General features: G+C 43.5%; 1 protein-coding gene across 3 annotated transcripts; it reads right to left on the reverse strand.

Annotated features, from left to right (window-relative positions):
* Positions 1-312: 312 nt before the first annotated feature.
* Positions 313-63,505, reverse strand: SCMH1 (Scm polycomb group protein homolog 1). Of its 3 annotated transcripts, none has more exons than XM_040424307.1 (15): positions 63,306-63,505; positions 48,822-49,134; positions 47,792-47,851; positions 36,419-36,489; positions 28,046-28,280; positions 26,256-26,344; positions 21,946-22,189; positions 20,297-20,520; positions 19,599-19,725; positions 15,778-15,978; positions 11,966-12,148; positions 11,729-11,857; positions 11,008-11,190; positions 10,108-10,238; positions 313-980 (listed from the first exon to the last, which is right to left on the reverse strand). In XM_040424307.1, exons 2-15 carry the CDS (start codon positions 48,844-48,846, stop codon positions 855-857), a joined length of 2,028 nt encoding a protein of 675 aa, XP_040280241.1. In that variant the 5' UTR covers positions 48,847-49,134; positions 63,306-63,505; the 3' UTR covers positions 313-854. The 3 variants fall into 3 exon arrangements, with proteins under 3 accessions (XP_040280241.1, XP_040280240.1, XP_040280242.1); XM_040424306.1 differs by lacking the exon at positions 63,306-63,505 and adding an exon at positions 51,198-51,337; XM_040424308.1 differs by lacking the exons at positions 47,792-47,851; positions 63,306-63,505 and adding an exon at positions 51,198-51,337.
* Positions 63,506-144,179: the final 80,674 nt, after the last annotated feature.

Consider the following 144,179-nt stretch of genomic DNA (forward strand, 5'->3'; position numbering starts at 1 on the left):
ACATTTACACCAGAAACTGCCATAAATGGTGGCTGAAATCTATGTTGGTCTATGAACTGGAGTAAATTTTAGTCTGGCGCAGGGGATGCTGGAGGAGGCATTTAATTTATAACTAGGTCTGTGCCAACTACTAAATTACCCTAAGTGCCCGCAGGGCCCATCAAGACTGGCCTAGCACATTCCGGTCTTGATAAACCAGTGCAGTAGAAGTCTTTAAATTTAAGTGGCGGTTTTCCTGAAAAACCCAGATATTTTCCTTCTTTGCAAGCGATGAAAAGTACAACAATAAGGCATTTATGAGCAGATCCTGGGCAAGGTTGCTGGATTTATTAATAATATAACTCCGGTATTAGAAATTGGAAGCCACCTTATGTTCACGATGTACAAGATTATGTTAAGCAGATTCCAATTAACTCCAACCACTCATCAGATTGCAAGCTTTTGTGGCCAATAATTCATTGTGCCTCTTTTATTCTACAAGGTACAGCGCTGTGTGCACTGCCAGTGCTATATAAGATAAGAAAAGTATCGTTTGGATTAATTCAAAGTACATCAGGGAGTAGGATAACCTACAGCCCAATCAAAATGTAATGCCTTCATCTTCCCTCTCCCCTTATTGTGAAATATCAAGAACAAGTTCACAGACTGGAGGAACTTCTCATAGAACGTTTCAGATGTCCGCAACATACAAAGACCCCCAGAATGGGGTCTTCAAGGCTCCGAGTCATATTCCTCTCATGGTGGCTTTTTTTTTTTTTTTTTTTTTTTTTTTTTGCAAGGTTGCTGAGACAGCAATGCAGAGTCCAATGCATCAAAATGTATAGGGTCTGTGATAGCCGGAGAAGATGACTTGGTCAGAACTTCCCTTGCTTCAGTTTATCTATGTGGTGAGACAGTTTTAGAGCAGGACCCAACTTCAGACCCATATATTTCATCATGACATCACTTCTCAGTAGGAGCAAGGCTTTTCCATCAATTTCCTGTAGAAAGGGGAGAACAGATGATGAAATATAGTGAGATAATCTAATATGTTTATTAGTCTCTGTGAGGAATATGGATTATTATTTAATGTCAGCCATGTTCTCACACCAGCCATCTACTGTCTGATCGCAGAGGCAGGAGCACCGCAGGGGTCCTGGCTTCAAACAAGCCACTCGCTGACACATAGCACCTACTCCAGCCAGCCAGGAACCCAGCTAATGGAACAGGAAAACCTCTCTGCAGGGAATCTAAGCCATTCCCCAAAATGGCATCAATAAAAACAAGCACTCACACAACTCCGAAGATGGAAAAAAAGAAACGTTACAGGCCTTTTTTGCTCATAAAAAAAAACTAAACGATTAAAAAGAACTATAGAAATTTGGTAGTCACCCTAAAATATTAATAAAAGTTATACAATACACTAGAGGTACCCCAAAAATGCAACTCAATGCACAAAATGTCAAGCCCTCATATGGCTATGTCAATGGAAAAATTAAAAAGTTATGGATTTTGAAATGCAGAGATGAAAAATGAAATAAACGGTTGAGTCCAAAATAAGCCACTTCCTTACCAAGGTTAATGCACAGATCACCACCCCCAGTGGTTCAGTGTAAAGGTAGACAGAATTTATAGGGTCACTAACTTGTCACAAAACTTTTCATATGTTATAGAGACATATCAAAAGTTGTAATCGGTGGGGGTTTGAGCACTGAGACCTCCACCGATCCCTAGAATGAGGGGAGAGAAGCGCTAGCCTATCATGCTCTTGCTCCTCGCTGCACCAGACGGGCTCCATAGAAGTCAATAGACTAGTCTTGGTTCAATCCTCGGCAGCCACTAGAGACGGTGCGATATGCGCGCTTCTCTCCCCTCATTCTAGTGATTGATGGGGATCTCAGCACTCAGATCTTCACCATGCACAACTTTTGATATGTCTCTATGACACATGAAAGGTTTTGTGAAAAGTTAGTGACCCGTTTTTTCATTTGTATGTATTGATGACCAATCTTAAGAACAGGTTAATCAACAACAGATTATGGGGTCTGACACCCTGTACCCACACCAATTTCGGCGACTAGCGCACTGTCTGGTAGCACATAGCAAAGAATCAAGACAGGGCAAGTGTTGAGTCTTAAAATTTGACAGGTTTCCCGTAAGAAAAATAATAAACTGAAATTTCTAGTGTAGGAGCTTCCAAGAGCTATGGAAGATGTAATCAAAGTTTTCCATCCTTGCTTTATTTTTTTGACTTTGGTTTAAAAGGCATCTGTCTGCATATTAGTACCTATGAAACCGGCTGACCTGTTTGCATGTGCACTTTTTAGCTGAAGGCATCTGTGTTGGTCCCATGTTCACATGTGCCCACGTTGCTGAGAAAGTTGAATTAGTCTTACCGGTAATTCCTTTCTCGTGAATCCTCCATGACGGCACCTTACTAGGAGATTATCCTCCTCCTTCCTAAACTTACACACTCATTCATGACCTTCACCAGTGACTTAACTATTCTTTGTTATACATGTTAAATCGCATACATATAACTGTAGACCAATTATTTAATTTCATAACTAGTCAAAATTATTTTTTTGGGGGGGGGGGGGGAGATATAAGCGGTGCCGTCATGGAGGATTTGCGAAAAAGAAATTACCGGTAAGACTAATTTAACTTTTCCCCTCCCCTCCATGACGGCACCTTACTAGGAGAGCTAACAGATTAATAAATTAGGGAGGGACTACTGCTTGTAAAACTTTCCTACCGTAGGATAGGTCTCTTTTGGAATCAATATCTATCCTATAGTGTTTTACAAAGGTATGAGGACTTGACCAGGTTGCTGCCCTACAGTTTTGATCCAAGGAAGCGGATGCTTCTTCTGCCCATGAAGTCGATACTGCCCTTGTAGAATGAGCTTTGATATTTACCGGGGGTCGTTCTCCTATTGCTATGTAGGCTTCTGAGATGGCCGATTTTAGCCAACGTGCAATAGAAGGTTTGGACGCTTTTATAAAGAGGTTATTAGATTTTCTCCAATCTTTAGTTTCTGATATATACCTCAGGACACACCTTCTGACATCCAAAGTGTGAAAGACTTCTTTTTTAGATCTGGGATTTTCACAAAATGAAGGAAGAACCACCTCCTCCATCCTATGGAACTCCGAGACCACCTTAGTCAGAAAGGAATCGTCAAATCTCAGGACTATTCTATCATCCCTGACAATCATAAAGGGTTTTTTAACCGAGAAGGCTTGTATCTTATTAACCCTACGTGCAGAAGTAATGGCAACTAGGAATACTGTTTAAAGGGTCAAATATCTGATATTTGCTGATTCCAAGGGTCCAAAAGGGGGTTTAGTGAGACCGGAAAGAACAGTGTTTAAATCCCACGAAGCAACCAGAGGTCTACAGCCGTGGCCAAAAGTTTTGAGAATTACACAAATATTAGTTTTCCCAAAGTTTGCTGCTAAACTGCTTTTAGATCTTTGTTTCAGTTGTTTCTGTGATGTAGTGAAATATAATTACACGCACTTCATACGTTTCAATGGCTTTTATCAACAATTACATGACATTTATGCAAAGAGTCAGTATTTGCAGTGTTGGCCCTTCTTTTTTAGGACCTCTGCAATTCCACTGGGCATGCTCTCAATCAACTTCTGGGCCAATTCCTGACTGATAGAACCCATTCTTTCATAATCACTTCTTGGAGTTTGTCAGAATTAGTGGGTTTTTGTTTGTCCACCCGCCTCTTGAGGATTGACCACAAGTTCTCAATGGGATTAAGATCTGGGGAGTTTCCAGGCCATGGACCCAAAATGTCAATGTTTTGGTCCCCGAGCCACTTAGTTATCACTTTTGCCTTATGGCACGGTGCTCCATTGTGCTGGAAAATGCATTGTTCTTCACCAAACCGTTGTTGGATTGTTGGAAGAAGTTGCTGTTGGAGGGTGTTTTGGTACCATTTTTTATTCATAGCTGTGTTTTAGGGCAAAATTGAGAGTGAGCCCACTCCCTTGGATGAGAAGCAACCCCACACATGAATGGTCTCAGGATGCTTTACTGTTGGCATGACACAGGACTGATGGTAGCGCTCACCTTTTCTTCTCCGGACAAGCCTTTTTCCTGATGCCCCAAACAATCGGAAAGAGGCTTCATCAGAGAATATGACTTTGCCCCAGTCCTCAGCAGTTCATTCACCATATTTTCTGCAGAAGATCAATCTGTCCCTGATGTTTTTTTTGGAGAGAAGTGGCTTCTTTGCTGCCCTTCTTGACACCAGGCCATCTTCCAAAAGTCTTCGCCTCACTGTGCGTGCAGATGCGCTCACACCTGCCTGCTGCCATTCCTGAGCAAGCTCTGCACTGGTGGCACTCCGACCCCGCAGCTGAATCCTCTTTAGGAGACGATCCTGGCGCTTGCTGGACTTTCTTGGACGCCCTGAAGCCTTCTTAACAAGAATTGAACCTCTTTCCTTGAAGTTCTTGATGATCCTATAAATTGTTGATTGAGGTGCAATCTCAGTAGCCACAATATCCTTGCCTGTGAAGCCATTTTTATGCAGCGCAATGATGGCTGCACGCGTTTCTTTGCAGGTCACCATGGTTAACAATGGAAGAACAATGATTTCAAGCATCACCCTCCTTTTAACATGTCAAGTCTGCCATTTTAACCCAATCAGCCTGACATAATGATCTCCAGCCTTGTGCTCGTCAACATTCTCACCTGAGTTAACAAGAAGATTACTGAAATGATCTCAGCAGGTCCTTTAATGACAGAAATGAAATGCAGTGGAAAGGTTTTTTTGGGATTAAGTTAATTTTCATGGCAAAGAAGGACTATGCAATTCATCTGATCACTCTTCATAACATTCTGGAGTATATGCAAATTGCTATTATAAAAACATAAGCAGCAACTTTTCCAATTTCCAATATTTATGTAATTCTCAAAACTTTTGGCCATGACTGTACTTCTGGGTCTGAGCCTGTCGGTTCCCTTCATAAAGCGAATGATCCATGGATTAGATGCTATTTTTTCATCAAAATAGGCGCTTAATGCTGAAATTTGTACTTAATGCTGAAATTTGTGCTAGGTTTTAAACCCTTATTAAAGCTTTCTTGGAGAAAGTCTAGAATAGACAAAATACTTCCCGCTGAGTTAGAAGGATTTTCTGAACACCAGGAAACATATCTGTTCCAGATTTTACGGTAAATTCTATTTGTGACTTATTTTTTACTGGCTAGCATGGTATTGATTACTCTGTCAGATAGACCCTTAGATTTTAAGATTGCCCTTTCAGGATCCAAGCCGAGAGGTGCAGACTTTGCGTCTTTGGGTGTAGAACCGGCCCTTGACTTAGGAGGTCTTCTGACCAGGGTAGAATCCATGGTTCCTCCGTGGACAATTTTGCCAGGAGAGGAAACCAAGATCTCCTCTGCCAATTGGGTACAATTAGAATTACATTGGTCCTCTCTTCTTTTATTTTTTTGAGTACCCTTGGAATCAGATGCAGAGGTGAGAAGCAATATGCCAGTTGGAATCTCCAAGTAAGAGCCAGTGCATCCGTCCCTGCACTCCTCGGATCCCTTGGATCTAGGGAAAAATAGGCTGGTAATTTCACATTCATCTTGTTTGCAAATAAGTCTATCTGGGGAAGACCCCATTTTTGTGTTAAGGCTTGAAAAATTTCCTCTTTTAAACTCCACTCCCCCGGATCTAATTTCCTGCGGCTGAAGAAATCCGCTTGGATGTTTTGTGTCCCCTTTAAAAAAAACGCTTATAGGGAGAGGAGATTCTCCTCTGCCCACAAGAAAATTTTGTTAGTTAGGGCTTGTAGTCACTCGCTTTTCGTTCCTCCCTGGTGGATTATATATACGCTACAACCGTCTTGTTGTCGGATCTTATTTGTACATTGGAAACTTTTAGCTCCTCTGAGAAGTAACTTAGAGCCCCCCAAACCGCCAGAAGTTACCGGTGATTTGACGAGTATTTTTTCTGGGATTGGGACCACTCGCCTTGGGCCGACAATGCTTGGAGATGCGCTCCCCAGCCCCAGAGACTGGCATCCATGGTGAGGATCAACTGATTTCTCACTATCCACGGTACTCCCTTCTGCAGGTTTGAATTTAATTCCCACCATTTTAGTGAGGACAGAATGTGATCCGGAATCGCTATTAGTCTGTCTAGGGAATCCTGTTTCCGGTTCCATTTTTTTAAACATAAATCTCTGAAGAGGACGGGCCTGTATTTGCGCCCACTTCACTGTCGGGATGCAAGCTGTAAAAGACCCTATCAGGGCCATTGTTTGCCTTATGGTGTGGGATTTTGGTTTTCTGAATTGTTTTACTTTGGATTGGATTTTTGCGACCTTCTCTACTGGTAAAAAACATTTTTGACTCACTGAGTCTATGAGAATTCCCAAAAAGACTATTTTTTGCGTGGGAACTAAGTGAGACCTCCAGATTTAAAATCCAACCCAGTTCCTCCAGTCTGTCTATCGTTTTGGATAGATTGGTTTCTAGGTCTTTCTGGGAGTCCCCCACTATGAAAAGGTCGTCCAGGTATGGAACTATCATTACTTTCTCCTTTCTCAGAGGGGTTATCATCTCTAGCACATTTTCGTAAAAAGCCTGGAGGCAGTTGTTATCCCAAACGGCAGTGCTTGAAACTGAAAATGTTTTAGATGCCCTTGGACCCACACCGCTATTGTCAAAAATTGTTGTTACTCTGGATAAAAGGGTACGTGAAAATACGCATTTTTTAAGTCTATGGATGCTAGAAACGCCCCTTCTTGTAAAACATTGACGGTGGTTTTTATAGATTCCATCTTGAATTTTTCGTACTTTATGGACTTGTTCAGCATTTTCATATTTATGATAAGACGCACTTTCCCGTTCGGCTTTCTTACCATAAAAACCCTGGAATAACAGCCCAGACCGACTTGATTCGTTGGTACCGGAACAAGAACGTTCATCTGAACTAGCAGTTTGATTTCTTGCTCCAGGCAAAGCTGAAGATGTTCCAAGCCTTGAACTGGAGTCTGAACAAATAGAGTGGGGGGGACTTTTGACAAAGGGAATACTGTACCCTTCGTGGAGGGTATTTAATAACCAGCGGCTGCATGAGTATTTTTCCCAGCACTCCACGAATTTTCACAGTCTTTCCCCCACTGGGGCTCTGGCGTCATTTTTTGGAAGACTCCTCAGAACGGGGAGAGAACATAAAACCCTTCCCTTTCTGTTTTCCCGATTTCCAGTTTTCTGTTTTACTCATTTTGTTTTGAAAACTACCCTTCTTTTGGGGACGAAAAAACGGAGTTTTCCTTTTCTTTTTATCCTCCGGGAAACTCTTTTTGGAATCAGAGGCTTTCTCTAGAATTTTATCTAAGTCCTGACCAAAGAGAAGATTACCATAAAACGGGATGTTGCATAATTTTGCCTTGGAGCCTGTGTCTCCAGACCAAGCTTTTAACCAAAGTGCCCTTCTAGAGTTGTTAGCTAGTTGTTAGCTCTTGCGGTCAGCCTAACGGAATCCGCTGTTGTGTCTGACAAAAAATCTAAGGCTTTTAATAAGAGAGGAAAGGAGTCTGCAAAGTTTTCATATGGGGTATTGGATTTTAGTAATGCTTCCAGTTGTACCAGCCAACTTTTTAGGGATCTAGCTACGGATGTGGCCGCGATATTAGGTTTAAATAAAGCCGCGGCCGCGTCCCAGGTTATCCTAAGGTTAGCATCCACCTTTTTATCCATATGGTCACGTAATGACCCCGTATCTTCAAACAGTAAGGAAGAACCCTTAGCCAGTTTGGAGAGTGATACATCTATTTTAGGACAATTTAAGAACGGGGATAATTCTTCTTCGTCGAAGGGTAGCCTTTTCCTAATTGTACTGGGTAGGAAAACTTTCCTGTCTGGATTTTTCCACTCCCTCAAAATAAGAGACTGCAGATTTTTGTGTACTGGAAATACTCTCTTTTTCTTGGTTTCTAATACTGAAAACATTCTATCCTGGGCGGATCTATGTATTTTTTCTTCTTTAATTTCCATGGTATCCCTGACCGCTTTTAATAGATCGTTTATATCGTCAGATGAAAATAAGTAATTTTTAAAATCGCCATCAGAGTCAGAATTACTACTACTCTCATGGCTATCCGAAGAAACATCGGAAGAAAAAGATGTAGAGTTTTTTAAGGGCGATTTTTTTCCTGGACCCCTGTTTTGATGTTGATGGTATGCTAGCGGCTGCAGAAAAATCTGAAAAAGCGGACTTTATTTTTTGCTTAATCAGACCCTGCAGTTCCTGTCTTAAAGACGGGACTTCCTCCCTGACAATGTTATCAATGCACTTTTCACAAAGTTTTTTAGCATGATTTTCGGGGAGTTTAACGCGACATCTAAGAATTTTAGATTTTTGCGCTATTTTAGGTTTAACAGAAATGTCTTTGTCACTCTTCCATACAAAAAGGGAAAAGATGAGAAAGGCCTATTAACAGCATGTGCAAGCAGCATTCCATACTCACAACCTGGATGTCACTCACTGCTACAGGTTGGTCCATAGCTTCCTCCGGATCCATGTGTGTGGATGGCCGAGGCTGCAGAAATGCTTGTAACTTCTCCGGTCAGAGGGCGACATACGACTTGACCAGGGCGCCAGTTTAAAAAAAACGTATGGCCGGAAGTCTCCCCAGGACCTCTGACGTCATCCAGGCCGGCAACTCTCAAGCCACCCCTATTAGGCCCCTGGATGACGTCACCCGCTGGAGCCGAGAATCTCGGGCAGCGGACGGCCTAGAACCCGGAAGTGAGTTTTAACAAAAAAAAAAAACACGGCAGGCACTCCATGGAACGGACTTACTTGCCCAAGGTAAGCCCGTGGCTGGCGCAATGCACCCACCATCATGCGATAGCTCCCGACCGGAGCGCAAAGATAGCTCCTATCCTCCGCCTGGCAGGGACAGGAAGAGACTGAAGATAAGTGAGGAGGCGGGCCCTTTTGAACCTTCCTGTCCCTGCCTGGCTGGAGGAGGATAATCTCCTAGTAAGGTGCCGTCATGGAGGGGAGGGTAAAAAAGGAGCAACGGGGGCGTTGTCGTTACACCTAGAGGCTTTGCTTCTGCAACTGCCGCATCCTCTGCACTTTGATTGACAGTGTAAACAACATTCTCAGCAATGTGAGCACAAATGAACATGGGACCAACACAGATGTCTTCAGCTACAAAGTGCACATGCAACAGGTCAGCCAGTTTCATAGGTACAAATCTGCTGACAGATGCCCTTTAATTCTGTTTATCTTTTGTGTACATTTCTACATAGTAGCTCCACATATTCGCCTAATCGGGCCCGTCCTTCCTGGGTGTCTTGTTTGCACTTTTTTGCACTAAACCTCTCATTGTGCACCCAGATTATCATGACATCAGGAAGTGGGGGCGGGTGCTGCAATGATGTCCCAATACATCAATATTTTGTGTAGGTCACTACAATATAGCAATATAATTAAAGGGGTTGTCCTGCGTAGGAGATGACAACCCCAGTAGTCAGAACGTGTGTCCTAACCCACCTGTCTGCAGTCCCACTATTCCAGTGCTGCTGCCACATTCCTGGCAACTTCTGGTCGCAGCTGGACCAGAAGTGGCTTCGTCCTTTGATTACTGCAGCCATAAAGCATAAGGCCCCTTGCAGACGAGCGTGAGCTGGTTAGGCCCGGATGCGTTGCGGATGCGTTCTGTGAAAAATGTGCGATTTTGCAAGCAAGTTCATTCAGTTTAGTATGCGATCGCGTTCAATTGTTCAGTTTTTATCGCACGGGTGCAATGTGTTTTAATGCGTTTTTCACGCGTGTGACAAAAAAACTGAAGGTATACAAACAACATCTCTTAGCAACCACCCGTGAAAAACGCATCGCATCCGCACTTGCTTGTGGATGCGATTTTCACGCAGCGCCATTCACTTCTATGAGGCATGCTGCGATTTTCCAAAACCAACGCTCATGTACACAGACCCATTGAAAAGAATGGGTCTGGGTGCAGTGCGGGCGCAATGCGTTCGCATCACGCATTGCACCCGCGCGGAATACTCGCTCGTGTGAAAGGGGCCTAAGAATACAAGAAGATTGAATATACTGTATATTCTTCACAAGACTCACGTGTTTACGGAAGAGCTCTGCATGTGACCCTAGCTGCGGATCGGCTCCTCTGATAAACTGCATAACATCTTCCATGTTCCATAAAGATGGGTCACGAGATCCCTGCCGACCATTTGTGCACCTTTCAGACTCTGGTATAAAGAATGACAGAAGATGTTCTAAATCATCCTATACAACTAGGCTAAAGTGGGCTTTGCTGATCACAATTCACATATCATCTTTCTCATTCATTATGGTTTTCTACTTTGTTTGTAAAATGTTGGCCAGAAAAAAAAAAAAGAAAATAATCAAGTTGGTAACTTTCTTCTAAATAATAGATTTGAGGCTGGACTAGTGTCATCAGGGCTTCGGGACACCACCATACATGCTGAAATAAGGAGATGTGGCTGTCTTTTATGGTCCTAAAGATCCAAGTAGTTTGATCAACATTTTCATTTTATGAAAATCAAGTTACTACTTACTGGCCTCAACTGAAACAAGGGAAATTACTTCTTAGCCAAACAATGGGTGAGGCAGGTCACCACTGTGGCCAGTGACTGAATGAGAAGTCATTTCCTGTGTGCCAAGAGGGAAGCAGAGACCAGCAAGGCCCAGGAAGAATTGGAACAGGAATGGCATTTTTTTATGCAATTCTGAACCCTTTTTAAAAAAAATAAAAAATTGTCATCGGCTGGTCAAACCCTATAAAGTATCACAAGTGCATGTGTGATACTTTAAAGGAGTCGTCTACATCAAGTTGTAATGTTTAAAAGATCACTGCTCAGAAATGTTCTTACTTTTTCAAATTTTTCCAAATCTTATTAGGACACATGGATGGATGTCACAGAGGGGTTCAACTGCTTCTGAAACCCCCAACAGTGAGACATTATTAATATTTTAGACCTTAATTGTGCTACTCACCACCCGAGCTTAGCCGACGTACAGTTCCTTGGGACAGACTGCTAGGCTGGTGGTGACTCCGAAAGGAAGAAGACCGATATTCCTTTGAGACTCTACATGTGTTTGGGCTACTAGGAGATTCTGCAGGACCCAGGCGCTGCTCCATTGACCCTGGAAGTCCAGCATCATTCAGGAATGTTTCTCCTGCAGCCATACAAAGGTTGGAAAACAAATCTTAATGTCACTGCAGTGTGTGCCAAGTATACTGCAAGTATATTCCTTATTCTTTGATGATGATCTAGTTCACTGCGCTGGATAAGTAAAAAGTCAGTTTTATAGTATAGGTTGATGCAGCAATTATAAGTACCTTTTTACTACTGTATTTTTATTTTTTCCTGGGCAAAACAATGTGTAAGGAAAATGTTTTTTTTTAGACACAATTTTTTTATTTTTTATTGTTACACTCTTTAGTCCTCACTGTGGAATCTGACCTTGTGATTTTTTTTTATATACTTCTCCATTTCTGGGAACCTTGTTAGACCTCCTGCTTCCCTGCAATTGAGCTTTGGGGGAGAAGGTGCTGATGGACTTACAAAGGGAGACTTCCTCCTCCATAAAACTAGACTACTGACCACACATTTGAGGGATTGGGATTGTAGTTAAATTCAATCCTGACCATGCACAGGATGTGCATATACACAACACGGGAAGGGGTTGAAACAGTATAGTTTTCCAAGCTTACCTTCTGATGCATGGCAATCATTCTTTGGTACTTTGGGACACAGGGGGGCACTGTATGGAGGTATTTCTTGAGAGTATCTCTTGGACCCTCTGCCAGGACCATGGAGACTGCCCTCAAAATGACACCTTTCTAAAAAATAAAAAAAAACTGTGTTAAAAACACTGTAGAAGTGCAGTTTGTGTGAATTTTATCTAATACTCCACAATTCATACACCTTTAATAAGATAAGCTTAGTACCTGTTAAATACCGGTCATTCTCATATGATCCAGCCTGTGGTGCAGGATTCTGAGTGAACGGCTGGTTTCCAAATAAGTTGTCACTACGCAGGTTCCGACAAAGTTTCTCCAGAAAGCGAAGGACATACCCAATACTGTTTACTGCTGGAAGGTTCAGCGTATGCTGCTCCCTCTCAAATACCGCTGCAAAATAAGATTAAATCATAAAAAAAAGTTTTATATTTTTTCACTTAGTCAAGATGAATATAGTAGTGCTAACCCTAGAACAAATATGCAGCGCATGAAATGGATCATGCAGTCAAAGTAGAAGCCGGAGGAAGAATAAAAGTGGTTATGGCCTGTTCTGCCTCTCAATTGTCTTCTGCATGGCATTCAGTACGTGTGGTAGTGAACTTACAGTGGTGGCCAGTTTCTATACTAGTGATAATTCTGAGGTCAGAGCAGCTGGATGTAACAAGATGCAGAGATGCTATCAACAGGGCCATACTTTATTAGCTTAAGAACTGTGCAGTATATTACGGTATTTCTGCAGTGTATGGTGGTGGGGGCAATGTATGATATGGTTATTGGGACAGTGTATTAGACAAGGTGTTGGACAAGATAAGGAATGTATTTGATACTTGATAATGATACTTTATTATCGGCTGAGCAGTTACAGATGCAAGTTTTCAAGACAGCTTAGGCTACTTTCACATCTGCATTTTCCATTCCGGTATTGAAATCCGTTGTAGGATCCCAAAACCCGAGGAAAACGCTTCAGTTTTGTCCCCATTCACTGTCAATGGGGAAAAAACTAAACTAAATGCACCAGAATGCATTCCGTTGCGTTTGGTTGCGTTCCCACGCCGGACGCAAAAGTGCTGCAAGCGATGCGGAGCAAGACTGATCCAACATGATACACAATGTAAGTCAATGGTGCCGGATCTGTATTCTTAGACACAAAAGATTCTGAACCCTTTAACTTACAATGGTTTTAGTGCCGGATCCATCATAGCTATTTTATAGATAATACAACCAGATCCGTTCATAATGGATGCAGCCGGTTGTATTATACTAATGGAAGCGTTTTTTCTGAACCATGACAAATGTGAAAGTAGCCTTAGTTGTTGTCTGACATGCTTATTTGTACACTACATGACAAATACACCATTGTGGGGGCAGGCAACTTAGGGTAGTGCACAGAACACCATCCAATGTACGGACAGTCATCGCTCTGAATCAAATGTTTTAATAAGGTAAAAGTTATCCCTCTTAACTGTAAGGATAGGTTCACACCATGTTTGTGCTCCGAATCACATATATAAAAATAAGATGAAAATTAACTGTATGCCAACTGTATACTTTTTTGATGTGTCAGTCATCATCCTTTATTTATTCATATTTTTAGAGATGTCTTTTACTGGCAAATGTATACCCATACATTTTGCTATACCTCACTTTCTATTCAAAGGGAGACACTTGTAGAATATGTCATCCCCATAGATACCTACAGATGCTGTACAAAATAGGTTTCGATACTGTGCACATTTTGATCAAATTGTGTGAGCCCACCTCCCACGACAAGGCAACCTCATTTAGATGGCTATCTTAACTTGGCATTATACCTGTACAACAGGAGGCTCATCTCTGATAGTTAAGTATAGAGATATATACTATGTACTCAAGATAGGTAGACACCAGCTGTATTCTATATAAATCCTAAGAGTCTCTTCACACCACATTTGGGTCCTAGGTTTACCATATATGCCAAGAAATCTTCTGCAGTATTACCAAATCAAATGTATCCATAGGGTTTTGTTCATCCAACTGAGGACAAAAAGAGTCCATATGGTTGAGGGTGACTAGTGGCAGGTGGACTCAAACCATTATGTGTTAATAACCTTACATGTTAACCACTTCACATCCGGGCCATTTCCCCCTTCCTGACAGAGCCATTTTTTGCAAATCTGATATGTGTCACTTTATGTGGTAATAACATTAAAACGCTTTTACTTATCCAGGCCATTATGAGACTGTTTTCTCGTCACATATTGTATTTCATGACAGTGGTAAAATTGAGTAAAAAAAAAAAATTTTTAATTATAAAAAAAATACCAAATTTACCCAAAATTTTTGAAAAATTAGCAAATTTCCAAATTTCTATTTCTCTACTTTTATAATAGATAGTAATACCTCCAAAAATAGTTATTACTTTACATTCCCCATATGTCTACTTCATGTTTGGATCATTTTGTGAATGTCATTTTATTTTTTGGGGACGTTAGGAGCAGTGATGGCCAGTTCGCAGTGTTCGCCGACGAACACATGCGATCTGACATCTTTATTCCCAAGCCCGGCGATGCAGAGGTAAGTCCTTACCTGTGCCTGCGCCGCGAGCCGCTCTGAAACACATGCGGTCACCGGGAGCAGGCAGTTCCGAGAAGGACTTACCTCTGCATCGCCGGGCTTAGAAATAAAGATGGCAGATTGCATGTGTTCGTCGTGAACACTGCGAACTGGCCATCACTGGTTAGAAGGCTTAGAAGTTTAGAAGCTAATCTTAAGATTTTTCACAAAATTTCCAAAACTCACTTTTTAAGGACCAGTTCAGGTCTGAAGTCACTTTGTGATGCTTACATAATAGAAACCACCCAAAAATGACCCCATTTTAGAAACTACACCCCTCAAGGTATTCAAAACTGATTTTACAAACTTTGGTAACCCTTTAGGTGTTCCACAAGAGTTAATGGAATATGGAGATGAAATTTCAGAATTTCAATTTTTTGGCAAATTTTCCATTTTAATCCATTTTTTCTGCTAACAAAGCAAGGGTTAACAGCCAAACAAAACTCAATATTTATTGCCCTGATTCTGTAGTTTACAGAACCACCCCATATGCGGTCGTAAACTGCTGTAAGGGCACACGGCAGGCCGCAGAAGGAAAGGAGCGCCATGTGGTTTTTGGAAGGCAGATTTTGCTGGACTGTTTTTTTGACACCATGTCCCAATTGAAACCCCCTGATGCACCCCTAGAGTAGAAACTCCAAAAAAGTGACCCCATTTTGGAAACTACAGGATAAGGTGGCAGTTTTGTTGGTACTAGTTTAGGGTACATATGATTTTTGGTTGCTCTACATTACACTTTTTGTGAGGCAAGGTAACAAAAAATAGTTTTGGCACCGTTTTAATTTTTTGTTATTTACAATGTTCATCTGACAGGTTAGATTATGTGCCATTTTTATAGAGCAGGTTGTTACAGACGCGACAATACCAAATATGACTTTTTATGATGGTTTGTTTCCGTTTTACATAATAAAGCATTTTTGAAATTTTTTTTTTTGTGTCTCCACATTCTAAAAGCCAAAGTTTGTTTTTATGTCTTATGTAGGGGGTAATTTTTTTGGGTATGAGATGACAGTGTGATTGGTACTATTTTAGGGTGCATATGACTTTGATCACTTGGTATTACACTTTTTGTAATGTAAGGTGACAAAAAATTGCTTTTTTGACACTTTTTTTTTTTTTTACGGTGTTCACCTGAGGGGTTAGGTAATGTGATATTTTTATACAGCAGGTTCTTATGGACGTCCGTTCGGGGTTTAGATCCTATGGGCGGATGTGAAGTGGTTAAGGTGTAGAATTATTCAAGTATTCAACATTTGCATATTACTTCATGCCTTTTGCATCTCAGACACAGAAAATGTGCATCTGCACATTTATTTAACTTTGTTCAGAGGTGCTAACTTGTTTTGCATGGCTAATAAGTGCATGAAGGACCTCTGTGGTGTAGTGTGTGGCAAGTATGAATGAAACAATTCTCAAGGAGATCTCACCAGATATAATTTCTCCACCATGACCCTGCTTTAGAAAACCAAAAACAGTTTTCTGATGGTAAGCACAGTCTATGCAGGCTTGAACTGCTTGCTGTAGGACAACAGATGCCCGCGCAGGTCCAAAATGATCCGGAAGGTGATGAACTTTCTTTCTGTCAAGGTGAGGACCAGAGTCTCCATTCTTGTTCAGATAAATGCAAACTAGAAAAAATGCACCAGTAGAAATACACATTTGTTACTCACAAGCCTTATGGAGGACAGGGCAGCATATCTTTCAATATATTAACATAGTTCATGATTTACTGTAGGTGCTGTATACAAAACACAATCTTAACATCATCGGGGCAGACTGACCAATGTAAATACAACAGTTTTCCGATAAACACAATTAAACATATGTGGCTTAGACCAATTATCATTTTTATGCGCCACTTCTTTCAAAACAGGGAGATTTATCAAAAATGGTCTAAATGGCTTAGTTGCCCACAGCAACTAGTTTTGACCTTTTATTTTCCAAAGGAGCTCTGAAAAATTTAAAATATAATTTGATTGGTTGCTATGGGCAACTAAGCCAGTATTCCTTTTCACCAGTTTTGATAAATCTCCCACATATTGTTTGTCCTGGTGTTTCTTTTGACTAGCATGCACCCTTCTGATGAATAGGGGACACACTTCATGTTCATACGATTTACACATGAATTTTGGTGCATATTCCACAGTGAAATCTATGGCCTTTTGCTTTAAATGGGAATCTATACTGGCACATGAGAGCAAATCTGTTTCTATGCGGTTCCGAGATCTGTGTCAAGTAGTGATGTCACTTCATGATGTGGTGTCTATGCCTAAATGACGGCAGGTCCTTGCACTGTAGCAATGGGACCCACAGTGAACAGTGTATGGGCAGGAACACACATTGCTGTTCCTGCCTGTGCACCCTCAGCTTGGCTAAATGCTGGAAAACCACATCAGTACCCTGTAACCATGTGCTATGCCAGGATTAGCTGGGCAGAGCGGGCACAGACAATGTGTGCTCCCGCCCATGTTCTTATGGGAAAATGTTTTTAACCCCTTCACGCATTATCATGTACATCTCCGTGATAACGTGTGGGGGTTGCTGCAGTGAGCCCACTCCATACGCTGTATACTACATACAGCAGGCATCTGGCCACAATGATGGGCAGCAGTGATCACGCCCAACCCCGTAATTTAACCCTCAGATGCCGCAATCAAAAGCGATCATGGCATCTGTGAGGTAAGACATAGGGATCTGGCTCCCTCTGCCTTCAGATCGGAGCCCCTGCAGTGAATTTTCAAGGCTCTGATCGGTTACCGTGACAGCTTGGTGAGGCTTCCCAGGGTTGTCATAGTAATCTCTCTGATGAGCTATGCACAAGGCACAGCTCAGCAGAAGATCCAGGGTTCTAGCACCCTAAGGGGGTTAAATGTCTTAATGTAAAAAAATAAATAAAAAAAATAAAAAGTTTAAATGACCCCCCTTTCCCACGTTTACATTATTAGGTATCGTCACATCCGAAAATGTGTGAACTATTAAAGGGATTCTGTCACCAGGATTTCACTTACTGAGCTGTTAAATTGAACACATCAGTCTTCACGATTTATATTACAATATACTAGTATTACTGCGATGAGGAGTGAATAAATTAGCAGTGGGGCGGTGCTGGGCTCAAGGAGAAGGGGTGCGGGTGGGCTCCAACGGACAGAGGGACAGCCCCTTGGGCTCCTTATTTAGGTAATTTGCATATTAATAAAAGTGATTTTATAGACAAATTACAAGACACAGGGCAGTAATACTAGTATATTGTAATAAAAAATCGTGAAGACTGATGTGGTCATGTTAACAGCTCAGTAAGTGAAATCCTGGTGACAGAATCCCTTTAAAGTATACAAATAATGTTCGTGTGCAGTGTGCCTTTTTTTTTTGTGACCTTGACCCCCCAAAAAAACAACAGCGATCAAAAAGTTGTACGTACCACAAAAATGGTACCAATAAAAACTACAGTTCATTCCACAAAAAAACAAGCCCTCATACAGCTCTGTGGATGGAAATTTTAAAAAGTTATGGCTGTCAGAACATGGCGAAGCAAAGAAATTTTAGATTTTTTTAAAAAGGTGTTTATTTTTTCAAAAGTAGTAAAACAAAATAAAAACTATACAAGTTTGGTATAGCCATAATTGTACTGACCCACAGAATAAGGACGTCATGTCATTTTTATCGCACAGTAAACTCCGTAATGTCAAAACTAGGGATGAGCGAACTTCAGTTTTTTAAGTTTGGGTTTATGCTGAATTGCGTTATGGATTCCGTTACCACAGAACATAACGCAATTCAATGATGGAATGCATAACGGAATGCCTTTAGAGGCATTCCATTATGCATTCCGTTATAATAGAAGTCTATGGCCCGCATAACTGATCTGTCCGGAGTCCCCTCCTGCATAATGGAAATCGGACGGATCCGTTATGCCGGCCATAGACTTCTATTATGAAGAAATGCATACCGAAATACCTCTAAAGGCATTTCGTTATGCATTCCGTCATAGAATTGCGTTATGGTCCGTGGTAACGGAATCAATAACGCAATTCAATATATGATAGCACTCTGCATCCAGCATTCTGCCCTGCCTCCATGCTGGATGAGGCATTGGTGTACATTTTGGCCAAAGCGTAATAAGCCACGTCAAGGTCGCCTCTATTGAGTGGTCCCTAACACTAGTTCCTACCTGTTCATGGGCCATGACAGCCACACAAAGTCCAGGGAATGCAGGTCAGCATGCACGCTAAGCACACTCTGCTTTTAACCCCGTCCGGTGCCATTACAGCTTTCATCGGATCCAGGGATGCAAGTACCAACATGCACGCTGAGCCCACCATATACTTCTCCTGGAGCCAAAATGGGGTTCTATATAAGCAGACTCAGTTTTATACAGACTTTAAAACCAGCCTCCAGGACAGATTGACTGGTCAGGTGTGCATGACTCCAAGGAGATCGCCACGCCTCCAATATATACTACAAAGAAAAAAAGTTGTGGATTGAGTCAGCACAACCTGTATGTAGGTGCACATCACTATGGCGAAATACATATACAAACGGAAAATACAAATGTGATAGCACTCTGCATCCAGCATTCTGCCCTGCCTCCATGCTGGATGAGGCATTGGTGTACATTTTGGCCAAAGCGTAATAAGCCACTCACCTGACCTGAATTCCCTGGACTTTGTGTGGCTGTCGTGGCCCATGAACAGGTAGGAACTAGTGTTAGGGACCACTCAATAGAGGCGACCTTGACGTGGTGAGTGGCTTATTACGCTTTGGCCAAAATGTACACCAATGCCTCATCCAGCATGGAGGCAGGGCAGAATGCTGGATGCAGAGTGCTATCACATTTGTATATGTATTTCGCCATAGTGATGTGCACCTACATACAGGTTGTGCTGACTCAATCCCCCGCAATTCAATATATATCCAAATCCAAAACTTGAAGTTCATTCATCCTAGTCAAAACTCAAAAAACCTTGGCAGAACTTTTCTTTTTTTTTTTCAATTTCACCCTACAAAGAACTTTCCCGTTTTCCAATATAAGACATGATAAATGAAATGCTGCCATTCAAAAATACAACTTGTCCTGCAAAAATAAGCTTTCATATGGCTATGTAAGTGAAAAATTAAAAAAAGTTATGGCTCTTAGAATGTGGGGAAGAAAAAATTAAAATGCAAAAACAAAAATGGGCTTGGTCTTGAAGGGATTAATGTAGCATAAAATATTTACAGTGGATAAACTGTTGGGTTCTATTGTAAATACCTGTGGGTGCCTGCATGGCAGCACATGGAATGGTGGCAGCATCTTGTGGTACAGTGCTTGTATCTGGTTCTGGGGTACTGTTTGTAGGGGAAGTAGGAACCTGGTTCAGCAAAAGACGTGGCTTTCTCTGTTAAAAAAAAAAAAAGAAGAAAGATTGCGTGAAAATAATCTGCTATGTAAGACTGTGAAAATGAAACATTAAAGGTTGGAAATGAAATTAGAAAAACTTTTGGCAGAATAATGCAAACTAAACTACAGTAACTACAGTCATCAATCCATCAATCACTGGCGTCCCAGCGCTGTACATGTATGGCGCAAGGAGTGGATTTATATATGGCACCCCTTCACAAGAACAGCGGGCATCAGCGGCTCGGGGTCTAATGTCTGACTGGCAATAATGTATGGTAGTCTCCACTGCCGAGGGAATGCACTTTAATGGGAGCTGAGCTGCAGTATTCCAGCATGGCTACTAAACGTAGACAAAGCCATGTGCTTCTGGTTCTGTCCATGATATGATTTCTGGTGGCTGCCCGAAACGGCTGATAATGATAATACTGATGGACCTATCCTGAGTATAGGTCATCAATATTTAAGTATTGTAAAACAACTTAAAAAAAAAAAAAAAGTTGAAAAAAAACACTATGCCACTAATGGGCTGTATTAAAGTAATGCATCTTCAATGTTTTAGCGTATGTTACCTTGCTACCAGGTTTGGGACCTCTTTTCTTGGGAAAACGGAAAGGTTCACAAAGTTTAGGTGGTTGACTTGTCAACTGATGTGCAAGAGCTTTAGGCAGCTGTCCCTTCTTCCTCCCTGGCTTTCGACGTCTACGCCCAGGCATACCAGGCAGCAAGGTTTTAGGGCCTCGCAGGATTCCAGAAGCAATACCTGCAGCAGGAGCTGGACTTTTTGGAATGGCTACTGCACGAAAAAGCAGAAACATTTTTGTAACACTCTCTTATATGACCATATGACAGTTGGAAAGGAAGAGGACTACAAAGAGGATGTCTTATCTGTTAACATCCGTGATTTATGTCTGGCATAGCTTGCTATACAGTAATTTATACATCTTAAAAGGCAACTTGTACAGTTTACATATGTCTGCGAAAATTCTCATTCCTCCAGGTCATGGTATAACAGCACTAATTATAAGTCAGAGCAACTCGATTTCTATTTTTTTTTCTAGAAGACGTTTCGTTATGTATATCAGCTAGTGTACGTGCTTTAACATGGCACTGGTGCCTTGCAGCGTTGCGGTCCTAGGTTCGAATTGCGACCAAGGACAACATCTGCATGGAGTTTGTATGTTCTGCCAGTGTTTGCGTAGGTTTCCTTCAGGTACTCCGGTTTCCTCCCACACCCCAAAGACCTAGGGAACTTAGATTGTGAGCTTCACTGTCGACAGAGAGTGATGATAATGTCTGTAAAGCTGCAGAATATGTCCGCGCTATATAAAGTGAACAAAAAAAATAAATAAGAATTTCTTGTTTGAAGATTCCCTTGAAGGTGGTAAAACTCTTAGGGGCCATTCAAGTTCATGTTTTCAATGGGAGGCAGCTCTGCAGTTCTCGGCCCAGCGGTTAAAAGCCAGGACCATGCCAAGAAGGGAGATGTGTGGACACCTGCTGCAGCTGTCTGCTCAGGGCTTAGCTCCACTAAGTGGATGCGCAGCAGCACCTGAAGTGGACAACTGTGGCAGATGCCAACTAAATTATGTGGTAACACCATGTAGTATGCATTTCCCTGTGAGACTGCTTTATCCCTTCTCTGTGTTTCCTTGTGTAGCCATATATATACGTAATATTGTCATTTCACTGTAATAAAAATGTTCTAAATGACAGATTTCCTACAACCTTAAGGCCTCTTTCACACTAGCGTTTTTTTTTCCCGTTTTGCGGGCCGTTTTTTGCGTTCCGTATACGGTCCGTATACGGAACCATTCATTTCAATGGTTCCGCAAAAAAAACGGAATGTGTTCCGTATGCATTCCGTTTCCGTATTTCCGTTCCGTTGAAAGATAGAACATGTCCTATATTTGGCCGCAAATCACGTTCCATGGCTCCATTCAAGTCAATGGGTCCGCAAAAAAAACGGAACACATACAGAAATGCATCCGTATGTCTTCCGTATCCGTTCCGTTTTTTTCTGAACCATCTATTGAAAATGTTATCGCCAGCCCAATTTTTTCTATGTAATTACTGTATACTGTATATGACATACGGAAAAACGGAACAGAAACAAAAAACGGAACAACGGATCCGTGAAAAACGGAACGCAAAACACTGAAATCGACATACTGTAGTGTGAAAGAGGCCTAATATTAATGTATGGCAAAACATGACTTGCCTTTAGTGCCTGGAGGCTGAAGGTTGTCACCAGTCAGAGAGCACCAACCCACTGGAAAGATGTCCCTAGAGTCATATCGGCACCAATAATCAAAAGCTCCTCTCCATCCATCAAACGTCACAAGGATCTCGCTGCCCCGCACCTCCCCAATGGTCGCTGGGCAGATAAAATGGGGATTTTTTCTGTCTACTGCTTCCAACTTCATTCCTATCTCAAAGTTGTTCTGAGTTGGAGAAGGCGGTTCCTGTAAAGAGACAGACCCCATTTCAGTCAAGATCTTTGTGAAGACTAGAAATAATAAGAAAATCTATGGGCTTTCTCAAGAGTAAAAATACAATTCAATAGCCTTAAAATTCACATTTTACCAAACACTAAATGCTGATCAGGGCTGTACAACCCACAGCCCACAATCATTAAGATACAGAGATGCTTGGAAGATACATGTGAGTACCCTCTCATTGCTATCATATGTATTTTCTAGATCAGAAATGATAGAACTGGAGAAGAGTAGTACTCTGGGTGGGAGCAGGGACAGGTAAATAATACTAAAGGCTGGTAATGCTATGGCGGGTCATGGGGAGGACTGTAGTGCTGTATGAGTTCAGCGCCGATGTTCCCTGCTGGGATGTGTTTCCATGGCTGCAGTGGGAATGTGCCCATATACTCCATGTGACTGCTGCAGCCAATCATTGGCCTCTGTGATACATGGCTTAAAACCAGTGAGGCCGGTGATTGGCTGCAGCTATTGTGAGGTTTACAACACACTACTGCTGCAGCCAAGTAAACAAAGCAAGGCGAGAGGACAGGAGTGGCAGCACTGGAAGGGGATGAAATGGGTGAGTATATATTCTTTTATTCTTGCCTTTGGCCACTTTCACACGAGCGTATTCTGGCTCAGGATTTCTGATGATACAGTAACTCATCAGTATTGCTTCAGGATTTTATCAGGATTTACATGCGTATTTCTTCCTTCCTTCATTATTCATGCAATGCACAGGCTGAAATGTGCCTATTTGGAAACAAATCCGCACAAAGCTTGGACATGCTGCAGATTTCAAATACTGACGGAAATTATACATCCATGTGAATAGCTCCATTCATTAACATTAGCAGCGGATTCCAGGACATAAAATCCGGACCATATATGGATTGCAAATAGACTTGTGTGAAAGCGGCCTTTGGGGAGATTTTTAACTAATTCTGACAACTCCTTTAATTAACGTAACCCTTCTCAGCATAAACATTTTTCGGTTTTCCCTCCCTGCCTTCCAAAAGCCATCATTTTTTTACTTTTTCATTCACATAACTGTATGAGGAACTACATTTTGTGAGACAAGTTTTGTTTATGGCATCCTTTAATTTATCATATATAAATTGTAAAGAAGAATGGGGGGAAAAAAACATTCTTTTTAGGGTGCAACAGGAAAAAAAACACAATTCTGCCTTTGCTTTTTCGGTTTTGTTTTCAATGCCTTCACTGTATGGTAACAATGATGTGTTACCTTTAGTTAGTATAATTTAAATAATACCAAATTACAACCAAATATTACAATAATTCCACATTTATATACTTTCTTATGCTTTACTACTTTTAACAAAATAAAAACTTTTGAAAAAAATGCTTTGTGTCCCAATAATCTCACACCTAAAACTTTTTTATATTTCTGTCTGTGGGGTTGTCTGCGGGCTTGTTTTTGCAGGGCAAGTTATAGTTTTTATTGGTACCATTTTGGGGTTCACACAGTTATTCAATATTTTTTTTGGGAGGGGGGGGCAGATGATTAAGATGATTAAAAAAAACTGTGATTTAGGAGTTAAAGGGATTCTCTCACCTCTTTTTACCCTATAGAGCTGCGGACATGCACGGCTAGATTGCAGCTAGCATGTCCGCAATATACGGTACCTGTCCCATATCTCTGAGTGGTTTTATTTCAGTTAAAAATTCTTTTATATATATATATGTAAATCAGCCTGGTAAGGAGCCCAAGGGGTTGTACTAACCTTCTTGGAGCCCAGCCACGCCCCCCTGTGAAGGAGCCCAGCACCGCCTGTATCCACGAATCTCCTCCTTGCTCAGAAAGTCAGATCGCCGTAATCTCGCGGTGCGCGAGCTTGCGCATGCGCAGTGACTGCATAGTGTTCCTTCCCTGTGCTGGCTTCAGCCTCAGGGAAGGAACTGTGCATGCGCAAGCTCGCGCACCGCGAGATTACGGCAATCTGACTTACCAGGCTGATTTACATATATATATAAAATCATTTTTTAACAGAAATAAAACCACTCAGAGATATGGAACAGGTATAATGCGGACATGCTAGCGGCGATCTAGCCGTGCATGTCCGCATCTCTATAGGGTAAAACTAGGTGACAGAATCCCTTTAAATTACTGATCCCAGTTTCTGTGGCCGGGTGTCAGTTCTCTTTTTCTTTTATCTTATTGTTTGTTTATGCGAGGATTGGTGTTTAGGAGCTGACAACATAAGTAGTGGTGCGTGATGTGTTACTAATAGGCATCTTTTATTTTTGTAGATCCATCATTACGGGATGCAATGTGGGCGATCACAGTTTGGACCATGCTACTTACTAGTGTTTAATTTCTTTTATTTTTGTTGGCAAAACAGTGACTTTAAATATATGTATATATATTTTTTTATTTTTTCGTTTTTTCACGTGTTTGCTTTATATACACACACATTCACTCCCTGCATTTCTCACATGATACTTTCCCTCACATATGTGTGTTTTCTGTTTTTCTTGTGCATCATGTTCATCATTCCTTTTTTACATTTTCCTCACATAGGTTTTTTTTTCCCCTCATGCAACGTACATTTCATTCTCAACTATATTCATTTGTTGTACAGTCAACACTTTATTACATTCATTATCTCTTATACACTCACCAGTGCATTTGGTTTTATTATTTTCTTTATTTGGTGTTTTTGTATAATCATGTTGTCGATTTATTTATATCCATTGATCACAATCATGCACTCAATTATTTTACTTATGAATTTTTCTTTCATGTCCTCATTATTCTAGTTTTATTGATGTTAGCATCATGCACGCTATCACTTTTCATGAATTTGTTCTCTTTTCATATTTATTATGCAACATGATTTTTTGTACATTTTTATTTTTACCTTTAATATGTAGCATGATGATTTCACATGATTTATATTTATTTGTATAGTAGTCTATGCACCATGAACTTTGCCTACTATTCTATATGATGTACCCATATCAAATATGGCCGCTGCAGTGCGCGTCTCAGTCTGCGCATGCGCCAGCCCATGGTGCCCTTCCGACTCCATGATGACATGGACGGCACAAATTCCTGTGTGCTCTGTGTATTCCGGTTGCCGCTGGCGCGTCTCGTGGCCGACGGCATGGTGACTGCCAGGTAAAGAGCAGCGATGCAATTATATAGTTGATAAATAACTGGTGACAGGCTACTAATATTGAAGGACTGAGTTGTCCATCAATAATATATTATTGCACATTCTTGTGCACTGGTCCATCCATTTATGCCCACATAAAAATGATCCACCCAGGTCGCCATAAATATGCTGTTAGCCTTTCCACCAGCCATTACCCCTTGAGAAGGCTAACCGCGAAACGCACGTTGGGGAATGGTGTTGGTCTATACTAGGTACGGTATTACTTATTTTGGTGGGCATGTTGATTATTTTTTCTTTGTTAATGTACTAAATGGCATTGTATGTAAATTGGGCTATATGGCCTTTGCATAAATAATTACTCTCGCGGCCATGTGTGTTGTGCCATGGTTATACTGCCACCTATTGATCTATGCACTTGCACTTATCTGTACCTTGTTGTCAGACCATCATTTAATTCTTGTGTTTGCTAATCATGTCGAGTAATATTTGTTAATAAAATCAATTATTTAATCGGATTTTCTTTGTGTGATTATATATTTCTTACTACCTAACCTCATATATCCCTATTGGTCTTGCAGTTAATTATATATATATATGGGTTAATGTTACCTTATTGGGAAAAGTAGTTTTGGTACTCAGCTTTATATCACAGCCCGCTCCATACACTCTTTCCACCATTATGATGTACATGTGAATTATTTGTTGGTAAGGGGAGCTGTTACTGTGTTATACTTATTGCAGACCATGATTTAGATGAAGGATTTCTCCAAAGCTAACAACATCATTTTTCACCAACCAATAAGCAGTGCATCATGGGAGCTCAAATCATGACATTTCAAGGTAAGGTGTTAGGCATATGTGACTATGCTAAAGGTAAAAAAGCTGAAGTATCATTTCTCATATAATATATATACCTTGTGGAATGATTTAGCTGGTGCCATCTCAGCTCCATTTAGTGTCTTCAGAAGAAACATTGGCCAGGAGGAGGCATTAAGTCTAAAACCTAAAAAACAGCTTCTGTTACAGTCATGAACGCCATATAAACATGTACGGGTTTATTTATCAAACTGGTGTAAAGTAGAACTGGCTTAGTTGTCCATAGCAGCCAATCAGATTCCACCTTTCATTTTTCAAAGGAGCTGTCAAAAATGAAAGGTGGAATCCAATTGGTTGCTATGGACAACTAAGCCAGTTCTACGTTTGATAAATGACCCAGTAGTACTTTATAATCTACTATGTTTTGCACTGAAATAAGTAAGGATAGGTAAGGGGTTGGGTCAATATAAATGGATTTGTTCTTTCACACAGGCTGCAGAATGGGGCAAATATCAGAAATGAATGTTCATACAAACTCTCATTCTCAATACGTGCCCCATGTAAAGGTACCACTGAGCAAACGTGCAGCAGTGGTCGGATGCTTGCCGATCAGATAATTAGGGGATCAGCATTTGTCATAGGACAACCCCTCTGAGGGGTGCCATTCATAGGTTCTCATGTTAAGGCTACATGCACACGACCGTATGTGTTTTGCGGTCCGCAAAAAAAAAAACTGACATACGTATGCCATCCGTTTTTTTTTTGCGGATCAATTGTAACAATGCCTAAAACGGACAAGAAAAGGACATGTTCTATTTTTTGGGAGGCGATAATTTATTTAAAGTATATATTTTACTACTGCATGTCTCAAGGCTGTATTGAATTGTAAAACTAAGGCTACTTTCAGACTAGCGTTCAGAGAGGATCCGTCTGGTGTCTGCACAGACGGATCCGCTCCTATAATGCAGACGTTTGGATCCGTTCAGAACGGATCCGTCTGCATTATAGTTTAGAAAAAATTCTAAGTGTTAAAGTTGTTCAGACGGATCCGTTTTGACTTTACATTGAAAGTCAATGGGGGCGGATCCGTTTGAAGATTGAGCCATATTGTGTCATCTTCAAACAGGTCCGTCACCATTGACTTACATTGTAAGTCTGGACGGATCCGTTTGCCTCCGCACGGCCAGGCGGACACCCGAACGCTGCAAGCTGCGTTCAGGTGTCCGCTTGCTGAGCGGAGCGGAGGCTGAACGCTGCCAGACGGATGCATTCTGAGCGGATCCACATCCACTCAGAATGCATTGGTAGCTGGACGGATGCGTTCGGGGCCGCTTGTGAGACCCTTCAAACGGAGCTCACAAGCAGAGTGTGAAAGTAGCCTAAGCACCATTCACATCACCGTTTTATTTTTAGTTCTTCTGATTGGTTAGAAGAATATAAACATTATTTTTTTTTTAAACAGATCCCTTATTTTGAGCATCAGTTATGATCAGTTTGAATCCATTTTTGTCAGTTCTGTTTTTTTAGATGCAAGACTTTTTCTCCTGTTTAAAATAACAGATCTCTGACGGAACCGTCACAAACTGATCTCAACTGATGGTCAAACCAATAGATAATTTTCGTTTTTTCTCTTCTGTTCTTTTGATGGATCAAAAGAATGGACAATAAAACGGTGATGTGGATGCACCCTTAGGCAGTTCTGCAGCTGTACTTTTGTTCCCATGAACCATGATCAGAATAACAATAAAATCTCTTTTGCCTCTGTGTCACAAGAGTAGAACTGTACCATCGATGTAGCTCTGGAAAACTACACCATGCACCCAAGGCCTCACCCCTTCACTAACCCACAGACATGGAGATGTATAGAAAGTACATAGATGAGACACACCTAGGGGAGGCTGTAGCATGCCCCCACTCTTTTCACATGTGCCAATAGGTTGGATCTCTGATGAATCTACCAATCTCCAGAAATCATTCTTGTTGTCGCTTCCATCAAGACGCAGTCTAAGTCTTGCTCCTGTGAGGCCTACCACAGAGGCGATGCAAGTGGAGGTTGTATTCCTTGGATCCTGAGCTTCCAATTTCATTCCAATCTTGTAATCGTTGGATGGGGGAGAACATGACTGAGAAAAGAAAGTGAAAAATGAATATTTTAAAGGGAATCTGTCACCAGGTTGCATTGAGTAGGGACAGAGATGATTATAGATAAGAATATGCAGTAGTTTTCATATAATTCCAGTTTACCAGGTGCAGCATTGGGGTCCTCAATATTTATGGGCTGCTGGGTCATCACCTACCAGCTGCTGCTTGACAACGGTCATAGGGAGAAAGCTGTCATGAATATCGAGGACTCCAGAGCTGAGAACATCATTGAGAGGATTCCAGTACTGCACCTGATATACTGGGATTTTATTAAAGGGGTTATCCCGTGACTAATGTAAATGAAAATCAGACATCATATAGTACATGACAAACCCTTTAAATCAACTGTATCCTGAAAAGTAGGTGACACTGCTATAACCAGGGTCTATGTCACTTCTTCTTTCTATCTCAGGCAGCATAAGGCCTGGTGACACATTCCCTTTAGCAGAAGAAGATTAAATAAGAACATTGAAAAAATTGACGTAACTATTGAATTTAGGCACACAACCGTATTTTTGGCTTGCCTCTGATCCAAATCTTTTTGGATCGGATGCCGACCCGTTCATTTTGATGGAGCCACAAAAAATGCAACCATATGTCCATTCCACCATCCCACAAAAAAGATAGAACATGTCCAATTCTTGTACATTTTGAAGACAAAAACAGGCATTTAAGCATTTTTAACATAGGACAGGACGTGCAGAATGGAAAAACGCGGAACGCTCACGGCCAGTATCTGTGTTTTGCAGCTCCGGAATTTGCAGACAGGTTGTGTGCATGAGGCCTTACTGTGCTGGGACAGTGCAGCATTTATATTTCTCTCACTCTTCAGATTATACATTTGATCACTTTCCTTTTCTAGGCAGATGTTCATTATATGTTACCAGATACTTCTTTAATATTTCTTCTTGAGCGTGATTGGTAAGAATAGATTATTTAAGGGATTTTCTGGGAATACGATATGGATGGCATATCCTGAGGATAGGTCATCAGTATGTGATCAGTGGGGGTCTGACTCCTGGCACCCCATCAATCAGCTGCTTGAAGAGGCTGTAAGATTTTGGCGACAGTTATTGTCTCTTACTAGGCCAGTGATGTCGCCGTTCATCAGTCACACGGCCTGTGTGCTGCTCAGTCACATTCCAATGAATGGGCCTGGCGGGCCAAAAACAAGCACAGCCACTATACAATGTACGGTGATGTGCTTGCCATGCACCAGAGCACTGTGTCCTCTTCAAACAGCTGATTGACAGGTTGCTGGGAGTCCATCCCAATAATCAGATAGTGATGACTTGTCCTGAGGATAGCTCATCAATATTCTATTCTTGAAAAACCCCTTTAAGGAACTGCTTTACAGCTAATTCTCTGCACATAAATGAAGTATAGTTTGGTCTTCGTGCGCCAATTTCTAGGTTATTGTTTTTGTGCCACTAGAGATTGCATTTTGATTGTCTGTACCAACTGAACCATGTAAAATAGGTCTCCTCCTCCCCCTACTGTATTTGGCAACTTTGTTGGCTGTAATCAAACTTTTATCACATACTGGTATATAAAAAATAATTGGTAGACACATAAGTAGAAAGAAGCTATCCTCAGCTAATTATACGTTTAGCCTGTAAAGTCACTTAGCATCCTTGTCCTTAACAGGCCATAAAAATCTGATTAGTGGGATTTTAACTCTAGCCCCCCCCCCCCCCTCCCAAACAGCACCAGTCAGCTGACGAAGGCCCCTTTCACACGAGCGAGTTTTCCACGCGGGTGCAATGGGTAACGTGAACGCAGAGAACCCGCACTGAATCCTGACCCATACATTTCAATAGGTCTGTGTACATGAGCGTTTTGTTTCACGCATCAGTTCTGCGTTGCGTGAAAAACGCAGCATGTTCTATATTCTTTTTTTACGCAGCCCTGGCCCCATAGAAGTGAATGGGGCTTCAGTGAAAAACGCATTGCATCCGGAAGCAAGTCCAGGTGCGATGCGTTTTCCACTGATGGTTGCTAAGAGATGTTGTTTTTAAACCTTCAGTTTTTTATCACGCACGTGTAAAACGCATCAAAACACATTGCACCCGCGCGGAAAAAACTAATCGCAATCGCAGACAAAACTGACTGAACTTGCTTGCAAAATGGTGCGAGCTTCACTGAGCGCACCCTGATAGCATCCGGAGCCAATCCGTCACGCTCGTGTGAAAGGGGCCTAGGGCCCCTTTCACACAAGCGAGTCTTCCGCGCGGGTGCAATGCGTGTCGTGAACGCATAGCACCCACACTGAATCCGGACCCATTCATTTCAATGGGTCTGTGTACATGAGCGTTTTTTTTTCACGCATCAGTTCTGCGTTGCGTGAAAAACACAGCATGTTCTATATTCTGCGTTTTTCACGCAGCCCTGGCTCCATAGAAGTGAATGGGTCTGCAGTGAAAAACGCATTGCATCCTCAAGCGAGTGCGGATGCAACGCGTTTTTCACTGATAGTTGCTAAGAGATGTTGCTTGTAAACCTTCTGTTTTTTATCACGCGCGTGAAAAACGCATCAAAACGCATTGCACCCGCGCGGGAAAAAAAATGAACGCAATCGCAGACAAAACTGACTGAACTTGCTTGCAAAATGGTGCGAGTTTCACTGAACGCATCCTGAACGCATCCGGAACCAATCCGTATCGTTCGTGTGAAAGAGGCCTAAAGGAGCCATGGCTGTGCGTGGCGAGTACATCCTAAGGCCCCTTTCACACGAGCGAGTTTTCCGCGTGGATGCGTTGCGGGAGGTGAATGCACAGCATCCGCACGGAATCCGGACCCATTCATTTCTATGGGGCTGTTCACATGAGCGGTGATTTTCACGCATCACTTGTGCGTTGCGTGAAAATCGCAGCATGCTCCTCTTTGTGCGTTTTTCACGCAACGCAGGCCCCATAGAAATGAATGGGGTTGCGTGAAAATCGCAAGCATCCACAAGCAAGTGCGGATGCGGTGCGATTTTCACGCATGGTTGCTAGGAAACGATCGGGATGGAGACCCGATCATTATTATTTTCCCTTATAAAAAAAAAATGTAACTCACCTTAGTCCACTTGATCGCGTAGCCCGGCATCTGCTTCTGTCTCCTATGTTGAATAGGACCTGTGGTGAGCATTCATTATAGGTCAAGGACCTTTGATGACGTCACTCCGGTCATCACATGGTACGTCACATGATCTTTTACCTAATAATACAATCTACAGAACACCTAACCCAAACCCGAACTTCTGTGAAGAAGTTCGGGTTTGGGTACCAAACATGCACGATTTTTCTCACGCGAGTGCAAAACGCATTACAATGTTTTGCACTCGCGCGGAAAAATCGCGGGTGTTCACGGAACGCACACGCACATTTTCCTGCAACGCCCGTGTGAAAGAGGCCTAAGGCTGAGTTCACACGGGCGAGATTTCCGCGCGGGTGCAATGCGTGAGGTGAACGCATTGCACCCGCACTGAATCCGGACCCATTCACTTCTATGGGGCTGTGCACATGAGCGGTGATTTTCACGCATCACTTATGTGTTGCGTGAAAATCGCAGCATGCTCTATATTGTGCGTTTTCCACGCAATGCAGGCCCCATACAAGTGAATGGGGCTGCGTGAAAATCGCAAGCATCCGCAATCAAGTGCGGATGCGGTGCGATTTTCACGCATGGTTGCTAAGATGACAGTCTATTCACTGTATTATTTTCCCTTATAACATGGTTATAAGGGAAAATAATAGTATTCTTTAATACAGAATGCTTAGTAGGTGGTCAATTGAAAATAATTACCTCACCTTCTCCTCTTGATCGCGTAGCTGCCGGTCTCTTCTTACTTCTTTAATCATGAGCTGATGGCTAAAGGACCTGTGGTGACGTCAGATCACATGGTCCAATCACATGGTCCAACACTATGCTATAAGGCAAAATAATAACATCTACACAACACCGAACCCAAACCTGAACTTCAGTGAAGAAGTTCGGGTCTGGGTACCACAGTCAGTTTTTTATCACACGCGTGCAAAACGCATTGCACCCGCGCGATAAAAACACATCCAGACCTTATCCGGACACGCTCGTGTGAACTCAGCCTAAGGCCTCTTACAGACGGGCATCCCGGATTTACTCCGGATGCGTCCCGGGTGCATTGTGGGAAACCTGCGTGAGTGCGCACACAATTTCTGTCAGTTTTGACTGCCATTGCGTTGTTCAGTTTTTATCGCACGGGTGCAATGCGTTTTGCACGCGTGTGATAAAAAACTGAATGTGGTACCCAGACCCGAACCTGGACTTCTTTACTGAAGTTCGGGTTTGAATTAGGTGTTCTGTAGATTTTATTATTTTCCCTCATAACATGGTTATAAGGGAAAATAATAGCATTCTTAATACAGAATGCTAACTAAAATGTCCAGGGGTTAAAAAATAAAATAAAAAAACTCACCCTATCCACTTATTCGCGCAGCCGGCATTGTCTTCTTTCTTCTTCTTTCAGAACCTGCAAAAGCACCTTTGATGACATAATCACCACGTGGTGAGCGCGGTGACGTCAGCGCAGGTCCTGCTGAATGAAGATAGAAGATCCTTACGTCATCAAAGGTCCTTTTGCAGGTCCTGAAAGAAGAAGAAAGAAGACGATGCCGCCTGCGCGAACAAGTAGATAAGGTGAGTAATTTATTTTTTAACCCCTCAATTGACATTTTAGTAAGAATTCTGTATTAAAAATGATATTATTTTCCCTTATAACCATGTTATAAGGGAAAATAATACAGTGAATTTACTTTAATGGGGTTGCTCATCCCTATCATCTCCTAGCAACCATGCGTGAAAATCGCACCGTATCCGCACTTGCTTGAGGATGCTTGCGATTTTCACGCAGCCCCAATCATTTCTATGGGGCCTGCATTGCAAGAAAAACGCAGAATATAGAGCATGCTGCGATTTTCACGCAACGCACAAGTGATGCGTGAAAATCACCTCTCCTCTGCAGAGCCCCATTGAAGTGAATAGGTCCGGATTCAGTGCGAGTGCAATGCGTTCACCTCACGCATCGCACCCACGTGGAAAACTCGCCCGTGTGAAAAAGGCCTAAGGGTAGGCCATCAATTTTTGAATTTGGGAAAACCCCTTTAACTGACTAAAGAGGAACCCTGCTGAAATGATGAGAAGACTCTGGCAGTGTCCACGGGAAAAAAAAGGATTAAGGTAATTTTGGATTAAATATTACTGATTGAACAAACTAACTTAGACTTGGGAAAAAGAAGAGAAAAAACTATTAATTCTGATTCTGACCATTTTTCCCCTAAAAATAAGACCTTATAAAAAAAATATATATCAGCTTTCCAAATAATGACATTTTGCTGTGGACATGAAGACTCAAAATGCATGAAAATGTTTATGTAGCAAAAGGAAACTGTCAGCAAGCTGAAGTAAAAATCTCAGCTGTTCCGGTTGATTGTGTGATTTCCATGCTAAAGGACACCTTAAGGGTGTTTTCTGGGATTACCATGGTTTTAAACAGATATGTTCATGTAGTTGCTTACCTCATGTACATCTTCTCCATCTTTTTTTTTTCAATTTTCAAAAATTCTATTCTCCTGACCTGTTTTCACAATGTAGACAGATCACTATCACCCAGCTAGTTTATAGCTCCTCCCACCAAGCTAGTTACATAGACACACCCCTATCACCCAGCTAGTTTATAGCTCCTCCCACCCAGTTACCTAGACACTCCCCAATCATTGCCACTATTAATGCCCAGCTAGTTTATAGCTCCTCTCACCTATATAGTTATATGGACACTCCCCTATCACTGCCCCTAACACCCAGCTAGTTTATAGCTCCTCCCACTAGCTAGTTACATAGACACACCCCTATCACCCAGCTAGTTTATAGCTCCTCTCACCAGCTAGTTATATAGACACTAGACACTCCCCTATCACTGCCCCTAACACCCAGCTAGTTTATAGCTCCTCCCACCCATCTAGTTATATAGACACTTCCCTATCACTGCCCCTAACACCCAGCTAGTTTATAGCTCCTCCCACCAGCTATTTACATAGACACTCCCCTATCACTGCCTCTAACACCCAGCTAGTTTATAGCTCCTCCCACCAGCTATTTACATAGACACTCCCCTATCACTGCCCCTAACAACCAGCTAGTTTATAGCTCCTCCCACCCAGTTACCTAGACACTCCCCAATCATTGCCACTATTAATGCCCAGCTAGTTTATAGCTCCTCTCACCTATATAGTTATATGGACACTCCCCTATCACTGCCCCTAACACCCAGCTAGTTTATAGCTCCTCCCACTAGCTAGTTACATAGACACACCCCTATCACCCAGCTAGTTTATAGCTCCTCTCACCAGCTAGTTATATAGACACTAGACAATCCCCTATCACTGCCCCTAATACCCAGCTAGTTTATAGCTCCTCCCACCCATCTAGTTATATAGACACTTCCCTATCACTGCCCCTAACACCCAGCTAGTTTATAGCTCCTCCCACCAGCTATTTACATAGACACTCCCCTATCACTGCCCCTAACAACCAGCTAGTTTATAGCTCCTCCCACCTAGCTAATTACATACATACTCGCCTAACACCACCCACCTAACTTATAGCTCCTTCCACCTAGCTAATTACATAGACACTCTCCTATCACTGCCCCTAACAACCAGCTAGTTCATAGCTCCTCCCACCAGCTATTTACATAGACACACCCCTATCACCCAGCTAGTTTATAGCTCTTTCCACCAGCTATTTACATAGACACTCCACTATCACTGCCCCTAACACCCAGCTAGTTTATAGCTCCTCCCACCTAGCTAGTTACATAGACACTCGCCTAACACCACCCACCTAACTTATAGCTCCTTCCACCTAGCTAATTACATAGACACTCCCATATCACGAGCCAGCTAACTTATAGCTCCTCCCACCCAGCTATTTACATAGACACTCCCCTATCATTGCCCCTAACAACCAGCTAGTTTATAGCTCCTCCCACCCAGCTAGTTACAGACACACCCCTATCACCCAACTAGTTTATAGCTCCTCCCACCCAGTTACCTAGACACACCCCTAACATCCAGCTAGTTTATAGCTCCTCCCACCCAACTAGTTAAATAGACACTCCCCTATCACTGCCCCTAACACCCAGCTAGTTTATAGCCCCTCCCACCTAGCTAGTTACATAGACACTCCCCTAACACCACCCACCTAACTTACAACAGCTCCTCCCACCAAGCTAGTTACATAGACACTCCCCTATCACTGCCCCTAACACCCAGCTAGTTTATAGCCCCTCCCACCTAGCTAGTTACATAGACACTCCCCTAACACCACCCACCTAACTTACAACAGCTCCTCCCACCAAGCTAGTTACATAGACACTCCCCTATCACTGCCCCTAACACCCAGCTAGTTTATAGCTCCTCCCACTAGCTAGTTATATAGACACTCCCCTATCACTGCCCCTATCACCCAGCTAGTTTATAGCTCCTCCCACCAAGCTAGTTACATAGACACTCCCCTATCACTACCCCTAACACCCAGCTAGTTTATAGCCCCTCCCACCAGCGATTTACATAGACACTTCCCTATCACTCCCCCTAACACCCAGCTAGTTTATAGCCCCTCCCACCTAGCTAGTTACATAGACACTCCCCTAACACCACCCACCTAACTTATAGCTCCTCCCACCAAGATAGTTACATAGACACTCCCCTATCACTGCCCCTGCTGCTGCTTTGACACGCCCATGGACATAACAGGAAGTAAGGAAGAGCTGCATGGACATGGTCATCTGACCACAGCCCAGAATAGAATATAGGAGAAATAAAAGTAAATGAAATACATTACAAAATTACAGCTCCCTTCATAAATTATTATTTTTAAGGATATCGATGCAAGCTGAAAACCCCCTTAATAACCATCACCCTGCAACCCAGATTATGAACAATACCTAAAGAAAGTCATAGTTGATATTAAGTCAATGAGTATGTGGATATGCAGTACAAATATATCACAAATGCTGAGGTTGTGGCGTGTAGGCAGTATTAATCAGATGTGGAGCTACACTGTAAAATATCCACAGTATATCTCACACACATCTCACCTGTCTGAAGCAGTGAGGAGGGGCTGGTTGAGATCCAGTCTCCTTCAGATATTTTTCCCAACTGAAGTGGCCTGTACAGGAAGAAGTTATACATTTACGATTACAGCCTTCTGAAATCGCCGATCAAATATGATACACAGATCCGCATTGCAACGCATTGGATTACACACTGGGATATACGAAATAGTGCGCGGACCAGTCACTTAGCTTGTTCAAGGGGAACCTTTGTGAGCCCCCAATATAAAACAATAGCAGGCTATGAGCAATGTATTATGATCCTTACAAAACCGATGTGTATATTGTATGAGAGCTAAGCTACAAAACTGGCCACACATATAAATTATAGGCATAAGCATGTATGAGATTAGTTAGAACTGTTCTCCTCCCCGGCAGCATTGAGCGATAGAAAGCTTCTTTTATAGTGCACTTTAGGATGAGCTGTTCATTCATTTTCCAAGTAATCTCTCTTTCATTTTTTTTTTTTCACGTGCCAAAAATATCAAAGGTTTCAGCACAATAGCGTCTTAGTACATACCATGGCTGTTCAAATTCAAAATGATCTGAACACGGAAACCTTGTGACTAAAACAGTTCTCACTGGTGATATACGATGTATAGCAGTACTGTAACTGGAATAAACTGGAGGAGTAACATAACTAGAGGAGGCCCCAGAAGATGTATGAGAAGACCTAAATGTAGCCCTCAAAGTCTCCATGTAGCTCCAGTCTTAGAAAACCCAGTGTCTGGGTCAAGCAGTTCAAGACTAGGCGATTTAGCCCCCCCCCCCCCCCCCCCCCTCGTTTTTTTAAAGTGTATGTATCTTTCAAGGCAATAACTTTATTTCCTGTTCGGTTATGTAAAGAATTTTTGTGACTTTTTTGTGACACATGGGGCTTTATACAGTTGTGTTCAAAATAATAGCAGTCAGACATCACTAACCTCAGCAATCACTGTTTTTGGTAGGAATGATATTTCTACATGGCAAATAATTTACTAGCAGGTGTAGTAGAGTAATAGAAATCCAACAGACCCAACAGTCATGACATGCATGCTGCTGATTCTGTGTAATTGAATCACTAATTTAAAGGGGCATGTTCAAAATAATAGCAGTGTGAAGTTCAATGAGTGAGGTCATTGATTCTTTGAAAAACAGGTGGCAATTATTGCCCTTATTTAAGGAAGGAAGGCAGAAAATGTTGTACATGCTGGTTACAGTGCATTTCTCTCTGAAATTCTGAGGAAAATGGGTTGTTCCAGACATTGTTCAGAAGAACAGCGTACCTTGATTAAAAAGTTGATTGGAGAGGGAAAAACATATAAAGAAGTGCAGAAAATGATAGGCTGCTCAGCTAAAATGATCACAAATGTTTTAAAATGGCAACCAAAACCTGAAAGACGTGGAAGAAAGCGAAAAACTACCATTCGAATGGATAGAAGAATAGCCAAAATGGCAAGGACTCAACCAACAATCAGCTCCAGGAAGATCCAAGAAGGTCTAAAGTTACCAGTGAGTACTGTTACAGATAGAAGACGCCTATGTGAAGCCAAGCTATCTGAAAGAAGCACCCGCAAAGTCCCACTGTTGAAAAAAAGACATGTGCTGAAGAGGTTACAATTTGCCAAAGAGCACATTGACCGGCCTAAAGAGACATTTTTGTGGACTGATGAAAGTAAGATTGTTCTTTTTGGGTCTAGTGGCCGGAGACAGTTTGTCAGACGACCCCCAAACACTGAATTCAAGCCACAGTACACTGTGAAGACAGTGAAGCATGGTGGTGCAAGCATCACGATATAGGGATGTTTCTCATACTACGGTGTTAGGCCTATTTATCGCATACCAGGGATCATGGATCAGTTTGAATACATCACAATACTTGAAGAGGTCATGCTGCCTTATGCTGAAGAGGAAATGCCCTTGAAATGGGTGTTGCAACAAGACAACGACCCCAAACACACCAGTAAACGTGCAACATCTTGGTTCCTGACCAACAAGATTGACGTTATGGAGTGGGCAGCCCAATCCCAGGATCTTAATCCAATAGAAAACTTGTGGGGTGACTTCAAAAATGCAGTTTCTGAGGCAAAACCAAGTTATAGAGAAGAACTGTGGAATGTAGACCAAGCATCCTGGGCTGGAATACCTGTTCACAGGTGCCAGAAGTTGGTTGACTCCATGCACAGATGTACAGCAGTTCTCATAAACAGTCGTTATACAACTAAATATTAGTTAAGTGATTCAAAGGAAAGCAAAATCTTCAAACATTTTTCAGTTTATAAAGTGAATGTTTGAGTTTGTAAAGAAGAATACAAACACTGCTATTTTTTTGATCAGTCTAATATTAACTTTTCTTCAAATTTTTTTTAGAGGAACAACACAAATTGGATATATTTTTCTTCATGTTTTGATTTGGAATAGAATGTGTAGTGTTCCCAATGCATCTGTGTGTATGGAAATCAAAGCTATTAGAAGGATTTTGAGCTTTATTCACTTTTTAAACACACTGCTATTACCAGTATTTTGAACACAACTGTATTTACGTCATTTTATTTTACTATATTTTTTGTATTTATTTTTTACACCTGGGAAATGTTAGCAAAAGGAAAAATTTGTCCATATTTCACATACGGGATGTATGGGTTATGGTCACCGGAGACAGTGGCTAGAAGCTGCAATGTGGCAGCTTTTTTTTTTATTCTATTTTTTTTTTCTTTTACACAGTGCCCCTGATAAGGTCAAACAAGACCTTTGAGGGCATTCCATTTTTTTTATTGCTGATTTCTCCTATACCTGGGGCATATTAGGGAGGATACAGCTACAGGGGGGATACAGCCCACAGAGGATTTACAATGCTTTAAAGTCTGACCGCATCGCTGATCTGGGTCTGCTATGACCAAGCAGCTCATGCAGTCACCTGGCCCCCAGGATCACATGACGACTGGCACTGGTGGCATTGTCACTTCCTGATCTTTATAGACTGTCTCAATGAGTTCTCTGTATACAACAGTGAAGGGAATAACATTACAAAAGCATCCCTAGCTTCTCTATGGACAGCCCAGTTGTTACTCTCCTGTTACTCTCCTGCAACTGCAAACTCTGCAAGAACATTCAGGAGCCTCCTTGCAGAGTTAAGCACTGACTGCCCTGACGTTTGAACTCTATTGGCCACTCAGAAGCTGTTTAAGGGTTCTTTTTGAGTCTTAAATACCAATCGCCTATCCTCAGGGTAGGTGATCAATATCAGATCAGCTACTTCCAGGGGCTTATTGGGAAATTAAAGTGGCCCCATTTTGTAGTCCGGACAGAAGACAGGGCCAGCACAAGTAGGTTGGGCCAGCAATACCATATTGCAGCACATTATATCATCTCAACAGAGCCAAATACCTCAGTGCTTCTCAAAATACTTCCCCAGCAGCACAAAATAAGCTCAGACGGACCCCTGGATATTGTCCCACCAGGAGGTTTCCCAGTAGGGTCTATGGCCAGTCCGCCCCTGGTTCATTATACTGTGAATGGAACCAAAAGAACAAGGCCCAGTCCACTGTGTAGTGGCTGTGGCGAGAATGTGAATAAGAGCTGAGCCGCAGTACGACACAGAGGATGGAGCCTCCATCCACTGAATAGTTTCTGGTGCCAGTGGCTGCCTAGAACAACTTAGTGGTAGTGGAGGTACCGGGTTTTGGACACCCACCTATCTGATCGATTGCCTATTCTGAAGATAGGCCACCAATATGTAAGTCCCTGAAAATACCTTTAATGGAGAGGAGTCTCATGTAGGAATATCGAATATGAAATTAGTGATAGCAGAGACAGGTTGTAAAGATGGTCTCTCTTCCTCTCTGAAGGGCCCAACATGTTTGTACAGTAAACAGCCCTTTGATTTCAACTGGCATCATATCATTCTTCACTTCACTATTGTGGCACTGCTGGGGAATTCAACACTTCTGGACAAATTAATGTGAATCTGTGACCCCAAGTTTTGGACCATTATCTACAGTAATACATGAGAAGTACTGCAGATATGGAGTTCAGATTGCTATTTGTTATTTGCCTACAGTCCCCTGTTCACCCGCTGTCAGCACTCAGAGCTGCTTTGAAATACATTGTCAGAACTACTGTGCATGCGCACACGAGTCCTCTCCATTATGATAGAACAGCACAGTAGTTCAGACTGTACGTTTCAGTGCGCTGACAGCAAGGAAAAGAAAAAGAAAAGTAGCAAAATAAAGAAAAATTGTGATCTGGAGTTCATATCTGCAGTGTTACTTATGAATTACTGTAGATAATAGCCCAAAATCAGGGTGACAGATTCAGTTTAAGCTGGTCAACGTTGGTTCCTTTATAACAAAACAGCATTGTCTAAGGCTACTTTCACACTAGCGTTTTTGGCGGATCCGTCATGGATCTGCAAAAACGCTTCCGTTACAATAATACAACCGCATGCATCCGTCATGAACGGATCCGTTTGTATTATGTCTTCTATAGCCATGATGGATCCGTCCTGAACACCATTAAAAGTCAATGGGAGACGGATCAGTTTTCTATTGTGTCAGAGAAAACGGATCCGTCCCCATTGACTTACACTGTGTGTCAGGACAAATCCGTCTTGCTCTGCACCACATGGCGGACAGAAAAACGCTGCAGGCAGCGTTTTGGCGTCCGCCTCCAGAGCGGAATGGAGACTGATCGGAGGCAAACTGATGTATTCTGAGCGGATCCTTTTCCATTCAGAATACATTAGGGCAAAACGGATCCGTTTTGGACCGCTTTTGAGAGCCCTGAACGGATCTCAAAAAAGGAAAGCCAAAACGCTAGTGTGAAAGTAGCCTTAATTGGACAACACTGATACAGATTTAACCGCTACATGTGAATATATGGTGTCGTTACAGGTTTGGAATACACTCACATGGTCTGATTTTTTTTCTAACAATAAAACTTTTATTACGTATCCTGAAGTAGAATATTCAAAGCCGACTGCTCTGGTGTTCTAGGTAGCTCCATATTTGAACTTTGTTAATAGATAACTACATCAAAGGAAATCTGATTAATGAAAAAAGAATAAAAGCCTGCGTGCATGGCATTCTATTCTTTTTGTCCTCACTTCATGCGCCATGCCTGCTGGAGAAGAAAAATAACTGCATGAAAAGTAAAAAGTGTGAATTTGGCCATCTACAGGGGCTAACAGGATACACCTCCAAAATGTGGCAATGACTGAAGAGGTGAAGAAACAGGCAATACCATCCCAGACACCCCATATATTATGGAAATTGGAAATAAAATCTACATCAAGTATATACCCGTTCTGCTTTGCATGTACTAGGAGTTGGTGATATTTTGTATAGGCAGCCATGGTTCTAAATAATCATGAATCTGCTTGATTGTCTACTGAAAACACAGGGTGTACAATATTACTGCATGCTCGCTAAGCAGCCTGCCAAGCTCTAGAGTTTCATAGGTAATTCTTAATTTAATTAGGTATAGTGTCATCTTTCCAAGGCAACCTGCCTGCTGCCAAACAGCAAATGGAAGGACACAAACTTCTCATTCTGAACTCTGATTAAATCGCCGGTAGTAAATGAATCAGTCCTTTGCAGCATTAGCTCACTTGGCAATAAGTTACTGTCTAATGTTTCTGAGCATTGCATGGGAAAAAAGACAAAATGTCGTAAAAACAAAATGCTGAAGTTTTAATATCCTGCTCACTAAAATGTAACCTCCAGCTATGTCATTAAAACAATGGCGAGACCCAGCCAAAATAGTTTGAGAAGAAATGTAATGGATTCATGGGGTGGAGCACTATTCAGTAGGTTGGAAATCGCATTCACGGATGCTTAACAGCGCTCATGAGGCACATGCCTGGAGGCCTCAACAACCCTGAGGAGCTAGGTGGTCCCTACTGCCAAGAACGTTTCCTCCTATCAACCTTGCCCAGCATTTTCTGGTTACAACTCTGTTACTAATACAGGGTAGAGTGTGCACTGTTTCCCTCTGGAACCCCCACCTCTCAGGAATATAGAAGTTCTCTGGTGGCTTCTCAATAGTCCTATTCAGTCAACAGGATGTAGCCCGGCATGCGTGTGGCTCTCTCTTTTTGAGTCTAAGAGAGTCGCTGGTTCGGCTGTACTTGTTACTCCCATAGAGCTTAGTGGAGAATGCCCCTATCCTATATATGTGTAAGACATGGTAAGGTGAGGTTTGAGGCTCAGAGGTGGCATAGGAACCACTAGTAAATATTGTACCAAGAGAGACATCCACCAACCTGAATCAGCTGTCAGTATGTACAAAAGGGGGGCACAACCTGCTGCAGCCCACGCAAAGAGAAGAGGAGTAGCACACAGATCTCAAGCTTTGACAGGGGAGTACTAATTGTGCACTGTGAATCAATCTTTGGAACCTTTTTATATTGGGAGAATGGGGGGTCCACTGACCCTTGTTTGGCACTCCAGAAAGGAGTATTTCAGTTAGAGGTGGCTGTCCATGCATGTGGCTATGTCCACTGTAGTGCTGTCGCATAGTTTTTTTTCTTCATGTTTCTAGCCATGGTGGCGTGCAGCTGCGCATTGAGATGTGCTGACTGACTTTTTTGCAGTTGTACTGGAGTTGGAGGAGTGGCTGACTCCAGTTAGTCTTTCACCCCTGACCAGCCTGTCTGCCCCATAGGCTGATTTTAATTAGTGTAAGTATAGAGCTGTAGCCTGCTCTCATTGTATTTATTGGAAGCTGTCTGGCACCAGGAGAGGTATAAAATGGGCTCAGCATGCATGTTGGTACCTGCATTCCCTGGATTTAATGGAGGCCATTATGGCACCAAAAATTGTAAAAAGCAGAGTAAACCCAGCATGCATGTGGAACCTGCATTCCCTGTATTTTATGGTGTCCAGTATGGCACATAACAGGTAGTATTTACTGTTAGGTTCCCGCCTTACAGAGATTGCCTTGGCGTCGGCAGATGGGCCCAAATAATTTTGTGCAAAATGTATTTCCCAAGAATCTCAAATTTACAAAATAAGCATAGCATTAACACCAGAATATTCTCTTTAACTATGGCATTATTGTACTTTATTTGTGTCTGCAGAGTGCTGTTGCATTGTGTTTTTTTCCTTATGCCCATTGTAGGTCATAGTAATTGTGAAATGCTAAGCAGTTTCCGCAACACCCATAATCTACAGTTGAGAGAGCCACATACATGCCTGGTCTCCTACACTTTGGAGAAGGGGGACCCCCATCATCCCAATAGGTGGGAGTCCTATAAGTTGAACTTGCACCTATTAGAAATTTATGACATATCATTTTGATATGACATAAATGTCTCAGATGGTAATAACCCTTTAAATTTTAGGAGGGAATAACTTGCCAATGTGCTAGGTGAGATGAAGATCATGATGCTGCATTTGTGTCACAATGTGACATGTGGTAGATTTTTAATTTTTTTTGCAGCTCTAAAAATGTCATGTCACAGCACCTTGTGTTGACTTTTTTGAGATGTACAATTGCGTTTTACATTTCGCCATCTAGTCCTAGTCTTATTGCAGACCTTTGGAGTGGTTCAATATGACAATGTGGCGTTCTGACCAGAAAAGGGTTTGTGCACCCCTGACGTACAGGAAGCTGGTAAAACTAGATTTTTGTACTCACCGTAAAATCTGTTTCTCTTCCGTTCATTGGGGAACACAGGCATTGACCATGGGTATAACTGTTGCCGCTAGGAGGCGGACACTAAGCACACAAAGTGTAAGCTCCTCCCTCTTCAGCTATATCCCTTCCTGCAGGGACCAAGCTAATCAGTTTAGTGCAAAAGCAGTAGGAGAAGCCAGACACAAGAAAATCACATTATGTGCAAAACCAAAACCACACAGGCCCGAAAAGGCCCATAATAAAAAAACTGGGTGGGAGCTGTGTCCCCTAATGAACGGAAGAGAAACAGATTTTACGGTGAGTACAAAAATCTAGTTTTCTCATCCGTCTCATTGGAGGACACAGGCATTGACCATGGGACGTTCCAGAGCAGTCCCTGGGGGTGGGCTTAACTACAACCCCCCTGCCAATCAGAGAATCCATCCGCCTGAAAGATGCCATCTGGGACAGTTGGATACACACTGCACACACCAGATCCAGAGTATGGAGCAACTGTTCTCGAGGAAGAGGCGGGACAAAATGAAGGAAGAATAATCTCCTCATTTAGATGGAATGTCGACACCACCTTGCCAAGAAGGACTGCACAGGGCGAAGGACCACCTTATCCTGATGGAGGATCAGGAAAGGCGACCGACATGACAAAGCCGCGAGTTCCGACACTCTACGGATAGAAGTAATTGCAACCAAAAAAGCCATCTTATAAGACAGGAAGCGCAGCGACACCTGCTGCAAAGGCTCAAACTGAGAAAACTGGAGAGTGTTGAGCAGTAGATTAAGATCCCAAGGATCCAATGGAGGACGGAAAGGGGGCGCAGCATGCGCCACCCCCTGCAGAAAAGTCTGAACCTCAGAAAGTGAAGCTAAATTTCACTGAAAAAGAATGGAGAGAGCAGACACTTGCCCTTTGAGAGAGCCGAGAGCCAGCCCCAAGTCCATGCCCGACAGCAGGAAAGCCAAAAGTTGCGGCAAAGAAAAACGAACGGGAGACAGCTGTCTCCGCTCGCACCAACTAAAGGAGGACTTCCAAGTCCAGTGGTAGATTCTGGAAGACGACGGCTTCCTGGCACGAATCATAGTCTGGACCAGTGCATCCGAAAAACCCAAAGCCTTCAGTACGGCGGCTTCAACAGCCATGCCGTTAAATGTAGCGACCCTAAATTTGGGTGGAAGATCGGCCCCTGTGACAGCAAGTCCTCCCGAAGAGGAAGACACCAAGGTTTGTCGGCGAGGAGTGCGACTAGGGATGTGTGCCACACCCTGCGTGGCCAATGTGAGGCCACAAGAATGATGGGCAGTCCCTCGGACCTGATCTTCCGGAGGAAGAGGCGGGAAAACGTAAGTAAATGTGAACCAACTCCACGGGATCACCAGCGCGTCGCATGCCAGGGCCCTGGAGTCCCTGGACCATGCGACAAAGTCCTCAACCTTGTTGTTGAAGCGTGAGGCCCTGAGATCCACATCCGGCTGACTCCACCTCTTGCAGATGTCCCGAAAGACCTGCGGGTGAAGAGCCCCGGCTGAGGAAGTCCGAGATCCAGTTGTCAAAGCCGGGTATGTAAACTGCCGACAGTGCCGGAACATGTTTCTGCGCCCAGCTGAAAATCAGCGTCATCTCCTCCATGACTGTCGGGCTCCGGGTGCCGCCCTGGTGATTGATGTATGCTACCGCCGTGGAGTTGTCGGACTGCACCCGCACCGGACAACCCCTGAGATGGTAGGCCTAATGTCGCAGAGAGAGCCGAATCGTCCTCAACTCCAGAACATTGATTGGAAGGGAGCGCTCCTTGCGTGACCATACCCCTTTAAAAGAGAGATCTTCCAACACTCCTCCCCAACCCTTGAGGCTTGCATCCGTTGTTAACACCTTCCAACGGAAAGGGAGGAACGAACAACCCGACGTCAACATCGGATTGACCATCCACCATCTGAGGGTCCGGCGCAATGGCCGATCCAAGGAGGCTGGGGAGTGATTCCAGCTAGACAGAATGGCTCGCTGAAGCGCTCTGATATGGAACTGAGCATAGGGAGCTGCTACGAAGGCAGAAACCATGTGCCCCAGATTCCGATTGCAGCGATGAATGGGAACTGGAGCTGGCCACAACAATGAGTGAATCTGATGATGAAGAGCGGATAGTTTTTCCGGAGGCAAGAACACCTTGGCCTGACAAGTGTCTAGTACCATGCCCAGATAAGTCAATCGCTGCGATGGATAAAGACAAGACTTCTGTTCACGATCCATCCGAAGTGCTCCAGGGTGCCCAGGACTATGCTCAGGCTGTCTGCTGTCCCCTGGAACGACAGACTCTTCACCAGGTTGTCGTCTAAGTAAGGGATCGCCATGATCCCCCTGGCATGGAGCAGAGCAATGACTGCTGCCAGAACCTTCGTAAAGACCCTGGGAGCCGTGGCCAGGCCGAGCAGGAGGGATACAAATTGGTAGTGAAATGGACCCACTGCGAACCGGAGAAACCTCTAATCACTGACGCATATTGATGCACGTGAAGATAAGTGTCCTTGATGTCTATCGAGGACAGGTACTTCCCCAGTTCCATGGACGCAATGACCGACCTCAGTGACTCCATCCGGAATCTGCGGATGCGAAGGAAACGGTTGAGCGCCTTGAGGTCTAAAACGGGACGGACCGTCCCCTCTTTTTTGGGAACCACAAAGAAATTGGAGTAAAACCCCTGAAAAAATACAAAATTAATAACTAGCACACCTGCAACGCAGGAAGGTCTGCCTCCTACAGAGACTAAGCTAAAACTGATTAGCTTGGTCCCTGCAGGAAGGGATATAGCTGAAGAGGGAGGAGCTTACACTTTGTGTGCTTAGTGTCCGCCTCCTAGCGGCAACAGCTATACCCATGGTCAATGCCTGTGTCCCCCAATGAGATGGATGAGAAATGATATGCAGAATATATTCATACCTGCTCATATTCACACTTCTTACACCCCCTTCAACTGCGCACTTTCATAAATATGTGTCTCAACATATGGCTAGGTAATTGGATATGTGCCCCATCTGCTGTGTATGTGTTGTGAATTTCATATGGCGTGGACATCAGGCCAGTAAGTATTTTTTCTTTTTTTGCTGTAGTGATGAATGTTATTTGTGCAAGTATTTATGGTGTGTGTATATAGAGTGCATATATGTATGGTGCGCGTGTGGTCTGTATTTAAACAAATGGCATGTTAAAATGTATGATATACAGGATAATGTACCATCTACTGTAAATTACAAAGACTATTAGAAAACTCGGTGTGTCTTCTAATATTCTCAATAACTCACAGCCATTATTCTTCATAATTCAGATGGTGGAAACTCTTTCCTCCTTAAAATAAAATCTCTGGTAGCTGAATTATGAATGGCAATGCCAGTCACAGTAAACCCACACAATGCCAGCCAGTGTGCCCTATATAGTGCAAACCACAATATTCCACTTGTACAGTGTCAGTGTGCATGATCCCCTGCGGTTGTCGTTCTGGAATCGTTCTGCAGAAGCTAGGACAGAAATCTCCAAAATCTGCAGCAGAAATTGACACACTAGTCAATTTCCGTGCAGAACCGTTCTGCAGCTCATGGATGAGATTTGTCCACAGGTTATGTGGGGTTCTGCAGATCAGTTCCCTTTATTTCAATGGAGCTGGGCTGCAAAACTAGACACAACCTATGGACAGGTGTGGAGCTGTTTCTGGAGGAAACCCTATTCAGCTGATACGAGCAGAGAGTGTTAAACTATACCTTGATGTGTGTGCATGTCCGCCGGTCGGCCATGTCTCCTACCATCCTTCCAGTCTGATGCTAAAATAAAATAAATAAGGGGTCACTCTCTCTGAGTGCTGAATCTGCTTGATAAGTATACAAAACTTCTGCTTTACTGACATAGAACCAAGTGTAAAGGAGTTGTCTCGCCAAACCCTTTTAAATATGAACCCAATGGACTGTTTTTTCTAAACCACAGCAATCAGCTGAGAGACACATCTAGCCAGACATTTCCACTTCAACCCCGCTGCAGTAGAAATTTAGTATTTCATGGTCATGTAATGTATAGATGGGTCGTTTAGACCAAAATGACAGACTCATTATTTTAGGGTCTCCCTGTTCTGCCTCAGAGAGGAAGTGGACGCCCTTCTACAATATACATATGCCCTAGCAGGGCTGTGGACTCTGGGAAGTCTTCGGCTGGAGCACTGTGGCTTGCACAACGAGGGTACTGGTGTTATGGGGAACACTGAGACTGTCTTTATTGCATGTGTACTATGGCTATCAGTTTTATGTCAGCACTCTTTTGTGGGGGGGCTCTCAAAGTAAGAACATTGGGAGAAACTGCTGCAGGTGTATGTCATGGAAGTGTCCTGTATTTTTGATCAGATATTGGAAGATGTGGAGATATTGTGTGAAGGGGCTGAGTAACCTTATAATGTACACACTGTGGCCCAAACTTACTAATATGTCTGCATCAAAAATCTGTCTAATTTGGCTAATATAGTGTTTCTACATTTTTTTGACATACTGAACAAGGGGGGTAGTTTGTTGGAAAGGAGCGAAGCTCTAAGATGCGCCACAATTCTGGTGTAAAATTCTGTAAAGAGGTAAGCCTACCAATAGTTGGCACAGTCAGAGAAAAGTGTCTATCCCTCCACCAGATTTATCATCCGGCCTGAACCCCTGTGATAAATCTGGTGCAGGTCTACACAGTCTTTATGATTAGTAAATTTGGGCCTGGGTGTTTTATGACAAATATAAAATAAGTAAGGCAACAAATAATTACCCCTGAGATGTCCAGGTTTCCTCATGACTGCAGGAGAAAGGTAACGCTGTAGAGGCAGCTCTACAGGCTGGGGGCCAAACAATAGTAGAGTAAACTCCACTAGATGATGACTTATGCTCCTGTAAATAGTGAGTACTGGCCTTCAATTGACCAAATTTTTGGGGAAGACAAGAAACGGCTTCAGTGTTAGGTTTCCATGGAGCTCTTTAGTGTCACCAGCTGCTCGGCAGATAGGTAGCGTACATCTCCAGGGCAGTTGTACAGTGTGCAGTTGTAGGATGGACAGAAGCAAATGGACTACGATAGCTCCACTCTACAAGATATAAGAGAAAGAAGTCTCAAAATAAATGACACAATACGACATATCATCTTCATGACATCATGTATGTGCACTGTTTTTCGCAGAAACCACACTTCATGTGTTTTGGTAAAATATTCCAATTCTAAGAATGAACAGCAGCCACAATGTGGTTTGGAGGCCACGGGCTACTCATGGACCAATTTCCTGTGATTCACACAAGTGTCTAATGTTCATTAAGGCCTCTTGCACACAAACGTATGTATTTTGAGGTCTGCAAAACACGGATCCCCAAAAATATGGATGACGTCCGTGTGCATTCCGTATTTTGCGGAATGGAACAGCTGGCCCCTAATAGAACAGTACTATCCTTGTCTGTAATGCGGACAATAATAGGACATGTTCTATTTTGCAGAACGGACATATGGAAACGGAATGCACACGGAGTAACTTCCATTTGGGGTTAGGGTGGGACATACATCAGAAACATTTGGAGTGGAACTGCATGTGGAGAATCAGCAACATTTACAGTGGTGGCAAAGTGGATGAGTTTTGAAAATAAAAATATGTTATTTATGTTTGAAGAAGGGGTTATTAAGTACCCCGAAACGCGTTACATTTAAAAAAAAAATTAAAGACAATCACCTTTCCAAATTTTTTCTTGGCTGTCAGCACAACCTAAGATTTATTTTTGCTTTCCAAAACACACCTCCTGATGTGACACTTGTAAAGACAATTCTGGAGCGTCTTTTCATATACCGTAAGTCTATGTTGGGCCATTACTCTATTATTCCTACTAGAAGTCTATAAATGAACTGTTAATAGTATGCAAGAAGTCCAATAGGTTCTCCAGTTGGGGGTTTGTCCCTGCACAGTCTGATTGGACAGTTGTGCAGGGACACACTCCCAGTTGGACCTACTGCATGCTGTCAACAATTCATTCATAAACTTTGAGCAGGAATAACAGAGGGACAGTGCAACTAAGTGATATGAAATGATGCTCCAGAATAGTTATTATATGTTAGTATATGCAAGTAGTGACTGAAACAGATATGTTAGGAGAGGTGACAGGTCCTCATTAATAAAGCTGTTAGCTGAATGATCATTCAACCGACTCCACCATAAACATGCACACTCGGCGGTGCGGCTGACTTACATCTAATGTGAAAGGGATGCAGAGGCTCATGGGGGCACAGTAAACTTTACTGTACAGTAGGAATATATTCTATATGAAGACATGAATGCCACACTTTGCCCAAAAACAGGGGTCAACAACCTTCGGCACTCCAGCTGCTGTGAAACTACAACTCCCAGCACGCACACTCACTTGGCTGTTCTTGGAACATACTGGGAGTTGTAGTTTCAGAAATCAGCTGGAGTGCCAGAGGTTGTCGATCCCTAATAGCGGAGATAGCGAGCGAGAGCGGCCATGAGTGGGATAAAGAGATGAAGGACAGGCAGAAACACTCATTTATGAGTGGTTAGTAATAAAATGCCCATGTACTTGGCTTTAGAGTAATATGTGCATTGCCAGTCATGTAGGTACAGAACAGCGAGGGCATGCCAGACATAAGTTTACATTCAACGTAGGAGGGCTCAGCACAAGGAATGCTGCCCCCATGATCCCAGTGTAAATACAGCAGCAAACATGGAGCGCTGCCACAGTGACTGCACCGTAAGAGACACACATGTGGACAGCACAAAGCCGCCTGCCCAGCAGAGCTTACTATCGTGTCACCAACAACTGACAGTATATGGAAATCCACATGCAGCTCATCTCCTGTCTCATTTCACACAGCACTCCTCTTGCTGCCTTTCTCCCCTCCCCCTCCCCCTCCCTCTCCCTTCTCCCTAATCTACAACCATAACACAAGCAAGTGAACAGCAGCCATTGCTCTCCTCCTGCTCACTCCAAAGCTAGCTTTTAACCCTCCTATTCCCTGCAGGGCCCAGTATGGACGCCTGGGTGCCTGCTCGCCCTGTCACACTCTGCTGTAAAAGTGACAAGGCCACAGGACAACAGCTTGTGTGCTGCCAGTGCTGCCTCGCCTTAGTCACTAGTCCTAATGTTTACTTACCCCTTAGCTTATTCAATTTTTTTCTCCCGGGCTTTGGCAGAGAAGGGGGGGATATCAGTCTCCATCCGCCATGATCTTTCCTACGCAACCAGACGTAAAAACAGACACCCCTCCTTCGCTCCACTCCTCCTTCTCCTTCCTTCCCCCTCTCCTTCTTTCTCTTTGCCAAAAAGGACACCTAGTGCCTGGTGTCTAAAACACAGGCTGTGCGACGTTAACCCTTACAGTGCCATTGCTAGGGAAGACTAGAGCTGGTAAAAGATTGCAAGGATAGAAGTCTTCTAGAATTAAAAATTTGATGGAAAGTTTGCATCATATATGTTTACTGTTAATTTAAAAAAAAACTAAAACATTTTATTATGAATTATGAAACAATAAAAAAAAAAAAGATTTCATCGTCTTAAATTTTATATCATAATGTAATTATAATATTAAACTTGCAGCAAAAAAGGGTAAAAAAAAATACAAATATAGCATTACGGTCCTTACACACATGAACTGTATCTGGCACGCTGCTGGGAGGCAATTATCTAATTAGGACAGCGCTGTTTAGTCAGTCTGCTTTGTTAAAGGGGTTGTGCAATGCTACAATATTGATTACCTATCCTTAGAATAGGTAATCGATATCTGATCAGTAGGGTTCTGACTCCTGGCATCCCCGCCGATCAGCTGTTTGAAAAGGTAGCGGTGCTCGTACTAGTTGTCTCCTTTGTAGAGGCAGAGCAGTGTAATTACCACTGTTTGTCCCATTCAAGGCGACAAAGCAGATGGCCGCAGGTAATTTTGAAGAGCTACCTCTTCAAACACCAAATTGGCCGGGGTGGCGGGAGTAAGCCCCCCACCAATCTGATACTAAATACTAGGGATGAGCGAATCAACTTCCGATGCTTAATCCGAAGCCCAATTCGCTTAAAACTTGATTGTAATACTGTGCGGAGCGGGGGTATTGGCTCAGATGAGCCAAAGCTATTACTTCACGAAGTCTCACGAGACTGTGTAATAACTTTGTGAATTAATTATTACAGTAAAAAACCTTGGTACTGGACTCGGGTTCGGTTCCAAGTGGTACAGTGGAACCTTCAGTACCAAGGTTTTTTACAGTGATAATTAATTCCCAAAGTTATTACACTAAGTCTCACGAGACTTCGTGAAGTAATAACTTTGGCTCATCGGAGCCACTACATTCTAATACTGTACGGAGCTCCCGCTCTGTACAGTATTACAACAAAATATAGCGTAGATGGGCACATGAAAATCTTATTTATAAACACAATTTATTAGACAATCGTAACTCTGAGCAATAAAATATATAAAATTGTATAAAAAATTATCTACATAAAAATTAAAAAAAGGAAACAATAGTAGAAGAAAATATGCAATCCAAAGTACGCCACTGGATATATATATATAATCAATACCAGTAGACAATGCGAGTAAAATATATTTCCCTTCTTGCAAGCTTTCCTTCTACAGAAAGTACATATCCAAAATTGAAAATACACTGAACAAAAATATAAACGCAACATAAGCTGAACTCAACGATCTGAAACATTTTCTACATACACAAAAGACCCATTACTCCCAAATATTCACAAATCTTGTCTAAATCTGTGTTAGTGAGCACTTCTCCTTTGCCGAGATAATCCATCCCACCTCACAGGTGTGGCATATACAGGTGCTGATTAGACAGCATGAATATTGCACAGGTGTGCCTTAGACTGCCCTCAATAAAAGACCCACACTAATCAGATAGATGGTGTGAACAGGCTGTCTAGACCTGCACCAGATTTAACTCAGAGGCTCAGGCTGGATGATACATCTGGTGCAGGGATAAATACTTGAGGTAGGACTTTACAATTGGGGTGCAATTTTGGTGCATATTAGGCCCTGACCCTCCCCATGAAGCCCCACCCCCTTTTCAAAGGAGTCAGAAAAAAGTATACAAACCTTAGTTGCGCCAATTTGAGTCACTTTTTAGACAGATTCTTGGCCCAGATACATCTGGGCTATTACTTGTTAAAAACACCATTAAAAAAACCTAAAAATGTAGTTTAGCAGCAGCCTTAAAGGGGTTGTATGAAATAATTAAAAATCTAGGACAACCCTTATAATGTCTTAAAGGGGTTGTCCGGGATCAATTTTTTTTTTTTTTTTTTTTAGTGTACTCCCTATTAACAGCTGAATCAAGGTCCCCCTTCCTGCCGCACTGCACTGTGGTTCCCAGCACAGCGCGGCATCACGTGGTTTCATCTCCGCCGTAACTCCGCACCCTAATTAATATTCAGTGCTCTGCCTCTTTCATTCATAATAAAGCACCTGCCCGGTGATGTCACCGGACCGGATGGGCGTGGCTTAGCGCGGTTGGTTGCCGCCTTGTTACCGCCCATCCAGGCACTTTGAATAATTCATGTGGCTGAGGGTGACGTCACCGGGCTCCCTGGGAAGCAGAAGAAGAGGCTTCACTCGGCAGAAAGGGACCCGGTACGTCACCGAGTCTTGGAAACACAGCGCTTCCGGCTGAGAGTTGGAGATTTGAAAACTGGGCATTAGAAATGTCGGGTAAAGGTAGGACAGGCACGATCGTAACATTTAGGGCATTGTTGTACACATACTCCAATCTTCCCAATCCTGGACAACCCCTTTAACATGGAGAAAAAAAATAAGAAAGTTGATTCGCTCATCCCTAGACCAAGTCAAAGTCTTGTGGAAGGACCTGAATTCCTGCAAGCCGACATGCAGGACTAATGGTCACACCAGATACTGATGTTCACATACTTTTATCATTCACAGATATGTGATATTGGAACATTTTCCTCAATAAATAAATGACCAAGTCTAATATTTTTGGCTCCTTTGTTTGATTTGGTCATCTTTACTTTCAGGACTTGTGAAAATCTGATGTAGTTCATGTCAAATTAATGCAAAAAGTTCAAAAGGGTTTACAAACTTTCAAGCGCAAATTGCCTTTCCTCCACATGCAATGAATGTGCCCTGGTCCTCTGTAAAGCTGTAGGAACAAATAAATCTTATGCCAGTTCTTTGTATTGACCACATACATATATTTATTAATGAAATGAGATCACCTCTAGGGTGTGTTCTTTCCTAGCTAAACAAGCCCAAATTTTCAAACCTCTCATTATACCCTTTAATAATCTGGTTGCCTTCCTCTAAACCCTTTCTAGCTCTCCTATATCATGCCAGCTCTCTTATGTCCTTTTTGCAAAACTGAATTAGATTTTTTTTTTCCAGTTTATGTGGGAGATTTATAAAAAGTCTAGTGTCCTCTGTGCGTCAGAGTGAGATGCGCCTAATTTATTAAGAGACGGATGCCTTTTAATAAAATAGGCTCATATCTGGCATTTCCTGCAGCATAAAATGAAGTCTATGTAAGCTAGGGGTTTACACTAGTTTTTGGTGTAACTTATAATAAATCCGTCAGGCCGTACAAAGGTCCCCCTTTCCCGCTAAGAAGGTCGGTGAATGTGAAGACGAAAGGTTCTCAACCTTTTTGAAGGTCTACAGCATCTGTGGGGTGTCATATCTTGTTTTGCAGCAGTTAGGAAACACAGCTATATATATGTATAATATACAGTGCAGCCACTGACGGACCTCTTTTGTAGACATGAAGAGATAGAGTAGTTTAGAGTAGTAGGAAGAGATGAGTAGTGCCTCCTATTTTGGTAAAATGTTAATAAAATCTGTATTTGACTCTGATGTTGGCTGACATCAGGACATCATATGTGGCAGCCCATGGAGAATAATAATAAAAAAATAAAATAAAAAAAAAGACAAAGCCCCATGTCAGTCTGGGTCAGTTAGCAACTATCGTGGTCTACAGGGCATAATCTGAAATTAAATAAAAGCAAATAAGGCTCTAAATGGAAGCCGCAATACCCTGGTTGATCTGCTGGGTGCTGACGCGGTGTCCATCACTTTTTATAGGAATAATAGCACTACTAGTCTCTCTACCAAATATGAGGGAATCTCCTGTGGAGCCTGCAGCAGAAGCATGAACAGAGCCTTAGGGCTCTTTCACACTAGCGGATGCCGTGCAGGTAATCCGCTGGGTGAAAGCGAGTCAAGCCCCGTTCCGGACAGCAGTGACACGGAGCAGTAACATGATTGATAATGCTCTTTGCCTCTCTGTGATCTTTTTAATACAAAATCACAGTGAGAAAAAGTTGTCACCGTGATTTTGTAGTACAAAGGTCACAGAGAGGCAAAGAGCATTATCAATTATGTTACTGCTCAGTGTCACTGCTGTCCAGAACGGGGCTTGGCTCGCTTTCACGCAGCGGATTCCACGCACGGCATCCGCTCGTGTGAAAGAGCCCTAGACCTTATAAATCATAAATGTGAGTGTCTTCTGGTGGCTGCTCACATGTAGCTTCATGCAGTCCAGGTACTGAACAGTATGTTAACTAGGAACAATAAGGTATATACTGTGCCATCAATTTCAAAGGAAGCACTGTGATTAGTACTCATTTTAGGCACTGTAGGAAGTACTGCTGGGGAAAGCATATTGGGGAACATTATGGCTGGCACTAATGGGGGCCCTGTGGCTGTTAACCACTGGAGCATTGTGGCTGCCATCCACAGGAGTAGGCCATACAGCGGGCATGAAATATCATTAGAGCTGGCACTGATAGGATTAAAGTGGCTGAAACTCAAGGAAGGAAAACTGTCTGGCACTGTAAATATTAAGCCGTTCAGTCACAAAGTCTTAACTTGACGGAGGTACTGGTTAATACCACTCGACCCCTATAAACATACCTCCAACCCACCTCTAACCATCTGCCTCCCTCAGCTCTCCCTACCCCAATAAAGACACTGACACTGCTTTATTGGATTAATTTTGGCCACAGCAGCCTATTTATTACAAACATACATAAAATATTATATCAAATATTATAACACTGTAACCTCATAAATGCCAACCAAAACACATGTCCCTTTTTTCCGAAGGGGGAGGTCCTTGAAGCCCTAAACCCAAAACCGTGCCGAGGTGAGCCAACTTACCCCCAGCCGTTGACCACTAGCTCGGAGGCACCCCTGATGGCTCACCCTGACAGTTCCGCCACATCCACCCAACAATCCTGGGAGTCCAGCCCCACCTGTAGGGCCCTCCCATCCTCATTACCATCAAATCACACCGACTCGAAGGACCTCCCACCGCCACAAACGCACAGGCTTGACTTCCCTCAAGCCCGTGCATCCCTCCACACCTGTACCGCAATCTCCATGCCCTCCTGTATCACCAAGCTCCACATATCCAAACCCAGGGCGTTTAGGTGCACCCCGTCACTCCGCCAAAATCCCCCAACACCTCCTTCTAAATCCCTATGTCGCACCGCTAATCCCCCATTCCTCACCATAAACCTCCGAATAGCCCTATTAACCTTCACCCGGGCCTTGTTCAAACTCTCCACCGACCGAGCTCCTCGCCAGACCGACCGCGGCACAATATCGGACCATACCGTGATCATTCCCGGATACAACACCCATAACTTTAACAAATCTGATTTAACGTCTCTCACCAACTCCCTAAAGGGCCGAGCTCCCAAATCATTCCCTCCTACATGCAGCACCAACACATCAGGTGCCCTGTCTTGCCTAACAAATCTATTGAACTCCGGAAGAACCCCACTCCACATCATCCCCCTCCTGCCAATCCACCTTACCACCGCCACTTCACGAGCCAACCCAAGCTGTAAACCGTCCGGCCTAACCGCAGCCCTGGCAGCTCCCCACCACACATACGAGTGACCCAACAGCCAAACCAACGCTGGGTCCGAACCTGCAACGACAAAGAAAAACACAAGAAAAACAGGAAGTAAACCAAGCCACCACTAAACCACTAAACCCCCTCATTCAATCACAACTTCAGGTCTTACATATGACCTAAAACGAATCGATTCCCACCTACCGATCCTTTTTATGACTTCATCCCCCAACCCCCATCTAGCTGCCTCTGTTGCCGCCCCAATTCTAAACGAGTGGCTGGAAAAACCTAACTCCCCCACACCCAACCCCGCCAAACACCTCCTAAAAACTGCCACAAACTGAAATCGAGAAAGAAAGGAACCATCATCATGAACTAATAACGGATTGAACCCCACACCCACCTTGTCCCCCATGAAATTCCCCACGCAACGCACCGGGCACATCAAGCAACCCGGAATTGCAAACAAAACCACCCGCCGGCCTTTTCCTTCCATATCAGTCTTGGACCGCTTGATCACGAATTCAACCCTATCTGGCCACACATCAACGTCATCTCTAAACAACCCCCCTTTTCTACTCACCGTCGGGCTAACCAATTCTCCCAGCCGCAACGCCCCAAAAAACGCCAATGAAAACGCCAACCTGAATAACTTTACTTCCCCCCCTGACCTGCACACCTTCCCCAACTGCTCCCCCATTCTAACCAGCCACGTAAATGACACCGGCCGCCGAGAGTCCACCCCTGCCTTCTCCCGCCGCCAACCCCTAATGGCGCGCGCCACCAAAAACGATTTAGTCACGTCCGTCACCTTCCTGAGCCTAAAACCAAAAGCCAGCCCCGCCAAACAACTATTCATCCTAGAAACGGACCAACCCTCGTCCCTGCAATGCCCAATGAACAACAACACCCCGCACAGCGTATTCAGCAAAACTGAACAAACCCTCGAACCCGCTGGGCCCACACAAAGGAAGTCATCCAGGTAATGGATGACGGAGTCACAACCTGCCGCATCCCTAACCGCCCATTCCAAGAAAGAGCTAAAGGCCTCGAAATACGCACAAGACAGGGAGCAACCCATCGGCAAACAACGGTCCACAAAAAACACCCCCATCCAAAAACACCCCAACAAATGCAAACAATCCGGATGCACCAGCAACAGACGGAACGCTGCCTCAATATCTGTCTTAGCCATAAGCGCCCCTTTCCCAAGCCGCTTCACCAATGCCACTGCCGCGTCAAACGACGTATAAACCACGGAACACAAAGCCGGGTCTATGCCATCATTGATCGACGTTCCCCTAGGGAAGGACAGGTGGTGAATCAGCCGGAATTTATTGGGCTCCTTCTTCGGGACCACCCCCAGCGGAGACAGGCGCAGGTCCGCTAGAGGCGGCTCCGAAAAGGGGCCGGCCATCCTTCCTAACTTAACCTCCTTCCCCAACTTATCCGTAACAACACCCGGATGCTCCAATGCCAAACGCAAATTCTTTTTAACTAAACGAGCCCCTGACTGAACAAACGGTATCCGAAAACCTGCCGCAAACCCCGCTTCCAACAAAACCGCCGCCTGCCTATCCGGGTACCTATCGAGGTAAGGCCGCATCCTTTCCAGCCGCACTGGCGTCACCCTCTTTTCCAAAACCATCCCCTCCTCTCTGCCTACCTCCCTGGAAACAACGCGAGGCTCCGTGTGACCCGCCACAAGTAGAGCATTCGTGCTTAAACTTGCACTTTGCCCCAAACTTGCAGCTCCCTTCGTTAAAAAGGAAGCACAGCCCCTTTGCGGATGCCACCGCGAATCCGGACTGCCCCCCACCACTAGATTCCCCCCGAAAGGACTGCCCGGCCCTAGCTGGCGCTGTCACCTTCAACCACAAAGCAATATCTTTGTGGTCCCATTTGATCCCTGGACGCACTGCCTTCCGCTGCCTGAACTGCTCGTCGTACCGCAGCCACGCAATCCCCCCATACACCCTATACGCTTCACCTATCGCATCCAGATAACAAAAAAGCGCGGAGCAGCACTCCGGCTCTTTTTCCCCGATAACGCTGGCTAAAATCGCGAACGCCTGCAACCAATTGGCAAACGTCCGCGGAATCAGCCTGCGTCTCCGCCTCTCCTCTTCCTCCTTCTTGCCCTCATCCCGCTTCGCCCTATCCAGATTAAATTTTTCCAAGGGAAGCAGGGAAAAAATATCCACATACTCCCCTTTCCATATTTTTTCCCTCAAATCCTGTTTTAAATGAGCGCCCAACGGTCCCTCAAAACAGACATACACCTCTCCTTAGCCCTGTCATCCAACCTTGCCACCTCTTCCTCCCCGGCGCCCCCCCGCCTGCGTTTGCACCGAGACCGAACTCGCCCGCGCATCTGGAGCCCCCAATCCGACAGCCCCCACTCCGCCGAGGCCCCCAACACCCCAAGCCGGTAACGGGGACAGCCCCCCCCCCCCTACCTAACCCTGCAACCAAACCCGCCAAGCCACCCAGCAACTGGCCTAAACCCCTACCTAAATCCAGCTGGGACCCCCCACCTACAACCGACTGGGACCCCCCATCCCTGCCAGCTAACTCAACCCCCAACTGTACTAAAGAACCCCAGGATGCCTCACCTGGCTGCGTGGGTGCTGTGACCCCACCAGCTGAATCCTGACATTCTGGCCTCCTCAGATCCTCTTCAGCCAGGCGTCCCCTGACCACGCTGGAGCCAGGGACGTAGCTGGCAGACTGCACTCGTCCATCTTCAGAGGAGGCGGAGCCACCCTCCTCCTCTCTCCCTGTTCCCGCCGAGGGCCTGCTGGAGGCGGCCTCCACACCCGCAGCAGCCCCGTTCCGACCTCCAACCTTTTTCTGCAGGGGGCCCCCAGCCACCGATCCATGGGCTGGGGCCGCCGAACCCGGTCCGGAATCCAAACGCTGCGTCAACCGCCGGGCAGACCTGGCCTGGCCTGCAGGTGAGCTCCGCCGCATCCTCGGATTCCTCCCACGCCCGGGGGTACAAGGAGGAACAGTATCAGCTGTCCCCCGGCGTGAAGGGTCCCTGGTGGGGCTCCGTTTTCGGCGCTGAGCCCGAGGGGACGCCATGTCAGGGCTGGGGCGCGCCGGCGGCCTGGCCCGCCGCGGCCGGGATGCCACAGGCGGAGGAACAGCTGGAACCTCCGCCTCCCCTCGCAACAGCTGCTGCACCCGCTCCTGCAGCCACTCTTCTCCTCTCTCCTCCGCCGCCCTCCGCAGCTCCTGAATCAAAGCCTCCATGCCGGTGAGTCTGGACCTGGCGCTCGTCACGTTTGTCAGACAAAATGGCCCCTGACCGGCTGCTGCTCGCCTCCCTTAACCCCTTAACCACCCCCCCCTAGCTCAAATTGACCAATCCCCACCCCGGGGGAGAAGGAAAGGGGGGAGAGGGGGTCTTGCTAACCACCCCCCCATCATGGTCGCCTCCCCTCAAGGCTACCGCCCCCCAGTCCGGCTCTACTGTTTTTCTAGCTGTGTGCATCCTACTTTTCTGCTGTCATCTGATAAACCTTATCTCTAAATTACTAAGAGGTCATAAACACTTATTTAAGCCACATTCTTATCAGTAAGATAAGGAGCCCATCAGCTCCCTGTCTGATGAAGCAGAGCGAAAATTCTGATCCCTCTATTAGAGCATGTCAGCTCTGTACAGAAAAAAAAGGTTCCATATTTTTAATAAAGACCAAGTGAAAAAATGATTTTAAGCTCATAACTGTTATGGGTCCTTGTGGCTGGCCACTGAAATTGGACCACTGTGGATGTCATTGTCATAAGGAACTGTGGTTGTCAATTTTAGGCACTGTGGCTGACAATACTACAGTACTATTAAGGGAAGCACACATTTGCATGTGTGCCTCGTACACCAAAAATACTTTTTCAGCCCTGGTCTATACTCGCTACTTACATATATCTATAGAGGTGTTACAGAGTCAAAATCCACATCTTAGTCATCGTTACTGCATTTTGATGCAGCAAGCCTGTTGACAGTTGCCACTAGAGAGGCTTAACACATATACAGTCAGTCATAAATATTGGGACATCGACACAATTCTAACATTTTTGGCTCTATACACCACCACAATGGATTTGAAATGAAACGAACAAGATGTGCTTTAACTGCAGACTGTCAGCTTTAATTTGAGGGTATTTACATCCAAATCAGGTGAACGGTGTAGGAATTACAACAGTTTGCATATGTGCCTCCCACTTGTTAAGGGACCAAAAGTAATGGGACATAATAATAATCATAAACCAAACTTTCACTTTTTAATACTTGGTTGCAAATCCTTTGCAGTCAATTACAGCCTGAAGTCTGGAGCACATAGCCATCACCAGACGCTGGGTTTCATCCCAGGTGATGCTCTGCCAGGCCTCTACTGCAACTGTCTTAAGTTCCTGCTTGCTCTTGGGGCATTTTCCCTTCAGTTTTGTCTTCAGCAAGTGAAATGCATGCTCAATCGGATTCAGGTCATGTGATTGACTTGGCCATTGCATAACATTCCACTTCTTTCCCTTAAAAAACTCTTTGGTTGCTTTTGCAGTATGCTTTGGGTCATTGTCCATCTGCACTGTGAAGTGCCGTCCAATGAGTTCTGAAGCATTTGGCTGAATATGAGCAGATAATATTGCACGAAACACTTCAGAATTCATCCTGCTGCTTTTGTCAGCAGTCACATCATCAATAAATACAATAGAACCAGTTCCATTGGCAGCCATACATGCCCACGCCATGACACTACCACCACCATGCTTCACTGATTAGGTGGTATGCTTAGGATCATGAGCAGTTCCTTTCCTTCTCCATACTCTTCTCTTCCCATCACTCTAGTACAAGTTGATCTTGGTCTCATCTGTCCATAGGATGTTGTTCCAGAACCATGGATTTTTAGATGTCGTTTGGCAAACTCTAATCTAGCCTTCCTGTTTTTGAGGCTCACCAATGGTTTACATCTTGTGGTGAACCCTATGTATTCACTCTGGTGAAGTTCTCTTGATTGTTGACTTTGACACACATACACCTACCTCCTGGAGAGTGTTCTTGATCTGGCCAACTGTTGTGAAGGGTGTTTTCTTCACCAGGGACATAATTTTTCGGTCTTCCACCACAGTTGTTTTCCGTGGTCTTCCGGGTTTTTTGGTGTTGCTGAGCTCACCGGTGCGTTCCTTCTTTTTAAGAATGTTCCAAACAGTTGTTTTGGCCACGCCTAATGTTTTTGCTATCTCTTTGATGGGTTTGTTGTGTTTTTTCAGCCTAATGATGGCTTGCTTCACTGATAGTAACAGCTCTTTGGATCTCATATTGAGAGTTGACAGCAACAGATTCCAAATGCAACTAACACACTTGAAATGAACGCTGGACCTTTTATCTGCTCATTGTAATTGGGATAATGAGGGAATAACACACACCTGGCCACATAACAGCTGAGAAGCCAATTGTCCCATTACTTTTGGTTCCTTAACAAGTGGGAGGCACATATGCAAACTGTTGTAATTCCTACACCGTTCACCTGATTTGGATGTAAATACCCTCAAATTAAAGCTGACAGTCTGCAATTAAAAGCACATCTTGGTCGTTTCATTTCAAATCCATTGTGGTGGTGTATAGACCCAAAAATGTTAGAATTGTGTCGATGTCCCAATATTTATGGACCTGACTGTACATAGGGTCGGATTATAAAAAGGACACATTCCCCTCCATCACTCAAGAGGACTAAAGGTCTGCCACTAACAGTTTCCTTATATGACAACACACCCTCCTTAAAGGGGGTTGAGCGACAAAACATATTCTGAATAATTTTGTAATTGCATGTAATTAAAAATGTAGTATTGCCACTGAGTTATTCAATAAAATGTATATATATATATATATATATATATATAGCGCCACCTGCTGTTTGTTTTTTCCCTTATTTTCTCTGTCCACCTCACCGAGGTGGTTGCACATGCAAATCTTCAACTGTCCCCAGCCATATCTTCTGTTAGAAGCTGTGGCAGTTACAGGGAGATAGCCAAAACAGAAAGGACATGCCCCTGAGCTGCAGGTCTGGAGCAATGAATGGGGAGATCTCTGGATATATGTGTGGTACAGAGCTGGTTCTAGCTTTCTTACAAGGTGATTGTCATAACCCCTTGGGTAGTGACCTGCTGGTGGACCAAGATGGATGCACTCTGTTGAGCTCCGTCTTGAGACCTTAAAAGCTCCTGTATTAGAGACATAGAGTGATCCACGACACCTATAAAACCGAAGCCACTAACATCTGCTATACTATGATGATGTGAAGCAACAAGTCTGGACTGTAGAGGCTGACAGAGTTTTTTCCTGTCCACGATTTGTGGCCTACTAAAAGTGAGCTCCAGCACTGACTCACCTGCTGGCTCTCCTGGAGCTATGAATGCAGCTTTCCGATCCACCTTCTGGTTCTCTCTCTCTTTCTGGTGATGACTCATTCTCCATCCGCGGGATCACAGGATTGTCATTACTGGGGAGATCTCTGGGACAGACGCTGGTGGACATATCGAAGATGGCGTTGTCACAAGGTGGGGTTAGTGCAGCGGATCCTTCCCCCACCACTAGCCCTGGCAAACAGAGGCCTAGATTAGATCTTCTGCCTGACATTTTGATCGCATTTTATGATAAAGATACTAGCAATCTGCTGTTCAATATTCCCTCATCCGATCAAGCGGCCTCCGAGAGCTTCATCAAAAATATGGTGTTAGCATTAAGAAGATCTATAACATCCAATTTACTGCACATAGAAAATAGAATTAACACTTCCATGGATGAAGGGCACTTCAGAGTAGCTCATTTGGAGACAAAAATGGGAGAATTAACCAAGTCTCATGAAGACCTCATCGATGTACATTACTCCCTAGATGAAGAAATTGAGGCACTTAAATATAAGATGGTGGATATAGAAGACAGAAATCTGTCCAAGCGTCTGATTTACAGGGTTACATTCAAAACCTTATCAAGGTTATACTATACTAGTTCACAGCATTGGTATACTCACTCTCTGATGGTGATTAAAAACATGTTGTTGAATGCCAGGGTATTAAACTCCCCTTTTAAGAGAACCTCAGTGTGGAGGGATGCTTTATCCTCCAACACTGATATCTTAAGTCTCCAGGAGACTCAATTTTTGCAAAACAAATGCTCTTCCTTCTCCCATCGTATATTCCCTCACATCTTTATGGTTAATTCTTCCCAGAAAAAAAGAAGAGTATCTACTGCTATGAAAGACTCTGTTACTTTTCAGTTTCTTGAATGTACTACGTATGTGCAAGGAGATACCTTGTTCTAGTCTGCAAAATTGGTTCCATTTTACTTATCACAGCTTCACAGATTCATTTTTGAACAATGTACTGAAAAATATCTGAAAAGTCTAACAAGGCTTTTTAATCTTATGTGGAGATTTCAATATAATCCCGGACAAGTAGTTAGATACCACAAACTGGAGCAGGGTGTCTCCTCCCACTTTATTCATGTGGATGATAATTTTCAATGTTTTAATCTGTCCACTCAAGAATATACTTTCTAGTCTAGTAGACATGAATAGTTTTCCTGCATAGACCTGTTCGTTGTGTACAGACATTTTCTTTTTTAGATCCAGTTGTCTTCAGTGTTACAACCTTGTCAGATCATGCTCCCACTTTTTGTGCCCTTTTTTTTCTTCTCCTCAACCTTTTCTGGCCAAATCTTGGCAGAAAAACACTTGCCTGATGAAACTCCCAATCTATAAAGTTAGGGCTGTATTACAATGGCAGGTTGTCTGACAGATGCTTGCTAACGAGCGCTCGTAGTAACTCTCATTAGCAATCATCTGGCATTCTAATACTGTCGCCGATTACCCGAGGAACAAGCAATCGCTCATTCATCGGGCAATCATGATCAGCATGTTTAAAGATCACGATTTGCTGGCGGCAGATCGTGCTGTCTAATCATGATCTGCTACCGGCAAACAACTAGACAGCATGGGGACAAGCAATGGCATAACGATCACTCCTTCCCAAGCTGTGGAGGATATCGCAACATGTAATAGTAGCGGTCTCCTCTGCTAGCAAGCAGGCAATTGCTGAGAAGGAACGCTATCTTCCCAACAATCGCCGGTAGAACCGCTAAATGTAATACAGGCATAAAACTTCTACAGGAATATTTTCCCATTAAAGACAATGGTAGTATAGACACCTTTACTTTATGGCTTTGTGCTTTGTGATCTAATGACTCAGCAGTGGTCTCATTTAAAAAAAAAAACAGGAGTCTAAATTCCAATCTATCCTAAATAAAGGATATAGAGGACCTATTACATATTCACCCATCTCCAGGTTCTCCACCGCACACAAGACTTTAGCCTTTTTTTTGCTAAGTTATATAATTTGAAGACTGATTCTTCCATAGCAGATCTAATTATTTTTTTTAAGCAATATTAATTTACCTTTAGTCACTTCAGATTAAATAACTTGCCTCAATGCCCCAATTACCCTTGCCGAACTATCAATGGTTTTAAACTATTTAAATTCCATAATGGCCCAGGATCTGATGGCTTCTCTAACAAATATTATCAGATTTTGCCCACTCTCTCTCTCCATATGTGGTTACTATGTTTAATGGGGTCATGTCGGAGAAACAGTTTCCCGCTGAGATAATCCAAGCTAAGATAGTGACCATTCCCAAAGCAGGTAAAAGCAATACATAGTTAATACGGTTAAAAATAGACATAATTCCATCAAGTTCAACCAAGGGATAGGCGGGGATGTCAATTTTAGAAAAGGTAAGTGAGGTCCAAATTTCTACACATTTTCATAAGGTATGTCCTGCACATTTTCAGGCCATTTCCCTCCTGAACTCTGATGTTAAAATATATGCAAAATTGCTCTCCTTATGCCTCCTTACATAGAAACATAGAAACATAGAATGTGTCGGCAGATAAGAACCATTTGGCCCATCCAGTCTGCCCAATATACTAAATACTATGGATAGCCCCTGGCCCTATCTTATATGAAGGATGGCCTTATGCCTATCCCATGCATGCTTAAACTCCTCCACTGTATTTGCAGCTACCACTTCTGCAGGAAGGCTATTCCATGCATCCACTACTCTCTCAGTAAAGTAATACTTCCTGATATTACTTTTAAACCTTTGCCCCTCTAATTTAAAACTATGTCCTCTTGTAGCAGTTTTTCTTCTTTTAAATATTCTCTTCTCTTTTACCTTGTTGATTCCCTTTATGTATTTAAAAGTTTCTATCATATCCCCTCTGTCTCGTCTTTCTTCCAAGCTATACATGTTAAGGTCCTTTAATCTTTCCTGGTAAGTTTTATCCTGCAATCCATGTACCAGTTTAGTAGCTCTTCTCTGAACTCTCTCCAAAGTATCAATATCCTTCTGGAGATATGGTCTCCAGTACTGAGCACAATACTCCAAATGAGGTCTCACTAGTGCTCTGTAGAGCGGCATGAGCACCTCCCTCTTTCTACTGGTAATTCCTCTCCCTATACACCCAAGCATTCTGCTAGCATTTCCTGCTGCTCTATGACATTGTCTGCCTACCTTTAAGTCTTCTGAAATAATGACCCCTAAATCCCTTTCCTCAGATACTGAGGTTAGGACTGTATCACTGATTTTATATTCTGCTCTTGGGTTTTTACGTCCCAGGTGCATTATCTTGCACTTATCAACATTAAATTTCAGTTGCCATATTTTTGACCATTCCTCTAGTTTTCCTAAGTCCTTTTCCATTTGGTGTATCCCTCCAGGAACATCAACCCTGTTACAAATCTTTGTGTCATCAGCAAAAAGACACACCTTACCATCGAGGCCTTCTGCAATTTCGCTGATAAAGATATTAAACAATATGGGTCCCAGAACAGATCCCTGAGGTACCCCACTGGTAACAAGACCTTGGTCTGAATATACTCCATTGACTACAACCCTCTGTTGCCTGTCCCTCAGCCACTGCCTAATCCATTCAACAATATGGGAGTCCAAGCCCAAAGACTGCACTTTATTGATAAGCTTTCTATGTGGGACAGTATCAAAAGCCTTACTAAAGTCTAGATAAGCGATGTCTACTGCACCTCCTCCATCTATTATTTTAGTCACCCAATCGAAAAAATCAATAAGATTAGTTTGACATGATCTCCCTGAAGTAAACCCATGCTGTTTTTCATCTTTCAATCCATGGGATTTTAGATGTTCCACAATCCTCTCCTTAAGTATGGTTTCCATTAATTTCCCCACTATTGATGTCAGGCTTACTGGCCTATAGTTGCCCGATTCCTCCCTACTACCTTTCTTGTGAATGGGCACAACATTTGCTAATTTCCAATCTTCTGGGACGACTCCTGTTGCCAGCGATTGGTTAAATAAATCTGTTAATGGTTTTGCTAGTTCAACGCTGAGCTCTTTTAATAGCTTTGGGTGTATCCCATCAGGCCCCTGTGACTTATTTGTATTAATTTTAGACAGCTGACTTAGAACCTCTTCCTCTGTAAAGACACATGCATCAAAAGATTCATTAGTCTTCTTTCCTAACTGAGGTCCTTCTCCTTCATTTTCCTTTGTAAAAACTGAACAGAAATATTCATTGAGGAAGTCAGCTAGTTCTTTATCTTCTTCTATATACCTTCCTTCTTTTGTTTTTAATTTGGTAATTCCTTGTTTTAGTTTCCTTTTTTCATTTATGTATCTGAAGAATGCCTTCTCGCCTTTTTTCCCTGACTGAGCTAATTTCTCTTCTGCCTGTGCTTTGGAAGCTCTTATAACTTGTTTGGCCTCTCTCTGCCTAATCTTATAAATTTGTCTGTCATCCTCGTTTTGTTTTTTTTTTTAATTCCTAAATGCTATCTTTTTGTTTTTAATGATTTTGGCCACTTCTGCTGAGTACCACAGTGGTCTCTTCTTTTTTTTGCTTTTACTGACAAGCCTAATGCAATTTTCTGTTGCCTTCAATAGTGCCACTTTTAAGTAGTCCCATTTATCCTGGACTCCAATGAAACTGTTCCAGTCTGATAGGGACTTGTATACCACTAATCTAATTTTAGAAAAGTCTGTTTTTCTAAAATCTAAAACTTTTGTTTTTGTGTGGTGTGACTCAGTCACTGTACTTATAGTAAACCACACTGACTGGTGATCACTAGATCCCAAGCTTTCCCCTACAGTAATATCAGATACCAAATTCCCATTTGTGAATACTAAATCTAAAATGGCCTCCTTCCGGGTTGGCTCCTCCACTACTTGCTGTAGAGATAATCCCAGTAGGGAATTTAGAATATCTGTACTCCTGGCAGAACTAGCTATTTTGGTTTTCCAGTTTACATCTGGAAGATTGAAGTCTCCCATAATGATAACTTCCCCCTTCAATGTCATTTTAGCTATTTCCTCAACTAGTAGATCATCTAATTCTTTGACTTGGCTAGGTGGTCTATATATCACACCTACACGAGTTACCTTATGATTATCAAGCTGCACGGTAACCCAAACTGACTCTAAATTGTTCTCGCTAACTTGTATCAAATTAGATTTTATGTTATCTTTCACATACAGGGCCACCCCTCCCCCCTTCTTGCCTTCTCTGTCTTTCCTGTATAGAGAGAACCCTGGTATTGATATATCCCAGTCATTACTCCCCTTGAACCACGTCTCAGTAACAGCCACTACATCTATATTCTCAGATGCCATTATAGCCTCAAGTTCATTGATCTTATTCCCTAGACTGCGAGCATTTGTAGACAAGACTCTGAGCTTGTCATTCCTTAACCTTTGTGCTACTGGCCTCTTCTGGCATTGTTCCGGGGGGCAGTTGGACTGCTGGATTATCACTCTTTTGCCCCCCTTTTGCCCTCCTTAAGGTTCTTCACTCCATTGTCCACCATTGAGGATCTGTCACGGCCCAGTGTGGTAAATACACTCCACACTGAACACAGAAGGGAAGGGAAAAGGTGACTAAGCCTGGAACCTAGGGAAAGGGAAATGGTCACACCTAGTGAGTCCCTACGCCAAGCCCTGACTGCTATCAGTATGAAGAGACCTTGATGGTAGGAATGTTCATACGCAGGAACCTAAGCCCTATCTAACCCTAACAGGGCCCTGCAGATAGTGTCAGGACACGGACAGCCTATTCCTTCCCAGAAGAAGGAATAGGAGACCCCTTCAGGCCTAATATCAGCAGGACGGGGAAAACAACAAACAACAAAGAAGATACACTTAACTTCCAGAAGTATGCGGACGAGCAGGAACTGAGAGAGAACCAACACCAGGACTTCTACAAACAAGGAGCTATCAACCGTATAGCGTAATGGGTGAGGGCGGACTAATGACCACTTAAGCTACACCTGAGACAAGAAGTGTGGTCATCCCCAGCAACAACACAGAAAGGTGAAACCAAATAGGCCGTCAATCACGTGCAGCCAGTCTCCTCGATCTTCCAGTCCCCGTCATTGGCGGGACCGTGACAGGATCACCGATTTTATTTCTGCGGCAGAATGCCTGCAAACGTCTTCTCTGCTCCTCACCTTGGATGCAGAGAAGGCATTCACTAGAATACATTGGGATTTTGCCTTTGCTGCTTTAATCACCTTTGGATTCACTGGTCCTATTTTGTTGGTGATTAAAACATTGCACTTGTTCCCCTGTGCCAAGGTTTTAGTAAATGGAGTACTGTCCAAGCCATCTGGTATCACTAATGGCACAAGGCAGGGCTGCCCGCTATCCCTCCTTCTATTCCTTTTAGCAATGGAACCATTTGCTGAAATGATCGAGACATTCCGGACATCAGGATTATTCGCAGATGATGTCCTCCTAACATTCTTTGGCTTCATTGAGAGCGGTTTCCATCTTTTTGTTTGGAGAAGTCTCCTACTATAAAATCAATAGAGATAAAACCAACTCCTCTCTAAAAGATACTAGCCGAAGGGAACTCCCCCTTTCAATGGTCTTACTAAGTGATTTCTTATTTAGGTATTAACTTATGCTCTCCTCATACCAATGTCTTCAAAGTAAACTTTGGCCCATTATTTTCTCTAATACAAAATGAGCTTGTACAATACTCTAAACAAAACCTTTCCTGGTTTAGAAGGATTGTGATATATAGAATGATGGCCCTTCCCAAACATTGGCTATTTCTCTACCTAGTTCTCAAATTGGTAAATTTCAGAAACAACTGTTGTTTCTCCAGAAAGGGTGCTGTCCTAGACTCGCAGCTTCCATATTGTATTGCCACAGGACAGGAGGTGGAATGGGAGTTCCTAACTTAGTGAACTATTATAAAGCTATTATTCTGAATCAAGTCCCTTGGTGGTCCCTTTTTCAGGGTTCTGGTTGGCCAACTATACAATGTAAACTTAATGGCAGGGCGGCCTTCTTAGCCTCCTTTTGAGCACATCTAGGGATGTGCTGCAGGCATCCTTCATCCTGATGAAAGATGCCCATCACCCAAGAAACATCTGTTTGCTCGTTCATTGAGTGACTGGCTGCTTGATCAGGAATGAGCATTCCTATGAACACTTGTCCCCAATAATTGGCCCAATATTGCATGGGGAGAGTGGGATGCCAGGCACAGAGAATACAGCAAGTACTTGTCATGATTTATACATGGTCCACAGACTACTCTGCAGACTTCACAAAAGATTACAGGCTGATAGCAGAGTCCTTAACTCTGAGCGAATGTCGAATGGGGCTCACTGATATGAATTGCTAGTGGCCTGTAATCCAGACCTCACATCACCCCCACTGCTTGCAGAGAAGCCATCACTGACAGGTGAGGGACAAAGCAGCTCTAAACCCATGGTCAGCTGCTGTCAGACACCACTCATGAACCTGGCTGGGCTCTGGTGAATTTTTTAAGGAAGGGTTTAAATTCAAAAAGGATATAATGTATAATTTTTTAGCCCTCTTATTAGAATACAATTGGGGGCATTTATCAAAACCATTACTCCACAATAGTGGTGTAAAAAAGTAGCAAGTTACAACGCACTGTGTATTTCTGCCACAATCTGCGACTTTTTTGAGCTTTTTCAGTGATAAAAGGAGGTGAGGTTTAGCGACAGAGGGTAGGGATGCCGGTTGCCGGACTATAATGCTATCATTTCTAGTAAAGGAAAGTGCTCCTTGGTTAATGCAGTCTATCACACAGACATTGCCTGTACCGGTGACAGATGCCACTGGGTAACCAATAAGCATGTTCCCTTACTACAGAGGAAGGTGCTCACTGCCGTCTGTCACCGTTACAGGTTATGTCTGTGTGACAGCAGATCATGTTGGGGGGAGAAAGAATGGCCTAGATGATGAGCAATTTGTCAGTACAACCACCCTGCTTCTCGAAGTGCAAAGGCATGCCCAGCACTCAACGATCTCTCATTAAAGAAGTACACTATCAAAAAGTAGCTGCTGAGAGATTTATTTTTTGATTTTTTTTTATCGGGAAAGCACTTTTATGCCTTTTTGTGGCAAGACCCACTGTCTAATCAGACTACACCTGTAATCATTTATATATCTGCCCATAACTGCATGACAAGTTTTTCAGAATCCAACACAATCAGACACTCTAAGTGTGTTATTTTTTTTGTCAATGAATGTACATTAGTTTGAGGATACTGCATGATGTATCCTCCATGTGTGCTTCAATTAGCACTATGGTTTTATTGTGTACAGCTATTCCTTTTAATATGCATCTCACAATTTTATTTGCTTTGGCAGCAGTTGCCTGGCGCTAGTTGCTGCAATTTAGTTTATAAATGATAAATTAAACCCTTAAATGATACCCCTAAATTCTTCCAACTGGTATCCTTGTGCTTTCCACAGCCATATGTTCATTCCACAAAAAAGATAGACTATGTCCTATACTTGTCTGCAAAATGTGGGCCGCAGAACTACTGAAGTCAGTGAAGTCACGTGCATGGGGCCAAACCCAAAGCATTGTGTCCTTCGCAAATCATCAATGATAAAGATAAATCATGTAGAGCGCATCATTGATGTGCTACATTCTGGGACAGTACCAGGAATCCAGAGCTGTCTCTTAGGAATGGCCATGTGCAATCAACCACATGAAAGAGCCCTAAGAGCTACATCTGTCTTTCTCACTATATACTTATAGGTTTACTATAAGGCTTTGTTCACATCACTGTTCAGCCTTTCCGTTCTCCTGCTCCGTTTAGCGCAAGGGGTCGTCATTGACGGAAGATATATGTCACCGAGGTTCCTGGCCTCAGTGAGGTAATAGCCGGTAATTTTAAGTGTCAGCGGCAGCTAGTGCTGACTGACACTATTGGTTATTTAGTATGGCTGTAAAGCCGATCCGGGTCGGGATCAGCCAAAGTGCAGGATGAGTGGCTGTTCCCCACGTTCCGGGTTTTGGTTAGGGATATAAAACCCGGCCAGCAGTCTCAGCTGTGTGTGGATTATCCTCCATTTCACAGTGAATCTGTGGAGTCTCTGTGGTTTGAGATCTGCATGATGTGTGCCATACTAAAGGGCTGAGAGCCGCATTGCTGGGAAACAGGTCCTAAAGCCTGTTGGGGACTGCTACTGCCAAAACCACTGACAAGGTGAATGCTTTTTGTTCTGTGGACTTGCCATGGTGTAAATGAACACCAAAACGACAAACTGTAATTTTTGTTTATGTGTGAATAAACACTGCACTGTTTAAGTCAAAGACTTTGTTTTAGCCTCTGTACTGCGTCCACTAATCTGCCTACCAGAGCGAATCCCCACAGACCCCACAGACTATAATGGGGTCTGTTAGGTTTCCGCTCAGAAGATGAATTTGGAGCGGAGTCAAAAGTTGTGCATGCAGGACTTTTGTCTCCGCTTCAAAAATCTTTCTCATCACATGAACGGTGATGTGAACGAAGCCTAAGGCCCATTTCACACGGGCGAGATTTCTGCGCGGGTGCAATGCGTGAGGTGAACTCGATCATTATTATTTTCCCTTATAACATGGTTATAAGGGAAAATAATAGCATTCTTAATACAGAATGCATAGTACAATAGGGCTGGAGGGGTTAAAAAAAAAATTAAAAAAAATTAAAAAAAATTCAACTCACCTTAATCCACTTGCTCGCGCAGCCCGGCTTCTCTTCTGTCTTCATCTTTGCTGTGCACGGGAAAAGGACCTGTGGTGACGTCACTGCGGTCATCACATGGTCCGTCACATTATCCATCACCATGGTGATGGATCATGTGATGGACCATGTGATGAGAGCAGTGATGTCATCAAAGGTCCTATTCCTCAAAGAAGAAGACAGAAGACTATGAAACCAATAGAGGGCGCTGTTCATAACTCAATAGCGCCATCTATTGGTTTTCGTAGTCTTATGACACCCAAGCCATCCAACAGATGCAAAATAACTTTGAGGTTTACTGGTTCTCAGTCAGATGGGAGCTGGTTTGGAATATCTCATAACGGATAACTGCCATTGTAAGGTATGCTGGCTGTTATCCGTCTCATGGATAGATTGTTGGCTTGTACATACCTGTCTTTTGGCATATAGCCTTTGTGTGGTTGTCTATTGTATGTTGTACTTAATAGGAGTCTAAGACGCATCCAGCTATCCTCTTAATGCTGTTGCCAAACCTTTTTCATGGGGTTTCCATCAATTTCTAACCTTTTTTTATGAACCAGACACCCTCTTCTCTTCCGAGCAGCGGGTGCCTGGGGTTCTCCCATTGACTTCCATTGTATTAAATTGTATTCGAGCACCCATACTCGCTCATCACTATGTAGGAACTTTCTACCAGTGTGATAAGTTGTATACTGCTTCCTGGTAGCCTAAGTTAATAGAAGATTTGTGAGTTATCATTAAAGTGGTTTTCCAAGATGATGACCTATACTCAGGCCTGAGCACGATACCAAACACAGCCATTAAAATGTATGGTGCTGTGCATAGTGTAACGCCCCGAGTGGCATTACCACACCTACGCCCTGTTTCTGTCTGGGTATGCAATCTCAATGTCATTTTATACAATTATTCCAGGTCCCATATATTGTGCATTTCCTGTTATGCATCTGCTTATGTTCAAATGTAATGTGCTGGGTTCACCAGCAGGTGGCAGCGAATGTGGCAGAGCAGTAGATAGAATAGAGTGGAACCTTCCATTCCATTCTAACCCCCCCTGTGGAGGAAGGGTTAGGGACCAGTGAGTTCCAGTGAGTTGAGTCCTAGCTGACCCTTGCAGTGCTGCGTCCCTCCTGGACATGTGCTGCCCACACCAGCCAGAACACCTCCAGTTCTGCTGGAGCAGAGAGACCACATCTAGAAGCCTCATTAGCCAGGAAGAAGTGGCCCTGTGCCTAGCCATAGAGTCAGTCAGAAAGAGAGAAGTTGCAGCAGAAAGCGAAAGGAAAAGTTCCTATTTAATCCTGACAGATGTAGCAGTGTCGAATATGTTTGCATGGAATTTTCATGCTAAAACTTGCTGGAAACCAAGACCAAGTCTGTAAACTGTTTGAAGAAATGTTTCTGCAAAGTATAGCTGCAGTTGAACTATATACAGTCTGGACTCAATATCTTTCATCATCCTCAACACCACCTATTCACCCTATTTGCTCTGCTTCGTCTGGCGACGCCTGGGGTTCCGAATATCCAAGTAGGAGCACCGTGACAAGTGCAAAAGCCACACCTAGAGGGACATCTTAGGCCCCCTTACACCGCTCTGGCATTCCTACACCTGGGTACCACCTATCACCAACACCATCTACTTAAGGGGACTCTGTTCCCTGTTTCTGAAATTACATTTATCACATACTAAAAGGACCCTAGTGGCACGTACGGGCGTTGCACTTAGTGAGCTGCGAGAAGTCAGCGGCGCTCACAGGAGTGCCTGTGCCTTCTCAAAACAGCTTGTCAGCGGCGTTCCTGGGTGTCGAACCCCCACTGATCAGATACTGATGACCTATCCTGAGGATAATGACTTATTAGAACGGGAAAGGTTTCAAACGGTCAAAAAAGACAAAACAAAGCAGTATGACAAACCAGAACAAACTGGGCTCCTGCATAGGGCTGCATCTTGCAGGGGCAGTACTGAAATAGTTGTAGGGGATTTAATGTTCCTGGCTTTGTGGTTATTTTCTTCTCCGTAAGAGCTCATTCACCTATTCACACATCATGCCTTTGCATAATTTTTGGCTGCATTTTAAATTAAATGCCTAAAAAACTCTAAATATGTTCAAACCATTGGTGCCAAATAACGCCCTGTGTTAAGCTAGGCCCACAAAGCACACCTTCTTTTAAACTGTGTAAACCTGGTCGGTATTTTTGGTTGGGAAAGTTGGCAACTAGTGTTGATCGAGCACCATAGTGCTCAGGTGCTCGGGCCGAACACATCGGGATGCTCAGGTGCTCAACCGAGCACCCGAGTATAATGGAAGTCAAAGGGAGAGCCCAAGCATTAAACCAGGCACCCCCTGCTCTGAAGAGGGGAGGGTGCTTGATTCATAGGAAAAGGACAGAAATTGATGGAAACACTACCGAAATGGTTTGGGAACAGCATGGGGAGGATGTTTGGATGCATCTTGTACTCCCAGGTCGCTGCTGGGAATGATGTTGTCCGAGTGGTACACCACTTTTACAGACTGACAATAATACGCACAAAACCGAAGATAAAATCGATTTTAGAGGAAAAATTGTTAGGAAACATTCTTTCCTGTATATTTACTTGTATATAAAGTGCAAGTGCTGCCAAAAATTACAAGGAGGAGGCACTCCGATACAACCTGTGTATCACATAAAGGAGGGCCTCATTCACATTGTGGTACAATTGTTCAGGTAGTGGGACTCCTACACTCATAAAGCCTATGCACTAAGTGACAGGGCTGCCAAAAATTACAAGGAACCAGCACTACAATACACCCTTTGTTACACATAAAGGAGGGCATCATACACAGCCTTGAAAAATTATAATTGATGGCCTGCTGGTGACCCTCAAAAACATTTGGAGCAAAGGCCTGCAGATCTGACCATCTAAAACATTATGGGTGAGGGCCTGCTGCCGCTTTGGTGACTCTAGATAACCTGGGGCAGAGCACAGGTCCCCGTGATGGTGACGATCCATTCGGATGTCTGGCCTATCAACTTTCGATGTTATTGTCAGCGCAAACCATGGTGACTACGGGTAACAGGGAATCAGGGTTCGATTCCGGAGATGGAGCCTGAGAAACAGCTATGGCTACCACATCCAAGCAAGGCAGCATGCGCGCAAATTACCAATTAGGTATAATTAGGTGAGGGCCTGCAGGTGAGCTGATCCTGTAAAAGATTTTAGGTGCGGGCCTGCTGGTGAGCTGACCCTCTAAAAGGTTGTAGGTGAGGGCCTGTAGGTGAGCTGACCCTCTAAAACATTATATGCGAGGGCTTGCAGCTGAGCTGACCCTGTAAAACATTATATGCAAAGGGCATATATGCCAGGGCATTATATGCAACCAATAAACATGTGTTGATATGATGGAACAGGAGAAGGAGGATGAGAAAAGGAAGATTCAACCATATACCCTTGTTTGTGGTTGAAGGGGTGCATGGGAATACAGTGTATTCAGTACATTATAAACAACACATTTAAAGTGCCTTTATGCTCATCAGCTTTTTTGGTGGAGTAGAGAAGTCAGGGGCAATTCAGGCTTTGTTCATTTTTATAAGAGTCACCCTGTCAGCATTTTCAGTTGACAGGCGGATACGCTTATCTGTTATAATGCCACCAGCAGCACTAAATACCCGCTCAGACAAAATGCTGGCAGCAGGGCAGGCCAGCACCTCCAAGGCGTAGACCGCCAGTTCGTGCCACGTGTCCAGCTTGGACACCAAGTAGTTGTAAGGTACTGAGGGATCATTGAGGACGCTGACACAGTCTAATATGTACTCCTTCACCATCTTCTAAAATGTTTCCCTCCTTGTGACACTAGGCCACGCATCAGGGTGGTGGTGCTGGAGGGGTGTCATGAAACTGTCCCAGGCTTTGGAGAGTGTTGCCCTGCCTCTGCTGTGTGTTCCCCTTGTCTCCCCGCCTCGGTTGGCCCGGGAACTACAAACTCTGCCGCCAGCGTTGTCAGATGGAAATTTTTGGAGCAATTTTTCAACAAGGATCTTCTGGTATTGCACCGTTTTGCTCGTCCTCTCCACCAGAGGAATGAGAGCTGAGAAGTTCTCTTTGTAGCGGGGGTTGAGAAGGGTGAAGAACCAGTAATCCGTGTTGTCTAAAATGCATATAACGCGCGGGTCATGGGAAAGGCAGCCTAACATGAAGTCAGCCATGTGTAACGCACCTAGTTGATCAGTTAGGATCTCAACTGCGGAAGCAATGGACATGCACTATTATCCCACTGCCCTTGTTCTTGGCTGTGGGATTCGCGGTTACTCAGTATGTACCCCAGGCGTCTCTCTCAGTCTTGGGCGGAGAGTTTGGGGTAACAAAATCATTTACCGCTATCCATCTATTTAGTATTACTGCTGGAGAGGAAGGTCTCCCAGTATTACAGGAGTCACAAGTTAGTATAAGCTTGTGCACAGTTCAGAGTTAGTATCTAGTATGCAATAGGTTCAGGGTTAGTATATAGCATGTCCTCAGTTTAGTATATTGTATGCCATAGGTTCAGAGCATGTCCACAGTTTAGTATATAGTATGCAGTAGGTTCAGAACATGTCCACAGTTTAGTATATAGTATGCAGTAGGTTCAGAGTTAGTATAGCATGTCCACAGTTTAGTATATAGTATGCAGTAGGTTCAGAGCATGTCCACAGTTTAGTATATAGTATGCAGTAGGTTCAGAGTTAGTATAGCATGTCCACAGTTTAGTATATAGTATGCAGTAGGTTCAGAGCATGTCCACAGTTTAGTATATAGTATGCAGTAGGTTCAGAGTTGGTTTGGGAGTATCGTCTCACACCAGTCAGGAACCACCCCACTCAGAGTTCCAGGACATTAATCAGAGCAGGTAACAGGCATATACTTGCGGTTAGTTGGTCCTGGCTAGGAAGCCAGCAGTGGGGAAGCCAGTGGCAAGAAGGTAGACAGTCCTTCACGCTGTTGTTAGGGATCCAGGTCTGGATATGTGGACAGAGTCCTCAGATGCAGTGGAGCTAGCAGGGTGCGCACTCCATTAGTGGAACACCCTGCTTAGCACCTGTCTTCTATTTAAGGGCTGGACGGTAAGTGGGCGGAGTCACAGGAGGGCCCAGCAGCCACTGCGTTCCACGCTGGAGCGCAAGCCAGCGTAACAACACAGGCGGTCGCTGCGTTCCACGCTGGAACGCAAGCCAGCGTATCATCGCAGACGGCCGGTGCGTTCCACGCTGGAGCGCAAGTCAGCGTATCGTCACAGGGAGCCGCTGTGATCCAGGCTGTACTGTTACACCATGTGGGCCAGAGTACCAACAGGCTAAACTTCGCTGTCGTCATCAGGAGGATCACTCTCAATCTCCTCATCCTCTTCCTCCTCTTCTGCCCACCCACGCTGAACAGATGGAATTAAACTTCCATGGGTACTACCCTATGTAGCGGAGGCAACCATCTCCTGCTCCTCATCCTACTCGTCCAATTCGCGCTGAGAAGATGAACTGAGGGTGGCCTAGCTATCACCCTGTGTAATGTCTTCCCCCATTTCCACATGCAAAGCGTTATCCTTAATTGTGAGCAGCGAGCGTTTGAGTAGACACAGAAGTGGGATGGTTACGCTGATAATAGCGTTATCGCCGCTCACCATCTGTGTTGATTCCTCAAAGTTTCTTAAAACCTCACAGAGGTCAGACATCCATGCCCACTCCTCGCTTGTGAATAGCGGAAGCTGACTGGAAAGGCGACGACCATGTTGCAGCTGGTATTCCACTACTGCCCTCTGCTTCTCACAAAGTCTGGCCAACATGTGGAACGTCGAGTTCCAGCGCATGCTCACGCCGCACAACAGCCGGTGAGCTAACAATTTCAAGTGCTGCTCCAGCGCTGACAGACCGGCTGAAGCTGTCGATAACTTGCAGAAATGTGCACACACGCGGCGCACCTTCACCAATAGCTCAGGCAAATTAGGGTAGGTTTTGAGAACCCGCTGAACCACAAGGTTGAACACGTGGGCTAGGCATGGGATGTGTCTGAGCTTGCTGAGCTCTCCAAAGCCGCCACTAAGTTACGGCAATTATCAGACACAACCATGCCTGGTTGTAGGTTGAGTGGTGAGAGCCACAGCTCAGTCTGGTCTCTTATCCACTGCCACAGCTCTGCAGCGGTGGGCCGTTTGTCCCCAAAGCATATCAGCTTCAGCATGGCCTGCTGCCGCTTCCCCACTGCAGTGCTACACTGCTTCCAGCTACCGACTGATGACTGACTGGTGCTGCACGCGGAAAAATCGGAGGTGGAAGTGGAGGAGGAGAAGTGGGGTTTGGAGCCACTAACGTAGGTGCTGGCGGAAACCCTGATCGACGTAGGGCCCGCAATCCTTGGCGTCGGTAGCACTTGTGCCATCCCAGGGTACGACTCGCTCCCGGCCTTCACAACATTCACCCAGTGTGTCGTCAGGGAAATGTAGCGTGCCTGGCCGAATGCACTTGTCCATGTGTCCGTGGTTAAGTGGACATTCCTAGTAACTGCGTTGGTCAGGGCACGTGTGAGGTTACGAGACACATGTTGGTGTAAGGCGGGCACGGCACGCCTTGAAAAATAGTGGTGGCTGGGGACTGAGTAAAGGGGAACGGCCGCCAACATCAGGCTGCAGAAGGCCTCAGTGTCCACAACCCTAAATGGCAACATTTCCAGGGCCAGTAATTTGGAAAGCTGCGCAGTGCTATGGCCTGTGGGTGGGTGGCTGGGTATTTTCGCTTGCATTCAAAGGCTTAGAGTAAGGACATTTGGATGCTGCGCTGGGACACGGAATTGGATGTGGTCACTGATGGTGCTTGCGAAGGTCCAGGTGCAGCGCAGGAGGCATCAGGGCCTGCGGATTCAACAGGGGATTGGCCAGCACATAACATAGGGGAAGAGGAGTCAGTAGTGTGACCCGCAGACACAGATTGTGGACCCAGGCGCTCGTTCCACTTATTACGGGGCTTGGATGCCATGTGGCGGATCATGCTGGTGAGGTTGCTAGTGTTCACGCCTCGGCTCATTTTATTATGGCACAGGTTGCAAACTACTATTCTTTTGTCGTCTGCACTTTCCTCAATAAAAGCGCCATACTGCGGAACATCTACCCCTTGTCAAGGGAGATATCCGTAAGGGGGTGCTCCGTGGAACAGTTGCGGGCCCGCCTTCTCCCTTTTGCCACCCCACTGCCTCTTCCAGGCTGTTGCGGTGCTGCAGATCCCTCCCCCTCTGTACTGCTGTCCTCGCTCGGCTTTCTACTTTCCCAGATTGGGTCAGTGACCTCATCGTCCACCACCTCCTCTTCCACTTCCTCACTCTGATCATCCTCCTGATTTGTTGACCTAACCACAACCTCAGTGATTGACAACTGTGTCTCATCCTCTTCATCAACCTCTTGAGACAGTAATTGCGGTAGACTCATTGGCATTTGTGTCTCATCATCATCCACCTCATTAAACACTAATTGCCGTTCCCCACCATCATGTTCTTGTGATGGATGCTCAAGAGGTTGGGAATCAGGGCACAAGATCTCATGTCCCTCTTCAAGCGTGCTTGGCGAGAGGACCAAATCAAGCAATGGCAATAAAAAGAGGTCCTCGGAATATCCGAGTGTGGGATAACTTGTTTGCCAAGACTCTCCATGGTGAAAGGAAGGAGGATCAGGGTGAGGATTGTGTTGACCAGACTCATGGCTACTGAGACTGGACTTGGTGGAAGACAGGGTGGTCCTTAACCGACAGGAAGCATTATCTGCTGCAATCCAACCGAACACCTGGTCCAACTGGTCTGACTTCAAGAGTGGTGTCCTGTGCCGCCCTGCAATCTGGGACATGAAGCTAGGTATCGTGGATGATTGTTTTTCTTGTGCTCTGGCAGCAGAAAGTGTCTCTGTGCCCAGGGCCACGGCCTCTGCGTGCACCATCAGCATCACGGCCACTGCCCCGTCTCTTACTTCTCACCTTCATTTTAAATGTGATATATGCTTTAAAGTATGTCACACGTACAGTAGCATAGGATTTGGAAGTGTATGCGCAAAAATATTTACAAAGGTATTTGTGATTAGGAAACGTTATACAGGACAGTTACCACAGGTAATGTCACTGTTCGCAGTGTCTACGGAAAAAGGTACACTGGATGTCACTGATATTTTAGGGATGCGCACACTTTAAACAGGAGATGTGGTGCGGATAATTTAACTGTCCACAGCGGACACCGTCTACGGAAAAAGTGCACTGGATGTCACTGATATTTTAGGGATGTGCACACTTTAAAAAGGAGATGTGGCACAAATAATTTAACTGTCCGCAGCGGCCTATTACACGGTATTTAGCGCAGGATGCGCTAAAAATATATATTGCTGCTGTCACACACAATAGTCCTTAAAAGGACTTTTGGGTCTCTGAAAAGTATAATACACTCCCTACACTGTCTGTCCCTTCCTATGCACAGCTCTCCCTAACACTGAGCAATTTAGCGCAGGTTGCACTACAAACATATATTGCTGCTGTCACACACAATAGTCCTTACAAGGACTTTTGGGTCTCCGTTTTTGTACAAAACAAATATTCAATTACACTCCCTACACTCTCTGTCCCTTCCTATGCTCAGCTCTCCCTGACTATAAATGAGCCGAACATGCGTCATCGGGTGCTATATAGCACCTGATGACGAGTTACGGCCAGCCAATCACTGTAATGCCAGTAGCCAACATGGCTACTGGCATTACAGTGAGGGCAGTACTTACCTGCATGTTTATTGCTGCGTAGCAGCCAAAAAACGTGCGGGGAGGAGACTCGAGCATGGCGCTCGAGCACATGCGGTACTCGGCTGAGTACCGCCATGTGCCGAGCATCGAGATGCTCGAGCCAAACAGGTGTTCGGCCGAGCATGCTCGATCATCACTAGTGGCAACCCAAGCTTTCCATGATAGAAAAAATGAGGGGAAGGGATGTTCCTCTGGACAGACTGAAGTAAGAAGTAAGGCAGATAATGTGTGGGAGATTGGCCCAGAACCTAGGTAGAGCATTTCAAAGGAGGAATTATCCACTAGGAATGTGGAACTTGGAAGCAATGAGACATGGAAGTGCCTCTTGTAATTTCTAAATGAACCACTAGGAGGAGCTCAAGTTACACAGTCTTTTCTTTTCATACAGGTCTTGACTTTTCACATTGCTCAGTGACTTTATTGCTCACTGACTTTACTGGGTCATATATTTGAGTTGATGATGCATGATCTGGCGTTATACTTGTCTTCTATCACCTTCATTCATATGATTTTTGCATATATTCTATTTCCCTTTTCTCTTTTAGAAAGTTCTATAAATTTTAACATAAAACCAAACTACACTGATATGTAAATGCCAAAGGCAGTGTGATCCCACAGAAATTAGAGCATCAAGAGTTAGAACAGTGACCAAGAATACATCCTGCCTAATTCTGCCATCACCTTCGATGACATGAGACTATCTGTGCAGGTCTAGGTAGTAAGCCGGTTAATCTTTGAGACCCAAGAATATGCATGTCTATGTCTGAAGACCATTAATGGTTCTTTTGTGGTCCCTCTGGATTTAACCCATACATTGAGATCAATATAAATTGTAGGTGAATGGGTAAGGAAGAATCAGCATACACCAGAATCTCTGCATATTGTTACTGGCACAGTGTCTACACATGTGTCTCACTTTCAAGGACAGGTCATTCATAACTCTAGGATAGTGGATGTCCCCCATCAAACAATTGTTCATTATAGGTCCATCTATACTAATATATTGCTGAGCGTGTCTATCTATTCCCTAGTATATTCACTGAAATTGACATTTTAATAAACTGTTTCCCACAGGTCACTGATTAGATCTTGATGGAAACGAGTGTCGTGTCTGCTAATTAGTGCAGCTTTTTTTCTCTCTCCTCCACTATCCCCCCCCCCTTTCAGTCCTTTGGTCTCGCTCTTTTCTCAATATCTTTCCTTCTACCGCTGTTTCTCCTCCCCTTTCTCTCTCCCTCCCCACTTTTCTCAGCTATCACTAATTACTCTGCCCACGGAAAACAGGATCATCTGGCACAAACCGCGCGAAAAATACTTTCCGAGAAAAGGCGTCAGGAAGACGAGTGGGATTTAACCCTCGTGATTACTGATACTCACTCTATGTGGTGAAGCATGCTCTCGTCTCCATGTACCATAGCTGAATCCACTTACATATACTATCAGGGCATCAAAGCGTTTGCTGTATCACATTGGCTGTAAATATAAGCCTCCTATAAAAGTACAAAGCCCTTGGAGAAATCGTAGCCAAGATGTAGTCTGAATGGCTGTACTATCATTTTTGAAAATGTCACTCTCCCACTATAAATCTATCTGTGGCACCTTCCTGTTCTGCTTTATGCCAAGAGGGAATTGGCATCATTTGTGTTCAAATTCAGACACTCAGAAATGCCTTAATCATTTGGATTTTTTGTGAATGTGCATTGCTATTCAACATCCTGATAAATCGTGAGCATTTTCCCGCTCATGCGTTCGGTCCGCATCCGATCCACATTTTTTGCAGATCGGATGCGGACCCATTCATTTCAATGATGCAGACAGCACACTGTGAGCTATCTGCATCTGCACGTCCGTTCTGCGGATCCCCAGACAAGACAGAACATGTCTCATACTTGTTCGTTTTGCGGACAAGGATAGGACATTTCTACAGACATTAAAAAAATAAATGGTGGCATGCATTTGGCCAGGATCCCTGTTTTGCGGATCTCCAAAACTCTTACGGGCCGTGTGCATGAGCCCTAAGTGTTATACATGCCATAAGTGTGTGTGCAATACGTACAATTAGGATCGATGATTGTGAATAGTGGGTCATCCGCCTGATTCTGTGATGTACCAAAATTTGAAAATACTGTAGATGTAAAAAGCACCGATAGATGTGTAATAGACTGTGTGATGATGAACTGTGCCTCTGTGAGACATACAGTACTTCTTTCATGGGAGGACAGCTCTGTGATATGGTGCGCCAGGGTTTCGCCAAGGCATTGTGCCTCCATGACAGGGAGGATGACCATGGGCCTACAGAATTCAATAGAAGATAATACAGTCAGGTCCATAAATATTGGGCCATCGACACAATTCTAACATTGTTGGCTTTATACACCACCACAATGGATTTGAACAAGATGGGCTTTGACTGCAGACTGTCAGCTTTAATTTGAGGGTATTTACATCCAAATCAGGTGAACGGTGTAGGAATTGCAACAGTTTGCATATGTCCCTCCCACTTGTTAAGGGACCAAAAGTAATGGGACATAATAATAATCATAAATCAAACTTTCACTTTTTAATACTTTGTTGCAAATCCTTTGCAGTCAATTACAGCCTGAAGTCTGGAACGCATAGACATCACCAGACGCTGGGTTTCCGCCCTGGTGATGCTCTGCCAGGCCTTCATTTCAACTGTCTTCGGTTCCTGCTTGTTCTTGGGGCATTTTCCCTTCAGTTTTGTCTTCAACAAGTGAAATGCATGCTCAATCGGATTCAGGTCAGATGATTGACTTGGCCATTGCATAACATTCCACTTCTTTCCCTTAAAAAACTCTTTGGTTGCTTTTGCAGTAATCTTTGGGTCATTATCCATCTGCACTGTGAAGCGCCGTCCAATGAGTTCTGAAGCATTTAGCTGAATATGAGCAGATAATATTGCCCCAAACACTAAAGAATTCATCCTGCTGTTTTTGTCAGCAGTCACATCATCAATAAATACAAGAGAACCAGTTCCATTGGCAGCCATACATGCCCACGCCATGACACTACCACCACCATGCTTCACTGATGAGGTGGTATGCTTAGGATCATGAGCAGTTCCTTTCCTTCTCCATACTCTTCTCTTCCCATCACTCTGGTACAAGTTGATCTTGGTCTCATCTGTCCATAGGATGTTGTTCCAGAACTGTGAAGGCTTTTTTAGATGTCGTTTGGCAAACTCTAATCTGGCCTTCCAATTTTTGAGGCTCACCAATGGTTTACATCTTGTGGTGAACCCTCTGTATTCACTCTGGTGAAGTCTTCTCTTGATTGTTGACTTTGACACACATACACCTACCTCCTGGAGAGTGTTCTTGATCTGGCCAACTGTTGTGAAGGGCGTTTTCTTCACCAGGGAAAGAATTCTTTGGTCATCCACCACAGTTGTTTTCCGTGGTCTTCTGGGTCTTTTGGTGTTGCTGAGCTCACCGGTGCATTCCTTCCTTTTAAGAATGTTCCAAACAGTTGTTTTGGCCACGCCTAATGTTTTTGCTATCTCCCTGATGGGTTTGTTTTGTTTTTTCAGCCTAATGATGGCTTGCTTCACTGATAGTGACAGCTCTTTGGATCTCATCTTGAGAGTTGACAGCAACAGATTCCAAAGCAAATAGCACACTGAAATGAACTCTGGACCTTTTATCTGCTTATTGTAATTGGGATAATGGGAGAATAACACACACCTGGCCATGGAACAGCTGAGAAGCCAATTGTCCCATTACTTTTGGTCCCTTAACAAGTGGGAGGCACATATGCAAACTGTTGTAATTCCTACACCGTTCACCTGAATTGGATGTAAATACCCTCAAATTAAACCTTGTTCATTTAATTTCAAATACATTGTGGTGGTGTATAGAGCCAAAAATGTTAGAATTGTGTGGATGTCCCAATATTTATGGACCTGACTGTATATACCACTCAGATTCCCACTACATCCGTATATAAGCCGCTTACATGAGCTGCAGGGAGCTGAGGAACCTATAATAAGATGGGGCTGTGACATAGTGATCCAAGGATAAGAAGGCCAAGTGGTATGAACCAAAGCTTCTGTGGACCCAACTTTTTGGATAATTTCTAAAGAGAAAAAAATATCTGTATATTTAGGCTGGGGCTACATTACATATGTTACACAACCAAAATAATTTGTGCAACTTGTCTGCAACTTGCCGTCATACAGAACGGTCGCAGGCAAGTCACAGTCACATGCAATTCGTGGTTGCAAAGCATACTTACCAACGCTTAGGTTGGTAAAATCAGGGCATCCAAAACCCCACCCTGGAAACACCCAGACTCTGCCCAAATACGCCCCGGCTCTGCACAGTAAAGCCCACATTCTCATCCAGGGACAGACAGAATTTGCTGAGACAGTCCCGGAAAATTCGGGACAGTTGGAAACTGTGGCAAAGTTGTGTGTAACTAATGACCTGCTACCAAATATCCAACAGTGTTGGATTTCTTGAGTCACAGCATGTTCCATTGCATAGACAGGCAAACAGTACATTAATTTTCACAATGATAATTTCACACGACCCCTGTAGCCCTGAACACTTTCTAATGTGATTATCATAAATGTAAACTGTATTGCTGTAGTGTATAGTAAATCATTTGGAATTTATTACTCATATAGTAATAAGATGTTATGCTAAGAATACAGTCACAACGATCCCTTCCCACAGGGGCTCACAATCAAATTTTCCTCATTTCTTATGTTCTTACACATAAGGTCACTTTTACAGGAGGCAAATTAACCTATTAATACATTTTGGAATGGGGGAGAAAAACAGGGTTCATGAATAAAACCACACAAATGTGGCAATAACATACAAACTCCATGCATAAGTGAACCTGGTTAGATTTTAATTTTTTTTATCTATCTATCCATCTATCTATAATATCTATAAATCTATCTATAGTATCTATCAATCTATCTATCCTTATACCATTTTTTCAAGAATTCTGGCTCTCACAGACCTGTTCGTTTTTCTTAAGAAGCCCTCCTACTCTGCACTCATTACCTGTATTAATTGCACCTCTCCACCATGGCCAAGACCAAAGAGTTGTCTAAGAACACCAAGAACAAAATTGTAGACCTGCACAAGGCTGAGATGGGCTACAAGACAATAGGCAAGCAGTTTGGTGAGAAGGCAACAACTGTTGGCGCAATTATTAGAAAATGGAAGAAACACAAGATGACTGTCAATCTTCTTCAGTCTGGGGTACCATGCAAGATCTCGCCTCCTGGGGTAAGGACGATTCTGAGAAATCAGGAATCAGCCCAGAACTACACGGAAGGACCTGGTCAATGACCTGAAGAGAGCTGGGACTACAATCTCAAACATTACCTCCATCAAGGATTAAACCCCTGCAGGGCACGCAAGGTCCCCCTGCTCATACCAGCACATGTCCAGGCCCATTTTAAGTTCGCCAATGACCATCTGGTGAATCCAGAGGAGGCATAGGAGAAAGTCATGTGGTCAGATGAGACCAAAATAGAACTATCTGGTATTAACTCCACTCGGTCGTGGCTGGGTCTTCCAGCATGACAATGACCCGAAACACACAGCCAGGGCAACTAAGGAGTGGCTCCGTAAAAAGCATTTCAAGGTCCTGGAGTGGCCTAGCCAGTTTCCAGAACAGAACACAATCAAAAATCTTTGAAGGGAGCTGAAACTCAATGTAGCCCAGCGACAGCCCCGAAACCTGAAAGATCTGTAGAAGATCTGTATGGAGGAGTGGGCCAAAATCCCTGCTGCAGTGTGTGCGAACTTGGTCAAGAACTACAGGAAACGTCTGACCTCTGTAATTGCAACCAAAGGTTTCTGTACTAAATATTACATTCTGTTTACCTATTGTATCAGTGGCGTAGCTATAAGGCAAGCAGGGGAAGCAACTGCTTCGGGGCCCGAGCTTAGAAGGGGCCCCGAGGCAGTGCTGAATGTTTTTATTAGATCTATAGGCTACCCTACCTACTGCTGTGCTATAATTTACAGAAGCAGGTACTACATACAGCAGCAGCGCTGGAGGTCCTCCCACTGAAGGTCCTTGCTCAGTGAGGAGGAAAGAGTATAATTGCTGTCTCCTCCTCCAATGGCCGTTCTCATTCTGGGATACGCAGTACTAGCACATCACTTGCAAATACTGCTTTTGTTTTCTATTGGCTGGCAGCTTACTATGACACTTGCTGCCAGCCAATAGCAGAGTGTCATGGGATCAAGCCCCACCCCAAGCAGGCTGGCTGCTCCTGTACACAGAGCTCTATAATGCCTGCCCCCCCCTCCTGTGTGTCCTGTTCTCTGACCCCCCCCCCCCCCCCCCATAGTAGGTTACTGATTAACCCCTCCACTGCTGTCCCTGGATGGCACAGAGGGGTGATGGCAGCTACTTCTCCAGGCTGCCTGTGAACACCAGACATCAGCTGTCTACAGGAAAGGTAAGTGTCTGTGTGTAGAAATAGGTGTATAACTATGTTCATGTGTGTGTTTATATGTGTATATATATATATATATATATATATATATTTATTTATTTATATACAGTACAGACCAAAAGTTTGGACACACCTTCCCATTCAAAGAGTTTTCTTTATTTTCATGACTATGAAAATTGTAGATTCACACTGAAGGCATCAAAACTATGAATTAACACATGTGGAATTATATACATAACAAACAAGTGTGAAACAACTGAAAATATGTCATATTCTATGTTCTTCAAAGTAGCCACCTTTTGCTTTGATTACTGCTTTGCACACTCTTGGCATTCTGTTGATGAGCTTCAAGAGGTAGTCCCCTGAAATGTTTTTCACTTCACAGGTGTGCCCTGTCAGGTTTAATAAGTGGGATTTCTTGCCTTATAAATGGGGTTTGGGACTATCAGTGGCGTTGAGGAGAAGTCAGGTGGATATACAGCTGAGAGTCCTACTGAATAGACTGTTAGAATTTGTATTATGGCAAGAAAAAAGCAGCTAAGTAAAGAAAAACGAGTGGCCATCATTACTTTAAGAAATGAAGGTCAGTCAGTCAGCCGAAAAATTGGGAAAACTTTGAAAGTAAGGGCTATTTGACCATGAAGGAGAGTGATGGGGTGCTGCGCCAGATGACCTGGCCTCCACAGTCACTGGACCTGAACCCAATCGAGATGGTTTGGGGTGAGCTGGACCGCAGAGTGAAGGCAAAAGGGCCAACAAGTGCTAAGCATCTCTGGGAACTCCTTCAAGACTGTTAGAATACCATTTCAGGGGACTACCTCTTGAAGCTCATCAAGAGAATGCCAAGAGTGTGCAAAGCAGTAATCAAAGCAAAAGGTGGCTACTTTGAAGAACCTAGAATATGACATATTTTCAGTTGTTTCACACTTGTTTGTTATGTATATAATTCCACATGTGTTAATTCATAGTTTTGATGCCTTCATAGTCATGAAAATAAAGAAAACTCTTTGAATGAGAAGGTGTGTCCAAACTTTTGGTCTGTACTGTATATATACACACTGCCTGTCCTCAAAAAAAGTCGCCATAAAAAAAAAGGTCACACACTCTAATATTTTGTTGGACCGCCTTTAGCTTTGATTACGGCACGCATTTGTTGTGGCATTATTTCGATAAGCTTCTACAATGTCACAAGATTTTTTTCCATCCAATTTTTCCCCAAGATCTTGCATTGATGATGGTAGAGTCTGACTGCTGAGCAAAGCTTTCTCCAGCACATCCCAAAGATTCTCAATGGGGTTAAGGTCTGGACTCTGTGGTGGCCAATCTATCTGTGAAAATGATGTCTCATGCTCCCTGAACCACTCTTTCACAATTTGAACCCGATGAATCCTGGTATTGTCATCTTCGAATATACCCGTGCCATCAGGGAAGAAAAAACCATTGATGGAATAACCTGGTCATTCAGTATGTTCAGGTAGGCTGACCTCATTCTTGGAGCACATACTGTTGCTGAACCTAGACCTGACCAACTGCAGCAACCCCAGATCATAGCACTGCCCCCATAGGCGTGTAAAGTAGGCACTAGGCATGATGGGTGCATCACTTCATCTGCCTCTCTTCTTACCCTCATGCACCCATCACTCTGGAACAGGGTAAATCTGGACTCATCAGACCACACGACCTTCTTCCATTGCTCCAGAGTCCAATCTTTGTGCTCCCTAGCAAATTGAAGCCTTTTTTTCTGGTTTGTCTCACTGATTAGTGGTTTTCTTATGGCTATACAGCTGTTCAGTCCCAATACCTTGAGGTCCCTTTGCATTGTGCATGTGGAAATGCTCTTACTTTCACTATTAAACATAGCCCTGAGTTCTACTGTTGTTTTTCTTCGATTTGATTTCACCAAACTTTTAAGTGATCGCCGATCACGATCATTCAGGATTTTTCCCCTGCCACATTTCTTCCTCTAATACGATGGGTCCCCACTATGCTTCCAGTTTTTAATAATGCGTTGGAAAGTTCTTAACCCAATTTTAGTAGTTTCTGCAATCTCCTTAGATGTTTTCTCTGCTTGATGCAGACTAACATCTTTTCTACGACCACGAGATGTGTCTTTCGACATTGGTTGTTTAAGAAATGAGAAGCAACTTATTGCACCAGTTGGGGTTAAATAACTTATTGCCAGTAGGCAGGTATTTTCCTCCCAGCATGTGCGGCTGGGCTGGTTTCCAGCCAGGTGAGGTCAAAAACCGTTCCGGATTTCAAGTGCTGGTCCGGGCATTGGCAGCTGGGCTCAGCTGAGATGTCTCTGTTTTTGGGATCTGAGGCTTTGTGTCGTGCTGGAGTGCTGAGAGCTGCACGCTGGGGAAACAGGCTCCCTTAGGGTCCATTCACACGTCCGCAAAATGGGTCCGAATCCGTTGCAGACCCATTCATTTTCAATGGGGCCGGAATGTGCTTTCTGCATCCGCATTTGCAGATCTGCACTTCCGCATCCGTGCTTCCGTTTACGCAAAAAAAATAGAACATGTCCTATTCTTGTCCGCAATTGCGGACAAGATTAGGCATTTTCTATTATAGTACCAGCGATGTGCGGTCCGCAAATTGCGCAATGCACATGGCCGGTGTTTTGCGGATTCACAGACATGTGAATAGACCCTAAAGCCTGCTGTGGACTACTGGAGACAGAACTGCCAGCAAGGTGACTTGTGTTATATGAACTTTCCATTGTGTGTGAATTAACACCAAGACTGCAAAGTTACGTGCTATTTTGTGCAATTGTCAACTTGTATTTTGCCTCTGTACTGCGCCCGATTACCCTATCTACCAGAGCGAAATCCCACAATTTGTGGAGGATGCGGGCAAAAGCAGTGAGGCTGGTGTGAACGCCGATATTTTTTCGTTTCTGAATTTTTCAGGCACGGTTGTACAGTATGTCGTACATTAAACCAGCTGTATTACAACCAGTGCCCCACGATAAAATGGAGGCTATTGTGAAGGCCCTCATGGAGGCTAATCTGCAGCAGCCAGAGACAAACCTGCAGTAACACGAGGCTAAAAATCAGCAGCAAGAGACTAACCAGTTGCTGCTACAACAAGTGATGGCTTTGCAGACAGCAGAAGCAACCCCGAGCATCCACGATGCCCGGAAAGCAGTCCGTGCCGCCACTCTTAAGATGACCCCCGCAGACGACGTTGAAACCTACCTGGCGATGTACGAGAAAGTGGCCATCAGGGAAAAGCTACCCCGTGACCAGTGGGCTGAGGTCGTTGCTCTATTCCTGGCATCCGATTTCCAGCGGGTGTATTTCGACTTGCCGGACGATCAAGCGGCCGACTACCAAAAAATAAAGGGTGAGATTTTGGCAAGACTGGGGGTGAATGTGTTAGTCCGGGCCCAGCTGGTACATCAGTGGGCATTTAAGCTGGCCGAGCCTGCGAGGACCCAGAATTATGACTTACTCCACCTCTTGCAAAAGTGGCTACAGCCTAATGTGCTGAGTCCCACGCTATGCTGGATAGACTATTGGCTGGTATGTTCTAGAGGGCTCTGCCACCCCCTCTCCAGCACTGGATCGGCCAGGTGACTCTTGGCAACGCCCTAGAAATGGTGGACCTGGTGGAGTGCTACGAGGCTACTAAGACTTTTACAGGGGGTTCTTTTGAGAGGGTGGCAGTCAAACCCCGTAAATCTCCATCCCAGACCCGGCGACTTTTTCCAACCAAACCCACCCGGGGTGAAACCTCTACGGACCTGGCTCCGATAGTCTGCTTGCGGTGTCAGGAGCTGGGCGATGTAAGAGCTGACTGTCCCCATCAGGTGGAACCCATGGATACTAACTATGTCTACCGTCAGTCGCTATATGCCAGGAAGCTGTGTGCAGCAGGTACCCCAAAAACTCTAAACCACCTGTGCCAGGTGGAGGTAGGAGACACTCCAGCGGAGGCTCTGCTGGACTCAGGGAGTCTGGTGTCCATAGTAAGGGATCCCCTGATATGGTCAGCGGAGTATACAGGCCGGAAAGTCAGGGTCATGTGCATCCATGGAGATTAAAAAGACTATACCACCGTCCTGGTGTCTCTAACCACAGGGCACAGGGGATGGCAGATGGACTCACGAAGTGGCAGTTGCCCCAAATTTACACTACGAACTTATAATAGGGAGAGACTTCCCGGCACTGTGGCCTGCTATGAAAGTGACTGATACCCATGAGACAGGGGTAACCCTAGCAGAGTGGCACTTCTCAGTGGAGAGACCAGAACCCTGGAAAACTGAGACCTGAGGTCAGCGGTAGGGGTGACCGCCACTTCGGTGGAAGAGGGGGAGATAACCCTGCTAAATGTGATGTGGGAGACGTGGAGGACTTGCCGCCGGGTCCTGAATTGGCAGACCTCAATGTCTCCGGGGATAATTTTGGTACCGCCCAACGTTGGGACCCAACCCTATCCTGCGCCTGGGAAAATGTGTTAATAGTAGATGGTGAACCACAACAACCTGGGGCAGAGTCAGTGTTTCCCCATTTTGTGATTCATCAGAATAAGTTGTATCGGGTAAACCAACTACGGAGTAAGCCTATTGAACAGTTGGTGGTCCCCAATGCTTATTGCAAGCTTGTGTTAGATCTAGCCCACCAACACGTTCTCGGGGGTCACCTGGGGTAGCAGAAAACTCAGGATCATATTCTACAGCGGTTTTACTGGCCCACCATATTCAAAGAAGTGGAAGAGTTTTGTAAGTCTTGCCCAACCTGCCAGATAACTAGCCCCCAGCCACATTTCCGTAGTCCCCTAGTACGTCTCCCGATTATCGAAGTACCGTTTGACCAAATAGCTATGGACCTCATAGGCCCAGTAGCGAAGTCCGCCAGCGGGCAGCAAGACATCGTAGTCATTCTAGACTACACCACTCGGTACCCGGAGGCAGTGTCACTGCGACATACCTCGGCCAAACATATAGCTAAGACGTTAATGGAGATGTTTTCCCGAGTAGGACTACCTAAAGAGGTTCTGACCGACCAAGGGACCCCTTTTATGTCCAAGGTGATAAAGGAACACTGTAAGTTGCTGCACATAACACAACTATGGACGTCCGTTTACCATCCGCAAACGGACGGTCTGGTAGAACGGTTTGACCAAACATTAAAAAATATGTTGAAACAGGTAGTATCTAAAAATGTGAAGGACTGGGACCTCCTTCTGCCCCATCTCATGTTCGCAGTGCGAGAGGTACCCCAGGCCTCTACTGGGTTCTTGCCCTTTGAACTGCTATATGCAGACACACTCGCGGTCTCTTGGACGTGACCAAAGAGGCGTGGGAACAACAACCCACTCCACATAGAATAGTGTCATTGGGTACGTTACCCAGATGCAAGATTGTATAGAGACAGTGTTGCCTCTTGTTAGGGAGCATATGGAGGCAGCTCAGCGAGCCCAGGCTCGGGTCCGGATCTTTAACCCGGTTAATCGGGTTTTGGTTCTGGTGCCGACCGTGGACAGTAAGTTCCTAGCTAGGTGGCAGGGGCCCTACGAGGTACTCGATAAAATTGGAGATGTAAACTACAAGGTACACCAGCCAGGGCGGCGAAAGCCAGAGCAGGTTTACCATGTGAATTTACTCAAACCGTAGAAAGATAGGGAAACCTGTACAGAAGACAGCCCGCGGCCGGGTTTTCTAGGAGAAGAGGTACCGACCCCTCTGTCTGATGCAAGAGAGGCGCCTGCCACAGAGAAAATTGCTGACAGCCTCTCCTCTAAACAGACTTAGGAGGCCAGGGAGTTCGTTAGTCGGAACACGGATGTGTTCTCGGACCTCCCTGGACGCACTTCCATAATCCAGCATGACATTGTCACTGAACCTCAGGCAAAAGTCTGATTAAAACCATACCGGGTACCCGAGGCTCGGCGACAAGCCATATTAGAGGAGGTACAGAAAATGTTGCAGCTAGACATCATTGAGGAGTCAAAAAGTGAGTGGGCCAATGATATAGTATTGATACCCAAGCCGGACGGGACATGGCGGTTTTGTAAAGACTTTTGAAAACTTAGGCTACTTTCACACTCGCGTTTGGTGCGGATCTGTCATGGATCACAGACGGATCCATTCAGATAATACAAACGTCTGCTTCCGTTCAGAACAGATCCGTTTGTATTATCTTTAACATAGCCAAGACGTCTTGAACACCATTGAAAGTCATTATTGTGTCATAGACAACTGATCCGTCACCATTGACTTACATTGTGTTTCAGAACGGATCCGTTTGGCTCAGTTTCGTCAGGCAAGCAGCGTTTTGGTGTCCGCCTTCAAAGCGGAATGGAGATGGAACGGAGGCAAACTGAGAGCATCCTTTTCCATTGAAAATGCATTAGGGCAAAACTGATCCGTTTTGGACCGCTTGTGAGAGTCCTGAACGGATCTCACAAACGGAAAGCCAAAATGCCAGTGTGAAAGTAGCCTTAACGAGGTTTCCAAATTCGATGCGTATCCCATGCCCCGGGTGGATGAGCTCATCGAGAGGTTAGGACAAGCCCGGTATTTTTATGTTTTGGACCTCAAGAAAGGTGCCCTTAATGGAGGCTACCAAAGAAAAAACTGCCTTCATCACGCCTGAGAGGCTGTATCAATATAAGGTCTTAGCCTTTGGACTGCATGGCGCCCCCGCCACTTTTCAGCGACTAATGGACATTGTGCTTCGTCCACATCGTCGGTACGCTTTGGCTTACCTGGATGATATTGTCATCCACAGTACCGACTGGGAAAGTCACCTACCCAAAGTACAGGCTGTAGTGGACTCCTTTCGGAAAGCTGACCTACCCGCTAACCCAAAAAAATGTGCGATAGGGTTAGAAGTGACTAAGTACCTGGGGTATGTCATAGGGCGCGGAGTCATCAAACCCCAAGTGATCAAAATAGAGGCGATACGGAATTGGCCCCGACCTGTCACCACTAGGCAAATAAAGTAAATCCTGGGAATGGTGGGCTATTACATGAGGTTTGTTCCCCACTTTTCTACTCTAGCCACGCCCTTGACATGGCTCTTGAAGGGACGAAAATCAGTGATGGTTCGCTAGGATGATCGGGCGGTAGAAGTTTTTGCCGCTTTGAAGTCAGCCCTGTGTGGGTCACCGGTTTTGGTGATGCCCGACTTCAAGAGGGAGTTCGTGGTACAAACGGATGTCTCCGAAGTAGGCCTTGTGCTGTACTGTCTCAGGAAGTCAACGGGGAAGAGCATCCCATTGTCTTCCTAAGCCGCAAGCTCACCCCAGCCGAAACCAGGTACAGTATAGTGGAGAGAGAGTACCTGGCTTTCAAGTGGGCACTCGAGTCTCTCCGCTACTAATTGTTGGGGAGAAAGTTCCGCCTGGTGACCGACCACTCCCCTCTCAAGTGGATGAGCCGGGCCAAAGAAAGGAATGCCCTGGTCACCAGATGGTTTCTGTCTCTGCAGAACTTTAAGTTCTCGGTAGAACACAGAGCAGGCTGGTTGCAGGGAAACGCAAATGTCCTGTCCCGGGTGCATTGTCTGGCGTGTGTCCACCCCCTCAGGGTTGAACAAAGGGGGGGGGGGTATTTGACACAGTGAGGGGTTTTGTCTGGCAAGGCAGGTATTTTCCTCCCAGCATGTGCAGCTGGGCTGGTTATCAGCCAGGTGAGGTCAAATAACGGACCAGATTTTAAGTGCCGATCCGGGTTTTGGCAGCACCTGGCTGTCCTTAAATAGGCAGCTGGGATCTGAGGCTTTGTGCCGTGCTGGAGGGCTGAGAGCCGCACGCTGAGGAAACAGGCTCCCTAAAGTCTGCTGTGGAATACTGGAGACAGAACCGCCAGCAAGGTGACTTGTGTTATATGAACTTTCCATTGTGTGTGAATTAACACCAAGACTGAAAGTTACATGCTGTTTTGTTCAATTGTCTCAAGTGTGAATAAACACTGATGTTTTGAGTTAAGAACTTGTATTTTTCCTCTGTACTGCGCCCGCTCACACTATCTACCAGAGCAAAACCCCACTATATATATATATATATATATATATATATATACAGTGGATATAAAAAGTCTACCAACATTCGACAGGCCATAGTCAATAACCTGATCAACTCTATGCGACGGAGATGTGTTGCACTGCGTGAGGCAAATGGTGGCCACACTAGATACTTACTGGTTTTCTGACACCCTCCCGTGCACATTTCAGAGTGACCTTTTATTATGGGAATTCTAAGGCACACTTGGAGCAAAACCGAAAGTGTTGCCTTTATATATATATAAAATGTGTGTGTGTGTGTGTGTGTGTGTGTGTGTATACAGTACAGACCAAAAGTTTGGACACACCTTCTCATTCAAAGAGTTTTCTTTATTTTCATAACTATGAAAATTGTAGATTCACACTGAAGGCATCAAAACTATGAATTAACACATGTGGAATTATATACATAACAAACAAGTGTGAAACAACTGAAAATATGTCATATTCTAGGTTCTTCAAAGTAGCCACCTTTTGCTTTGAATACTGCTTCGCACACTCTTGGCATTCTCTTGATGAGCTTCAAGAGGTAGTCACCTGAAATGGTTTTCACTTCACAGGTGTGCCCTGTCAGGTTTAATAAGTGGGATTTCTTGCCTTATAAATGGGGTTGGGACCATCAGTTGCGTTGAGGAGAAGTCAGGTGGATACACAGCTGATAGTCCTACTGAAAAAACTGTTAGAATTTATATTATAGCAAGAAAAAAGCAGGTAAGTAAAGAAAAACGAGTGGCCATCATTACTTTAAGAAATGAAGGTCAGTCAGTCAGCCGAAAAATTGGGAAAACTTTGAAAGTAAGGGCTATTTGACCATGAAGGAGAGTGATGGGGTGCTGCGCCAGATGATCTGGCCTCCACAGTCACCGGACCTGAACCCAATCAAGATGGTTTGGGGTGAGCTGGACCGCAGAGTGAAGGCAAAAGGGCCAACAAGTGCTAAGCATCTCTGTGAACTCCTTCAAGACTGTTGGAAGACCATTTCAGGGGACTACCTCTTGAAGCTCATCAAAAGAATGCCAAGAGTGTGCAAAGCAGTAATCAAAGCAAAAGGTGGCTACTTTGAAGAACCTAGAATATGACATATTTTCAGTTGTTTCACACTTGTTTGTTATGTATATAATTCCACATGTGTTAATTCATAGTTTTGATGCCTTCATAGTCATGAAAATAAAAAAAACTCTTTGAATGAGAAGGTGTGTCCAAACTTTTGGTCTGTACTGTATATAGAGTCCTGATTAAAATTTTAAGACCACTTGAAAAATGGCAAAAAATCATATTTAGCATGGCTGGATCTTAACAAGGTTCCAAGTAGAGCTTCAACATGCAACAAGAAGAAATGGGAGTGAGACAAAACATTTTTTGAGCATTCAATTTAATGAAAACAACGAATAAACTGAAACAGGCTGTTTTTCAGCTGATCAAAAGTTTAGGACCACACCTTCAAAAAAAAACTAAACCCCCCCAAAACAGAAATCCAACTTCCAAACATGAACTCAGTAATGAGTAGCTCCGCCATCATTGTTTATCACTTCAAAAATTTGTTTCGGTATGCTTGAGGCAAGCGTTTCCATGAGGTGAGTGGGAACATTTCTCCAAGTGGTGAAGACGGCCGCACGAAGGCCATCTACTGTCTGGAACTGTTGTCCATTTTTGTAAACTTCCCTTGCCATCCATCCCCAAAGATTCTCAATTGGATTTAGATCAGGGGAACACGCAGGATGGGCCAAAAAAGTGATGTTATTCTCCTGGAAGAAGTCCCTTGTCCTGCGGGCATTGTGTATGCGTTGTCCTGTAGCGTTGTCCTGTTGAAAAACCCAGTCGTTACCACACAGACGAGGGCCCTCAGTCATGAGGAATGCTCTCTGCAACATCTGGACATAGCCAGCGGCCGTTTGACACCCCTGCACTTCCTGAAGCTCCATTGTTCCACTGAAGGAAAAAGCACCCCAGACCATAATGGCGCCCCCTCCCCTGTGGCACGTAGAGAACATCTCAGGTGGGATCTGCTTGTCATGCCAGTAACGTTGGAAACCATCAAGGTTACATTTTTTCTCATCAGAGAACAAAACTTTCTTCCACCTTTGAATGTCCCATGTTTGGTGCTCTCTTGCAAAGTCCAAACGAGCAGTAAGGGCCTTAATTTGGGTCGAGGATCGTCCAGTGTCTTGACAGACAGCCAATTGGATCCTCTGGCTCAGTGCTGATGAAATTTTTTTGGGTCTTCCACTTGACTTTTTTGTTCCATAACCCTCAGGATCATTTAAGAAATTCCAAATAACTGTCTTACTGCGTCCCACCTCAGCAGTGATGGCTCGCTGTGAGAGACCCTCCTTATGCAGTTCAACAACCCGACCACGTTCAAAAAGGGAGAGTTTTTTTGCCTTTGCCATCACAACGTGTGACTAACTGACAGAAAATGACAATGAATCCACATCTTTGCACAGATTTGGCCTTTTAAAGGCATGTGGTCCTAAAATTTGGATCAGCTGAAAAACAGCCTGTTTCAGTTTAATCGTTATTTTAAATTAATTGAATACTGAAAAAATGTTTTGTCTCACTTTCATTTCTTCTTGTTGCATGTTGAAGCTCTACTTGGAACCTTGTTAAGATCCAACAATGTAAAATATTATTTTTTGCCATTTTTATATATACACACACACACAGTGGATATAAAAAGTCTACACACTCTTGTTAAAAAGTCAGGCTTCTGTGATGCAAAAAAAAATTTGACAAAGAAAAATCATTTCAGAACTTTTTCGACCTTTAATGTGACCTATAAACTGTACAACTCAATTGAAAAACAAACTGAAATCTTTTAGGTAGAGGGAAGAAAAAATATAAAAATAAAATAATATGGTTGCATAAGTGTGCACACCCTTAAACTAATACTTTGTTGAAGCACCTTTTGATTTTAGTACAGCACTCAGTCTTTTTGGGTATGAGTCTATCAGCATGGCACATTTTGACTTAGCAAGATTTGCCCACTCTTCTTTGCAAAAACACTCCAAATCTGTCAGATTAAGATTAAAGTTTTGGAATGACCCAGCCAGAGCCGAGACCTGAATCCAATTGAAAATCTGTGGGGTGATCTGAAGAGGGCTGTGCACAGGAGATGCCCTCGCAATCTGACAGATTTGGAGTGTTTTTGCAAAGAAGAGTGGGCAAATCTTGCCAAGTTAAATGTGCCATGCTGATAGACTCCAATTTTGCACAGGTGTGCCTTAGACTGCCCACAATAAAAGGACACTCTGAAATGTACACAGTTTTACCTTACTTTGGTGGGGGGGGGGGGGGGGGAGAACCAGTAAGTAAGTGGCCACCATTTGCCTCAACACATCTCTGTCGCATAGAGTTGATCCACTCCTCTTCAATAGCTGTGCGAAGTTGCAGAATATTGGCAGGAACTGGAACACGCTGTCGTATACACCGATCCAGAGCATCCCAAACATGCTCAATGGGTGACATGTCTGGGATTTTTTCAGCTTCAAGGAATTGTGTACAGATCCTTGCAATATGGGGCCGTGCATTATCATGTTGCAACATGAGGTGATGGTTGTGGATGAATGGCACAACAATGGGCCTCAGGATCTCGTTGCGGTAGCTCTGAGCATTCAAAATGCCATCAATAAAATGCACCTGTGTTCGTGGTCCATAACATAAGCCTGCCCATACCATAACCCCACCGCCACCATGGGCCACTCGATCCACAACGTTGATGTCAGCAAACTGCTCACCCACACGACGCCACACACGCTGTCTGCCATCTGCCCTGAACAGTGAAAACCGGGACTCATCTGTGAACAGAACGCCTCTCCAACGTGTCAGACGCCATCGAATGTGAGCATTTGCCCACTCAAGTCGGTTACGACGACGAACTGCAGTCAGGTCTACCCCCGATGAGGATGACGAGCATGCAGATGAGCTTCCCTGAGACGGTTTCTGACAGTTTGTACAGAAATTCTTTGGTTATGCAAACCGATTGTTGCTGCAGCTGTCCGGGTGGCTGGTCTCAGACGATCATGGAGGTGAACATGCTAGATGTGGAGGTCCTGGGCTGGTGTGGTTACACGTTGTCTGCGGTTGTCAGGCCGGTTGGATGTACTGCCAAATTCTATGAAACGCTTTTGGAGACGGCTTATGGTAGAGAAATCAACATTTAATGCATGGCCAACAGCTCTGGTAGACATTCCTGCAGTCAGCATGCCAATTGCATGCTCCCTCAAACGTTGCGACATCTGTGGCATTGTGCTGTGTGATCAAACTGCACATTTCAGAGTGTCATTTTATTGTGGGTAGTCTAAGGCACACCTGTGCAATATTCATGCTGTCTAATCATCACCTTGATATGCCACACCTGTGAGCAGTGATGGCCAGTTCGCAGTGTTCGCCAGCAAACACAAGTGGGCTGCTATCTTTAGTAAGGTAGACTCACCTATTCGGCGATGCACAGTTAAGCCCGGGCCATGAGCCGGTCTGAAATCAAATGCGGTCATCAAGAGCAGGCAGTTCCGAGAACAGCCCGATGAAGGCCCCTGGCGGCTGTTCTCGGAACTGCCTGCTCCCGATGACCGCATTTGATTTCAGACCGACTCCCGACACAGGCACAGGTAAGGCCTTACCTGTGCATCGCCGGACGGGTGAGTCTACCTTACTAAAGATGGCAGCCCGCCAAAGGAGAAGTGCTCACTAACGATTTAGACAGATTTGTAAACAATATTTGAGAGTAATGGGTCTTTTGTGTATGTAGAAAATGTTTCAGATCTTTGAGTTCAGCTCATGCAACATGGGACCAAAACCGAAGGGTTGCATTTATATATATATATATATATATATACACACACACAGTTGCAAGAAAAAGTATGTGAACCCTTTGGAATGATATGGATTTCTGCACAAATTGGTCAGAAAATGTGATCTGATCTTCATCTAAGTCACAACAATAGACAATCACAGTATGCTTAAACTAATAACACACCAAGAATTAAATGTTGCCATGTTTTTATTGAACACACCATGTAAACATTCACAGTGCAGGTGGAAAAAGTATGTGATCCCCTAAACTAATGGCATCTCCAAGATCTAATCGGATTGAGGTGTCAGCCAACTGGAGTCCAATCAATGAGATGAGATTGGAGGTGTTGGTTACAGCTGCCCTGCCCTATAAAAAACACACCAGTTCTGGGTTTGCTTTTCACAAGAAGCATTGCCTGATGTGAATGATGCCTCGCACAAAAGAGCTCTCAGAAGACCTATGATTAAGAATTGTTGACTTGCATAAAGCTGGAAAGGGTTATAAAAGTATCTCTAAAAGCCTTGCTGTTCATCAGTCCACGGTAAGACAAATTGTCTATAAATGGAGAAAGTTCAGCACTGCTGCTACTCTCCCTAGGAGTGGCCGTCCTGTAAAGATGACTGCAAGAGCACAGCACATACTGCTCAATGAGGTAAAGAAGAATCCTAGAGTGTCAGCTAAAGACTTACAAAAGTCTCTGGCATATGCTAACATCCCTGTTAGCGAATCTACGATACGTAAAACACTAAACAAGAATGGATTTCATGGGAGGATACCACAGAGGAAGCCACCGCTGTCCAAAAAAAACATTGCTGCACGTTTACAGTTTGCACAAGAGCACCTGGATGTTCCACAGCAGTACTGGCAAAATATTCTGTGGACAGATAAAACCAAAGTTGAGTTGTTTGGAAGAAACACACAACACTATGTGTGGAGAAAAAGAGGCACAGCACACCAACATCAAAACCTCATCCCAACTGTGAAGTATGGTGGTGGGGACATCATGGTTTGGGGATGCTTTGCTGCGTCAGGGCCTGGACAGATTGCGATCATCGAAAAAAAAATATTCCCAAGTTTATCAAGACATTTTGCAGGAGAACTTAAGGCCATCTGTCCACCAGCTAAAGTTCAACAGAAGATGGGTGTTGCAACAGGACAACGACCCAAAGCATAGAAGTAAATCAACAACAGAATGGCTTAAACAGAAGAAAATACGCCTTCTGGAGTGGCCCAGTCAGAGTCCTGACCTCAACCCGATTGAGATGCTGTGGTATGACCTCAAGAAAACGATTCACACCAGACATCTCAAGAATATTGCTGAACTGAAACAGTTCTGTAAAGAGGAATGGTCAAGAATTACTCCTGACCGTTGTGCACGTCTGATCCGCACCTACAGGAAACGTTTGTTTGAAGTTATTGCTGCCAAAGGAGGTTCAACCAGTTATTAAATCCAAGGGTTCACATACTTTTTCCACCTGCACTGTGAATGTTTACATGGTGTGTTCAATAAAAACATGGTAACATTTAATTCTTTGTGTTTTATTAGTTTAAGCAGTTTGTGATCGTCTATTGTTGTAACTTAGATGAATCATATTTTATGACCAATTTGTGTAGAAATCCATATCATTCCAAAGGGTTCACATACTTTTTTTTTGCAACTGTGTACACACACACACACACACACATTATATATATATATATATATATATATATATTTATTTATTTATAAAAAAAATTAAAATTCTTGTGCAGTTTGCATTTTATCTACATTGGTAAGTGGTTTGGGGTAATGAAGGAAAAAGTCTAGGAATAACGGGCTTAAACTCTTCAGCTGAGGCACTGAGATGAGCCTACTAAGGGTGTACCCATCAGAGGGTACACTAGCTACCTTTATTATGCAGGTACTATCGATGCAACAAGAGAAGAAAAAAAAAGGGATGAGTTGTTGATTGCCATATTCTTATCAATTTATTAACAATTTAGGGCTTTTTCACACCTGCGTTCTTTTCTTCCGGCATAGAGTTCCGTCGTCGGGGCTCTATGCCGGAAGAATCCTGATCAGTTTTATCCTAATGCATTCTGAATGGAGTGAAATCCGTTCAGGATGCATCAGGATGTCTTCAGTTCCGGAACGGAACGTTTTTTGGCCGGAGAAAATACCGCAGCATGCTGCGCTTTTTGCTCCGGCCAAAAATCCTGAACACTTGCCGCAAGGCCGGATCCGGAATTAATGCCCATTGAAAGGCATTGATCCGGATCCGGCCTTAAGCTAAACGTTGTTTCGGCGCATTGCCGGATCCGACGTTTAGCTTTTTCTGAATGGTTACCATGGCTGCCGGGACGCTAAAGTCCTGGCAGCCATGGTAAAGTGTAGCGGGGAGCAGCATACTTACCGTCCGTGCGGCTCCCGGGGCGCTCCAGAGTTACGTCAGGGCGCCCTACGCGCATGGATCACGTGATCGCATGGATCATGTGATCGCATGGATCACGTGATCGCATGGCACGTCATCCATGCGCATGGGGCGCTCTGACGTCATTCTGGAGCGCCCCGGGAGCCGCGCGGACTGTAAGTATACCGCTGCCCCGCTCCTACTATGGCAGCCAGGACTTTAATAGCGTCCTGGCTGCCATAGTAACACTGAAAGCATTTTGAAGACGGATCCGTCTTCAAATGCTTTCAGTACACTTGCGTTTTTCCGGATCCGGGGTGTAATTCCGGCAAGTGGAGTACATGCCGGATCCGGACAACGCAAGTGTGAAAGAGGCCTTAGCTATAATAAGTGTTTATGAGGTCAGGAGATCAGAGATAAGAGCTTAACATGAGCCCTCATGAGTAAACAGAAAGCGACAGTTTGCAACAATTTGCATAGATTTTGGCATCACAAAAACTGCTGAGCATTTTTTTTAAAGATTGCAAAAATTATTTTTAGCCTAAAACGAGTAAAACATAATCATAAAAAGGCCCTTAAGCTGTCCATAGCCTTTTAAAGTGTCAGCATATAGCTGTATCCCATATATTCTCAAGAGAACAAAAGTGTGTTAGAAATAAATAAGCTATCTATCAGTGCTCCATATTATGATGATAGACAGATAAATATGAGATAGATAGATAGATAGATAGATAGATAGATAGATAGATAATCCCAAACTTGTTTTCTTCTTTAACTTTGCTTAATATTATTTTTTCAAATGACAGAAAAAACCCTCTACAGTTTTCTTGGACGGCTCACTGAGGATTTCTGTGATTTGTTCTCAGATTCCAAATGGAATCGGAGCCAGGAGCTAATTAAGCAGGAGGAGAAATTATAGAACAGGTGGTGATGTCAAATATTCCTAAAGGAAGAGGGGGGTGGATTATCCCACTATGTGCCTTATTACAACCCCAAACCAATCCCTTTTCAGCTAACTGAGCCTTGAGTGGGTGGCTGCAAGTTAAAATTTTGTTGTCTTAAAGAAAGCTTATTTCCATCACATCCTAACAATTGGGCACAGCCACATTTTAGATATCACCCTTTAACAGAAGCTATGAATGACAAAAATGACAGCAACAACAGTATTTAGTGATTTTCTCAGGTTCCATTGACAATGAATTAGTGTACAATAAATCAGTTTTGGCTAGCCACAAGCATCATGTATACAGTTATTAGTATGTATATTGTCACTGTCTTATTGGTTTTTTTAGAACTAAAATAGGTGATGTAGATTATTAGGTGATAAGATTATTATTGAGCGAGGCATATTTTCTATTTTACCATCTTAAAAAACAGATCTGTACATTTTCTATCCTATCATGTAGTAAATAAAAGATACAAGGAGTAAAAAAAATATATGTAAGATATGTGCATAAGTGATAAAAAGTGTGTAGACAACCAAATTAATGCGCATAATTTTTTTAGCCAACCCATGGATAACGGAGGAAGAAAATTAATGTATTCAAGGCAAAACTCATAAACCCCTGCACTAGTTTCTTTACAAATTCTGGCAACCCTCTTCTTCTAATCCAAAGATATCTTCTAGTCTTTGCTCAAGGGAGGCCTTAGGTAAGGTGTTATGTATGGTTTGTAATATAGTATGTGAGGGGCACCGCACACGACATACTTTACTAAGACCTATCTAGAATGTAATGGACAGTGGTGCCAGGGCAAGCCTCGTCATTCTTTTGAATCATTGGAACAGTTCGGGCAACTCTGTAGAGAGGGCAGGTGTACGTGTGCGTAAGGGGGAGTATTTCTGCCCAGGGCAAAGCTTCAGACATTTCTTTAAGGAGACATACATTTAAAGAGATTTTCCAGAAGTTAATTTTGATGATTTATTCTCAGGACAGTTTATCAATATCTGATCATGGGGGTCCGACTCCCAGCCACCCTGCTCATCAGTCGGTGGAATGGGCCTCTGCGTTGGTGAGCACTGCGGCCTCTTCTTTGGCCTGTGACATCACATCCATCAGTCACATCTCCACAGAATAAAAAAACATAATACTATGGGAACAGGTGAGATACCAGTGCCATATCAAGTACTGGCAGGGCTGGTGTAAATAATTTCCATACTCCAAAATCATGTTTAATATATTTTTATTGATTTCTTAGGTTTTTATGTTAGTCAGCAGAACTTCTTCAGGACATCTGATTGCCCAGACAGAAAGACATAAGGAAAGCATGGCAATGTGGTGAGCCTTAATTACATCACCATGATTTCCTCATGTATTACTGGCTGGGCAATCAGGTGGCCTGAAGAAGGTCTGCTGACCAAAAATACATGTCTATAATTAGATTTACCAATAAAAACATACTGAACATGCGCTTTAGACAATAAGATGTATGTGCATGTTCCTTTGCTCCAACTGGCCTTTGCAGCATGATGATTTAAAATCTAAAATCTAAAAAGGGCAAAAGCTCCAAAGTGGAGATATATCACTGATTTATCAGATTGCAATAATTGCATAATTTATGGTAGAATTATTTTATTGTGCTCTTCCCATTGAGCTATATACATTCCTGATGGTCCTCTACCCTTTTTCTTGGTTTTCCATTAGTTGTCAAGTTTTATCTTGTGCCTGTACTGTAAGTAAATATATAAATAAAAATGGATTGTCCCAAGCGAAAACTTTACTTTAATAGGGTCACTTTGTCCTCTTTGCATATTAAGTAATCATCGACTGGTAAACTTAGTTTTTACAGATAATGTTATGTGAATGAATGAATAAATGAATGAATGAATGAATGAATGAAGAGACAAGGAGGGAATCTGATGACAAAACTCAGCTTATCAACAAGAGATAGATAGATAGATAGATAGATAGATATGAGATACTTTGTAGATAGATAGATAGATAGATAGATATGAGATACTTTGTAGATAGATAGATAGATAGATAGATATAAGAGAGAGATAGATAGATAGATAGATAGATATACTATAGATAGATGATAGATAGATAGATAGATAGATAGATAGATATGAGATACTTTGTAGATAGATAGATAGATAGATAGATAGATAGATAGATATACTATAGATAGATGATAGATAGATAGATAGATAGATATGAGATACTTTGTAGATAGATAGATAGATAGATAGATAGATAGATAGATAGATATGAGATACTTTGTAGATAGATAGATAGATAGATAGATAGATAGATAGATATAAGAGAGAGAGAGATAGATAGATAGATAGATAGATAGATAGATAGATAGATAGATAGATAGATAGATAGATATACTATAGATAGATGATAGATAGATAGATAGATAGATAGATAGATAGATAGATAGATAGATAGATAGATATAGGCAGCTTTACATCTGTGTTGGGAATCAGCTGGGGTTGGGAATAAAGAGTAAACGCTTTGACAGATGGCAATAGCTAGAACATTTAGAGTAGCTTAGATAATTATAATTAGGTAATATGCTTAATTAAAGGTCCACAGGAAAAATGTCTAATTTTAAGGGCTGACCTAAGACAGACAAACCCCACAGTGAGTTGTTATAGGATCTTTCTCTAAAGCCATTATTTCAACGCCTAATTATATTGGAACAGTCCCAGTAGAATCATACAAAGCCTTAGACAAGTAATGGTAACACTGATCTAATCACAGGGTGGCATTTATAGGGCAGGCTCTTCTGACTACATTACAATTACGACATCTAAAGCAGAAAGAAGAAAGATTCTTCATATAGTTAAGCTGTAACAACTCAAATTCTCTCAGGCAAAATAGCAAAGGTTCACAAGTGGAAGAGCCAGGGTTATAGTGGTGTTTTCATATAAAAATCATCATCTAACACAGGGGTCAGCAACCTTCAGCTGCTGTGAAACTACAACGCCCAGCATTCACTCGTGTTCTTGCATCTCCTATAGAAGTGAATAGAGCATGCTGGGAGTTGTGGTTTCAGAACAGCTGGTGTGTCAGAGGTTGCTGATCCCTGATCTAACAAATGCTGAAGGTGTGAATGAAAAATGACAGATTCCCAATCATCACAAGCCTGTATCTTTAAATTGTTGGTCTGTGATGGCCTTTTCTGTGTGTATTTTGTATCAATAAATAGATTTACTATCTTTGGAGAATGATTGTTGTGGCTACCTAATGTGCCGACCTTATACATATTCATGTCTCCATAGTTACATACCAACTGAAAAAAAAAAAAGATTTTTAGCTCAAAATGAGTACAATGCAATGAAAAAAAAATTCCCCAAAAGGTGTCCATAGCCTTTCAGATATGATCTCACAGAGTTATTCTGATGTGGATTCCGCATACAAAAACAACGCCGAAAATGCTTGCAAATCATTTCCATTGATTTCAGTGGGAAAACTGCTTGTTAATTTATACAACACTGGGAGAGATTTATCAAACTGGTGTAAAGTAGCACTGGCTTAGTTGCCCCATAGTAACCAATCAGATTCCACCTTTCATTTTTCACAGCTCCTTTGGAAAATGAAAGGTGGAATCTGATTGGTTGCTATGGGCAACTAAGCCAGTTTTACTTTACACCTGTTTGATAAATCTCCCCCTCTAATAATTGGAGCAAAGGGAGGACAACCGCTGTCAATCTTTTAGACCTTCATCAGTGTTGAAGCTATGGTTTCTTGTGCATCTCAGTGCATCAGTAAATTAGGTTTCATTTCTGCCACACCTCAATTGTCAGACCAACAGTTGTATTCCATATAAGACAATCATACTCACCTTTCAGAGGGGTGCCATAAAGTAAAAACACAGTTATACTCAAGTTGCATATGAGTTCCAATCACAAAATTGGAAATGTCAGAAGTTTTTCCGGACACCCAGAAGAATTGCCAACTCTTCCTGGGGTCCAGGAAGTCTCCCCTTTTCCTGTGAGTCTCTTGGACATTCCAGGATATTTGGCAAGTATTGTAAGTTTTAAAATCCAGTTTGAACATAAATGATTGTCATTATACCCATTTTCTACCACATTTCAAACATACTAATGACTAGCCAGGCATCTCGCTGTCCAGGAAAAAGCTAGAGTTTTATGCTAACAGCTTCTAAAAGAGGTCACCACAAACGATGCCAGAGATCCATCGCATTTGCACCGGCTGCTGTATGTTACATCCATCCCCAGTGATTTTTTAGAAACCGTTGTGGTATTCATTAGGGATGAGCGAATCGACTTTGAAAGAAACATCTGAAGTCGACCCGCTCATCCCTAGTATTCATCTCTGCTGGCTCCTTTTACAGCCATACAGTTTTCGTCCCCATTGGTTCTTACAAAGATGTATGAAATGAATCTCCACTGTTACAACATGATGCATATGAAAGATCCATAGAGCATAACTCTTCCGGCTCTAAATTATTCATCACAACAAGAATTGTACCTATGCAACCAAGCAGCAAAGGGTTCTTTCACCGCAGAATTGTATGCAGTCCAACAGAGTTCTCTACAACCATCTCATCTCCCTTCTTTAGCTGAAGTAGAAGTGCACACCAGTCCTTTCCATTGGTCCGTAGAGGTGTTATACTGTCTTATTCTCAGCAGAAACCTGTTATTTACTATTATTTTATTGCACATTATTGTACTCGTCTTGGACCTCAACATAAAAAAAAAAATCTAACTTTTATGGATGACAATAGATAGAATCATAAGCTTACCGTGTCCTAATTTAAAAAATGAAACTCCTCACTCTAAACATATAAAATGTCAGATAGTGAAGGGTGAAAAAAAAGGCAAAATTCAAACCATAAAGAAAAACATAACTACAATCTCTCCCATACTGCTATACTACCTCCATATGCCCTCTTAATATATCTGGTTAATGAGGTTATTTACGTATATTGAGCAATGATTTTATTATTATTAAGTGCTGGCAAGTTGATATTGATTCTTGTCAGACAAATGACTAGCGTTGCACAGAATGTTGTGTCTTCAGTTTGGGTGTCCAGTCTCTGAATTATATCGTCGTATTGTACCCATCAGTCACATTAATGACTACTGAACCCTTCTTTTTGCCTTCCAAGCTCTCCCGTACACAACTTCACCAATCATTTTGGCCTATGGTCGTAATAGGTCTATAAAGGCATACAGATTTAATTACATTGCGTTAAAGGGCTTGTCCCATTCCGACAACTTATCCACTATCCAGAGGATACGGGATAAGTGTCTGATCATCTGATCAGTGGGGGTCTGACAATCACTAGAACAGGGACCAGTGCCAGACATGCATGTGTGTCCGTGTCTCTACGCGACTGTAGCTGAGTACAAGTGCTCGGCTATCTCTAATAGATAGCCCCATAGAGCTGAAATGAGAGGCAGACTGCCGTTCCATTCAAACAGGGGAGCACCGGCCCCATTCTATTGATCACTGGACCTCCCCAGAGTTTGTACCTTACCGATCATCACAGTGTATGATAATAATCTTGGGGGCACTATCAATAAAATCTATTTGCGTAGGGGGAGATTAGCTTAGGAACATTGGGAAACACTATTTAAGACAGGACCTCCATATCGAGAGCCATACTTTACAGCAGTTTCCAGCTGTGGCTAATAGACTGGTGTCTTGTGCTGACAAGGCATATGTAAAGGGTCTGTCTAAATCAGATAACCCATTTAACTTGATACAAACAAATAAAAGACAATATTCATTAGATCATTAGGACATAATAGAGGGGAGGGTCCCCCACTCAGATTCCTTCCACTTTAACCCATAGCAAAGAGACACTGCAAAGAGCAGCTCTTTCCATCAGGAGGCCAATTGATTTTAAAGGGGCTGTCTGGTAGAATAATATTTTCTAGATAAGGAGCAGAATGGGGAGGGGGGAACATTAGTCACCAATACCCTGCCATTGCAGTTCGGGTCACCACTGGTCTACACTTTCTGGTCTTGGCTAGATAGACAGAAAACGGCAGGTGATGCCTGCTCAGCCAATCACTGGCTAAGTCGGATCACCTCTGTGGCCAGTGATTGGTTGAGATATCTCCTGTCAGTTCCTGTGTGTTGAGCCTGGACTAGGACTGGAGGCCAGCATTTACAAGCAACAATCATCCCTGCTGTATGGAAACTAGCAATCACTAGTGATCACTGGTCCCCATATAGATTCATGGTTTCTGTGCAGCAGATCTCTGTCTGTACAGAACAATCTGCTGCTCAGAATCGGTGATTTGGGTACCACATCATCAGCGTTTGCTCCTTCATCAGGTGACTGGCGGCATTTACAGAGGGCAATTATTGGGAATGAGTGATCACAGGAACATTAGTTCCTGATCGGACTGTGTAAAAAGGCGTAGGGCAAATGAAGGTGGACTGGAACCATACACAGTGATAGCAGGAGATGGTTGAGGGATCAGATATTAAACAAAACCCTTGGGATGACAACTGATTAAGAATGACATTTTTCACAAACAGAATGCATTTTATTACATTCAGAAATACTAATAATCGACTGTACATTTTCAGCACTGTCGGGCTGTGTTCAGACTAGTCAGAGACCTGTTCTCCCTTCTTTATGCAATCAGCACAGGGAAAGGAAACAATCCTCAAGGAAAACTTCTTCCCTTGTGTAGATGAACAGCACAAAGGGGGCATAGATCTCTTAAAAGGAATTCCAGACACAGCCCTAAACGTGTGAATACATGAATTTCAAGTAGAATCCCATTTTTACTTGATATTTGTCATAACGGTAATAGTCGCTTGAGATGGGGTAGTTTTTTGTCTTAATATTATGACATTCCAAATACCTTTTTACTATAAGCTTCTGTGAATAGTACAAAAGGCTTGGCAGCCACATATCACTGAAAACGCAGACTTAGTGGGGGAGGGGTGGTCTCTACTAACATCACGGTTCTATGCTCAAAGCAGAGACAGAAGACTACATTTCATTGTCCTGAGATTTTTGAAAGTGCCATTATCGTACCTGTGGCATCATAATCAAGAAGCAGGTAAGGTTTGTGTCTGACCTTGTTAATAGAGGGTTAACCACTGGAGAGAGAAGAACACTAAATGAAGTCAGAGATGTTGTAGCCCGTCTTTTCTTGTCATTTATAATAGGATAAAGGGGTTGCCTAGTCAAATAGTCACTGGAAATTTAATTTTTATTTCTATAATATCTGCTTGCTGCGCTTGACTGGAAACAATGCAGTCTACACTCAAAAGCTGAAAACCATAGCATTCCCCACCATAAGCCATATGTGGTTCTTGTGCCTCTACTATGCCATAGTGCCAACAAAGATGACCTAGCGTCATTGACCATAGGAACTAGGCTCATATCTATATAATACTCACCAGGGTAAGAGCCATGTGACTTTATTTACCTTTAATATATTATTAATATATTATTTCCATTTAATTGTGGCTCACGATCTACAGCAGCAAAGTTTGAAGACCACTGCCATAGAAATCTAGTCCTAATTACACAGGGGAAGTCTTGTACAATATTTCAATTTGACTAACTGCAGTTAAAGGGGTTGTCTCAATAATAGCATTTATCATGTAGAGAAAGTTAATACAGGCCGCTTACTATTGTATTGTGATTGTCCATATTGCCTCCTTTGCTGACTGGATTCATTTTTCCATCATATTATACGAAGCTTGTTTCCATGGGTATGACCACCCTGCAATCCATCAGTAGTGGCCGTGCTTGCACACCATATAAAAACAGGACTAGCCTTTGTGCGGTCCCATGGTCCCCGCCACCAGAGAGGCTGGTGCTTTTTCCTATAGTGTGCAAGCACGACCACCACTGATAGATTGCAGGGTGGTCTGTAACCATGAGAACAAGCAGTGTATAATGTGATGGAAAAATGAATCCAGCCAGCAAAGGAAGCAATATGGATAATAACAATACATTAGTAATTGGCTTATATTAACTTCCTCTACATAATAAATGTTATTCGCTGAAGTGAGACAACCCCTTTAACCTGAATCCCAAGGAAACAAAGAAGACAATTGCTTGTGCCGATATGTTGTACAAAACAGCAACTACTTTCAGACCTCCAGCAGAGTCATCCACCAGGCTAGGGGGTCAGACATTCTCCTGTTGTCCAGATAGATAGCTAGAAGTCCACCTGACAATCAGTTCTCTTTTATAGAAAAGATCTCAATACAGTACAGAACCATACCTACCATGGGTCACCATATACCAACTGATGCAACGTCCTTGGACAGTTTGGCCTTATGCTCTTTTCTAATGGTCAAAGAAATTCTGCAAATAACTCCCATCACCATAGACACTACAACAAGTGAGCAGTGAACAGTGGGTGATGGAGAAGTAGAAGGGTAAGAGGGGACTAGGATCTTCAATCTCAGGTAATTAGGGTTGACTTCGTGTAAACCAACACTACAAGTGGAGCCACGTTGTGAGGGCCACCTTTCCATACATACACCTGAATGCTTTACAATATACTGTACCTTTCATAAGAGTAGAGCTGCTGCAAGCCAGGGTCATAGGGCAGCATACTAAGTACTAATTTTATAATTCCAGTATGCAAATAATTTTTGCATCTTTTTTTCAGTAAATTATGTGGCTTTATTTTTACGTTATTTTTATTTCAGTACTTTTTTTCTCCTAGTATTTATTTATTTTGTCCACTATCCAGAACAACTTTTTTTTGCTATGGGGATTTTTTTGTGTTATGGTCACCAGTTGTGGGGCTAGAACCTGTGGTGTAGTGTGTGGTGTCGATTTCTTTTTTTTTTTTTATTACACTTTATGCCCTCCATAACGTCATACAAAACCTTTGAGGGGCATTTAACATTACACTCTTTTTTAATTGTTGATTTCTACGTTGACTGGGGCTGACATATAAGGAATACATTGTACAAGGATGTATAGCCTCACTGCAGAGCTGATCTGAATCTGCTAAGGACTAGCAGCTTGTGCAGACATCACAGGGATCATGGGGACAGGAGAAGGAAGTGGCATTACCGCTTCTTAATCTGTAAATACAACACTAATTGAGAACTGTGTATACAGTAGTGATAGAGAAGCCAGGGATGGTAAAAAAATAAAATAAAAAAAAGACACCTATGTGGTGACCAGTGGTTTCCCCACTCCCACAGCTGCATGATTGGCATGCAGCTGCTAACTCTGCCAAGATGTTCAGGAACGTCCTTGCAGAGTTACCGTATATGCTGACCGCCCAGAAGGTTAAAGTCTATGGCCTGTTGACAAGCAGTTAAAGGGAACCTGTCACCTCCAACAAACATCCCAAGCCGGCAGCAGTACCTGAGAGTAGCCAGCAGCGTGTTTGTAACGATCATTTTCTTCCTGCAGGCAGATGAAGCAAAAGCTGTAAAAACGTTGTTTTATCCCCTGCCGGCGCGCTTCTCTTGTCAGGCATATAGTCACGGAGGCAGCGGCCTCCTTGCTTCAAGTCACGGTAACCCCGCCCCTTCCCTGCCCCTTCGCTGTGACTGATAGCCAGCAGTTTGGCAAAGCCAGCCGAACTGTCGTGCATAAGCGCTGTCAATCACAGCGAAAGGGCAGGGAAGGGGCGTGGTTATCGTGACTTGAAGCAAGGAGGCCGCTGCCTCCGTGACTATAAGCCTGATTAGAGAAGCGCGCCGGGCAGCGGAATAAAGAAAGTTTTTACAGCTTTTGCTTCATCTGCCTGCAGGAAGAAAATGATCGTTACAAACACGCTGCTGGCTACTCTCAGGTACTGCTGCCAGCTTGGGATGTTTGTTGGAGGTGACAGGTTCTCTTTAAAGGGAGTCTGTCACCAGGAATTTCACTAGATTAGGTAAGGTGTAGCTCAGCTGACAGTAACGATACCTTTCGCTTAGCAATCTGTTGCTTTTAATCTATATGCAAATACAAAGTTAAGTACACCAGGTGGGCCCGAGCCCCTCACTGCCCCCTTGCTGGTTCCTGCACAGTTATCTCACCTGGCCCTGTCAATGAAGTAGAGGGAGTGGCTAGCACAGAAATCAGGGCCCACCCCCTATTTACTTATGAGCTCATTTGCACATGGATTAACCACTTAAGGACCACAGGTTTATACCCCCTAAAGACCAGGCCCTTTTTTACAAATCGGCACTCCACAACTTTAGCGGTTTATTGCTCGGTCATGCAACTTACCACCCAAATGAATTTTACCTCCTTTTCTTCTCACTAATAGAGCTTTCATTTGGTGGTATTTCATTGCTGCTGACATTTTTACTTTTTTTGTTATTAATCGAAATTTAACGATTTTTTTGCAAAAAAATGACATTTTTCACTTTCAGTTGTAAAATTTGCAAAAAAAAACGACATCCATATATAAATTTTGCTCTAAATTTATTGTTCTACATGTCTTTGGTAAAAAAAAAAATGTTTGGGTAAAAAAAAAAATGGTTTGGGTAAAAGTTATAGCGTTTACAAACTATGGTACAAAAATGTGAATTTCCGCTTTTTGAAGCAGCTCTGACTTTCTGAGCACCTGTCATGTTTCCTGAGGTTCTACAATGCCCAGACAGTACAAACACCCCACAAATGACCCCATTTCGGAAAGTAGACACCCTAAGGTATTCGCTGATGGGCATAGTGAGTTCATAGAACTTTTTATTTTTTGTCACAAGTTAGTGGAAAATGATGATTTATTTTTTTTTGATTTTTTTTTCTTACAAAGTCTCATATTCCACTAACTTGTGACAAAAAATAAAAACTTCTATGAACTCACTATGCCCATCAGCGAATACCTTGGGGTGTCTTCTTTCCAAAATGGGGTCACTTGTGGGGTAGTTATACTGCCCTGGCATTCTAGGGGCCCAAATGTGTGGTAAGTAGTTTGAAATCAAAATGTGTAAAAAATGACCGGTGAAATCCGAAAGGTGCTCTTTGGAATGTGGGCCCCTTTGCCCACCTAGGCTGCAAAAAAGTGCCACACATGTGGCATCACCGTACTCAGGAGAAGTTGGGGAATGTGTTTTGGGGTGTCATTTGACATATACCCATGCTGGGTGAGATAAATATCTTGGTCAAATGCCAACTTTGTATAAAAATCATCATTTTCTGACAAAAAATATAAAATTCTAGGAACTCGCCATGCCCCTCACGGAATACCTTGGGGTGTCTTCTTTCCAAAATGGGGTCACTTGTGGGGTAGTTATACTGCCCTGGCATTTTCCAGGGGCCCTAATGTGTGGTAAGTAGGTAAATGACCTGTGAAATCCTAAAGGTGCTCTTTGGAATGTGGGCCCCTTTGCCCACCTAGGCTGCAAAAAAGTGTCACACATGTGGTATCGCCGTATTCAGGAGAAGTTGGACAATGTGTTTTGGGGTGTCTTTTTACATATACTCATGCTGGGTGAGAGAAATATCTCGGCAAAAGACAACTTTTCCCATTTTTTTTATACAAAGTTGGCATTTGACCAAGATATTTATCTCACCCAGCATGGGTATATGTAAAATGACACCCCAAAACACATTGCCCAACTTCTCCTGAGTACGGCGATACAGGGGGGTGATCAATGACAGGGGGGTGATCAGGGAGTCTATATGGGGTGATCACCCCCCTGTCATTGATCACCCCCCTATAAGGCTCCATTCAGATGTCCGTATGTGTTTTGTGGATCCGATCCATGTATCCGTGGATCCGTAAAAATCATACGGACATCTGAATGCAGCCTGACAGGGGGGGTGATCAATGACAGGGGGGGTGATCAATGACAGGGGGGGTGATCAGGGAGTCTATATGGGGTGATCACCCCCTCTGGAAGGCTCCAGGGAGACGCCTGTATGTGTTTTGCGGATCCGATCCATCTATCAGTGGATCCGTAAAAATCATGCGGACGTCTGAATGGAGCTTTACAGGGGGGTGATCAATGACAGGGGGGTAATCAATGACAGGGGGGTGATCAGGGAGTCTATATGGGGTGATCACCACAGTCATTGATCACGCCCCTGTAAGGCTCCATTCAGACGTCCGTATGCGTTTTGCGGATCCGATCCATCTATCAGTGGATCCGTAAAAATCATGCGGACGTCTGAATGGAGCTTTACAGGGGGGTGATCAATGATAGGGGGGTAATCAATGACAGGGGGGTGATCAGGGAGTCTATATGGGGTGATCACCACAGTCATTGATCACGCCCCTGTAAGGCTCCATTCAGACGTCCGTATGCGTTTTGCGGATCCGATCCATCTATCAGTGGATCCGTAAAAATCATGCGGACATCTGAATGGAGCTTTACAGGGGGGTGATCAATGACAGGGGGGTGATCAGGGAGTCTAGTTGGGGTGATCACCACAGTCATTGATCACGCCCCTGTAAGGCTCCATTCAGACGTCCGTATGCGTTTTGCGGATCCGATCCATCTATCAGTGGATCCGTAAAAATCATGCGGACATCTGAATGGAGCTTTACAGGGGGGTGATTAATGACAGGGGGGTGATCAGGGAGTCTATATGGGGTGATCACCACAGTCATTGATCACGCCCCTGTAAGGCTCCATTCAGACGTCCGTATGCGTTTTGCGGATCCGATCCATCTATCAGTGGATCCGTAAAAATCATGCGGACATCTGAATGGAGCTTTACAGGGGGGTGATCAATGACAGGGGGGTAATCAAGGGTGATCAAGGGTGAATAAGGGGTTAATAAGTGACAGGGGGGGGGGGTTTAGTGTAGTGGTGCTTGGTGCAACATATTACTGAGCTACATGTGTCCTCTGGTGGTCGATCCAAACAAAGGGGACCACCAGAGGACCAGGTAGCAGGTTTATTAGACGCTGTTATCAAAACAGTGTCTAATATACCTGTTAGGGGTTAAAAAAATCACATCTCCAGCCTGCCAGCGAACGATCGCTGCTGGCAGGCTGGAGATCCACTCTCTTACCTTCCTTACCTTCCGTTCCTGTGAGCGCGCGCGTCTGTGTGCGCGCGTTCACAGGAAATCTCGGCTCACGCGAGATGATGCCAATCGGCGTTAGTGTGACCTGGGAGCGCCGCAGAGATGACGCCTTTCGGCGTTAGCGTGGCGGGAAGTGGTTAAAAGTACCATACTTTCTCCAGAATGAAGCAACAGATTGCTATGTGAAAGACATTCTGCGAAAAAGCAGATCATTGCTAACCAGCGTTACTAGTAACGCTGGTTAGCGATGATATGTTCATTTGTCGGCCCGTGTAAAGGGCCCTTAAGCCACATTCTTATCGGTAAGATAAGAACTGAGCTATAATGATGGAAGAAAGTTCTGATCCCTCTATTAGAGCATCTGAGACCTGTACAGAAAAAAGGATTCCATATTTGTAATAAAGACCAATTTAAGAAAATGGCTCAATTTTAGATCAAAATGAATATAATGCAATAATAATAAAAATAATAATAAAAAAAAAATGCCTTTAAGTCTGTGAGGGAGTGTCCTTCTACAGACAATTAAATAATGTACCAGCAGATTAACAAGGCTACACATCCCATGCGGCCATGATGATCTCATGCATGCGCCAGTATTGGAGCATGCGCAAACGATATGACTAGTTAAACGAATGAGCGGGCATGCAAATTAGTGGACACCAATTTGTTTAAATATTATAGCACATGAGCAGAAACTCGCAGTAACGGCACATACAGCAGAGGGAGCGTCCGAGCTGTGGGAACACTCCTTAAAAAAATGGAAATTCATTTAGATGAACAAAAGGATTCGCTTAGACTATTTTCACACTTGCGGCAGTGTCATCCGGCGGGCAGTTCCGTCGTCGGAACTGCCTGCCGGATCCGCCGATCTGGATGTGACTGAAAGCATTTGTGAGACGCATCCGGATGCGGATCCGTCTCACAAATGCATTGCAAGAACGGATCCGTCTCTCCGCTTGTCATGCGGACAGACGGATCAGTCTTGTATCTTTTTTCACATTTTTACCGGTCTGCACATGCGCAGACCGGAAGGACGGATCCGGAATTCCGGTATTTTTTGAATGCCGGATCCGGCACTAATACATTTTTATGGGGAAAAAGGCCGGATCCAGCAAGTCTTCCGTTTTTTTTTCGCCGGAGATAAAACCGTAGCATGCTACGGTTTTATCTTTTGCCTGATCAGTCAAAAAGACTGAACTGAAGACATCCTGAACGGATTACTCTCCATTTAGAATGCATGGGGATATGCCTGATCAGTTCTTTTCCGGTATAGAGCCCCTGTGACGGAACTCTATGCTGGAAAAGAAAAACGCAAGTGTGAAAGTACCCTTAGGGCTCTTTCACACCTGCGTTCTTTTCTTCCGGCATAGAGTTCCGTCGTCGGGGCTCTATGCCGGAAGAATCCTGATCAGTTTTATCTTAATGCATTCTGAATGGAGTGAAATCCGTTCAGGATGCATCAGGATGTCTTCAGTTCCGGAACGGAACGTTTTTTGGCCGGAGAAAATACCGCAGCATGCTGCGCTTTTTGCTCCGGCCAAAAATCCTGAACACTTGCCGCAAGGCCGGATCTGGAATTACAGGGAGTGCAGAATTATTAGGCAAGTTGTATTTTTGAGGATTAATTTTATTATTTAACAACAACCATGTTCTCAATGAACCCAAAAAACTCATTAATATCAAAGCTGAATATTTTTGGAAGTAGTTTTTAGTTTTAGCTATTTTAGGGGGATATCTGTGTGTGCAGGTGACTATTACTGTGCATAATTATTAGGCAACTTAACAAAAAACAAATATATACTCATTTCAATTATTTATTTTTACCAGTGAAACCAATATAACATCTCAACATTCACAAATATACATTTCTGACATTCAAAAACAAAACAAAAACAAATCAGTGACCAATATAGCCACCTTTCTTTGCAAGGACACTCAAAAGTCTGCCATCCATGGATTCTGTCAGTGTTTTGATCTGTTCACCATCAAAATTGCGTGCAGCAGCAACCACAGCCTCCCAGACACTGTTCAGAGAGGTGTACTGTTTTCCCTCCTTGTAAATCTCACATTTGATGATGGACCACAGGTTCTCAATGGGGTTCAGATCAGGTGAACAAGGAGGCCATGTCATTAGATTTTCTTCTTTTATACCCTTTCTTGCCAGCCACGCTGTGGAGTACTTGGACGCGTGTGATGGAGCATTGTCCTGCATGAAAATCATGTTTTTCTTGAAGGATGCAGACTTCTTCCTGTACCACTGCTTGAAGAAGGTGTCTTCCAGAAACTGGCAGTAGGACTGGGAGTTGAGCTTGACTCCATCCTCAACCCGAAAAGGCCCCACAAGCTCATCTTTGATGATACCAGCCCAAACCAGTACTCCACCTCCACCTTGCTGGCGTCTGAGTCGGACTGGAGCTCTCTGCCCTTTACCAATCCAGCCACGGGCCCATCCATCTGGCTCATAAAGACTCACTCTCATTTCATCAGTCCATAAAAACTTAGAAAAATCAGTCTTGAGATATTTCTTGGCCCAGTCTTGACGTTTCAGCTTGTGTGTCTTGTTCAGTGGTGGTCGTCTTTCAGCCTTTCTTACCTTGGCCATGTCTCTGAGTATTGCACCCCTTCTCATTACAGAGATTGCACACCTTGTGCTTTTGGGCACTCCAGTGATGTTGCAGCTCTGAAATATGGCCAAACTGGTGGCAAGTGGCATCTTGGCAGCTGCACGCTTGACTTTTCTCAGTTCATGGGCAGTTATTTTGCGCCTTGGTTTTTCCACACGCTTCTTGCGACCCTGTTGACTATTTTGAATGAAAAGCTTGATTGTTCGATGATCACGCTTCAGAAGCTTTGCAATTTTAAAAGTGCTGCATCCCTCTGCAAGATATCTCACTATTTTTGACTTTTCTGAGCCTGTCAAGTCCTTCTTTTGACCCATTTTGCCAAAGGAAAGGAAGTTGCCTAATAATTATGCACACCTAATATAGGGTGTTGATGTCATTAGACCACACCCCTTCTCATTACAGAGATGCACATCACCTAATATGCTTAATTGGTAGTAGGCTTTCGAGCCTATACAGCTTCGAGTAAGACAACATGCATAAAGAGGATGATGTGGTCAAAATACTCATTTGCCTAATAATTCTGCACGCAGTGTAATGCCCATTGAAAGGCATTGATCCGGATCCGGCCTTAAGCTAAACATCGTTTCGGTGCATTGCCGGATCCGACGTTTAGCTTTTTCTGAATGGTTACCATGGCTGCCGGGACGCTAAAGTCCTGGCAGCCATGGTAAAGTGTAGCGGGGAGCGGGGGAGCAGCATACTTACCGTCCGTGAGGCTCCCGGGGCGCTCCAGAGTGACGTCAGGGCGCCCCAAGCGCATGGATCACGTGATCGCATGGCACGTCATCCATGCGCATGGGGCGCCCTGACGTCATTCTGGAGCGCCCCGGGAGCCGCGCGGACTGTAAGTATACCGCTCCCCGCTCCTACTATGGCAACCAGGACTTTAATAGCGTCCTTGCTGCCATAGTAACACTGAAAGCATTTTGAAGACGGATCCGTCTTCAAATGCTTTCAGTACACTTGCGTTTTTCCGGATCCGGCGTGTAATTCCGGCAAGTGGAGTACACGCCGGATCCGAACAACGCAAGTGTGAAAGAGGCCTTAGACAAGCATTTAACAGTCATATAACTTCAAAAAGTTGTTAAAAAAGACAAAAAATGATCTAGTGTTGCCTATAATGCTGTAGTGTTTATCCAGAAGAAGACAAACCAATGTACTACAGAGCAGATACCAATTACCTCATATTAGGGTTGAATAACATTTGTTGAAAGGCCAACAAATAAAAATCTAGCATTCTTGTAATGTAACAGAAGATTTTCTACAAGGTCAGGGGTGGACTGGTCATGGACCTTACAGAGAAATTTCCCAGTGGGCCGATGCCCAGGAGGCTGCCTGGGCTTTCTTCATGGCCGGTCAGTGGAAGTTTTTGGGGATGTATTTTGTGCTGCTGGCAGTATTTTGTGACGGACTGTGGTATTTGGATCTGCTGGGGGGGGTGTAATGTGCCATAATATGGTATTGCTGGCCCTGCCTTCCATCAATTTGGATCCAACTACAAAACGAGGCCACTTTTAGTATTTTTTCCAGGGCCACTTTAAGTTCCCAGTCCACCCCTGTACAAGGTGCTTAGAATATAAACAAACTAAAACACAAGCGTGGTAGGTAGCACCTTGTCTGGAACCACAGTTGTGGTTTGCTATGTTATCACTATTGAGAGCACTATTATTATCCATCAATATTTGAATAATGTCAAATGATGTAGTTGTCTGATGCCATGTTCATTTTATAATCTTCCTTGAGAACAAAGGATCGGCCATGCTGAAATCCAACATACCTGATCATTCTGTCCATGGACATCTGTTGTGATGGAAGAGTCAGAAGATAACTGCACACGTTAGATGGTCAGCCAGTCCTAATGATAATGGTAGGTTCGGCTGACAGTGATCCAATACGTATGGCCACCTTAGCTAAAGTTTAGTTGAAACATGTGAGATTAACATAATACAATTCTGTTCTCTTCCTCAAGAGAATAACGGGGGTTTGACTGTAGGCATCATTATACAGAAACCACGAGTCAAGACGGGTTCTCGGGGCTCACCCCAGAACATATTCTCAATAAGGCCTAATAGGTTATCTGTTAGAAATACACTCTAGTGGTCACAGTGGTTTGGGTGGACACACATCACCTGAAAAGACAAACATGTCCCATTCATGGTCCCCATGCCACCCTGTACTCTCTGACTGCCTGTCAGTTAGGGTGACCACTACTGCTGGCGGTCAATAACTGGCTGCAAATGAGGTTATCGACTGTTGGACTTTGGGGTCCTGGTGTATGAGGAACACGCTGTATCAGAGCCTGAGAGGTGGGAAGCTACAGAGCATGTTAGTCCACCTCTAAAGGCAGGTAAAGGTGGTCCAGAAGGATAAACAGCAGGGGGCGCCACCAGAAAGAAAAATGTAATGGACATAAAAATAAAAAACTCACAGTATTTTTCTTGCATGCATATTGCACTAATACTTCATTGAAATGCCCTATTCATTGCATAGCGATACTTTTCGTGGGATAAACCCTTTAAAGACGTTTCACTTTACAATTCTAAGAAAAGGCCTGCTTAACAGCCAGGCTGAAGGCACATTTCTGACAGTTTCTGTCAACTGATGTGATGCATCGTTTATAGATTTATTTCAATTATGCATTCTTTCCACTCCCAAAAAAAGCCATGTGAAAAAAAAAAAAATCCATCATTGTCACAGTCTGACGTTATCCATAGGTGACATGTATATTAAGACATATGTGGATGAATATATTATGCTTTCTGCTCTCTGGGGAGAATAACAAGGGGTTAATAGCTGAGAAACTGTCTGACTAATTAAGCGGTTAATTGGATTTGAAGGGAGCGTGGGGGTGTCCTCTCTTCTGTTGTGCTGCGATTTAAACCGCCCTCCCAACTGGATTTGAGCCAGTCTTATTTTTAATCATGAATCAGGAGACTGTGTGTCATACACTGACTATCAAATATGATAACCCTCCCCAGACGCAACGCAGAATGATTTTTCTAGATTGCTGTAAACGGCATGTCTAGAACTGCAAGGTGGCACCATGGCGTATCCCACCCAGACAGGCTTTCTTTTTTTTTTTTTTTTTCGGTGGAGTCATTTTATGCCTTTGTTCATAATGAGCGAAGCAGATATTTAATATGCATTAAAGGCATATCTGTTGGAAAAAATATTAATGAGAAAAATGACAAAGTCTCAAGTTCCCATTTTCCTCATTGACACTAGTTTTCAGTCTCCACAGCCAGAAGCTGCTGGGGGGGCAGACGAGTCGTCTGAGCTAGGAGCAGCTGCCGGTGGGGGAGGGGCAGGCGGCAGAGAGTGTGCCACGTGACCCAGGGTCATGCAGACATACACACAATGCAGATTTAGTGGCAACAGGCAATCATCTAATAAAATTGATTACGATTCCTAGGGCCTATTGCTGCACTCTGTAAAACGCTGCCGTGAGATGCCTCATGCGAAAGTTATCACAACTTAATTTTATGACATTCTCCTCTTAAATGTCATGTACTCTTAGTCGGCACCGACAGGAAAATCTTTATTTGGTGCAGGAATTTTTACGTCCGAATTTTACACACGTTTGTTGAGAACTCTTCATAAAACGGCAACCTTTATGTCTTGTTACATATCGGATTCACATGAGTGATGACGCAGGGTATGATTTAGCAGGTGCCAAGTGGAAGTATGGGCAGAGCATTGTGTTGTGGTGCCTCATCCTAGAACCGAAAGTGTGGCGACATTATAAACATGCACAACTCCATATTTATCAAACAGGATTGAGATGAGAAGCTATTTCGATCTTGCCATTCTTAGGGTGGCTGACCACGATGCCAATTACGCGTGGATTTTGTGTGGAAAAGCCATACCCTATCAGCAAAGGTCATGATATTAGACAAATCCCATGTACACTTCGCTTTTCTTCTTAGGTGCGGAAATTGAACAGCGCTGTGGATTTTGAAATCTGCAGCATGTCAATCGTTGTTTCATTTTTCTTGTACAGATTTCACCTTTTTTCAATTGGAAAAGTAAGATCTGTGGAAAATCCACAACAAAAACTGCATAAAAAAGGCACAAAAACGAAATAAATAGTTCAGATTTATGGTGCAGAGTTTTGGTGCAGATTTTGTGCAGATTTTTTGCACCGTGTGCAGCCACCCTGGGGCATGCGGATTTACAGTATACCCGCACCAAAATCTGCAATGTCTAATGACGGTTTTTGGTGCGGTTTTGCCGCAGATCTCACTCTTCCGCTGAAAAGGTTGAAAAGGGTGAAATCCACAGCTAAAACCACAAACATAATTGACATGCTATATAATTTGAAATCTACTCAGCAGGTCAATTTCACAGAGAAAATGAAAAGTGTAAATGAGATTAGTGTAATCTCATACACTTTGCTGGTACTGTAATACGCAGCGTATTTTCCGGACAGGAATCCAAGCAGAAAAACGCACATATTCCGCAAAGTGTGCAGGTGGCCTGAACCTGCTGCCACACTATGGTCCAGATTTACTAATCCTATGGCCTCTTTCACACGGGCGTTGCGGGAAAAGGTGCGGGAACATGCACGATTTTTCCGCGCGAGTGCAAAACATTGTAATGCGTTTTGCACTCGCGTCAGAAAAATCGCGCATGTTTGGTACCCAGACCCGAACTTGTTCACAGAAGTTCGGGCTTGGGATCGGTGTTCTGTAGATTGTATTATTTTCCCTTATAACATGGTTATAAGGGAAAATAATAGCATTCTGAATACAGAATGCATAGTAAAATAAGGCTGGAGGGGTTAAAAAAAAAATAAAAAATATTTAAACTCACCTTAATCCACTTGTTCGCGCAGCCCGGCATCTCTTCTGTCTTCATCTGTGAGCAATAGGACCTTTGATGATGTCACTGCGTTCATCACATGGTCCATCACATGATCCATCAGCATGGTGATGGATCATGTGATGAGCGTAGTGACGTCATCAAAGGTCCTATTGCTCACAGCACAGATGAAGAAAGAAGAGATGCCGGCTGCGCAAACAAGTGGATTAAGGTGAGTTAAAGTATTTTTTATTTTTTTGAACCCCTCCAGCCTTATTTTACTATGCATTTTGTATTCAGAATGCTATTATTTTCCCCTATAACCATGTTATAAGGGGAAATAATAATGATCGGGTCCCCATCCCGATCGTCACCTAGCAACCGTGCGTGAAAATCGCACCGCATCCGCACTTGCTTGCGAATGCTTGCAATTTTCACGCAACCCCATTAATTTCTATGGGGCCTGTGTTACGTGAAAAACGCACAAAGAGGAACATGCTGCGATTTTCACGCAACGCACAAGTGATGCGTGAAAATCACCGCTCGTGTGCACAGCCCCATCGCATCCGCGCGGAATACTCGCCCGTGTGAAAGGGGCCTATAGATGGCGTAGCTGTCTAGACCTGCACCAAATTTATGCAAAATACCTGTGGTGTCAAAATGATAATTCCACCGATGATTAATAAATTGAGGGGTATAGCTTCCAAAAAGGGGTCAATTATTGTGTGTTTTCACATAGGGTACATCAGGGTCTCTTAAAATGTAATGTAAAGCCCGAAAACCATTCTAGCAAAATCTGCATTCCAAAAGCCAAATGGCCGCTCCTCCTTTCTGAGCTCTGCCGTGACGCCCATAAAACAGTTACATCCACATTTATAGGAATTCTGTACCCAGTAGAACCTGCCTTAATAATGTAAAGGGCGTGGTGTGAGTCTTAGATGGGCACAACATATCTGTAAAAAATACTTGCAATTTTCTTTTTCCATGGTCCCCTGCTCAATAATTTCTAAAAAAAAAACACCTGTTGTGTCAAAATGGTCACGCTACCCCTTAATAACTTGAAGAATGGAGTTTCCAAAATGGGTCACTTCTCAGGGATTCCATTTATTTCCCCCCAGAGCCCCTGCAGCACTGCGATACGTGCAACCAAATATATTAATATATTTTTGTTTTTTAAATAAAACCATAAGGCCTAGCATATTAATAAGATGGTTTACTTTTCACACACATGATGATCCCAAACATCAGTTTATGAAACACATAGAGGGTATTGTCATACTCCCAAATTTGAGGGCTTTTTCTCCTATTTCCACTTGAGAAATAAAACATTTGAAGCTAAAACTACATATAATTGAAATAAAATGTAATTTGTTATTTAATGTCCCAATTAAAAAAGAAAAAAATTCTGAAACAACTTTGAGAGTCCTGCCAATCACTATAATTCTAGGTGAATTCATTAAAGGGTTCAGCTTACAAAATAAGGTAACTTTTTGGAGTTTCACAAAATACTGATACCTCAGTAGCTCTGCAAATGTGACATGACAACCGGGAACCATTCAGCGCGACATCTGCTATCCAAAAGCCAAAGGTTCTCCTTCCTTTTTGAGCCCTGCAGTGTGCTGATGTAATCAGGAGAAAATGGGTAACAAATTGTGGGGTGCTTTTTCTCCTGTTACCCCTTGTAAACTCAATGAATGTCTGTGGGGTAAAAGCACTCACTACACCCTCATACACACTGTAGTTTCCAAAATTGGGCTCAAATTTGGGAATTTTGCACTAAAGGGGGTAAACTCTGACATATGACTTGAAAAACCATTCCAGCTAAATTTGCCCTCCAAAAGCCAAATTACGCTCCTTCCCCTCTAAGCCCTACAGTGTGCCCATACAGAAGTTTACAACGACATAAGGGGTGTTTCTATAAACTGCAGAATCAGTGTAATCAATACTGAGATTTATTTTGCTGCTAACCCTTGCTGTGTTAGAGGAAAAATAATTAAAATGGGAAAAAAATCTGCCAAAAAATGTAATTCCTAAATTTCACCTCTATTTTGCCTTCATTCCTGTGGAACACCTACAGGGTTAGCAAATTTTATAAAATATGTTTTAAATAATCTGAGGGGTGTAGTTTATAAAATGGGGTCATTTATGGGTGGTTCCTATTATGTAAGCCCCCTCAAAGCCACTTCAGAACTGAATTTGACTTTTAAAAAAGTCAGTTTAAGAAAATTTTCTTGAAAATGTGAAAAATTGCTTCTAAAATTCTAAGCTTTCTAACATCCTAAAAAAAACTAAAATGACATTTACAAAATATTTTTTTTTTAGTTTTTCTTCTACATTTTGGATATTTTTAAATAAAGGTAAAACATATCAACATAAGTTTACCTCTAACGTTAAGAACAATGTTTCTCTCAGGATCGTTTGGATAAATAATTGCATTCCAAAGTTACTACTGGACACAAGTCAGATTTAAAGAATTAGGCTTTATCAGAAAGGTGAAAAATGTGTCTGGAAGGAGTTAATAAAAACATTTCTGCTTTTTCCTGATCTGGCTCCTGATGAGATGATCAAAAGGTCCTTAAATGGGTATTCGAGTTACCATAATATAACTTATGTTTTTAGACTAATTCATTATCAATAATTACCTAATATAATGTAAATTTCCCATATTTACTGTTCATTAGTTATAAAAGTAGTTTCCTTTCTCTGCTACCCACTGTGTTTTTAAATTACCATGGCATCGACCCGTAGTTCTGAGCCTTTGTTAGGTCGAGCATGCCTTAGTGTGCTGCTATCAATTCTGTAGCTAAATGTTAGCGTGCTGCTGATTACTGAGTAGAGGGGGCGTGACTGGACTGTATATCAGGCAGCCAATCAGTAAATATCAACACTCACAGCGCTAAAGCTAGGGATTGTGGGGATTGTAGTTTTGTGAGGAAGATCAGGCGCCCATGATACTCTCTGTGTGTTGCAGGCACATAGGAGCTAGACAAATAGATTGCAAGGTAAATTGAAGCTCTGGTTATATGTATAGGTATCGGTTCTGGTTGGGTCTACAGCTTGCAGCCTTAATGCAGTTTTTCAAAAATTAAGTAAACTTTACCAGAATACCCCTTTAAGTCTAGTTTCCTCTCCTTTCCTGCAACTTGGGAATGTGTTTCTCACAGTCTTCTCCATGATATCTTACCCTCCTCTCCTGCCTGCACTTACCACACACACTGCACTTATCGGGCAGGGAGAGAGGGGTATGCAGATCATTAAAGGGGCTCTGCACATTGTTTTAACTGATGATCTATCCTCTGGATAGATCATCAGCTTCTGATCGGCGGGGGCCCGACACCCGGTACCCCTACCGATCAGATGATTGAGAAGGCAGTAGTGCTCCAGCAGTGACGTCACGACTAGTATCAACTGGCCTGGGCGGGGCTAAGCTCCATTCAAGTGAACAGAGCTTAGCCCCGCCCACGCTAGTTGATACTAGTCGTGACGTCACTGGGCCAGCGGTAAACAGTGAGAAGGCCGAGGTGCTGCTATAGCGCCGCTGCTTTCTCAAACAGCTGATCGGCGGATAGAGGATAGATCATCAGTTAAAAGAAAGTGCAGAACCCCTTTAACGAAGCAGTCAGGGAGGTCTCACAGACGCAGGCACTTTTTATCAATATTTTTGCTTACTAAGAATCTGTCTAAGGCCTCCATTCACACGTCCGCAATTTCGTTCCGCTTTTGTGAAACGGAATTGCGGGACCCATTCATTTCTATGGGCCGCACGATGTGCTGACCGGATACGGAATTGCGGATCCGCACTTCTGGGTCCGCAATTCCGTTCCGAAAAATTGATTAGGCATTTTCTATTAAGTGGCAGCGATGTGCGGTCGGCAAAATGCGGAAAGCACATTGCCGGTGTCCGTGTTTTGCGGATCCGTGGATCGGCAAAAACACTTACGGACGTGTGAAGGACCCTTACAGACCAAAAATAGAGGTCAATAACCTTCTATGTACAGACATTTTTAGTGGCGCAAGAGTAGATGTAGTAGAACAGTGGGGGCTGGGGGTATTTTACGTATGCTTAGGGCAATGTACACTCAGCATTCTGTATGATATGAACATAATAATGGAGAGCAGCCGATGCCCATAGAAAATAAGTGTCACAAAGGATGTCTATATTTTAATAAACCTGTTAAATATGCACCCCAGGGGGTACATAGCATGGGAGGAATCAGCTTTCCCTTAGCGATAAAATTCTGGCAGCACAAAACCATTTTTTTTCTATAAAGATTTGTGTCTTTTTGTGCTTTTAGGCTGCTCTGCCATTGAAAAGTATGCATGGGCATGTTTATCTATGTTAATATGGTTTACGCCAGATTTATCAACTGTGACTTTTTTAAAAGGTCCACAAAAAAGACGTAATCTTACTTCAGTAGGGAGGTAGTGGTAAAAAAGTGGGCTAGCACAATTTGATAAATTTTGCAAAAATGATGGCCTTGCAGATTCAAGAACAACAGCCTTCAAAAATCCACCGCACGTCTCTAGCAGGCACTCACAATATGCTCATGATGTACTTCTACTAGGCAGCACACTGTAAAATCATAGCTTTGAAGGTATTTTGATGCAATTTACTTGCCATCAACTTGACGCTGATCTGTACACAGGTAGAGGTCAATACTTCTTGGGTAAAGGTACATTTCTGGGATGAGTTGTGTTACTCAAGTAGGTAGAGTATTTTTTATCCTTAACATATTAAGGCCTCATGCACACGACCGTTGTTTTATTCTGTGTCCGTTGTTGCCGTTTTTTCGTGATTTTCTGTGGACCCATTGACTTTCAATGGGTCCGTTGAAACTCGGCTAATGCACCGTTTGTCATCCGCATCCGTGATCCGTGGTTCCAGTCAGTCAAAAAAATATAACCTGTCCTATTATTTTCGCGGAAAAAGGGTTCGCGGACCCATTCAAGTCAATGGGACCGCTAAAAAACACGGAGGCACAACATGATTGTCATCCGCGCGCTTCTTTTTTTTCCTAATCATTTAGGCCCCATGCACACAGATCGTTGTGTGCAGCCGCGTCCGTGGTTCCGTTTTCATTTTTTTTTTCGTGGACCCATTGACTTTCGATGGGTCCATGGAAAAATTGGAAAATGCACCGCTTGGCAGCCGCATCCGTGATCCGTGTTTCCTGGCCGTGAAAAAAATATGACCTGTCCTATTTTTTTCACGGTCAACGGTTCGCGGACCCATTCAAGTCAATGTGTCCGTGAAAAATCACGGATGCACACAAGATTGTCATCCGCGTCCGTGATCCGTGTCCATTTTTTCCTATCATTTCAAAGGCAAACTTGACTTCGATTTTTTTTTTCATTTTTCATGTCCGTGGATCCTCCAAAAATCAAGGAAGACCCACGGAAGAAAAAACGGTCACGAATCACGGAACAACGGAAATCCGTTTTGCGGACCGTAAAAAAAAAACGGTCGTGTGCATGAGGCCTTACATGGCAAACCTGTCTTAGATTTTTTTTTACTTTCCTTCATGTCTGGTGATCCTCCAAAAATAAAGGAAGACACACGGAAACAAAAACGGACACGGATCACAGAACAACAGAACCCCATTTTGCGGAACAGAACACAACAACGGTCGTGTGCATGAGGCCTAACACTGTCATTTTCTCAGCATGCTCAGTTCACAACAATGTGACAATATTACCATCAGTTGCTGAGAATGCAGAGTAATGACCAATTTAGGTGCATTTCAGGTTTGCAAAATGGCCACCACAAAACGAAAAAAGGCAATTCAATAACTTTGGCTGCTTCTCAAACTGATTTACTACAATATAGTTCTTTTTATGTTTAAAGGGAACCTGTGACCAGGATTTTGGGTATAGAGCTGAGGACATGGGCTGCTAGATGGCCGCTAGCACATCCGCAATATCCAGTCCCCATAGCTCTGTATGCTTTTATTGTGTAAAAAACCTGATTTGATACATATACAAATTAACCTGAGATGAGTCCTGTATGTGAGATGAGTCAGGGACAGGACTCATCTCAGGTTAATTTGCATATGTATCAAATAGTTTTTTTTACACAATAAAAGCACACAGAGCTATGGGGACTGGGTATTGCGGATGTGCTAGTGGCCATCTAGAAACCCATGTCCTCAGCTCTATACCCAAAATCCCGGTGACAGGTTCCCTTTAAGTTTAATATTCTCTTTGCTATTGTTTCATACAAAGAGGAAGTTTATCATAGATTTTGCAGCAGAAAACATCATTTTGGCAAGCATCATTTGCTAAAGAAAAAAATTAATAAAAAATTAACACTGGTCATGCTACTTTTCTTTCCTCCTTTCTCTGAAGAAAACAAAATTGTGATCATTAAAGCCTTTGTATCGCGTGCATAAAGAAAGGGATATCCCATCAAGGAACTGTCAATGATCCTGTGAGTCAAATAATGGAGAAGTGAAAGATGCAGCTGTTGTTTACAGCAAAATATAAATTTTATGGCATTTTTTATTATTATTATTTATGTATTTCTGAAGAAAAATTAACAACTGATAACAGAAAGGATTGATAGATTGATAATTATATGGATCTATAGTTACAATTTGTACTGTATCAAATAGTGTTTTCTGGTTTTTGTATAACTGAATTTTAATCACTGTATAATGGCCTGGTAGTTGGACAAGATAAGTTTGCTCCTCCAGGAGCATCTACATGCACAACCCAGCAAGAAATTATCAAGAAAGGACCCTTCCTTCCCAATAATTGCCTGCTCCACAGTGGAGGAAAGAGCAGTTTTTACATGTAACGATCACCTCCACTATATGGGAACGAGCTCACCTCATACAGATTTATGTTACTAGGCAGCAGATCGCTGTTTACACAGCACAGACTGGTGCCCGAAAACAATGATTTAGGAGTCTACATGACCAATCATTTCACATGATGAACACGAGCTTTGCTCGTTCATCAAGTAATCTGTTGAGTCTTTACATGGTCCGATTATCGTGAAAGAGCTTTCATAGTAAAGTTCGTTCCTGATAACTGGCCCGACAATTACCTGATGGAAACCAGTCATAAGTGTGTACAAAGTTGTCACACGTTTACAATAGCAAACTAAGCGAAACACTAAAATAATAAAGAATGACTTCTTTTCTTCTATATAGCATAGATATAATAATTATTTCAACAAGGAGCAGACAAAACTGGAGACCAATGCAATTCTTCACATTTTAATATAATCGGATTAAACAATCATGATGAGAAATTAATTCTTAAATTAATTCTTTAACATAAAAGCATAAACGCTGGGAGATAATTTCTTTACATGGGCTGAACATATCCTTATAGAGCCCTTTGGACCCAACAGATGCAAAAAAAGTATCTTTTTGGCATCTGTCAGAAAAGTTTAGATCTGTAACTTTTTTTTACTGTATAGAAGAACATAGTCTGCAGAACCTTCTCTTAAAAATGGAAGAAAAAACATGGTAGACTAGGGATGACATATAACACTGTATATTGTGGGGTTTCGCTCTGGTAGACAGGATTAGCGGACGCAGTATAGAGGCAACAACTAGTTCTTTGGATCAAACATCTCAGTGTTTTATTCACACTTTAGGCAAGTGACAAAACAAGCAGTCATAATCAAGCAAAAAGTCACCTTGGGGTGTTGGTGTTAATTCACACCATGCAGCAATTCTGCCTCAAAGAGTCCTTGACCATAGCAGCACCAACCTGTTTTCATGCCAAACAGGTAGCAAGCCTTCATTCAGACACAAGGCTCCCAGATCCCAACACAGAGACCTGGCTTCTGAGCCCAGCTGCCTATTTAAGGACAGCCAGGTGCTGCCAAAACCCAGACCGGCACTTAAAATCCGGTCTGGTATTTGATCTCACCTGGCTGTAAATCAGCCCAGCAGCACATGCTGGGAGGAAAATACCTGCTTTCCCAGACAAAACCTCTCACTGTGTCACATACACCCCCCCCTACCTTTGTTGAACCCTGAGGGGGTGAACACACGCCAGACAGTGTACCTGGGACAGGGCATCCGCGTTTCCCTGTAACCGGCCTGCCCTGTGTTCCACCGAAAACTTAAAGTTTTGTAGGGAGAGAAACCATCGGGTGACCCGGGCATTTCTGTCCTTGGCCTGACTCATCCACTTGAGAGGGGAGTGGTCAGTCACCAGGCGGAATTTTATCCCCAATAAATAATAGTGGAGAGATTCTAGTGCCCACTATACTATAACGGGTCTCGGCTGGGGTGAGCTTACAGCTGAGGAAGACAACGGGATGCTCCTCCACGTTGACTTCCTGAGACCGTACAGCACTGAGGCCTACTTCGGAGGCATCGGTCTGTACTATAAACTCCCTTTTGAAGTCGGGAGTCACCAAAACCGGGGACCCACACAGGGCCGACTTCAAAGCAGAGAAAGCCTCTTCCGCCCGATCATCCCAGCGAACGATCAATGACTTGTGTCCCTTCAAGAGTCCTGTCAAGGGCGCAGCTAGAGTAGCAAAGTGGGGAACAAACCTCATGTAATAGACCACCATTCCCAGGAATTACTTTATTTGACTAGTGTTGACGGGTCGGGGCCAATTCTGTATCGCCTTTATTTTGTTCACCTGGGGTTTGATGACGCTGCGCCCAATGACATACCACAGGTACTTATTCTCTTCTAACCCTATCGCACATTTTTTTTGTTAGTGGTTAGGCCAGCTTTCCGAAGAGAGTCCACTACAGCCTGCAAATTGGGTAGGTGACTTTCCCAGTCGGTAAATTGGATGACAATATCGTCCGGGTAAACCAAAGCGTACCGACAATGTGGACGAAGCATGATGTCCATTAGTCGCTGAAAAGTGGCGGAGGCGCTATGCAGACCAAAGGCTAAGACCTTATATTGATACAGCCCCTCAGGCGTGATGTTTTCTCTTTGGCAGCCTTCATTAAGGGCACCTGCCAGTACCCTTTTGTGAGGTCCAAAACATAAAAATACAGGGCTTGTCCTAACCTCTCGATGAGCTCATCCACCCGGGGCATGGGATACGCATCAAATTTGGAAACCTTGTTAAGTTTTCGAAAGTCGTTACAAAACAGCAACGTCCCGTCTGGCTTGGGTATCAGTACTATAGGACTGGCCCATCAACTTTTTGACTCCTCAATGACGTCTAGCTGCAACATTAGCTGCACCTCCTCCGATATGGCTTGTCGCCAAGCTTCGGGTACCCGGTATGGTTTTAATTGGACTTTTGCCTGAGGCTCAGTGACAATGTCATGCTGGATTATGGAAGTGCGTCCAGGGAGGTCCGAGAACACATCCGTGTTCCGACTAACGAACTCCCTGGCCTCCTGAGTCTGTTTAGAGGAGAGGCTGTCAGCAATTTTTACTGTTGCAGCCACCTCTCTTGCTTTCAGACAGAGGGGCCGGTACCTCTTCGCCTAGAATACCCGGCCGCGGGCTGTCTTCTGTACAGGTTTCCCTATCTTTCCACGGTTTGAGTAAATTCACATGGTAAACCTGCTCTGGCTTTCGTAGCCCTGGCTGGTGTACCTTGTAGTTTACATCTCCAATTTTATCGAGTACCTCGTAGGGCCCCTGCCACCTAGCCAGGAACTTACTGTCCACAGTCGGCACCAGAACCAAAACCCGATCAACCGGTTAAAGATCCGGACCCAAGCCTGCCGATTATAGACCTGACTCTGGGCTCGCTGAGCTGCCTCCACACTGTCTCTATCCGATCTTGCATCTGGGTAAAGTACTCAATCACACTTTTATGTGGAGTGGATTGTTGTTCCCACGCCTCTTTGGCCACGTCCAAGAGACCGCGAGGGTGTCTGCCATATAGTAGTTCGAAGGGCGAGAACCCAGTAGAGGCCTGGGGTACCTCTCGCACTGCGAACATGAGATAGGGCAGAAGAAGGTCCCAGTCCTTCCTATCTTTAGCCACCAACCTTTTCAACATATTTTTTAATGTTTGGTTAAACCTTTCTACCAGACCGTCAGTTTGCGGATGGTAAACGGACATCCGTAGCTGTTTTATGTGCAGCAACTTACAGAATTCCCTCATCACCTTGGACATAAAAGGGGTCCCTTGGTCGGTCAGAACCTCTTTAGGTAGTCCTACTTGGGAAAACATCTCTATTAACTCCTTCGCTATGAGTTTGACCGAGGTATGTCACAGTGGCACCTCCTCCGGGTACCGAGTGGCGTAGTCTAGAATGACTAAGATGTGTTGATGCCCTCTGGCGGATTTCTTTACTGGGCCTATGAGGTCCATAGTTATTCTGTCAAACAGTGCTTCGATAATCAGGAGAGGTACTAGAGGACTACGGAAATGTGGCTGGGGGCTAGTAATCTGGCAGGTTGGGCAAGACTTACAAAACTCTTCCACTGCTTTGAATATGCTGGGCCAGTAAAACCGTTGTAGAATACGATCCTGAGTTTTCTGCAGTCCCAGGTGACCCCCCGAGAACGTGTTGGTGGGCTTAATCTAACAAAAGCTTGCGATAAGCCTTGGGAACCACCAACTGTTCAATAGGCTCACCCCGTAGTTGGTTTACCCGATACAACATATCCTGATGAACCACAAAATGGGGAAACACTGACTCTGCCCCAGGTTGTTGTGGTTCACCATCTACTATTAACACATTTTCCAAGGCGCGGGATAGGGTTGGGTCCCGACGTTGGGAGGTACCAAAATTATCCCCCGGAGACATTGAGGTCTGCCAATTCAGGACCCAGCGGCAAGTCCTCCACGTCTCCCACCACCACATTTAGCGGGGCTGTCTCCCCCTCTTCCACCGGTTCCCAGGGTTATGGTCTCCCCCTAAACCAGGCCACTCTGCTAGGGTTACTCCTGTCTCATAGGTATCAGTCACTCTCATAGCAGGCCACAGTGTCGGGAAGCCCCTCCCTATTATGAGTTCATAATGTAGATTTGTGGCGACAGCCACCTCGTGGGTCCATCTACCGGCCACCGTAGTTAGAGACACCAGAGTGGTGGGATAGTTTCTTAAGTCTCCGTGGATGCACATCACCCCGACTTTACGGCCAGTATACTCAGTGGACCGCACCAGGGTAGCCCTTACTAGGGTCACCAGACTCCCTAAGTCCAGGAGAGCCTCCGCCGCAGTGTCTCCCACTTCCACCTGGCACAAATGATCTACAAACTCTGGGGTACCTGTTGCACACAGCCTCTTGGCATATAACGACTGACGGTAACCATAGTTCATGTCCATTGGCTCAACCCGATGGGGACAGTCAGCCTTAACATGGCCAGGCTCCTGACACCACCAGCAGACTATCGGAGCCAGGTCTGCCGTGGGTACATCCCGGGCGGGTTTTATTGGCTCAAATCTCCGGGCCTGGGGTGGAGATTTCCGGGGTTTGCCGACCCCCCTCCCGACAGAACCCTCTTTTAGATTCCTGGTAGCTTCATAGTGTTCCACCAGGTCCACCATCTCAAGGGCATTGCCAGGAGACACCTGACCGATCCAGTGATGGAGTGAGTATGGCAAAGCCCTCCAGAACATATCAGCTAACATACGATCCAGCATACGGTAGCAGTGGGATTCAGCACATCAGGCTGTAGCGATTTTTGCAAGAGGTGAAGTAAGTTATAATACTGAAAACAGAACTTTGGACAACTGAGCAACAGTCCAGCCCTTTTTCTCCTTAGCCCATCTAAGACGCTTGTGACATCTCTGGGTCATGAGCGGTTTGACACAAGGAATCTGACAGTTGTAGCCCATGTCCTGGATATGTCTATGTACTGACTACAGCCACAATCCACTTCTTGCAAATCTCCCCCAAATTCTTGAATGGTCTTTCCTTGACAATCCTTTCAAGCCTGTGATTATTCCTGTTGCTTGGGCACCTTTTTCTACCACAGTATTTCCTTCCACTCAACTTTCCATTTATATGCTCGTATACAGCACTTGAACAGCCAGCTTCTTTAGCAATGACCTTTTGTGTCTTACTCCCCTTGTGTAGGGTATTAGTGACTGTCTTATGGACAACTGTCAAGTCAGCAACCTTCCCCATAATTGTGTAGCCTATGGAACCAGACTGAGGAGCCATTTAAAGGGAACCTGTCACCTGGATTTTGGGCATAGAGCTGAGGACATAGGTTGCTAGATGGCCGCTAGCACATCCGCAATACCCAGTCCCCATAGCTCTGTGTGCTTTTATTGTGTAAAAAAAACGATTTGATACATATGCAAATTAACCTAAGATGAGTCCTGTCCCTGGACTCATCTCAGGTTAATTTGCATATGTATCAATTCGTTTTTTTTACACAATAAAAGCACACAGAGCTATGGGGACTGGGTATTGCGGATGTGCTAGCGGCCATCTAGCAACCCATGTCCTCAGCTCTATACCCAAAATCTCGGTGACAGGTTCCTTTTAAAGGCTTAGGAAACCTTTGAGGGTGTTTTGTGTTCATTAGTATGACACCATGAGGGTGTTAGCATGTTCATTAGTATGACACCATGAGTCTACAAAATTTAACTTTTTCACAATACTGAGATAACTTTTTTGTTTCCATTAGCTGTAAGCCATAATAATCAACTTTAAAAGAAATAAATGATTGAAATACATGACTCTGTGTGTAATGAATCTATATAATGTATACGTTTCACGTATTGAATCGAATTACTGAAATAAATTTACTTTTTGATGCTATTCTAATTTATTGAGATGCACTTCTATTTAAAGAGAACCTGTTACCATGAAAATGCAGTGCAATCTGCAATGTGTTATAGAGCAGGAAGAGCTGAGCAGATTGATCTATAGTTTAATGGGAAAAGATAGTATAACTTTTATTTTATTCATCTAAATCCTTGCACATTCAAGTCCAGTAGTCAGTCCTATTCAATGACTGACAGCTATCTTTATAGATAGTGTAAGCATTCAATGGGTGAGGTCATAGATGGCAGGTATGTATCGCTGAGACTTCTGCTCTCAGTGATATAAGTCCCGGAGGTAGGTTGTGACCAGTGATGCTAGATCACTGAGTCTGTGGTAGCTGGAGTTTGGGTCCGGGATTTAGGAGTGACTGAAGAGCTTTGGCAGGAAGGTCACTCCCATACTCCATCCTACATCAACCAGTTGGAAAACTAATCAAAATGCACGCTGCCAGAGAGCAGTGTGTGTGTGCTGGTCTGAGAGGAAGACCCATGGACAAAACTACTATGCAAAGTGGAATCTCTAGGTGAAAACCTATAAGTGAGAAGTCTATATCACCGCATTTTTGTTATTTCCATGAACTGTTATTTTGTTTGCTGAGGCAAGCCTGTATCGTTTTGCTGTCTATGCCCAATAAACCCTGGATAAAGAGACTGTCTGAATGGGCCCGTCTCACAATAGTCACATAGGAACGGCTGGCAATCACTGAGAGACACCACCCACATGACTCCCAAGCCCAGAATGAGCAGAGATTTAGATCTGAATCTTTTCCAATAAAACTACATTACATATCAATCTGCTCAGCTCCTCCTGCACTATAACATGCTGATTGGGTGGCATTTTCGTGACATGTTAACAACAAAATAAGGTGTTCTCATATTTCCCACAATGTTCTCCTAGCAAATAAATGTCAACTCCTCAATACAATTTCATGTCAAAGAACGTCATTCCCTGTGATATGAGCTTCACATCCCTACTAATATTCTGCGACTCCCACATAATCACCTGAAAGGGCACGCCATTACCTCCAACATAATCTGTACACTCCTCTCCCACTGGTGTGGCCACGTTGATGATCTCACTGATTGAACATCTCATCTCTGTGTTCTATCCCTGTCCACTTGAAAACTGCAGAAATCAGAGAAGTGTATGAAATGAAGATATGCTGTGGCTGATTATATATATATATATATATATATATATATATTATAGTAGCAGCTAAAGCAATCCAAATGATCACTTGCTTGTAAGTTGTTGGCACAGGAAAAAGATAGAAGGGATGCTATATAGCAACCTGCGGCACTCCAGCTGTTGTGAAACTACAATTCCCAGCATGTATACTTGCTCTGCTCTTCTCAGATCTCTCATAGAAATAAATGGAGCATGCTCAATTCGGCAGCTTGGCCGAAGTTCCACAAGAAATTTGATTAGTTACTAATTAAGTTGTCATGAATCGCTATAAATCAGGTATACCCAGGCCAATCTGCCTTAGGGTACGGCCACACGGAGCGGCTTTGCTGTAGGTGCGTTGAGGCCATGCTGCTGTGATGAACTGCGTGGCCAATTAGCTCGCAACTGCTTTTCATTTAATAATGAAGACCGCACTGTATAGTCGGTCTTCATTGTTAATGGCCGCGCAGCACCTTTAATGGACCTTTAAACAGGGCTGTACCTATTTCTCCAACCCGAGGGCACTCCTGCTCTACGGGTGGAGCCCATCATCTGCTTTTCCCTCTTTTTACACCTCATTTAAAGGGGTTCTCCGGGAATAAAGAAAATGAAAATACTTAATATTACTTTATTATTAAAATATGTGAAGAAAAACTCCAGAAGTATCACAAATAATCGTAGCTTATTTGATCATTTGTGTAGTTTTTATTGAATCTGCGGCTGGTTGTTAGGCCTAATTTTCAGCCAAATTAGGCCTTTATCAAACTATAACATAATGAAGAAATAATAAAGATACCCTGATATTTGAACATACATGATGGCAGTGGTCAGCATACAATAAAGACATACAGTCACATTAAAGGAGTCTGTCACTCCATAATGCCATATACAGTGCTTACATTGCCCTATAGCACACCTATACATGAATGTAATGGTACCTTTCTCTTTGTCTTTACACTTGCAGAAGCTGAAAAAAACTAACTTTGATTCATATGCAAATGAGCACTTGCAAGTGCCAAGGAGCAGCGTTCACTGTGTTGGTGCCCAGGCTGCCTGCCTTTTTCCGGCGCATGCCGCAGAGTTAAGGCGATGCAATGCCCACAATGGCATCGCAGTGCGCATGCTCCGGCCCGGCGATGGCAGTGCAACAGTGGCGGGATCTCGGCCGGGCCTTAGGATGACGCAAGGGAATAGGAGGGTGGGCATATGCAGAGGCTGGGGTGGGGGAACAATAAGGCAGGGCAGCCTGGGCACCAACACAGTGAAACGCCGCCCCTGGGCACTTGTGAGTGCTCATTTGCATATCAATCAAAGTTAGTTTTTCCAGCTTCTGCAAGTGTAAAAGACAAAGAGGAAAGGTACCATTACATTCATGTATAGGTGTGCTATAGGGCAATGTAAGCACTGTACATGGCCATATGGAGGTGACAGACTCCCTTTAATTAATTATTCCCCATCATGATCTTACAAAGTTGTGCTAAGAGAAAATAAAAATAATAAATAAAAAAGTGAAACATAAACATAAAAGGAAACATTGCAATAATACACAGAAATAGGTAGGATTTCTTCCAGGGCGCCAATTTGCATCTGTCTGGTCCACAGGATAAAAAGCTAAGTGTTGATGAGGTACCAAAATATGATGCAATGTTACATGTCAAGGATATATATCAGAACTGTGATATAAAGTATATATGGACATGAGGTAAACGGAATAAAAACAGAATGCAAGGTGACAGTAATCAATTAGGGTAAAATAAGAATGAAAGATGACAGCAATAGAATAGTATGGATAATAAGGATAATATTATGTATGGGAGTAGCTGGTGCCGCTGTGGGAAACAAAGGTAAGAGGATAGTCAGCGCTCAGTAAGAAAGCGTGCGTCCGCACCTGTGAGAAAGGTGAGACGCTTGTGAAAGAGTAGCATCCATTTAAAAAGAGCACGTCTGTACGGGAAGTACGTGTCAGATTCGAGTTGTGCTGGTGCTGTGGAGCGCACTAGCCTTGGATGAGGTGCGCGTGCGCACAGGCGTGTGTATCAAGCCCTCGTGTTGGGTTAGTACTACGGAACGCAAGCGCGCTGGGTGTAAGTAATATAAGAGAGTGTAGATAAGATGTAAATAAGGTATAATTAAGATGGATATTCAGCTGGTAGTTATGTAGATGGATAGAAAAAATCGAAGAGGGAGAAAAGATAAAAGGTAAAGAAATAGAGAATAAAGAAAAAGCAAGACAGAGAATAAAGAGAGAGGAAGTGAAGAAATTGTAAGTAAAATAAGTAAATAAATAGAAAAAATAATAAATGAAAAAATAGAAAAATGTGACAAGAATGAAAACTTGAGAAAAGAGGGAAGAAAATGAAAAATATAAAACCAAACTTACGCGATCTACTAGTAAAGGCAGACATTGGCCCCCTGAGAACTATTCATAAACAGACATTTTTACATACCCCAAAGAAAGGCACATTTCCCTGTATACACTGTTTCCAATGTTCCAATGTACAAAAAGGCTCTCACATACAGTGCTTTGCAAAAGTATTCACCCCTTGACTAATTTTGTATTTTGTTACACTACAGCCTTAAGTTCAATGTTTTGTTAATCTGAATTTTATGTGATGGATCAGAACACAATAGTCTAAGTTGGTGAAGGAAATGAGAAAAATATGTAAATAAAACTATTGTTTAGAAATAGAAAACAGAAAATTGGCATGTGCGTATGTATTCACCCCCTTTGTTAGGAAGCCCATAAAAAGCTCTGATGCAACCAATTACCTTCAGAAGTCACATAATTAGTGAAATGATGTCCACCTGTGTGTAATCTAAGTGTCACATGATTGTCATACATATACACATCTTTTTGAAAGGCCCCAGAGGCTGCAACACCTAAGCAGGAGGCATCACTAACCAAACACTGCCATGAAGCCCAAGGAACTCTCCAAACAAGTAAGGGACAATGTTGTTGAGAAGTACAAGTCAGGGTTAGGTTATAAAAAAATATCCAAATCTTTGATGATCCTCAGGAGCACCATCAAATCTATCATAACCAAATGGAAAGAACATGGCACAACAGCAAACCTGCCAAGAGACGGCCGCCCACCAAAACTCACGGACTGGGCAAAAAGGCCATTAATCAGAGAGGCAGCACAGAGACCTATGGTAACCCTGGAGGAGCTGCAAAGTTCCACAGCAGAGACTGGAGTATCTGTACATAGGACGACAATAAGCTGTACGGTCCATACAGTTAAGCTTTATGGCAGAGTGGCCAGAAGAAAGCCATTACTTTCAGCACATTGTGAGTTTGCGAAAAGGCATGTGGGAGACTCCCAAAATGTATGGAGGATGGTGCTCTGGTCTGATGAGACTAAAGTTGAACTTTTCGGCCATCAAAGAAAACACAATGTCTGGCGCAAACCCAACACATCACCCAAAGAACACCATCCCCACAGTGAAACATGGTGGTGGCAGCATCATGCTGTGGGGATGGGACTAGGAAACTGGTCAGAGTTGAGGGAAAGATGGATGGTGCTAAATACAGGGATATTCTTGAGCAAAACCTGTACCACTCTGTGTGAGATTTGAGGCTAGGACGGAGGTTCACCTTCCAGCAGGACAATGACCCCAAACACACTGCTAAAGCAACACTTGAGAGGTTTAAGGGGAAACATGTAAATGTGTTGGAATGGCCTAGTCAAAGCCCAGATCTCAATCCAATAGAAAATCTGTGGTCAGACTTAAAGATTGCTGTTCACAAGTGCAAACCATCCAACTTGAAGGAGCTGGAGCAGTTTTGCAAGGAGGAATGGGCAAAAATCCCAATTGGAAGATGTGGCAAGCTCATAGAGACTTATCCAAAGCGACTTGGAGCTGTGATTGCCGCAAAAGGTGGCTCTACAAAGTATTGACTTTAGGGGGTGAATAGTTATGCACATTGACTTTTTCTGTTATTTTGTCCTATTTGTTGTTTGCTTCACAATAAAAACAAACAAACCTTTTCAAAGTTGTGGGCATGTTCTGTAAATTAAATGATGCAAATCCTCAAACAATCCATGTTAATTCCAGGTTGTGAGGTACCAAAATACGAAAAAAAGTCAAGGGGGGTGAATACTTTTGCAAGGCACTGTACATCACCCTCAATCAGGCAAGAGTTTCCCCATTCATAATTTCTATACCTGCGACTCGAACTTTGTGGTCTATCTACTCAAGTGTCCCTGCGGAATGGTCTATGTGGGTGAAACCACACAAAAAATCAGTGATCACATCTGCCAACACAAGTCCAACATTAGACGCAAAAACCTTTTGCTACCAGTACCTGCACACTTTCACTCGGCCGGCCATTCCGTATCACAACTAAAATTTCAAGTAATTGAACACATCGCACCATCGAGGAGAGGAGGGGACCGGTTAAAACGCCTCAAAATCCAGGAAGCATTCTGGATACATAAATTAGATAGTTTAAAACCAAAAGGGATGAATAGGGACTATGAAATCCAGAGCTTGAGCTAATATGGTTCTTTTTATATAACCTCCGAGGATACCTCGTCACCTTTGTACGGGTATATATTGTGACACAGTAAAGGGAGTTGTATAGGGAGGCAGGTATTTTCCTCCCAGTGTGTGCTGCTGGACTGATTAGCGGCCAGGTGGGGGTCAAACACCGGACTGGACTCATGTGCCGGTCTGGGTTTTGACAACATCTAGCTGCCTTTAAAAGACAGCGGGATCAGCAGAAAGGATCACTATATTGGGATCTGAGGCTTGTGCCGGACTGGAGGTCTGAGACCAGTGTGAGGGGAAACAGGTCTGTTTATGGACTATTTGAGGCAGAACTGCCAGCTGGGTGTAAACTAACACCAAAACCAAAAGGTGACTTTTTGTGTTGAATGGGACTTTTTGTTTATGTAAGAGTGTGAATAAACACTGAACTGTTTGATTTAAGAACTGGTTAGTGCCTCTATACTGCGTCCGCTTATCCTGTCTACCACAGCGAATCCCCACAATATATATGTATATATACACATTTATAAATGAATGTAGTTTACCATATTGTACGTTATCACGTATAGATTCCGTTTATTGACATTAATACCCTTATCTATTACAGATCCACTAGTACAGGGGGTCAGATCCTGGTGCCACCAGAAGATGAAAGGATACCCATTTCAATCTCCTACCCTTACCTATCTTTTATTTCACTACTATTTTTATTTATTTATTTTTCTCACATTTATTTTTCTTTATTTATATTTTTTCTTATTTTTTATTTTTAAATTTTTTTCCATTGTTTTTCTTTTTTTCCCCTTTTAATTTTTTACATTTTTCACCATTTTTTCCTCTTTTTATTTTTTCAATTACCGTCTATTCTGGTTTTTATTATTTTTTATTTTCTTCCCCCTTTTTCTCAAGTTTTTCATTCTTGTCCCATTTTTCTATTTTTTCATTTATCACCTTTTCATTTTTTCTATTTTTAACTATTTTTTACAATTTCTTCACTCCTCTTTCTTTATTCTCTAAGTCTTACCTTTTCTTTATTCTCTATTTCTTACCTTTTTATCTTTCCTCCTCTTTGATTTTTCTATCCATCCACGCTACATAACTACCAGCTGAATATCTGTCTTAA

The sequence above is a fragment of the Bufo bufo genome, chromosome 3 (assembly GCF_905171765.1).
Source record: "Bufo bufo chromosome 3, aBufBuf1.1, whole genome shotgun sequence".
NCBI classification, from domain to species: Eukaryota; Metazoa; Chordata; class Amphibia; order Anura; family Bufonidae; genus Bufo; species Bufo bufo.

Excerpts from the sequence above, each read along its gene's own strand:
- SCMH1 (XM_040424307.1), bottom strand. The coding sequence starts at position 48,846 with ATGAGGAAACCTGGACATCTCAGGG. Across the intron at positions 26,345-28,045 it reads CATGCTACAGCCTCCCCTAG|GTTTTAGACTTAATGCCTCC; the intron begins GTGTGTCTCATC and ends GCTGTTTTTTAG. Across the intron at positions 981-10,107 it reads CAGAGCTCTTCCGTAAACAC|GAAATTGATGGAAAAGCCTT; the intron begins GTGAGTCTTGTG and ends CCCTTTCTACAG.